The 144,179-nt window shown below is 32.7% G+C and overlaps 9 protein-coding genes and 1 non-coding gene across 13 annotated transcripts; 4 read left to right on the forward strand and 6 right to left on the reverse strand.

The window, feature by feature from the left end:
* Positions 1-3,930: 3,930 nt before the first annotated feature.
* Positions 3,931-15,351, reverse strand: LOC137926738 (neurogenic protein big brain-like). Its single transcript, XM_068770425.1, has 2 exons — positions 15,027-15,351; positions 3,931-4,061 (listed from the first exon to the last, which is right to left on the reverse strand). The coding sequence occupies exons 1-2, from the start codon at positions 15,349-15,351 to the stop codon at positions 3,931-3,933; spliced, it is 456 nt and encodes a 151-aa protein (XP_068626526.1).
* An 8,094-nt stretch (positions 15,352-23,445) lies between these two features.
* On the forward strand, positions 23,446-37,801 carry Cul4 (cullin 4). Its single transcript, XM_068770142.1, has 13 exons — positions 23,446-23,806; positions 23,891-24,033; positions 25,480-25,700; positions 28,231-28,419; positions 28,922-29,068; positions 29,889-30,075; positions 30,707-30,899; positions 31,753-32,054; positions 32,384-32,605; positions 33,498-33,605; positions 34,337-34,507; positions 35,629-35,781; positions 36,617-37,801. Exons 1-13 carry the CDS (start codon positions 23,566-23,568, stop codon positions 36,710-36,712), a joined length of 2,373 nt encoding a protein of 790 aa, XP_068626243.1. The 5' UTR covers positions 23,446-23,565; the 3' UTR covers positions 36,713-37,801.
* Positions 37,802-39,637: 1,836 nt separating this feature from the next.
* On the reverse strand, positions 39,638-48,982 carry LOC137926475 (mitochondrial intermediate peptidase). The gene is made up of 12 exons (XM_068770073.1): positions 48,883-48,982; positions 47,938-48,100; positions 46,913-47,172; positions 46,205-46,456; positions 45,811-45,999; positions 44,787-45,103; positions 43,623-43,786; positions 43,071-43,292; positions 42,532-42,645; positions 41,846-41,971; positions 40,888-41,070; positions 39,638-40,160 (listed from the first exon to the last, which is right to left on the reverse strand). Exons 2-12 carry the CDS (start codon positions 48,082-48,084, stop codon positions 40,038-40,040), a joined length of 2,097 nt encoding a protein of 698 aa, XP_068626174.1. The 5' UTR covers positions 48,085-48,100; positions 48,883-48,982; the 3' UTR covers positions 39,638-40,037.
* Positions 48,983-49,290: 308 nt separating this feature from the next.
* Positions 49,291-69,116, forward strand: HDAC6 (histone deacetylase 6). 2 transcript variants are annotated; one of them, XM_068770071.1, is made up of 19 exons: positions 49,291-49,446; positions 49,514-49,651; positions 50,069-50,158; positions 51,351-51,481; positions 52,029-52,212; positions 53,992-54,194; positions 55,000-55,068; positions 55,286-55,478; positions 56,928-56,987; positions 58,294-58,487; positions 58,912-59,162; positions 60,328-60,409; positions 61,260-61,406; positions 62,383-62,506; positions 63,258-63,485; positions 64,591-64,716; positions 65,184-65,313; positions 66,416-67,227; positions 68,647-69,116. In XM_068770071.1, the coding sequence occupies exons 1-19, from the start codon at positions 49,444-49,446 to the stop codon at positions 68,863-68,865; spliced, it is 3,384 nt and encodes a 1,127-aa protein (XP_068626172.1). In that variant the 5' UTR covers positions 49,291-49,443; the 3' UTR covers positions 68,866-69,116. The 2 variants fall into 2 exon arrangements, with proteins under 2 accessions (XP_068626172.1, XP_068626173.1); XM_068770072.1 differs by lacking the exon at positions 56,928-56,987 and adding an exon at positions 57,022-57,081.
* A 2,065-nt stretch (positions 69,117-71,181) lies between these two features.
* PIG-Z (phosphatidylinositol glycan anchor biosynthesis class Z) lies at positions 71,182-75,436 on the forward strand. Its single transcript, XM_068770570.1, has 3 exons — positions 71,182-71,465; positions 72,183-73,122; positions 74,183-75,436. Exons 1-3 carry the CDS (start codon positions 71,300-71,302, stop codon positions 75,036-75,038), a joined length of 1,962 nt encoding a protein of 653 aa, XP_068626671.1. The 5' UTR covers positions 71,182-71,299; the 3' UTR covers positions 75,039-75,436.
* Positions 75,437-76,719: 1,283 nt separating this feature from the next.
* On the forward strand, positions 76,720-82,404 carry LOC137926916 (methyltransferase-like protein 25B). Of its 2 annotated transcripts, XM_068770654.1 has the most exons (6): positions 76,720-76,872; positions 77,037-77,488; positions 78,370-78,784; positions 79,846-79,955; positions 80,748-80,929; positions 82,271-82,404. In XM_068770654.1, the coding sequence occupies exons 1-6, from the start codon at positions 76,780-76,782 to the stop codon at positions 82,348-82,350; spliced, it is 1,332 nt and encodes a 443-aa protein (XP_068626755.1). In that variant the 5' UTR covers positions 76,720-76,779; the 3' UTR covers positions 82,351-82,404. The 2 variants fall into 2 exon arrangements, with proteins under 2 accessions (XP_068626755.1, XP_068626756.1); XM_068770655.1 differs by lacking the exon at positions 82,271-82,404 and having other exon boundaries at positions 79,846-79,991; positions 80,748-80,825.
* Positions 82,405-85,404: 3,000 nt separating this feature from the next.
* LOC137926635 (peptidyl-alpha-hydroxyglycine alpha-amidating lyase 1-like) lies at positions 85,405-96,429 on the reverse strand. Of its 2 annotated transcripts, none has more exons than XM_068770302.1 (8): positions 96,277-96,429; positions 96,090-96,180; positions 95,432-95,669; positions 92,385-92,513; positions 91,896-92,047; positions 90,068-90,265; positions 87,832-88,092; positions 85,405-86,813 (listed from the first exon to the last, which is right to left on the reverse strand). In XM_068770302.1, exons 1-8 carry the CDS (start codon positions 96,364-96,366, stop codon positions 86,641-86,643), a joined length of 1,332 nt encoding a protein of 443 aa, XP_068626403.1. In that variant the 5' UTR covers positions 96,367-96,429; the 3' UTR covers positions 85,405-86,640. The 2 variants fall into 2 exon arrangements, with proteins under 2 accessions (XP_068626403.1, XP_068626402.1); XM_068770301.1 differs by having other exon boundaries at positions 85,405-86,828.
* A 2,821-nt stretch (positions 96,430-99,250) lies between these two features.
* On the reverse strand, positions 99,251-106,117 carry Zcchc7 (Zinc finger CCHC-type containing 7). The gene is made up of 6 exons (XM_068770356.1): positions 105,944-106,117; positions 104,377-105,868; positions 104,001-104,067; positions 103,095-103,218; positions 101,860-101,997; positions 99,251-101,175 (listed from the first exon to the last, which is right to left on the reverse strand). The coding sequence occupies exons 1-6, from the start codon at positions 105,950-105,952 to the stop codon at positions 99,451-99,453; spliced, it is 3,555 nt and encodes a 1,184-aa protein (XP_068626457.1). The 5' UTR covers positions 105,953-106,117; the 3' UTR covers positions 99,251-99,450.
* Positions 106,118-109,059: 2,942 nt separating this feature from the next.
* Positions 109,060-137,792, reverse strand: LOC137927014 (uncharacterized). Its single transcript, XM_068770781.1, has 6 exons — positions 137,613-137,792; positions 112,298-112,456; positions 111,478-111,687; positions 110,238-110,380; positions 109,581-109,694; positions 109,060-109,501 (listed from the first exon to the last, which is right to left on the reverse strand). The coding sequence occupies exons 2-6, from the start codon at positions 112,448-112,450 to the stop codon at positions 109,444-109,446; spliced, it is 678 nt and encodes a 225-aa protein (XP_068626882.1). The 5' UTR covers positions 112,451-112,456; positions 137,613-137,792; the 3' UTR covers positions 109,060-109,443.
* On the reverse strand, positions 113,780-113,851 carry TRNAE-CUC (transfer RNA glutamic acid (anticodon CUC)). The gene has a single exon. It is a non-coding gene; the product is annotated as a tRNA-Glu (tRNA).
* Positions 137,793-144,179: the final 6,387 nt, after the last annotated feature.

Genomic DNA, 144,179 nt, shown 5'->3' on the forward strand with positions numbered 1-144,179 from the left:
GTATCCCCGAGGTGAAGACGATTGCCTTCCAAGACTTTTTCCGTCTAAATTCAAACAAAAGTAAAGTAATTTGTGTGGTGTACTTTTGTATACAATTTTTATTTCAAGTAAAAAGATAAGATGTTTTATGTAATACTAGTAATGTTTATACATTATTTATAAAAAATATAACTAAAATATAACTGGATGACAAACTATATTAAGATTACAATGATTGGTATAATATGAAAATAAGACGCGCAATAATAAGGATTGTTAGTAATATTCATTCATCTCGACTCAGGCTGCTATACTACTATTTCACTGGGTTGAGAAGCTGCCAAATTTTTAGGTCGCTTTGACCTGGGGACCTGAGACTTAGAAGTCAGAGGTGTTTGTGTCACGTCACTCTAACCACCATAAAATGTAGGATCCGGCCTGGTATTAAGTGTTGATGTCATCGTTAAAACACCCTCGACGTACTTTACTGCAAAAATAACACATTAAAATCTGACATAAAAATATATTTAGTATATAAATGATCTTAAAGTCGATATCAATAAAAACGTACGTTTTTAAATTTAAGAGTTTGGAGTTTCTAAAAAATAGTCGTCTTAGATAATTTTTTAAATGTTTTGTTGGAATAAATTTTTACTGGGAATCAGAACTTAAAAACACAAAATGTTCACAAATAATAAAAGATGCAATATTTTATAATATAGTTGCCACATGCAATATACAGTCGTATAATTGCTTGACCCCCATACATCTCTTTACTCCCGAAGTGATCTATACTTAAAATATGAAATAACTTGAAATCAATGTGTTATCTGGATTTTCAGCATAAAACACGACGCCATCTTGACGCGTAAGATGGCGGGTCTTGCTCGCCCAATAATTTCAATATATACGACGCCTTTGTAATTAATTGTAAATTGTATTAATCGCATGGTACTAATTGAGTTATTGATGTCTATAGCGGTCAAGCCGTATTGTGAATCGATAGCTTAATATAATCGCATGAATAATCGTTATTACGAAATTGGAACACGGAATACGATTGTGGTTACGTCGTTATAGCATATGCGTGAGATATTTTAAACATCACTATATAAATTAATAAAATTTATTATTGTTACATTATTATAATTTGTATAAGGTTTTATTATAACAATAAACCATGTTAACGTTTATTATTTTATTCTGTTACTAAACATTGATTCTCATTTTTTAATTGTAACAAGAGTTTTTGTAGTAAGGATGAATCCTTTTTTAAAACGTTAAATCTTTATCATTTTAGTAGTTAGTTGGCAACACAGTTTCTAGACATTTATACGTAGACTAAACAATAGATAAGGTAGTTCTTTGACATAGCGTATTGTGTTACCATTATAAAGAATTCGACTTTCTCAAAACCATCATCAGTTTAAAATGACTTTAGTTCCAATATAAACTCAGATAAAATCGCTCTAAAGCTCCAACTAAAAAGCACAAAAATCTTTCTTCTTTCTCTTTGAGCACCCCACCTTAATTAAATTTAGTACATTCTTTCGTGTAAAATTTTAATAGTTTTTTTTTAATAACGACGCCTGCCAATCTAGAAATTTGACAATCTTACAAACCATATTTAGATACAAACACTATAATAGTAATTTTTATCTTATTCACGTATTACTATTACTTATGACAAACAATGGCTCTTATTATAAATTCCTTTACAGATATTATTTCAAACTTATTTACATTTTAAATTTGTATTGGAAAGAGTGTTGCCCGATTTGTAATCAGATTTTTACTGTGATACGACCCGGCTTTTACAAGCAGCAAAATTTATATAATGAAAGATGAAATATCTCAGTTTCTAAATTTAATCGTGTTACGTATAATATTCAAAGGGAGGTATGATATTTTAGAATAATAAAAAATAAGAGCCGAGGAAGAAATATTCTTTTGACATTTGTTACATTAAGTATTATCAATTTTTTTTAATAATTTCCTCGCCATACAATAATATTCGATTAAAAATATGTACAAAAATTATTAATAATAAAAAAAAAAATCCAATATTTTACGAGTAATTATTTATAATTTACATTCCATATTCAAATATAATACGGAGCCCGAAAAATAAAAGGGGAAAAATAGCTCAGAATGGCAAAAGCGAAGTATGGCAGGAATTCGTTTTTTAAAATCTTTAACAGACTTCAAGTCAGTAAAAAACGTTATTATCCTGTTCAAGTCGTTTCATTTTCGAGATTGAATATATGGATTATTGTCCATTAGTGTCTAGTATTAGAGGAAGGAATCTGCTATTAACTCAATTTAAATTCCTATTATTCACAGCTATGAATAATTACAAAAAATAGTTTTTGTTCCAAAAATATTTTGTTAAAAAAGGATGCTTAAAATAAATTAATATACAAGGTGATATTGCGATTAAGGAAGCTGTGTTAAAATAGCTTAAAGTTTTATTATGACCTGCAAAATATACGCATAAAGTAGTGTATAAATAAAAGTATTTAAATCATTCGTAAGTTTTTTATGAGTAAACCTGTCATCATGTTGTTTAAATAAGTTACGATCGTCTCCAGACGTCAGAAAAGCATACATACGTTAGACTTGTTTGTATATCAACGAATATACGTATCAATATTTGCTGTCAAAATAGGGATAGGAACCAATCAGTTAGAAGGAATACACGGAAAATTTATTATAACCTCACTTTCGTGCGCTCGCCGTCGGTAAATCGCTTTGTGCGCTTTTATTGCCCATATTTTACGTATAAAAACAGACCGAATTTTTTTGCACACTTCTCTTCAAAACACTATAGAAGCATTTTCAATTTCATATGGTCATTATATATCAATAATATACCTAATAACCCAATATAATGTCACTAAGAAACATTATTCTTTATTTTAAAGTAGAAATCGACGTTTTGGAGATTTATTTAATTTAACGCCTAACCATTCCTACGGTTGTCTAAAGTAATGAAAAGGAATTCAATTAATTCTAGCGTTGTATTTCACCACGACAGTTTCCAATTTGTCCTCAAGGAATTAGCCAAATAATACAATTACAGATAAAAAATGTTCGGAGCCTAATTAAATTTAAGTTGCCAAAGGACTTAATTTCATAGCAAATTATGTACTTTTTTTTCATTTCACGCTACGCTTGCATTGCAGCGAACGTTATACATTTTAAACGTGGAATATTTTTAATGTAATACGCTGAAATATGTGCCGCTTTTTTTTCAATATGGTTTATAGTTATAGCATAGCACTAATAATTTACAACAAAAAAAGCCAAAAAAGTAATTGTGTTTTATGCGAACAGTAGAAGTAGATTTAATAAAACACCAAACATTAAACATTGTAAGTACAGACGAGTTATATCACATCATACGAGATTTTAAATAAACATCCAAGTTACTATTATATTTTGTTTCTTCAACAAACATTTATTTCTACTCGAATGTACAAACCATTCAGGGCATCCATCCAAATATTACGTGTTCAATTTGGTGTAAGTCCGATAAAATAAAATGAAAAGAATCCTGGCAAGGCAACATATACCTGAGAGAGTGTGCGATTAATGGCCATATGGTTCAATGGAGTCGATAAATATTACGTGTGATAGCTTACACAAAAAATATAACATAATTGATTATATTCATTAAATCCTGAAAAAAAAAATCAAATTGGCATAGTCGAAAGCGAAGACTTATAATAAAAAATGTCTTTTTTATTTTAAAATTTATTAATCTATAACCAATTCTTCTCAATACACAAATATTATAACTGTAATGTATAAATAAATATTAAATACATAAATATATATAAAAAATAAAATATTATAGATCAATATACTATATAACTTAACTTAAATACAAAATAATCAAGTGATCGCATAGATAAATTCTGATTCATATAAACATAAATGTAGCTTAGCTTACCCGTAGATAGCGGCTGCGCCAGCAATGCCGCCACCGCATTGTGCGGCGACGTACAGTGCGGCACGCAGCGGCGACACACGCCGTCGTACGCACAGCGCCGCAGAAACAGCAGGATTCACGTGGGCACCTGTTTACAATGACATTAATACTATAAAAATCTTTCACAATATCTAGATAGGTCGTTAGTTTATTACCGACAGGCGCATACTATACTTAGAAAACATAACATAACAATTCATCAACTATATATGAAGAGTTCGAAAGAAATCGAAATTTAAAAAAATGGTGAAAAAAAAATATTCAAAGCAACAACCCATAAAGAGCCCACATGGTGAATTACACTGATAAATTATAAAGATAATTACATTTTATAAGAGTTCATTCCGTATAACTTTAAAATTGAAATCTATGTAATATTTTAAACGCATTGAAATGTTACCATATAGAGGATGATTGAAATTAAAAAAAAAACTTTAAAGGTGTGAATATGCTCATGTTCAGCTCATGTTCTGTCAATCAATGTATAGTACGCCCTAAAAAAATCAATTGTTTTAGAAATAATTACATTAAAGCAGGTAGCCACAGAACGTATTAACAAAATTCGGATTACTACATACTAAAATGATTTCTTGTTAACTATCTGTCCCTGTAGAGTTAATATTGCCAAACATTACAAGCCCGACGCATTTCAATAGAAATATAAACAACATATAACATATTTCAAACTGATAAATTTATACAGGATGATTGGCAATGCTGATCTATACTTTCATCCCTTTAAAGCATGATTGCACAGGCTTATTAAGACTAGGGGCCACTCGGGCATGGTATGAACTGATGGCGGGCCGGCCGCCAGAAGTATAGGTAATTATTTTTTTTTTTGGTTTTATTCTGGAATAGAATTCAATATTTTTGAATGTACGAGAGTATTATCTTTGCTGTCGGCGGGCCACCAGTATTCGACCGGCGGGCTACGCATCCATGCTTTAAAGATTTATTTCACGAGATTATATTAATTTTACATTGTAAGATAAACTGAAGGTTATACATCTAAAATAACATGTTTGACGCCATATTTCTGAAACAAATCTTTAAAAATCACTACGTTACAACGGAATATCATATCAGACGAGTTTTTTCAACAACTTACACTCTTAGTGTTTTTTTAAACATGGACTCTTAAGGGTGACGCGGACAAAACGAGCTCGCGCAGAGAAACACACCATACGAATGTAAGTGTGAATGTATTCAAAGAGGAATGAAGTTATTCACATAACCAGAGCCTTAAAAACATATTTACTTCACATTCGAGGTCGTCGATAGACTGGCTTTCAGAAAAATATTTATCGCACACTATAAATGTAGCCACTGCCTTTGTATAAATTACGTGACAATTATTAACAAAATCAAAAACTATCAACATTCAAGATTCTTCTTTATAGATGTAAGAGCTGTAAAGGTATGAGAGATGTACAACTAGTTTTCTGTCGATTAGAGTATGTCATTATTCAAACATTTGTTTCAGAAATAATAAATAACTAAATGTTACAACTAATTTATTATTATTAAATGTTGTACTGCCAGTTGTTATTGGCCTGTCATAATCCAATAGAAAAAATATATAACATATTTCAGAGTGGTTACTTTATACAGATGATTGGAAATAGATATAAAATCTTTAAAGATTTTAGCTGAAATTCTACAAGCAATCACCATTATTTATACTTTGGTAAAGCCTTGTTTTCACGAAAATTGTATAAATATTTCATAAATACCTGATGTAACCGATATTTACCGTCGGCATAAAGAGAGAGTTGTAGCTTGAACCACTGTTATTATTATATGAAATTATCAGAAACTATGTTTTATTGGTGGAAGATCAATCACTGAATTTATATAAGTGACGTCAGAGTTGCTGACGTCATCGTAAAAAAAAACTACCAAGGCTATTTCTCCGACATAATTCCCCAATTACTTTACAAACCAAACTATTTCTCTCTCTGCTACAACTATGCTATTACAACGTTTTGTAAAGTTGGTACTGTCAAAAAAGTTTATCTGTCATTAGCGTGAATTCTATAATTTATGACAAATTTAGTAGAGACAGGTAATAAATGATGAAAGTATTTTCACAATATACAAATAATACACATGTAATTTTTACAGAATTCACCTTTATTAACTGAGATTCTGCGTATCTACTGCGGATTCGTAAACAAAAGAGGATTCGCAAGATAAATAAAAATTTTTGATCGATTTTATTTTTATCCAAAAAGGTTACTTTTCAAAGAAGTTTTGTTTATATCACAGCAAGAAAAACAAGGCAAGGCGTAAGCCTCCTTCGATAATCACCACGGTGACTGCTCCTACGGTGCCCGCATCCAACAACTTTTCGCGACCCTGACTAAGTCGGGTCCTGCCTACGACGCGACGAGACGACCATTTGTTCAAGGTCAGTCAATGACCTGGGATCTTCTGCGGATCGCCTCATTTCTGAATCGATCTCGCAGGGAAGTTACGAGCATAGCTCTCTATTGCTCTCTGAGTGGTCTTGTACCTTCTTAGGTCTTCTTACGTCTCAAGTCCATAAGTTATCATCGGCAACATATAATGGTACAGAATTAAGTTTTCGCAACACAGAATATGGATCAATTTTTTTTTTAATTCTACCACAATTTCGAATTTAATTTTAGTTAAAATAATCATTAATTGTATTAGGCCAACTAACGAAAATCAAATAAAATAATCTCCAAGTTCAGGAACAAAGATGTAAATTTTCTAATATAATCATCAAATATGTTCCACAGATAATTAAGAAAGTTATAATAATCCGCAGAGACAATAGTTTAAAAAAATGTTTCTGCTTAATCTGTTGGCTGTACTTTGAATTTTTAATCACGTAGCTATACTAGAAGCACTCGGAAAAGAAAGAAATGAACGAAAAAGTGTTAACGCGCCAACGTCGACGTCCCGTGCGAGACATCAGCACGTACAAGTGCTGCGAAATGCGACAATGCGGATTTTCGGACCGAACAACATCCACGATAAATTAAACAAAGTCATAAATTATATAACATAATACAAATTTCAACGTTTTATTTACAAAACGATGTTTTTAAAAGGAGCATATGGGTGAATAATTTTTACGTATTTGACCAACAAAGAAGTTATGCAAAAGATAATAACTGGTCGCGTTGTAAAATTAGGAAATTTAAATTAAATGTAAAAACTTTAAAAGGATATCTAACCAACCTATCAAAAATACACTATCCAAAACTCAATGGTTTTAGAAATAACAATTGACGTAAGTTCCATTTTCATTTCATATTAAAACTAATTATTGTTTCCTATCCACCCTTGCAGAACATATATATCATATTCATAAATGATAAAAAAATGTATACATTAATATATCTTGAAAATTGACGTACTCGTCATTCTTTTTCGAAAAATAAATCAGTCAAGAAAATGATGAAAAACTTTATCGACGCATTAATTTGGTTTGAAATTCAAAGTTGAAGACGTACTGTTGCCATGTACCCCAATGCTCCCGACAGATATGTCATTCGAATTCAAACGTTTGCAACTCTCGGTGCAACACGCTTTCGCAATGACGATCAACAAAAGCACAAGAACGTTGCAAAGTGTGTGCATTCAATTTGGAGAATCCATGCTTCTCACATGGCCAGCTCTACGTGGCCTGTTCACACGTCGGAGAACCTGCTGAATTATTCGTTTGCGCACCAGATGGAAAAACAAGAAATTTTTGAAACGAAACGCTGCAATGTCACATTTTTTTCGAAATGAACAAGATCAAAATCAAAATGACTCAAAATAAAGTTAATATGTCTTTCTTCAATTTTTTCAATTGGTGGCGTAGCAGCACACGTAGTATACAATTAGCTACATATTAAAATTAATTTTTGTTTCCTATCTATACCTGCAGACTTTGAACTGCCAGATTATATCAGGTTGTCCCATTATAATAGAAAAATAAATTAACATTACATATTTCAGGGTGATTGGAAATACAAAGGAGAAAAGCCAAATATGCTATACATTCACCCCTTTAAATCTTTTATACCTATTACCTACTATATAGTAAATAATAAATTATATAAAAATATATATATTATTAACTAACAATATTTAAAAATCTGCTAGAAATTATATTGTAAAGAAAGCACCAAAATAGTAAAAATGGTAAAAGAATTAATTAATTTGTGAAATAAAAATGGGTAATAAATAAAATGGTGCGAAAATGTAATAAATAATAAATTAAATAAAATTGTAAACTAGAACTAGCATGTAGTGGCTGAGGATGGATGTAAGGATAACAGAATGGAAGTGAAAGACTGGGAAAACTGTAGAAAGAATGAAGAAGAAAGAGTGATAATATGAAAGAAGAGAATGAAAATAAATAGAAGTGTGTGAATATATTAATAAAAAATTAAAAGTCCCTGTCCCACACAAGATAGGGAAACGAGAGGTCCCCAATTGTTAAAAAAAAAATTAAAAATCTAAAATTAATATCATATATCTATTTGACGTTCACTCTTAAAATGTTTACGTATTCTGAATCAAGTTGCTTGCGTACGAACTTGATAGTAAAATATTATTACACATTCATTCTATCATTTTTTTATAATCTATATCACAATAATAAAGGCTATAAAACTATTGGTTAATCCTTTCGTAATTATTACATAAATGTTCTGTTGAGACATACGGTCTTAAACGCGCAATAGAGTGGGAGTCTACAGGTATTCGTGTACCAGAATTCTCACGATATTTATCTATTATCATGATCATCATATCAGTCGATAGACGCTCACTGCAAGTCATAGGCTTCCCGAAACATCGCCAAGATGACCGGTCCTGTGCTGCCCGAAACTAACTGGTAAAAAAATATGGTAAATTATCACACAAAACGTGTATTTATCAATGATTGAACTGACCAAGAATACTTTTAACACATGACATTTAAACACTAAGCTACTTTTACTAAAAAACATATAATTATTAAAGTTAAATACAAAACGAGTATTGTTATTAAACCGCGTGTATAAAATTTATACTCGCAACATTAATTTTCAACGTTACAGAGAAATAGTATTTAAAACGGAAACGCAAATTAATTATTTCTTGTCATATTTCATTCGTACATGAAATGTAAAAGTGAATTTTGCATAAACAATAAATTCGTACCATTTCAGTGTTATTTAACCAAAAGGTAATTTGTTATTTGTTTGTTGTGTTTAAAAAACTTTTTAAAATATGTTACTTGGCATAAAAAGGTAACTACTGTCATACATATAATTATAAAAGCATATTTTTTTCTCAATTTTCCCTTCGTACATAGAAAATAAAATCTATTTTTATTACCTAAGAGATATTTTTTCTTTCATAGTGCTGACTTTACACACTTATTACTGTACATTGTACTTATACACTGAACTTGATGATGAAATTTGTATTAAATATAATAAAATTTAGCAAATAAATTATTATTTAAAATGTAACGCATATTAGAAATGTATGTATCTAATTTAAAGTACACATACACTTAGTTTGAAACGGTTGTCAAAAATAAATAAATAAATAAATTGTTAATTGAAGATATAAAAAAATGGTAGCATATAAACACATCTTTACAATTGCTAATGCCTACTGCAATCGAATGCGATTTAAAGAGAGCTATACTTACGCTGTCCTACCACCAATCAAAATATTAATGAAAATGTAACCATTTGTTTTATAATAATTCCTTAAATAAATTATTAATATAGAAAGTGTTTCAAATATTTTAACCGCAGTACCTAGCAGGTGTATTACTCCGCGATCGATATATTCTTAGCGCGTAGGAAGGAGCAACGAGAGAATAGAGGCTTCTAGAGTTCACACAACACTATGATTGTAAAAATAGCATTTAAGTGTAAACATCTTCTTAGAATCAATAGGTTTTCTGCAACCCAGAGTCTGTCATAGTTTTATCTCCTGTCGGTTACGTATAAGACTGTACATTTATATTATTAAAGCTCGCTATTAAAAAAAAACAACATTTCCGTGTGTAATGTTAAAGACTGTGAATAAGATTGTTATTACAATTGTTATTAATTTATTATCTATACAAATAAATAAAATCGTCCGTTTCTAATATTAAAATAACTTCTTTTATTGCATGAATATGAATATACATGCGGTACATATACCAATTTTTTTTTAATCTGTCTGTCTGTTTGTTCTTTCTGGTTAATCTCTGAAATGCATTTTGATAGGAATTATGATGGCAGATAGCTGAAGTAATAAAGAGTAACCTAGCCTACTTTTATTTTAGAAAAATTCTTAAACCAAAAAATATTTAAACTTTGTACTAAATATTTTTTTTGTTAAACAACACCAGGACATAGTCGCGGGCACAGTTAGTTTTAAATATAATACGTATATAAATTGCAAACAATGTAGCCTCCACTTAATTTAAGGCATCGTCGTGATATTTTGATCAGTGTCATTACAGAATAGTTGTGATAACCTGTATTACATTCGCTAAACAAATGAAAATTGCAGAAAATGGAGAACTTCCTCATTGGTCGTAACGAGGTAGAGATGAGCTTACATAAAGATAAAATATTAATTTATACCTACAGTTTATACGGAGCGTAATTCATTTTTGTTTTTATTCCAGTTTTATCATCGCCAGTGAAAGAAATCAACGTGAGAAAATTATTATTATGACGAAAAATCACATAGGTTGCAACCTAACCTCGCCCTCACGAAGGAAACCGCTGATAGAAATAATACAAAACCAATAACCAATTTTATCATACTAGGAAATATAACAGGCATAAAAATTCGTATTAGGCAGAGAGCTCAGCGTCCTTTGTTCACTTCGACCCTCAATACATTACGCAAAAACAGGTAACAGCAAGCTATAATGGCGGCGGATAAGAAACGGCCGGAATAACAAATGTCGTGCAGATGAAATTTTAGTATTCGCCCCGTGGACCGGCGCAACGGAACTCCTAGTTACAAATCAAAAGAGAATTTAAAAACTTCCAAAAGTTTACAAAGGCCAGATTTTCTTGACGTAGCTGAATTTTTCAACAAGGAAAGAGAACGGAACATAAATAATTGATGGACTTTCTGTTTAAAGGCCGTCTCAAAGAAAAGAGAATCAGTTATACACGTTGATTAGTCGTAGGCTTAAAATCTTTAAACGGGTGAATGTAAATTCTATTTGTCAGCAAAAAACTTTATGTCTTTATCGTCAATTTTCAACCACCTGTATAAAGTGATCAATTTGAAATATTACAATAATTAATTTTTCTGGCCAACTTCTGACGGTATAGGTGTAGTCTGCAAGGAAAAATACGGATTTTGAAAACTATTTTTCTTACTATAATATTATCATGTAATTTATTATTTCTGATAACATTGTTTTTGGATAGAACAAAGATTAATTGATAGGTCATACGTTAGTACATTAAAAATGAGCTTAATACACCTTTTATAAGGTTTTAAGGCAAGAAACAATCATATAATCATGTATATTTAAAAAACTAAGAAACCGTGAAAATATTATTAACTTATAAACTGATTTAGATATATATCTTTCGCACTAAAGAAATTAATCAAAAACTCCATCAAAAAATACCACGACCTACTTTCGCAGTACAGATAAAAACTGCATCGACGAATTGAAATCGAAACAATGAATAGAAAAATAAATGAAAAGCAATCTCGAAAGGAATTACAAAAGCTCATTAACGCGGGCATCGATCGAAACTTCAGGCCACATTAGTGCGATCTTTAAATAGGGACGCTCCATGTTCAGCCATTAGTGAAAATTAGGGCGACCGGACGGCTCTGAACTTTTAAAGATTTATAACAAGTCGCGAACATTAACCCAAAGCCCAAATTAGGTCTCGATTGTTGAGTCGAACGCGACGCGGATCTGTATCACGGATATTATGACACAATTTAAAATGTCATTGTTCCCGGCTCAAAATGGCGCCTTCGCAGTTATGATGTGGGGTTAAAGGGTGAAGGGTGCACACGTGCTGTATATCTTATAAATACTCATCCTATTTATATAATTATTAAACTATATTTGAATAAGCTCAAAATATATCTAACTGTGCAAAAAGTATTACATTTTATGTTTTGCGTAAATTGCGCTAACCTATCGCCATAATGATGAACGTTCGTAAATCGAAATATTTGAAAATTAGGGTTTTGTTATAAAATATTTCTTTAATGTATCAATAATGAATGACTTTTTTACAGTGATGGTATAATTAATAAGTTTTATTAAAATAAAACTCATATTTTATCAGCATAACTAAAATTCTAAAATGTACAGATTGCTACAGATGTAATATTACTAACAAATTGCGTACTTTATAATAATCTAATAATTTATATTTTGTAATCTGTAACCAGAACTTGTAAAAAAGATTGTACGCTTTACAATTCTAGAGTAATTTAATACTAAAATAAAAATTAACAAATTTACTAGAATTAAACGATTCATAATTTTAAAATAATGTAGATCCTGATTCAAACGTTGTACACCTTGAATACTAGTCTTTTGAGTTACAATAATATAGAATGAAAAAAAAATCGATACTTTATAATAATCTAATAATTTATATTTTGTAATCTGTAACCAGAACTTGTAAAAAAGATTGTACGCTTTACAATTCTAGAGTAATTTAATACTAAAATAAAAATTAACAAATTTACTAGAATTAAACGATTCATAATTTTAAAATAATGTAGATCCTGATTCAAACGTTGTACACCTTGAATACTAGTCTTTTGAGTTACAATAATATAGAATGAAAAAAAACTCGATACTTTATAATAATCTAATAATTTATATGTTGTAATCTGTAACCAGAGCTTGTAAAAAAGATTGTACGCTTTACAATTCTTGAGTAATTTAATACTAAAATAAAAATTAACAAATTTACTGGAATTAAACGATTCATAATTTTAAAATAATGTAGATCCTGATTGAATCGTAGTACACCTTGAATACTAGTCATTTGAGTTAAAATAATATAGAATGAAAAAAAAAGCGATCTGCTAGTATTAATAAAAAGCGGGCAGTCGGCGCGCCATCGCATGATGTTCCGAGCTTGTTAAAAATCAGATAATTAAAAACATCTGCGTGTTGCGAGTCTGTTCGTAACTCATCCGACTCGACCGCAACCCTTGAGCAACTGGAGCTAAATTACAAATTACAAGGTTATTGCCGCCGATTCAATTTCACTCAATATGATTACATGATCCGTTACAAAACTATATATCTTGCATCAAAATAAAAAAAAAATATTAACGCTTGTATTGCTAATATTACGCAAATATTACTAACGAAAAAAAATATGATTTATAATGTATTAAATCGGAATTTTTGTATAGATATTTTATGATTTTTGATATATGGTGAATGTACAGCGCTTTCAACAGCAAAAATGTCTTATCACTGAAATATGGCCAATCCGGTGAAATTGTAGTACAGATCGATCAAGACTCCCAAAGGAACCATCGAAGTTAGTCTTAAGACACTTTAGGCTAAGCGCCCTCTTCGCCCTGCCACTTGCGAAATTCGCAAATGTCACTTTGTTAATTTTTTTTTTTAAATATTAATATTTTTTGTTGAAATGTGATAGGTAAATAACATCCGGCAGTAACAAATATGTAGGAACAGATAATAAACAATAATTAAGATTAATGTGTAGTAATCCGAATTTAGATGCAAGGCCAAGTTGAAGACATGCTATCTCGTGGACGCATAAGATGCACAAACCTCATCAAAACTGCAACTAATAACTCCATTAATGAATGCTCCTATTTCGTCAAACACCGAGCCGATGCGACGCATAGCGAGAAGGGGGAGAGGCATTGAGGCATGACCACGACAACTCTGACTAGAGTGCACGAATAAAAAGAAGAATCTGAATTTTGAAAACGCTTTTTCTTGCTTTATTATCAATTTGCCATTTATTATTTCTGAAAACATTCTTTTTAGATGGGGTGTAAAATATATAAATTGACAGTAAATGACCGATAAGTTTACTTCTTTAAAACTATTACATTTATCACCAATCTCTCTGTATAATATGTATAATAAAAACAACGATTGAAAAAGAAAGCTAAAGAAAAATTCGAGATGGAATTATTAATACGACAACTGCACGTGGCCGTACGTTAGCTGCCTTCGTTTTTTGTTTTCTTTTTTACGCCGAAGCCGGGGTTGAACGATATCCTCTTCAAGCACACAGCTGCGATATCGTCGCGAATAACGGGTTTACAAATTATATAAAGAACGGGCAAACGTACGTGTAAGTACTTGTATCAGGTTTTTAAACGGATCCTGGTCTTTAAGCAACCATTGGCATTAAAACGTGTATCAGGTTTTTTTTACTTTTTTTTGGTAAACATTTACATGTCATTAATCAGATGCATTCTTAATAATATTACAAGTATATTGTTAAACTTTATTATTTGATTTAGCAACCTATATTTATCAATTGTATTTATAACCATATTTCTTAATAGATGTTGCTCTATACTACCAATTATGATTTATTGATTTCTATACAGGTTGGTTGGTTGTACATGCTTTTCAAGGGTGAATGTTTAGCTTATCGAAATCAATCTTAACAAATCAAAAAAATCTTACTTTATTCGAAAATCAATGGTTTCAAAAATTAATAAATAACGTAACAATAATAGAGTAAAAGAAACAGTTTTAAAAATTTTGATTGCTATGTATTTATATTAATTATTGTTCACTATCTGTCTCCGCAGTACTACTGTCAGAAGTGATTGGCCTGCCGCAATCTTATAGAAAAAATAAATTAATGTCACATTATTTAGAGCGTTCTTTTTTGTAAAAGCTTTGCTAACAAATAATTTACACATCCACCCTTTTGAACCTTTACTTCTTATTTAAATTCTGTATACCTTAAGGTAAAGTATGGCTATTGTAAGAGAATAATTTAACATATATTTATTTTACAAATGTTACAAAAACACCAGCCTCAATGGATATAATCTGCACAAATGAACCTTAATCTCTTACCAGATATATTGGCGAAACACAATGTGATAGTGGCTATGGCACAACCGGAAGCGAGAGCGGTAGCGAGTAGCACAGCTGAAGCGGACGCGCCTACTCCAGCGCCGCCAGCCGCTCCGCACACAATAAACACGTATAGGAAAGATGCCGCACATTCCGCTATCACAGCCTTCCACAAAGACAAAGTCCGCACTTCCAACCTCGCGGGCACTTTACCCGACAGTCCATCCGCATTGGCATCTTTACGCATACACTCTAATTTTTCGAACAATGTTACAATATGCTGTTCTATATTATCGTCCGTTATATTAAATGTTTGTTCACCCATTTTGTAAATTAAATCATGCGCATATTTTTACAATAACCGTTTACCGCTGCAGCGGCTTTTACAGAAATGTTCGAATGACGCGCGAAAACGTATTCCCGCCCACGCAATTCCGCGGCACGTCCCACAGCAAACCGACGCGCGTCGTCAATGAACGGATACTGAATGGGCGAGCGATGCCGGTGCCGAGGGCACATGTGCCCCGACACTTGTTACGCCCCCGCCCCCGGGACCTGCATTCTCAACGAGGGTGAATCAAAATCAAATCATCGCGTGGACGGACACAATAAATGCTACAAGTTCGTTATAGCGTTTATGCTATAGCTTTATGCTGAGATAGCATACCTATAGTATATATGCTATATTGTATGCGATAAAACGGGTAAAGTGAATATATATCCCATTCGCTGTCAATTAATGTATTTTACACTCTATCTAATTTTTTTTTAAAATATCAATTACGTAATAATAACAATGTAAGCCTGTCGCATTTTTATAGAGTATCAAAAACCTATCTTTATACAAGATGATTAAAAACAGGTGTAGAGCTTTTTGCTGACTAATGATTCATACATCCACCCCTTAGAGATTTTACTACCTATTTCCAATTACCCCATGTACAACCTAGTACGTTGATAGTCAATACGGGAAGTACAGTGGTACCTCGACATACGAGTGCCCCAACATACGAGTTTTTCGAGATACGAGCTGACGAGCAAGTGATTTTTTGCTTTGAGTTACGAGCGAAATTCGAGATACGAGTTCGGTTCGGTAGTAACACGCTGTCGCGCCATCACGATCGCGTGCTTCTGCTGTGATAAGTTGTGTAGTTGTGTTATGAAGAATTGGAACCCGGTGTTTCAGTAGAGGAGGAGAATGTATCTCTGGGGAAATCTATGGGTCTAGAGGTGGAAGAGAGAGACGTGAACGAGCTCATCGAGGAGCACACCCAGGAACTGACGACTGAGGAGATACAAGAGTTACAGTCACAGCAGCATACTGAGGTTATGCAAGAAATTGGTTTTGAGGAGTCAGAGGAGGAGGTTATTTCTACAAGTGAGATAAGGGAGATCTTAGGAATGTGGGAGAGAGTTTCACAGTTCGTGGAAAAAAAACACCCAGAAAAATTTGCAACAGGTCGTGCATCTGACCTTTTTAATAACACTTGCCTAACTCATTTCCGGAATATTCTGAGAGGGAGGAAGAAACAAACCTCCTTGGACATGTTTTTTTTCTAAACGGCCTACAGGTGAAAGCGAGAAAAATGTAGCAAAAAAGGCAAAGACCAGTGAGGATATCTAATTTATTTCTTTACATTCTCTTTTTTGTTTTTGTGCAATAAATATTTGATATTTATGAATACGTTTTTATTATTCAAAACCACGTAACAAAAATAACTGGGGTGACATTTTGGAGGTTGGAACGGATTAATGGAAGTTCAATTGTTTTGTATGGGGAAATTTGCTTCGAGATACGAGTAATTCAAGATACGAGCAAGGTTGCGGAACGAATTAAACTCGTATGTCGAGGTACCACTGTAATAGCTGTCAATCGCAGTACCGCGCCTTAGGTAAGCGCGGCGAGGTGGGAATGGAGGAAAAAGAGCAACAGCGCTGCCGTCGCGAGCGTTGACGGCGATTTGACAAAATGGAGCGATCGGTACTAGACACACTAATCAAAAGAAATGAAAAGAATGCAGTGATGAATAATAGTCTTCCCATAACCGAATCCCAATTAATAATAAAGTCACGTGCACAGTGACCAGTTCAATCGAACGCGTTGAATTTAAGAACGATTAACTACATTTTCAAAGCGAACGTACTGTTTTTGAAAGTTTCACCCGCCAAGAGTCAGTTTCCTCCGTATTGATTATGAGTTCTACTGTTCTTAATGAGATTTCACTCGTCTGTCTTGTCTTCAACGTGCAATATTATGGTGCGGTATTTCATGTGCCTCCTTTATTTATGATTATGTTTAAATAAATCTTTAGAACTTACAAGTCAAGTGAAGCTATTTAATAAATTACAATAATCTTTATTTTTATTAATAACAAATATTTGCGAGTCCCTGGCTTTTTGTTTTCACCGTGTAACAGAAACCGGCGCGTTCTCAATTTAAATTTTAATTAAGGTTTAATTTAAAACCGTTAACACTGGTTGGAAATTGACGGGAGCAAATCTTTGTATACTTTTTCTTTATTAGAAGCTAAGAAGCGTAACTTTGTTTTTGTTCATCAATAATTAATTGCTTTTAATTGAAATTTACTTAACAAATTTTAGGAATCGAATCTGTTACTGTAATAAATCTAATGAACTAGAGAGAAGAACAGTTGAGCAGTGGTATACGAGCGGAAGAGGTCTGAGACTTGCGATTGTAGGTCGCGGATTCAATTCTCAGGAGACTATTTTATATAATTTACACGTTGTGCGTTAATTATATAGGATTTGCTCTGCTCACGCAAGTTTCCAGATGATGAGCAGCAACGACCTCTACGTTCAATAATACCACACTGCGGTCGCCAATCCAGCTGCCAAGCGGGACGTTTATGGTTTAGCCCTCAATATATATTGAGGGCTAAACCATAAACGTCCCGTAAACGTATCTTTGGGAGAGGCCTATGCCGTGCAGAGGGCGTCTATAGTCTAAAACGTTATAAAAGAGCTGATAATCACCAACATCATCATTTTATTCATAGGACCTCAATAGATTTTCAGTGTTGGTTAGACACCATGTAGGTCGATATCCCAAGCTGCGCTTACAGGTACCTGGTCAGAACCACGGCCATCTATTCAGCCCGTATTGTAGCCAACACACTGCCACCTCAATTTGCCAGTCCGCTTGGCTATATTGGTTATTTTAGTTCATCTATGGTTGTCCTCATTTCAGATTCCCTTAGAGAAATCCATAAAGAACAAACAATAATGAATTGAAGATTTTTTTTCTAATTCAGACTCCCCTTTGTTAAATTTATTCATTATTTACTGTATCTGTTTATCTATTTTTGAATAAATAATACAAAACATAAAAAAATAAAAATACGTAAAAACTCACAAAGAGTTTGGTTATTTCGTTATATGACTTTCAGTATATCCTAATTCGGAGTGCATTTATTTATATGCTCTATAAAAATGTCTTAACGAATTTAAGTATATACGTATTTATTGAAAACAAAACTTACAATGAATACTTTGAATAATTAATGGTTTTATGAAACATGGACGAACATTATTCTGCGACTCTTTTGGCAATACTCCAAATTTAGTATTTGTAGTATAAAAGGTGAGTTTTGATTATTATATCTGTGTATTATTTGTGTTTTATTTTATACATTAACTGTATGCATAAAAAATTACCCCTGTTTACCTTAGAGATGTCTTAACTTGAAAACTATTATATCATCTATCTTTTTTACAAGTTCCCTAACACTTTGTAAAAAGCCCTTAAATAAAACAAATGAAAAAAAAGTAAACAATTGCGCAGAAATTCAAAACTTTAAAAAATACAATGTCTATTTAATTTTACAGTTCACTATAAACCTTGCGGGTTTGACAGTTCGCAAAAAATAAAGTGATTATTCTTAATTATATTAGCGTAATTTATTTTATTATATTGCCAATAATTTCTGCTGTACAAAGGACAATTAGTATCTGTAATAAGTATCTATAATAATATCTAACTAGAGAAGGTTATTTTTGCAACTGTCAAACATCCTTTGACATGTACCGCTGTCATAGTTAAATTATAAATTTTTACATATTTTAACGAATTAATTAAATATGACATTTATGCTACGAAATGGAAATTTGTATCTATTTGTGTAAAATTAAAATTTCTATGTTATCGAGATGATAGGGCTGTGAAGGCAGTTAACTTAGGCTTTTTTTTTAAATAACTAACCTCTAGGATTCCCTCGGCGAGCATTGGTTCGTGTCGTTATTTATTGCACTAGATTGCGAAGTTACCAAGCTCGTTTCGACGGATGCTCCGTGATATGAATCCGCAAGCAAATTCGAGATGACTTTGAATTCTAGATAACTGTCATTAGAATCTTCAGTATTCCGGTTTGAATGTACCCGGTAGGTTATAAACTTAACTCGATCGGTTGCTATTATTGAATGATCAAGAGAATTTTCACATTTAACATTCCTACCACATTCCTATGCTAGTGCAGGAAAAAATGATAATAATTATGGTTATTTCAGGTACAGAACATCAACGACCGGATGGTAGCGGCTTGCATCCAGCGTCTTTCGACAATGTTAACAAGGTTATATATATAGCCTCGACTCCAGAACCTTAATATCCTGACGCTATGTAGCCCGCTCTCTGTGTCTTTAATATAACAACCCGCTTGGCCATATCTTTGATTTCGTTTATCTATAGATCTCCTCATAGTGGCAGTAATGTTAGTTTATTACAAATACTAGCAACACTTCTATTATTAACAGATATCGTTAGTATGCAGTAGACCGTCCTCACTGGCGACATATACGATTCGAGTTCAGAAGACACCACAATTTTCATTATAGTTTTTTTTTTCAAATTCTGGAATTAAGACATGGTACTTGAAAACAATGTTCAAATTCATCAATTAATAATCAAAAGCATCAATATATCAAAAATATTAATAGTTTTCTTAGTAAGGAATATCAAAAATCAAAGCTTCTAACCTATTAATAAAATAATCGGATTTTTAAAATCTTTTTGCTATAAACCTCGCTGGTGCCTCTTAGTATAGCTAATATATATTACTTTATTACCGGATTGAGTCGTTGTTCCATAACCAACATCTGCTATTTTTACATGCCAACTAATTTTAATTATCAACAAAGTTTCAAAATAAATACAATTTGACTCGATTGGTACAGTAAACAGATAAAAGAAAACATTTTTGACACACAAATGTGGTCCAACATTCTACACTGTCTATCATTTACTCATACGTAACAGAATAATTTGTTGGAATTAATAAATGTATTTTAAAACTGTTAATAAATATCATATTTTGTTGACATTTTAGGAATCACACAAGATTTTTACTCTATTGTAATTTATTTTATTTCATGAATGCGTACATATAAATATAACGGCTGTCAAAAATTTATTATTTTTGCTTTAAAAAATTACAGTAAATTTTTTCCTGAATATCTGATACACTTTTACGCAAACTAGATATTAGTTTCTGTAATATAGTGAATACTGGTGAATCCTAGGCCTTATAAGTTTTTTTTTTATATTAGTTAACAACAACTGTCAATTATTTGTTTGACAATGACGTTTTAGCGAATCGTACATACGTCATTTCGTTATATTTATCATATCCAGCTCGGGTGTGTCGAGCGGCAGCCGTGAATTGTGTGTCGATAGCTTTTTATTTTCTCTTATTTTCCTTCGATATTTATGGTGTTATTTTATATTCTCTTCGATTTAAATTTATAAAAAATCACACATCATATACATACTTCATCAGCGTCCCGGAAACCCTTAAGCCGTAAATATCGCGAGCAAAGCAAATCAATCTACCAGAGTGTGTTACGTATTGGGGTTTAGATGGGAAAACAGGCATCGCAGCCGATGATGTCGGAGTAGCGGTAGATTTCGGTGTCGAGATGACTGAGATCATCGTAGGGGCGGTTCTTGAAAACGTGTAGGCTTTCGATAGGGTCGATCGATACGGTAGCAGTTTTAACACCCATGTCGATCTTGAATGTTTTTTCTGACCGTTCGACTGCCTCGTATAGTGATTTATTAGCGTGCGTACGGCGTCTTACTTTAGGAAAACCGCAGTAGCTGTTGACAGGCCCTTGTGGACGAACGTTTTTAATCTACCATGATGAAGAATAGCTGTCGGTCTTAAATCTCTGATGTGTCCGTGAAGACGGACAACGACTACAGTCAGAAACATTTATTTCTTGTTAGTCCAACGAAGTAGTGCAAATGAGAAAATGTTGGAGCTCTAATTCCGTGGCTTATGCAAAAGCCTGGTCGTCCAGATCGATCTTACCAGCTTCTGCTTCAATTATCACAGACAGCGCTTACGTCGCCACTAGATGTAACGCCGTCGGTCTTTCGATTGCCGGCATAAATCTTTGTTCAATATACACGCTTTAACTATACATATAATACATATTTACATGATGTTCGTCATCATGTCGGGATCACCAATTTAGCGAATCGTAGACGATTTTCGGCTGCTACTCGACAAACACGAGCTGTATATATAAAAGCGAAATCATTTGTAAAATTCGCTAAAAGCTATATAGATATTACATTACACGTGTAGAAAAAATACAGATAATCAATATATAAAGAAGGTAAATTAATAAAGGTTATTTTTTTAAAATTAAATAGATTATTTTAATATTATATTATTTGCACTAAATATGACGATTCATACAGGACTGCAGTAATTCGAATGCGGCTTTTCTGCAGGATCTAAATCCCGCAGTGAACGAGCAACTGCCTAGATTTACAGAGTATAAAATATTATTGCAGTATGTTTACACATCGTATCTTTTAAATCTTATATGAAATTCTCACGACATTATTTAACTAACTTGGGCATATTATATTCTTTAGATTAATTTTGCTAGCATTTTTAATTTTAAACAATTTATAACAACTACTGATTGATTACTACATAGATATTAAGCTTCTTATCATATTTATAGATGACTCGCTATCCTGTTTAAATAATTACAAGGTTTTTTAACTTTTAATTTTAATCTCAGAAAGAAATTTTATTTCTTTTTACATCGATTAATTTATATTATATACGTATAAATTAATAGAGAGTAAATTTTTAAACATAAAGTGAACAATAGTGAATAAGCATATGGCACAATAATACTTCCACGACAACTTTGTTTAATTCAATAAGGTTTATTCCAGTTTCTATCACAAAGAATATTAGCAGATTTATTTAAACAAGGTCAGAAAAAATAGCTGTTGCTTATAAATGAAAAGTATTATTATACCATGTTTTTGATAACATAAATATGGTATGACGATATCTTTCTAATGTTATCCGATGCTCATTATTGCATTTTTAATTACGAAACGCCTAAACTTACAAAATATCCAATAGAGTCTAAGCAATACAACATATTTTAATGCTTACTAGGATTTTTAAATATATCTTCTAGGTTTACAATCACATCTTGAGGTTATCTAATTACTGGGGCTTGTGGAGAAAGATGTCTAGATAGAAACTTTTGGCGCCTTTAACTACTGCCAATATACCATACCTATATGATATTGTGTTCAGATCCGAGAGCACAGCAGCTAAATTTTTGGTCATGGAACTTAAAATCTCATGTCTCAAACTGGTAAGAAATGATGTGATATTGTGCAGGAATTCGTTTAATAATACTTTTTGCTAAGCCACACACCTTAAACGGATATAATCAGTTTGCTTCTAGTGAAACTACTTACCGAAAACTACAATACAAACCTAAAAAGTTTACTAATGTACTTATATTATTGCCAAAGAATATGGTAATATTTATTTCATAGTGAATATAATATTCCAGAACTATGGTATAAACAAATGAAGAGAACAACATACCAACATATACCTAATATTTTAAATCGTTATTTAAAGTCAAGACATTTATTTTGACATTAAATAACGATTAATCAATAACTTTTTTAATTATTAAGTTATTTATTTAATTAAAAAGTCATTGTATTATTTTGCTTCATTATAAGTAGCATCAAAAGATTTTTTAAAAAAAAACAACAAAACTTCAAAAGCTCATTCCAAATAAACGAAAAATTAAAAACCTTAACCAGCATTTTCAACTGAGATCTTCTAAACTTTCTTTAATTTTTGTTAATATTAGTAAAAATTGAGGAACTTTAATGTATTAAGTTTCCTTAACCTACTTTTTTATTATTTATTCCATAAAATATTTTAAAAGAAAAGAAATTTAAGTAGTATTAATAATAAAAATCATATTGTCCACATTATTTAAAAAAATATAACAATGACGCAAAAGACTTGAATCTAAGCCAAAAAAATATTTTCCTTTTTAAGTAATGACAGTTCTTGTATCGTATTCAGCACCCTCTATAACTCTAATAAGTAATCTTATCGTAATGGTGGTGTTCGTAGTGAATATTGACTGACTGCAACTATTTTTATTTGTATTTTATAATTAAATAGTGTAAATCACATTATTTTTGTTTGTGGACGCGTCCATAACATGCTTTCTTATGTCGGGTTTACCTAAGACTCCTGTTCTGGTCGAGGAGGGTGGTAATCAGTGTAGAAAACGTTCTCAAGTCAATAACGAACAATCCAGCAAAAGAGCAAAACTAGACGAAATGAATGTCAACGAGAAGAAATCGAACTTTTCATTGTTAACTTCAAACTCCAATGGCGCAATTAAGATGACGTCGGCTATGAACAAACCGGGAGCAACTACAAAGAAACTGGTTATAAAAAACTTTAAAAGTGTGTTTACGATTCTATCCTATGTGGTCATGGCCTAACCTTAATGACATTCGCATCGGTGTAACTATGTGTTTTGTTTTCTAGGTAAACCAAACCTTCCAGAGAATTATCAGGAGACAACATGGAGCAAACTAAGAGAAGCCGTAATTGCCATCCAAACATCGAAGGCAATTGCTTATTCCCTAGAAGAACTCTATCAAGCAGTAGAAAATATGTGTAGTCATAAGGTTAGTAGAGAAAGTATCAAGTTAGTGCGTGTAACTCATTTCTAAAAAAAAATCTCAGTATTGTTCTCTTTCATTACATATAAACATATTAAAAATGCATTTATTACATTGGTATCATATGTAGACCTTGTATGTCTTGAAAATAATAATTGTCTGTAATGACTTCCAATATTTCTAAAATTTACATAGACTTTTTGTAATGGAGAACACTAAACCAATCACCTTGCAATCTCCATTCAGATGAGTTGATCTTTCATACTTTTTACTTCATAAATGTTAAAAATATTCGATAATATTACAACTAAATCATTGTTAGGCAAGGAAAGCATTGTTTCAGTCCATAGATGTGCACTGCAAAGCATAGGCCTCTCCCAAAATATATCTTTGGGAGGGATATATCATAAATGCCACACTTGTCAGGCAGATCAATCACAGTGTGGTATTATGCTATGCAGAGGATACTGCTACCCATCCTCTGTAAACTTGTTTGTGAGCACTGGCAATCCTATGTAAATTATACACAAAGTTTGAATATATATTAGGCTGTATCCAGGGGATCAAACACATGACCTATGTGTTTGACTTCTCTAATGCTGGGCTATTGCCACTCAAGTAGAACATTGATACTGTAAAATCAGTTTTACAACTTGTATATTTTAGGAATAAAAATCTAAATAATATGTTACATCCATCAATCTACATTGATAATTAAACTAATCTCTCTAATTGGAAAAGGTATCCCTATTATTGGCAAGGTTACAAAACTGATACAGTTTTCTATAGAAAATTTATAACAATAAAGTAATGTAAATGAGTGTTTATTCTGTCTTCAAATAATTAGAATAGATCTATATTTTCCATGACGTACTTTGTGGCTTTAGCATGTTTATAAATTGTTAAAATTATTATGGAAAAATTGTAGGAATGTTTCAATAAAACAAGGCATGTATATAATTACATCTCTTGGCTGATAATATTGTTAATTTTTTATTTTTTCACTAGACAGACAAATATGAAAGGTGTTATGACAATGTTGCATGTATTTCTGTAAACTAATTATCTTTATTAAAAACATTCAAACTATTTAGATAAACTTGGTTGAAATAGGTTGTTGTATATATGTAGTATACTATATTATTTATTTATAGCTTATTCCAGAATTTACATTTTAATTAATATGAATAAATTGATTTAACATTATTTATTCTATCTATAAATACTGTGTTATATCTTTTCTGTTTTTGTTATAAAATCTGTTTGCACTGGACTGCATTTTGCTATGGTGGAATTCATTTAAAGAATATGTATATGAACAAAGTGATATTTGAAAAAAGTTAATATTCTTTTTTGTACAAGACTTAATTTTATAATTATTATGAGCCAGTGTATTTGTAAAGTTTCAAACTTGATTGATGTTAAATTAAAAGGCTGTAATTTTTTTTTCAGATGGCATCACAGTTGTATGTCAATTTAACAAATTTAGTAGAGGCCCATGTGAAGGCCAATATAGAACAGTTCCTGTCAGAAAGTATGGACCGTCAGGTGTTTTTGAAGAGAATGGATGATTGCTGGCGTGCCCATTGCCGTCAGATGATCATGATTCGTAGTATATTTCTATACCTTGACAGAACATATGTGTTACAGAATCCTAGTATTCATTCTATATGGTGAGCTTGAGTTTTATAAATATAGTCTATAAATTAATTTAACTTTAAGATTTATAAAGACTTGCTATGAATGATAATAAATAAATATCATACATTTGTAAAGTAAACAGTTTTAATGACAGCTAAAAGGGTGAGACTTAGTATTTTGTTTATCCTTATAGTTTTGTACTCTTGGAAAAGCAGTCATGGTTATGTGGTGACTTTCTTTTTTGGGGGGCATTAATATCTTTTTGTTACTTTTCAAGCATAAATTTAAGGTTGATTCCGTGGGAGTATTCATCTTATTTTTAATATCATGTAATGCAGCCAAAGTGTTTTAAAAATTGAGAGTGAATTATTGCCCATGTATAGCTTGCGCTCCTGGAGAATGGGCAATAGTACAATGCTGTGTTTAGTCAAAAAAGTCAATAAACAATTATGTTTATGTTCTTTTTTTAAAATCTTGATGACATATAGAGAAAGATAAAAATATTTTGTGTTTAATTAAAATGGTGAACATGATGTTTATATTAGGGGAACTGGGTAAAGTAATGTCACTTTCTTAAGTTAAATTCACAGACTAAATTTTTAACAAGTTTTTATATCTTATCAACAATGTTCACCTTTGTAATCAATAACCTTTTGCCATCTAGTATACAAATATTCAATGCGGGAGAGGTAAAAATCAGTTTTTCTGTAATGTGTCTATAAAATATGTCAATGGAAACGACAGGCAGTGTCATTAAATTGTAAGGAAAATTAGGCATAAGTAAAATAAGGTACTGGGAAGGAATTTTGGAAGGTGACACTATGTTTTGTTTTATTAATATTTTTGGTGTAAGCAAAATTTTTATTTGCCCGTCAACAATTTAATATATACATAAATTATTTTTTGATAAGTTTTTTATTAAATAACATCAGCTTTGATGATTTTTGGATATGACACTTTGATCTAAAATGTATGAACAATATTTGACCTTCAGTCATAGAATTTCATTAGTATTACATTTACATTAATACAGATAATATTTTATTCAATGCTTAAAATATCTCATGTTGAAATTGAATAAATAGAATAATTTTATTTCAAATTCTTTATAGCTCATGAAAATACAGACAACTGTCATAGACTATCCATTGTTGCCATTGAATTTGTTACAGTGAGACAGAATTTTAAATGAGATCATCAAAGCTTTGAGCATTGAAGCCTTTCCTTGGCTGGGCCATTTCAATATTTTTAAATTTATAATTTTACCACATTGTCAAGATACAGATGCCCATGTCCTTTTTGAATATCTTATTGTTTAGGGGCTGCGCAGTCCAAAAGGTTAAAAATGAGCCAGTAAGATAGATCTCCTCTAAGTAAACATGTTGAGGTTGAGGAAAGTCACAGCTTACACACAAGTCAGCTTATGCTTTACAGTGTATCTATTGGCTGACAAATTAATGATGATGAAAAATTAAATACTAACATATTATACAAATGTACATTATTATATATTACCATAACAAAATACTACTTCAGTAATAATATGTAGTAATAAAAATAAAATATCCAAATGTTTGTAATAAAACTGCATTTTACTGTAAAGGATATCACATAGCTGTTATGATTTACTGTTTATATTTCATTTTGCTAATGTTAATTAAGATATTAGTTGGGTGAATTTCGTTAATTCTTTTGTAACCCATTTGAAATATATGGAAATAAAAAAAAAATACCTAAATCACTGATTTTTTAACTGTAAAGTTGTATGGAAGTATAAGAATCATATTTCAGCATAATTAATTAGTAATATTTCAAATATGGGATGCATGTAACTACTTCTAAAATTTCACTCTAGTGAATTTGTAGTTTCCCTCTTTTTCTTTTCTTTGCCTTACAAATAAAATCAGTTACCAACAAATAGAGTAAAAATTGATCAATATTGCAACAAAGTTGCAATATTGATCAATTTTGCCGTTATCAATATCTATGCTTGTATTTATGAATGACTGTTAGAAAGTGTGTTATTACTTAATTTGGTTTAAGTATATTACACTGCTTTAAAGAAGTGAATGTATAGTTCATTTACTGTCAATTAATGCACAGTATGTTCTACCCAATAGTCAATGGTTTCAGAAATAATAAATGACATGATGATAATAAAGTAAGAAAAAGCATATTAGAAAATTAATTGTAGTTTATCAGTCCCTGCAGACTTTGTACTGAAGTTATTCGCTTGTTGCATTCCAATGGATGAAATAAATTAATGAAAAATTTGCCTGAGTGATCATTTTATACAGAGTGTTTGGAGATAGGTGTAAAAGCAGTAAAGCTTTTTGTTTACAAATGATCTATACATATTTTTACATGTTTAACTGATCACTATGTAAATTTTCTCCCACAGTAGTGAACCGGGAAATTGAGAGTATATGTATGCTTATGTTGAAAATGGTTTAACCTGTTTTCATGATATATTCGATTTATTTTATTGTTTTCTTTTATTTATTATATGAATTTCTTCTTTACCTTATTAGTATGGTAATGTAAAATAAATAATTGTTGCAGGGATATGGGCTTAGACTTGTTCCGGCACCACATAGCAATGAACACTCTGGTGCAGACTCGTACCGTGGACGGGTTATTATTGCTGATCGAGCGTGAACGCGGTGGAGACGCCGTCGATATTTCGCTGCTGAAGAGCTTGCTCCGCATGCTGTCGGACTTACAGATATATCAAGATGCGTTTGAGCACAAGTACGATATTCTTCCTCATGCATTATATACTCAATAAGAGATATTAAATACAAGTAGAAAATATTTTGGGCAAATTAATATAGTATATTTTCAACTGTTTTATAAGCAAGCAAAAAGTACAGATGATGATTATTGGGCTTTAACAATTGTAAAAAAATCTAAAGAAGCTTCTACACTTGATGTTTTTTATGTATATATTATTATACAAATGAGTAATATTAGAGTCATAAAGTTTTTTATGCATATCCACTTTCCGAACGCGGGGGTAAGCTAGGCTTTAATTAAAGAATTTTGAATTATTTATTTTTGCCGAATTAACCTGTGCAAAAGTAAGTACACCCTAGTACGCATACTTATCTGTCTATTTTGATGATTTAAGCTTTCTATGATAAGCCAGAGTTCATCTTAAAATTAATATTTTGCATATTCAATTTCAAGGCATTATTACTTTTTAGGGAAACAAATGAAACAGCAAATAAATTATTTCAATTTGTGTTATTAGGTTCTTGCAAGCAACAGAGAGGCTGTACGCTGCAGAGGGGCAGCGGCTGATGCGGGAGCTGTCCGTGGCGCAGTACCTCGCCCACGTCGAGAAGAGACTGCGCGAAGAAAACGAGAGATTGCTACATTATCTTGATCCCTCTACCAAGTGCGTGAATTACTTAACATTACAATTATCCGTCAGCTTCATTCTCATAATTAATTACTTTTTCAAACAATTTTTTTTTAAATTCTTTATCAAGATTTATCTAAGTAGATAGATCTTGAGGATGGTGGTATTGACGGAATATTATTTACTCTTACCTTGTTAGTGTTCCGCCAGTCTGTTTTAATAGTTATAAATAAAAATATATAATTAAACACAAATATGATACTTTTATATACACATGATGATTAGGTACATATGTAAAGCATATTTGTCAGCAAAAGGCTTAAACAGTGTTTCCTAACGGTGACTCACGCCCCACAAGGAGTGTAATTTGGTCTTTAAAGGGATCAATTGGAAAATGGACTCTACACGAGTTTAACCCTTTTGCTTTATTATAAAAAATATTCATACATATGTGTCACAGGAGGGTATAAGCATGGCATAGGAGGGCATGAAAAATAATGGATTAAAAGCCTTTACACTTATTTCCAATGACCCAGTATAAAGTGATCACTGTGAAAAGTGTTACATTAAAGTATTTTTTCTATTGAAATGTGACAAGTCAATAACTTCTTGCTACGGCTGGTCAATATCCAAAGTTTCCAGGAAAAGATAGTAAACAATATTTAATTTTAAAATAATCAGTAATCTGAAATTTTGAAAACACTTTTTGTAACTATATTATCATTACCTTATATATTATTTCTAAAACCATTGATTATTGAATAGGGCGCACCATACATTAATTGACTGCAAATGTAACTATATCTATACTATGTACAATTTCATCATATAAATGAGATATGTGTATATGTTCCAGATGGCAACTTATCCACACGATAGAGCGGCAGCTGCTTAGCGAGCACCTGTCGGGCATACTGACCAAAGGCCTGGAGGCACTGATGGACGGACCCCGGCTTGCCGACCTGACTACTCTATACAACCTCTTCAGCAAAGTCAAAGATGGCCTCAATGAACTGTGTAATCATTTCAATGCTTATATAAAGGTACTTTGAAATTCTTTATTACATATAACTATATATGCTAAACAATCTGTACCTTATTTGGAGTTATATCTCTTTTAAAATATGCAAAATTAATAGCAATAATAGCCTTTATAAAGCCTTTGCGATCGGCAAATTTCTCTGATAAAGATTACTAGGTAGATGGAGCAAATTTAGCTTTTCAGTTATTAATTCCTAATAGATTAAAAAAGTTACATGGATATGAAAAAAAAAAACAGAATATGTTGAAACTGAACTATAGTGTTTAATAGCACTTCTTCATCATCATCTTCACTATTCTCTATGTCACTGTCAATTCTTAGTACATTCTGTGTGTCTTAGGAGGATTTATGTAATTGTCACTTGTCACTTTCACTGTTTATATTTTCATTGTGTACTTCAAATTCTAATCATCACTTCTCTCATTGTTTTCACAATCATTCCTAAAACCTATCCATTTTTGGTAATTACACCATTTACATTAAAAATTAAATTAAATTTTGTCATATATATGCAGTTCTTTTTACCTTTAGAGTAACATGTGTGACATACAAAGTGGTCATATATATGAGTCATGTATAAACGTAATGTATGAACGTAAATGAACAAGAATGAAAATGCTTAATTATTACAGAAAAAAGGTCGCACTATAGTGATAGAGCCGGAACGTGATAAAACAATGGTGGCAGAGTTGCTGGATTTCAAAGAACAGCTGGATCACGTGGTGAGCACATGCTTCCAACGTAATCCCAAGTTCGTGTACTCGATGCGCGAGGCCTTCGAGTACTTCATCAACCAGCGCCAGAATAAACCGGCCGAGCTCATTGGTATGAAGTTTCTGTTTTCTATTTGTATATCAAAGAAGTATATAATCTGTAGGAATATCGCTAATCTCTAGTGCATAGTAATCAGATGTATGCATTGACAAAATATATGTAAACATAGTTATAAATGTTTAATATGTATGTACATATATATACTACTATAATCAAAAAGTAAGGTGAAATTGTTATTTAAAACTCTCGGGCATTTAGAAGACAGGTGATTTTTTTTCTTAAGTGGGTAAGACTGTACTTTGTGCGACTTCTGGTTACTCAGCTAACTCAAATGACCAATTCGGGAACGCCTTTTTGAAACCGTATCAAAGAAGATTTTAAAATCTATAGTGAAAAAGACTTTCGTATGTTTTGAAAAATAGAAAAAGCGTTTTCAAAAGTATGTGTTATCAGACAGGGATTTGAAGTTTAAAATGATATGGAATAATAAGTAAATAACAGACATTTTATAAACAAATTCAACATAGTTTTTGTTCACAGCATTATTTAAACATGTATAGCTAATTTGCTGACAAATGAATTATACATTTAATCAACCTATTCCCAATCACCCTGTATATTATCCTTGTTAAGTTTGTAACGTTGAAGTATCAGCATCTTCTCAGAAAATAATACAGGCAGTTTATAATAGTGTATGTTGAATTGAAACTTGGATCCTTGACTATACAGTTTTCTATGGATAAGCAAATCCGCCCACAAAACATTAAATCACAATCAAAATTTCCTACTATCATTTCTCTTGTATATGATATGTAGTATCGGTAAAGTATATATGTATATATAATATGTGTGTGTAAAGATTTTAATTGTATTTCCTATAACATTGTGTTTGAATTCTCCTCAGCCAAATTTGTCGACTTGAAACTAAGGGCTGGTAACAAGGAAGCAACGGAAGAAGAGTTGGAGAGACTTTTAGATAAAATAATGGTTTTATTCCGCTTCATACATGGTAAAGATGTGTTTGAGGCATTTTACAAAAAAGACTTGGCCAAGAGACTGCTGGTAGGAAAGTCCGCTTCGGTGGACGCCGAGAAGTCCATGCTCAGCAAACTGAAACAGGAGTGCGGAGGTGGATTTACGTGTAAATTGGAGGGGATGTTCAAAGATATGGAACTTTCTAAGGATATAAATATTACTTATAAGCAGGTATGTTCAGAAATTATCTTAATTTTATTCTTGCGTTGTGCAGTTTTTAAAATAACTTGTTTTGATTAGGCTCATCAACAGCAAACCTTAATTAAAAGTTAATTTTTCTATAAAAAACAAGCCTGGTCCACACTGACTGTTATTGGTGTAATTTTATAAAATCCAGTCTTGGTTCTTTTAGCACGACTAAATTAATATTCCAGCCTCGTTTTATGCTTAAATACCTGTATATAGAAAAATAAGAATATATGGGTTGAAATATTAAGACATAAATATACCTCTTTTCTATATGTCGTAAATTTTATTCCATAAAACGTATATGCTTCCAGCACTTGGCCGCAAGTCAGGAGGGCGGCGGGCTGGAGCTGTCGGTGTACATCCTGACGATGGGTTTCTGGCCTACGTACCCGGTAGGCGAGGTGCGATTGCCGGGCGAGCTTACACGCCACCAAGAGCACTTCGCCAAGTTCTACCTGGCCAAACATTCGGGCCGCAAGCTGCAGTGGCAGGCCACCCTCGGACATTGCGTACTTAGGGCTCACTTTGCACAGGTACACGGTATACACTTCTTTCTATCTTTGCAACATGTACCTTTACTTCATTTATTTACTTTTAGTTTTACTATGAGTTATCCAAGTGAACAGATAACTGTGTTATGGTTATGCCTTTGGAATAACAAGGGATTGGCAAGTTGAAGTGGCAGTAGACATACTAAATAGAGCGCAAAACAGATGGTCTTTAGTGTCTGTTTCTCAAAACTATAGATCGGCAAGTGCTTGGGAAGTCCACCTACAAAGTGGACAAACAAACTTGTTAAGGCTGTTGAATGCTGGATGCTGACAGTTTTCAAAGGTATTAGGAATCTATGGGGTTTGGCCTATACCTTCCAGTGACTATGATGACTAAATAACCATTAGAAATGAAAATATGATTTTTTATGGAATACTGAATTGTCAATTCTTTTGATAATGCTATGAATCTTTTTTATATAGGCTTATCATCAAGTACTCTCTGAATGAAAACTTTCAAGGGTATTAAAGCATTTAGTCAGCAGACACACTTTCCTTTATAAGTTTATTTATGTAAAGGTTTTATTGGAAAAAAATAAGAAAATTGCACAAAAATTTCGAAATATACATTTGACAGTTCGTTTTGAACTTCGCCAATTCATTTCACGCGCTGCAAATTTATATTGTCGTTCAACTGCTGCATCGGTCAGTATATATCGATTTATTTATTTCACATTTAATCAATAAACAATGTGATCTGAAATATTCGACATCAAATGCTGATTAAACCTGGGATCAGTTTGAATAAAACTTAATCCTAAAAATAGCATTTTTCTGTCATGGCATTGCTGACATGGGCCTTACCTACAGATGTCAAATAAATCTTGTAATTAGTATTTTCTTTATATTAACATTTCATAACTTACATTTTCAGGGTAACAAAGAATTACAAGTGTCACTATTCCAAGCACTTGTTCTGTTGCTTTTCAACGATGGCGACAATCTTTCTTTTGAAGAAATCAAGGCTGCTACCAACATTGAGGTACTTATTTTATTTATCACAAGAGTTTAATGTCAAAATTATCTTGAGATATCCTCTTGATCCTCTATGAAATCAAATTAAGAATTAGTAGATTCATAAATAAATAAAAGTATCTGATACAGTCCAATAAATGGGCAAGTTGAGTAGAGACCATTGACCCGCAGTTTAGTGTCCGCTCACTATGTGGACAGACAAACTTAAGGCCGTTGGAAGACGCTGGAGGAGAGAGAGAGATGGAGGCATTCTAACCAATTCTATTAGAAAACTATGCGTAAGCCTATATTCAACAGTAGACATTCTACTTTTGAAAATATATAACTATGCAAAATGTTAAAGACAAGTTGAACTGGCAGAACACTATTATGAAGATCCTGAATGAAATCAACGAATCTTGAGGAATTATTTCTAATAAAAGGAATAAGATTTTTAATAAAATTTTGCAAAATATTATTGGACTACCATTAATAAAATACAAGACCAATATTAAAAGTAACTTGATGGTAAAGGTATAATCCTTCGCAATGATATGGCTTGAATATTTTGTTTTCGTTTCATCTGTATCTGAAAGTGTATTTTGTTAAACTTTTTTAAAAGATGTGTTGTTATGGAGTTTCTTCCTACTTTATCTTTACAACTATAAAATCAAAAATACAATTAGTTTTAAAAAAAAAACAGTTTAACAGGTCCAATGTTGAAATTTATGTTTATCTATGTGTGTTTGCGTTTTGCAGGAGGGCGAGCTACGGCGCACGCTGCAGTCGCTGGCGTGCGGAAAGGCGCGCGTGCTAAGCAAGACGCCCCGCGGCCGCGAGGTGCACGACGCGGATCACTTCGCCTTCAACGCGGACTTCACCAACAAGCTGTTCCGCATCAAGATCAACCAGATACAGATGAAGGAGACTGTGAGTACAAATCTCATGTTCATTGAAACGCAAATCCATTTATTTCACTTAACAAAATTAAATTAATTTTTCTAATTAAGAAAAGTGCTCAACCAATCGAAGTTTCAAAGGTTCTCTAGTGGGAAACCTGTGTGCAAAAGTAAAAGTGATTTACTTGTGCCAAAAGTCGTCTTGTCGTGAAGACCATTAACCGATGCTGCCAGTAAGACCAGTCGTCGTGGCGATCTTTGGAGGTCTATGCCTTGCATTGCCTTTATCGGCAAAGAGGATAGTGATGAATTAAGTTACTAACATAATAGTTTTTTTCCTATTACTTTTATTTCCTGTGTTGATAAAGACTAAATCCGTAATTGGTTTTAGAACCTGTAAGCACCACAGAGAACAGAAAATATATTTTTTTTAAAAAGTGTTTTATTCGTAATCTTTGTAAATGTTTATTTTTTTATTATTAGTTTTAAAAATTTCTTATTTTTGAGTTTATGAATGTACTTTTTATTTTCACATAATATATATTTTGGAGTGAATTTTTGTTATGCAAAACAAATTTAGTAATGAAGACAGACATATAATTGTAAGTGTTTTTGGTGGGTATAAATAATTATTTATTGGCGGCAAAGTCTTGTTGTTGCTTGAATATAATAATTTCAAGAAACAATAATTATATGAAAAAAAAAACATTATTAAGATTATTAATAAGACAGTTTATTAAAGAAAAAGTATTTTCTGTTACATGATGTTTTTGCAGGTTCTTAAAGGAACTATTGATTTACTCTTTATCAACATTATGTAAGTTTTTTAATTCATCATCATTATCTCTACTGTTTCGCTATAATAATTATTTTTTAACAATGAAGCGGTTGTGTAGTCACATAGACTTATGTGTCTTTTTTTATATACGCCATATTTATTTAAATTATTCATGAAATTAGTATATTTATTTACTTTTGATGATTTTTTTTACTTCTTGGTAATATTAATTATTGGCTATTTATTTTTAATTCAAGGATTATTGTGAATATTAATTAAGCTCGCAGATTCTTTTGGATCCTGGATTTTGATGAGATTTATTGTTAATTTTACATGTCTCCAGTTGGTACAGTTTATCATGTGAATGCCCACAGAGCGAGGAGCAAAAGGCGACGGAAGAGCGCGTGTTCCAGGACCGGCAGTACCAGATCGACGCGGCCATCGTGCGGGTCATGAAGATGCGCAAGGCGCTCTCTCACAACCTGCTCATCTCCGAGCTCTATAACCAGCTCAAGTTCCCTGTTAAGGTAAACATATTCACAAGCGATATAAGATTTAACAACAGTTTAAATATTATTGATCGTCATTAACAATGTACCATAGTCTGAAAGTCTACGACTAAGATCAAAGCTATAAACTTGATTTCTTATATAAAAAAATCAAGTCCACCTTGACCATTTTTAGGCATACAGTTATTTAAGATTAATTTGATTGGTTACAGAGCGTAGGTAGGCGGAAAAATTTTGTAAATATTAAAGTGTAGTTTCACTTTAGCCATTAACATATCCAAATTTTTATTATTTATTTATATCATCAGCTTTATATCACCTGTAGTGATCACTTGTGAACATCATGAGAAGGCTGAAAGAACAGCACAATTTTATAGTAATACAATGAATAATATAATTTTTTCAACTACAATCACACAGCTTTGAGGGGAATGCATTTATTTTTATATGTACAATATGTATATATATAGTTATCGCCAGCTCTTTAATATGGAAAAATATAAATCTAGAAACTTACTATGAACAAATTAGACTTAGTTTTACAAGTTATCAAGTAAAAATAATTATTTTAATGTCAGAAGAAAGAACCCATAATGCAAATGAACTATTTGCTTTATTTTAGGTATAGTTGGGTACAATTAATTATAATTTAAAAGATATCTATCTTTCCATATCACTTAAAAGTACTTAGAAGCGTAAATATAATTTTGCTTGTTTAGTGCATACATGAGATGACAACTGCTGTCGGCTGGCTGTTATCTCAATCATATATAGGCGAACTCAACCTCAATTTATAAAAATGCAGTCGTTATCATTTTAAAAATTTATTTATTTATATTAATTTTATCCGCAGCCCGCCGACCTCAAGAAGCGCATAGAGTCGCTCATCGACAGAGACTATATGGAGCGCGACAAGGACAACCCGAACCAGTACAACTACGTAGCGTAATACCGGGCCGCTTGCCCGACCACCCGCCACCTCACCCCACTCCGCCGTGCACCACCGCGCCTCGGGCTGTGGCTATAGCGGTCGACCATCACCGGCCTACTCGGTGAGCAACGGGCAAAAATGATCGCCAACAACTCAACTATAGTTCGTTTGCGTTAAGAATTCGGTGAGGCATCATTGTCCGTCGACATACCACTCAAATCTAAAAAAGTCACAAGGCAAGTTTTTTCTATGGATCTAATACTCTATCAGTTTAGTGACTATAAGTGGATGCTTTTTCTGGAGTTCCGGGCCAAAGCCACCCCTGTAGTGTCTCTCCTTTCTCACATACAGCAATGTCTATTCATAAAACTTCAGTTATACCTATGCAGGTGTTTGGCAAAATTTGCTGATAGGGTCAGCGAACTAGTGGAGGTATATTTTGTAATGCAAAGGACGTTTCCAGTGATTAGATTGGTGCAGTACGTGGTTAGACCGGCGGACAGTGATTAACTGCGTTCTTAACGCGAAAGAACTATACAACATGAAACGCCTTTCACCCAATGCGGGTACTTCAATATTGAGTGTAGACGAGTTAGCTATCCCTCCCCTCGGTCCGAGTTTGGGTCTGCTTTATACATAATATAATTAAAAATAAAAAATCTTAATATTAACCACACAATAGAAACTTAACGTGTGATATTAGATAATTGATGATCCACTTTTGAAACAATTACCCCAATTGTATAACCTTGATGGATTTCAGAAATTAAATATTCAATTATATTGTTATTGTTTGATAGTGCAATAAAACTTGTGTGTGTGAGACGTCAAATTTGTTTTTTCTGACCTACATTGGAAATTCGGATGCATATTTACCAAAGTTATATTGCTCAGAAAATATGGAGATGGCTTCAATAAGGCAACAAAAAACTTATTTTTATTGTATACCTACACTAAATCAGATAAATTTTAATGTTTCACTTGTCTATTCCTGGATAATTTCTCTACCAAAGTGCTTTCTATATAAGGAAACGTTTCAACTTATGGTAAATACGCTTTCGACTTCTTCCTTGTTGACAGAGAAACACTTCTTTCATCAGAAATTGATATGTATTGAAATTGACATTTACAATGAACGAAACACAAACTTAAAAATCGAAGATATACCAGAGGAGCTTCTAAAGCAAATATATATATAATAAAATCATTAAAATATCTTCAGTAATTAATGATTTTACTTTAGAAATTCCTCTTGTAATACTATGGTTAATTAGTTAGTTGCAAGATAACATTGTGTTTCATTGAAGGTTTCAAAGTAAAAGAAACTCAATTTTCAGATGTATCATATATATAATAAATCGATGAACAATGATATTGATTATCAATTTTAATTGAAACGCCATGTTTTAAATATAATGCTTTGTATAGCTAAGGTGTTTTCAGTTTCATTTGGGATCACCAATTAAATACTATTTATAATTTTCAAATTTTGTTTTATTTAATAAATCATTGATTGAACCTCTAATTTACAATAACAGATTCAAAATAATACAATGGCAAAACATTACATATAAAAACATTTATCAATATATTTGTACAGTATACAGAGATTGGGTAATCAAACACATATTTTCTTAGTAATTTTCAGTTGCAAGAGGCGGCTTCTTGATCTAGGATTTTGAAAACTATTTATAAACAAACCTACATTTGTTATAAAATGTTGAACACTAGTAATGTTATTTATAAAAGTGCTACTGGAATTATGGGATGAAATACAAGCTGGTATTCCTTATATATAATTTTGTGAAATTTAGTTACTTAGGTTTTATTATTTCAGTCACAGGACGTCCACTGCTAGACATAGGTCTCACCCATGATTTTTATTAGGAAATAGCCTGAATCTAGAGCCTCCTGATGACCTTAACAAGACGGTCTGTCTACTTTAAAATCCCAGCAGCCATATATGTTCTGCATAACATAACTTTCCGCATCAACTTCACCAAGATTTCAGCCATAGAACATCAACTGCTCGACATATGCCTCCCCCAAATTTTCAATAGCATTGGTTTAAGTGGCCTGCTTTCAACTTCTATGAACGATTTTAACAAAGTCATCAACTTTCTAATCCTCAGTCAATACTAAAATTAGGATTAGAATTTACTAACAAAAATGTTTTTTGTAACAAGCCAATACTTATAATTTAGGCAAAATGTACATTGTAATCTCCAATCTATGAAAATAACAAATTAAATTTAAATTAAATCATTATAAAGCACATTTTATAATGATTGTGACTCTGTTTCGGCATCTTGCAGACTTTAATTATGGATACAGGTGGAAAGGATGTTAAAAGGCTAGAGCTCTTCGCTAATCTTATGAAACTATTTATATATATATAAAAATAAATTCTATCATTTCAATATTGCCATGCTATTTCATTAAGATGTTACGGTAATATTACATTAGAAAGTTATATAGATCTTTAACACTGGTTCTAAATAGCTTTCGTCGACGAAGATATTGCCTTAATTGCAATAATTGTTGACTGTGGAGTTCCTGAAATATGTGGGAAGCACAAGATGGGGGTAGCACACGTCTAGTCGTCTGTTCTTAAGTACCTAGTGTCAATATCAAGGATGCCATCAGTATTTTCAGCAGACTCGACCCTGTGCCCGAAAAAAAGTTATATCACAGACACCCATAGACAAATGACTTTTCTGTTGAAACAAAATACTTTCGAATTTAGAAACTTTCTTCATCAAAATGTACAAAATAAATAAACATGAAATTCTGTAAGTATAAATAAAGAAAATTACATTTCTTACTAAAATATTAGTCATTCTTTTCACATACTACACATCTTATACAATATCTTGAAAATATGAAATAAAAATTGTTGGATTAAATTTAAGACATTTTTTACTACCAGAATCAGTTTTCTTTAATATAGATCATCATTTGGGAAACTAACAATTAGGTAATCTTTCCTATATGTATAAATGTTTAATAACTACTTTTATTGACATCCTTGTTACTTTCACACGTCACAGGTGAAAATAGATTTTATTACAATTTTTACCGCGCTCATACCTAATTTAAATAATAAATAAAAAATTGCTAGGGGGTTATAAATTTTAAAATAATTTACGCCTCCTGTTGTAGCTGTTATATCACTAATTACATATATAAAGAAAATTATCATCTTCACTGAGAACATAATATACTATTGCACCTTTCAAACGAATTCTACGGCTCAATATACTCGTCATAGTGTTGCCAACTACAGCAGCTAACGCTTTCATTTCAGGTAATATTAGTTTCATTTTTTATTGCTTAAGCTGTTTCATTTTTCCGATACTCTGAATACTCTGTCTAGATTTTCTTTATGATAGTCGAGCTCCTCGGTCAGGGCCGCGGCGAGCGCGTTCGGGGTGATCTCCATGCCCAGATAGTCGCGCAAGAGCTTCTGAAAGAAAAATATTTAAATTAAAATCATCATTATTTGAGTCGTAGATCGTCGAGTGATACATTTCCTATATTAGTTTTCCAATAACTCGAAAACGCCTCTATCCATCTACACGACCTTAAACAGGACTGTCGGTTTCTACGTTACCATCCTACACTTCGTTTGTCGCATATATACGTTAACAAACAAAACTGGAGGAACATCTTCAGCAGTAAATACAAATATTTTTGTGTATAGTGATGTATGTATATGTATGGATGTACACCCTAAACTATCCTCTCCTTCACGTCTATCATCTCTATCCAAAGGTTGTCTGGTAGAGATTGCCTCGAGTGATAAGGCCACCTTTGGTACCTCTATATGAATCATTGCATTTCTTATCATATTCATATCTATGTATAAAGTATAAATGATGTTTAATGTGTAAAAAGTATAAATCAATAAATAAATATATGAAAAATTTATTGATAAAGAGATAATGCGTAAATTTGTGTAGCATCCCACATTTTTTTCTACTGTTTGGAGCCAACCCGATGCATTTGTAATATCTTCGGGTTCTCTAAAGTACTGAACTGACCATTGAAGGTTTTAGCGGTGAACTGGAAGTATCTTATTTATTTACATGGAAATATAGTTAAACTAAGAACCAATTAGATCTCTAATCTATTTTATATGAAAGAAATTTCCACTTATTCACTGATTGATCATGATATGAAATTAACTTTACCTGCGGAGGTTTGGCGCCTCCGTGGCGAAGCACCCCGTAGCGAAAGTCGTCACCAGCCGCGCGACTGAGGGGCTCCTTTGCAAATCGCCCGCTCCACACGCTCCATGCCACCGCGCGCGATATCAGATACGAATAATACTTCGCCCCATAGCCCACCAGGTGACTGAAGCGGTGCTGCCACGCCTGTGAACAACAACCGGTATTACCAGGCGATAACTCGAGGACTATACTATTTCGTGTCTTATTTTTATAAGTTTTCTAATACTTTATAGGAGGTCTTTCTAAAAAAGCTAATTGTATCAAAATGTTATAAATATTAGAGAGTATAATGACTTCAAACAGCACATTTGACAATTCAACAAAACTTCGCATGGTTGACAGTTCATGTCCTGATTGATAGAGATCATCAATCAGAGCTTACCTATCACGTTAATATGTTAAATAAATTTATTTTTTAGAACATGACAGGACAATTATTTCCGGCAGAACAGAGTTTGTCAAGATCTATTTAAAACTATTTTTATATTTAAAAAAAAGTCTGTGCTTATCCCGCGAAAACTCTACACTAAAACAACCTAAAAGAATTTTTACATGAGCTTATATTTTTCACTCTAATCAGTTCAAAAGGTGTTTTACTTCAGAAACACAGAATATTAATAAGAAAAATATATAATAAAGAATACATAATATTGTATTAAATATACCTTTGAAGTATATAATATATAGTAACAATCTTTTAAACATTCTTATTCAGTATTGACTGATTTTAAAAACAAATCTTTTGATTATACTTTATCTTTTGCCTATTACACATAACTGCTTATTTTGAGCTTCGATAAAAGTATTAAATAAAATAAGTATAATTATAAACCTTTTCATTCATTTGATTCAACTATGACGTTAAAATTTAACGCTAATAAAGAGCGCTAATTAATTGATAAAAATATAAACTGCATACCGTGTTCTCCACATACGGTAAACCATAATACTGCCTCTGAACTTGCTTTAACACTTCGGTTGTAGTACGACCGCCGGCTGCAGCGTCAACCCCATGGTACTTCTGGTCCAATGCAGAGTAAAACACCTAGAAATTAATTAAATTGATAATCTTCATCACAAATTTAAAAGTTTTTCTTTATACATGTATATATAATGTAGGTTAGAGATATTTTTGCATACACAAAATATTTATTTTACTTCAGTTAAAAATTTTAAACTTTTTTCTATTAAGAAAAGGACCAACATTTCGCCACTTCCGCACATGCAGTGATAGTCGTGCAACAAAGTTCACCGCCAGCCCGCTGATAAATGCCCATGCGGCAAACAATGCGAATTACACAAATGCCACCGTTAAATCAGTCAACACGTGTTTCACCCCTCCACGGGGCATCTTCAGGAGTTGTGTTACACCGATTAGAGCCAAACACAGAGTCTATGTTTAAATGTGGCTAGATCTGTCTGTGTTTAAAGGCGGAAGTGGCTAAATATTGGTCCTTTTCTTATTTAGAATGGACTTCCGCAAAATAACGCCTGATTCCATTAAATATTTCTTCTATTACCCCAAGCATGTAGCATTTATATAATATAAAACTTGTACGTGTTACAGCTTACATTAACTTTTTTTAATAATTTTTTTTTATTTACCTGTAATTGCATTTCACTGGCGCCGAACAAGTGTTTAGAAGCGCATAGCCTTTGCAGCATGTCTTCGGGCATAGGTTCTCGAGTTTGAAAGTGTCTCGCAAACCGACGCACCACCTGGAATAAACAAAAACAAAAAATATTTCTTTAAAGATTACCATTTTGTTACATTATTCATCATGTCAGCTACACACACACTGTTACTTCAGACGAACTATTGATCTACGCCTGTGACATTGGTTCTTCTGTGATCTCCTTGTTCTCTCTTTGATCTTGCATAGAATTTTCGAGAAGTCTTCAGGCTGACCTTGATTCAGATCTTATACTTTTTGTATGGAGCACATCTTAGATCCACTGTTTAAGAATCGTTGATGAATCTTAACCACAAACAATACCGGCAGACTGTGTCAAGTCCATGTCATTTGAATGTTTTTAACTGACTCATGCCGCAGATACTAAAGGCATACGAGAGTTCTGTTGTTGTAGAAGCAGTCGTAGGGCTGACTTCTGGACCTTACCACGTCACAATATTAAATAAATACCTGCGGCGAGGAGGCAAAGTGCTCGAGGAGTACACTGGGCAGCTCTGCCAGGTCGGTGGCGCATCGAGTACCCGCTACGTGCTGGTGACGGGCCCGGCCCAACATGGAATGCAGCGCGTGGCCTGCCTCATGGAACAAGTTGTCCACCGCACCAGCAGGTAGCAGCGCCGGCCCCGACCGATGCCCACCACTCAGCGACAGCATTATCACCACGATTGGGTTCTGCAATTCAAATTCATTCATTCGTTGTAAGCCAATAGATTCAGCAAACCAGAAGCCTCCCCCAAGATCAACCCAATAAATAGTTTGTTTTTCAATTTTACCCAATTGTCTTTAAATTTTTTTTTAAATCCTTTACAATTAAACATACATAGAAAATTTTAAAACAGTTAATCAATAATTTAATGGAACATTTTACATTATTTTTTTTTTGTGGTATAATGCATCGCATGATATCTTCTGACAGTACAGTCTGTCGGGACAGTTAGTATGTAATACAATTTATTTCTGTTGCTAAGAAATTTATATTTAAATGTCAAAAAATGAAATAACCTGATAAGTGCCATCAGGCAGTAGTTTGCCGCCTTGGATGGTGAAATGGCAGTCCTGGTGAGGTTTTCCTGGTCGCTCGTACAGATCGCAGTAAATGTGTCCCAGCAGGCCTTCGCTCTCGTGGACTACGGCCAGCTTGTACACGTCCGGCGACCACGACTCCCCTAGAAAAATGAACATCGTGTTTTAATAATTTTGTAACTGTGTTATGTTTGGGGACTCTCCGAGATCGCCGCAAACTTCAAAGGTCTGCTAGAATTACCCAAGGAGTTAGTTTGATTGACCTAAAGCCAACCTTGAAACAAAAATAGCGCTTTTCCTACAGAAACCAGCCCATTGACAAACCAAACCATAGATGGACAAGGGCCTTCCCCTAGATTTCTAATAGGGCCAGTTTCAAGGTGTCTGCATCCTGCTACTTCATGACCTTATGAACCTTGTTTTTCTATCTTGCTATCATATATTGTGCTTGCCTTTTTTGTAGTATCCGCTCCAGAGCCATAAGGTACCAACATCCAAGTGTTTTGCAAGCTATATGGCCTGCATACTACTACTTTTGCCAATCCACTTAGCAGTATTAATTCCATTTATTCATCAACAGATCATTTCATTCCTGATTCGACCTTGTAGAGAATTATCGAGCATAGCTTAGCAAAGAGAGGCTACGCTCTGGTTCTGCGGTTTTGTACATATGCAACATGGAGAAATACAATAAATTAAATACAAAAAATACATAAAGCATTCTATAATAAATTATATGAAATTGTATTCCTTTTTTATTTGGAGTAATAAATATCCCACTACAACTTTATATTGAATAATTTATAGCCATAATGCTGACGGTTATGTTCATTGTTTTAAATAATATATATTTAATGGAATTAGGCGTTACCTTGCGGAAGTCCATCCTAAGTAAGAAAAGGACCAATATTTAGCCACTTCCGCACATGCAGTGGTAATCGTTCAGCAAAGTTCACCGCCCGCCAGCCCGCTAATAAATGCGTATGCGGCTAACAATGCGAATTACACAACTGCCACCATCAAATCACTCAACACGTGTTTACCCCTCCACGGGGCATCTTCAGGAGTTATGTTACATTGATTACTGTTTGGCACTAAACTTACTTAAATAATATATTCGAAAAGTACATATAATTGATTTACCTGGTAACATTTCTTCTGACTTTAATGTGATTCCATAGAGCTCTTGACATAGCATGTTCAAGCCTTCCATGCACCCGCCGAGAGAGAAGTACGGGCTGAAGTCTGAATTGGCTACGTTCAACAGCTGCGTTTTCGCCTTATGCGTGAAGTATGGAGTGTCCCAACACATCAAGGAGTCCTGATAAGGTGTTTCCTTTTTCTTCATCCGCAGCATGGTGTCAAAGTCTATCTTGGCTCTATCGTGAAGGTTATCGGAGAGGATGTCGAGGAATTTGCGTACGTTCGCCGCATTCTCCATTATACTTGCTTTAATTGCCCTGTAAAAATGTCGATTAATAAATGTGATGCAATAATTTTTTTTAATTGGTCAGCTTTGTTAGCTTTACTGGCATATTATTATTATTATTGAATCGGGAAGCCACCAAGCTGAGCTAGACAGACGCCACTGGGCGTTGGGGTGACTTGAACTTCCAAGAGTTGACCTCGCCAGCCTAGGTCCCCATTCAAGTCATGTCACTAAGTAAGATTTGTTATGTAACACAGTATAAAACTTATGGATATTTCGATACAGTTATACTTTTATTTTTTAACATTAACTATATTGAAATAAAACTAAGATTGTGATCAGTATACTATTCATCCATAAAAAAATAAATTAATATTGCGATTGTTATATTTTCATCGATTTTCTCAAATGTTTATAGAACTTGGCCATTTAGCTTGTTTACCTATCAGTTCCAAATTTGAACCTTATTTATATTTAATTAAATATGTTATCCTTTGCAGTATAGTATAAAATACATGTTTCTAATCTAGTATTGATATTAAGCATATATATTCATAAGACTAACAACAGTAGTTTAACTGGAAATGTCAGCATATGGTGCTATATACAGCACTGTAAACACCAAGTATAACTAACCTATGAATTACAGATAGTTAAATTTGGTGCCAGCATTAAATATTTCCGATTCAATGGCCGATTTTAAAATAATAGTGATTCATCTAAAAATAGAGGTTGTACCTGTCAGCGTAACTCTGGAAACCACAAATGGAAGCCAACTCATGTCGAGCGTGCAGCGTGGTGGACAACAGTTGTTCCTGGTGAGAGTCTGGTGCCAAGTAAAGACGGTAGGCGGCCTCCCGGGCAGCTGCCTCCCCGCACTCCGCATACACACCACTCACTATCACGTTGTCTCCTTCTGTACTGAAACTGTTAACGAAGGTTTCGTCATATTCATATTAAGAAGCAGCAAATAATGACTCCCATCTATAGCATTACTAATTCCTATTACACTTTTTATTGCATTGCACTAGTTTTGTTTCTAAGGCATATTTTTTATAGTCTGTACATTTTACCAGTTTAATAAAAAGGAAAAAAATAAAAATTAAAAAAAACAAGCATTAATTTCACTTACAACTGCCTAACGTTTTGCGGTATCGCCGATCGGGGCACTCTCCTCGGCTTCGCTGCTCCAGCCATGAACCGCTGACCAGTTTGGAGGATGAGGTCGTTCAGTGCCACCACTCTTTTCCTGGGCCCATCTTCCAGCTGAATGCCGCTCTGCTCGAAATCAAAGAGGAACAGTTCCGCCAGATGCTGATCGCCAGAGGTTCCCCGCCTCACAGAGTCCCTCAATGCTTCATATAAACCTTTATGCGTGTTTAATCTGTGGTGTTATATAATATAAATAATATGAAAAAGTCTTTATACACTAACAACATTGACATTGATTTCTGATCTGATTGTTAAGTTTTTTGAAGATATAAGCTCCCATAAACCTTGTGGTATTAGATACTTTAATTAGAACATGACTTTATGCATTTTGCAAAACTCAACCAATAAATGAATAATCATACATCCTACAAAGCTTTGCTATGTACAATGTAGAATATGCTGGCATTTTAATCACAAACTTTCCTATGGTATTGAAGACTTGTCATATAAGTCACAACATTTATTACATGTCTCCAGAACTCAAATTTACGTTAGAGATATGTGGAAGTGAGACAATTGAAGAAAAAGAATGTGAACATTCCGACAAAGCCATAATAATCTTGTATGCAATTTAAATAAAAGCCATTCAAATGTTAATTGACAAAAGATTATAATAATTCATGCTTACTTTTCAACAACTCCACTGACACTAATACAGGCATCTTCAGCGGCACTTGCAAAATGTGGCTGTGGGTGAGCTATTCTCACAAACTCTGCCAAATCTGCAACTTTACACAGGGTGTCGGACAGCTCATCAAAGATTTCCACCATGGGTCTCTCAGGTCCTGATGTGGCCTCCTCAATCAATTTATCAGTAGCAGCAATGGCCTGATCTTTAAGGGCATGGAATCCTTCAAAGCTTGTCAGTTCTGGTTTGTTAAAAAGACCCTGAAAGCATACAGACAATAGTCAATGGATACTAATAAAATGTCATGTTTGTGTAATCTTATATGCTAGGAAAAGTATCACAGTGGAATCCGCTTTAATAACTTTGCATAGCGAAGACTCCATCTAGAGAGTAGGCAAGAAAAACATGTAAGCTTTATTGTTACAAGCTGTACTAGGAAGTATTATACCTTGGACCTTATCTTTTTTCCACAAGCAACTTTGAACTAATGTTAAGTGGCATAAATTGCTTTATATATAATGTCACTCTAGGTTCTTTCTATAACATAATGACATATATAATCATAGCATCAGCCCACTATCTGTTAGGTCTACCTTGATTACCGGGGTGCTATCTTATATAACTTACTAAACTAATATACTTAACACACTTGTGTGTACTTTAAATATGTACAATTGCCACCACCCACAAACAGGTTTCAAGAGGATGAGCAGCAGCATCATGTACAAACTATAATACCACACTGACATCACCAACCCTTTTACCAAGCTTGGCAATTGTGGTATACTTGTCCATATATATCTTTGGGGGAGGCCTATATTTTACAGTGGGCATCAATCAGCTGGAAAGAGAAGAGATTTTCATAACATTTAAACCATAAGACATCCATGATGGATATAGGCTCTTCCCAGCGATTTTCAATGAGACCAGTTGGAAGTTATTTTATTAAAATAATAATATTGCTGCTAAATTTGCAATAAAAGCTTTTGAGCAAAATGAGATGACTCATGTATGCTATAACTTACAGTTCTTTCCCTTAATGTGTCAAATATAGGTCTAGAGTTAGGTCGAGTGTTGAAGGCAGTTGCAAGTGGTGACCATGTGCTAACACCTCGAGATACTCGCCTCCGTCGGCCATGCCGTAGCACTGTTAATGGTTTTAAAAGCTTCATTTCCACATATGAAAACCTGAAAAATATAACAATATTAATGATTTAATATACAATTAAATTTAGAACTAATATACAAAGGGATAATTTATTTCTGACAAATGTTTGCATATAGGCCTTCAGCTTCACATCTTTTGAAGAGAAGGTTGAGTGCTCCTTAAATTCCTTTGATAGGATAGACCCTCAGAATTAACAGGACTGGCAATTCAGTTTGTCCAACAATCTCCTAGGTCTCTTGTTAATTTTAGTTGACATTCCATGGAAAACCTAGGTACAAAGACACTCAAGAAAGGACCTATGCTTGGATTATTGCTGAAAATGCTTTATACAATCCAAATCAATAATGCTTGACATGGGTCCTTGTCTTGATTAGTTCTTTTGTCAATAGCAGTTTAGAATTCTATCTGTATGTATGTTTCTAAATATACTTGTATGTACAAGTAAGAGAAATACTCACGACATAATTATATTTCTGTTAATAACATCACAATAACTACAGCTAGTACCTACTTCGACATTGTTGATTCTTAACATATATGGTTATAGAATTAGCAGTTCCTTTCACTTCCTAGTAAATTATAGTACATAAAAAACATACATAATTATCTGTACCAATAATTACTAGTACAAATGATTGATTAAAACTCACGACTTTAATTATGATAACATAAAAATTAGATTTAAATGCTTTCGATATAATAATACGTTTTTATTAGAGGTTACCATCTAAAACAAATAAGTAGTTATCTAAAAATAGCACTAAAACAGGTAAGTTAATTGAAAACAAAAATTATCTCTAACCTGATAAAGGTTACCGTTTGATATTACAAATAATATACAAGACCTTTCACTAACAATAATTTAATAATCTTCAGGAAGGCTGTTAGAATTAACTTGAACTGATCTCTTAGCTGTCATCAAGTACTGTTCCGTACATTTAGATATGTAAATGTTTATGTCATTTAAAATTTCTTTCACCGTCGCTTGTAAATAATTTATTTATATTTTTCTACACTGCATGATTGTTTTGTGCTATTATTTTTTAAAAGCTTTATATTAAATGATTATTATTTAAGCGATCCTTTTACTCATATAAGTATCTGTTAAAATGCTTGACGAACATTACTTTTTACTAAAACAATGAAAAAAAAATGACTAAAAACTGTCATGTAAACACTTGTCAAATTATGTCAAACAAATAAAAGTCACTGTGGACGGAATGAAAATAATGTCAATAATTCAAATGAATATTTGAAATGTATTCAATGAAAATTATAATTGAGTGCCAAAAAACATAAACAGTGTTAAAAATACAGTATACATATACTTTAGGCAAATTAATTTGAAGAAAACTGATTTATAATGGTTAGTTCTTACATTATTGTACAATGTTTTGTTTAAAATTGAAGTAATCATGTTTTTGGTTATATAGTCGTCCCCACCGCCTGTACAACAACAGCGTCGTTCCGCCGGAGACCATAAGAAAAGCACACCACCTTCCACTATAATAACTAGAAACGGAGCACGAAAAGCAAAAATACAAACGCGTGCAATGTCAGCCGGAGCCAAAGTATGCATGATATTTACGTCATTGTTAACACAATAACTACGTTTTTACATAAACTCATTACGTAAACAGTCACAATTTAATTGTACAATAAACTCTTACATTTATTAAATTAATAAACTCCATTTTTATTTCTATAATTTTACCTTAAGCAAATTGTTAAATTATTCAAAAATATATTGTAATATTTTTTAGCGATAGGTATGTAATAATTCGTCGTATGCACCACTTGTTATGTCCATAAACATTTATTGTTCTACTAGTAATACCACTTATTTTACTTTTAACTGTATGGCATGTGTACACAGAATTAGTGTTCTTCACAAACAGTATTTAAAGAGATAGCATACAATGTTATCATTGTTATCATGGATATAGAGATAATAGGTATAATAAAACTTATTTTGGTTTACATTGCAGCCATCAGCTTTAGTTGTCAATGCCAAGCGTAAGGCATTGCAAAAGAAGAAACAAATTGTGGACTCTGTAATTAAAGACCATTACCAGATTGTAAGTGACATTATTTTTTAATAACTATAAATATTTATAATATTGTAAGTACTTCACATTTAAAAGAAAAAAGATTTTTATTGTTGGCTTAGCTAAAAGTTGATACAGGCATTTTATTATTATAGTACCAACAATAGAAACGCTTAATCAGATTGTACTACAACTTGACTCAGTTATTTGTATTTTTGTTTTTGATGGCTGCCTGTTACTACTTGCAACTGTAATAAAAAAATAAAGCTATTAAATAGATAAAAAAGTAGATGAGTGGATACCTTTCTTGCTAATTCATCAAGGTTAAACAATTGGCAACAACACAACACGAAATATTTCTTAATGAAGTACATTTATTGTCACTATTTGTGAAAACCATCTGGATAGATGTAAAGACGAGAGAGATGAGAAGACTGTAAACTATTTGCTATAAATTGTTAAGCAACTTAAACATGTAAATGATCTAACCATGATTCTATTGTCATTGGCACCAACAAATCGAAAAGCCAAACATCTTATTAAAGCTGTAGCCCCTTCTTGGTGACCCTTGCATCCAGTCATTCCATAAATTATCCACCAAAAAGGCTTTCAATATATACTGTGATAAGTCATGACCACTACAGTACACTTAGCTGTATTAGATTATAATTAGGAGCTTGACTACTGCTTGTTTCAACTTGGGGCCTAACTAATATCTCCAGCGACATCAAGAATCTGGAATTTCGGTCAGAAGATCAGTGCAAATGTCACTTGGTTGAGCCAGCTGTAACAAGACAGGTGTGACCACTGCAATGGGATCCAACAAACTAGGTACAGAAGAAATTGTCAGAGATCCTCGTGCTTAGTTGCTATATATCATAGCTGAGACAATTTAAATATAAATTAAAAAATATTTAAGAATGCATATGTACAGCATATGTTAACATAGGTTTCACTATTTTTTTCACTCTAAATATTTAAATGAACCAAAGAGTAACAATTTCTTTGCAGAGATTGCTATAGTATCTCATTACAATACATCTCATTACATTTTTAATTGTATATTCAGATGACACATATACATTCATTGGCATTATCATTATAATATATAACATTATTCTTGCAACACACAAACACTAGAAGGGAGTATCATCAGGAATTGTGAAAACTATGTATAATAATATTGTTTATAATTTCCATTTTTTAAATGTAAATTTGATAGGCTATGGAGTCAAAAATGAAAGTGAAAGGTCAAACTGGCTTTGTGACGGAGCCCCGTATGGTTGAGCATAGATGTCTCTGGGATGACAATTACCCTGAATGTCCAGAAAGGTTGATCAGTGTTCTTGAGAGGTGAGTATAAGAAATTAAAAATATACAAATATATATAAAATGATATATGTAATAAGGAGGACCATCATTATAAAAAGTTTTTTTTTTAAATGTTAATGAAGCATTTTAATTTGATTAATATGTACAACTAAGAAGTTGTTTATCAGTATATGAAATGTTCATAAATATTATAATGTCTAGGTCATTTTATTAGAGGCATGCTGTCGGAGTGTCAAGTAATGAAAGCTTTATTGGTTTATTCTCATTGTTATTTTTACTCATTGAGGAAACTTTAAAAAACAATTATGAGATAATAGGAAACATACACAACAATGGATTTAAGTATGATTTAGATAGTGTGGAAGTACAAATGAATTAAAGACACATAGAAAAATGTTACTTAGCAACCTTTACAATATAGGAAGTTCGCAAATTTTTATTACACATATAAAAATTTTCTGAATTTAAATTTGAAAACCAGAGACATTATTTATCAATTTGTAATTTTCTGACTTTTATATACATATGTGTCTACACTTAAAAAGCTATTTACAATGTCTTATTTCAGATGTAGAGAGTTGAACTTGATTGAGCAATGCAAACAATTTGAGCCACGGGCAGCCATTAAAGAGGAACTTCTAACACTTCATTCACCGTCAGTGTATGAAACACTTGAAAGTACCCACCAGAACCACAACCTGGACTTCCTGGAAGACATCTCATCTAAATATGATGCTATATATATCCATCCGGTAAGTGTTATTAAAAAAATGTAACTTTCTGTCCGTTCTTCATCATTATTTGCATAGGACTCCCTCAAACATTGCTATGATGATTAGTCTTACACTGCTTGCTTTCAGTGACATCCAGCCACCTTGATTATGTCGTCGGTTCATCTTGTGAAGGCTTTATCTACTGTCTCGTGATCGCTACTTTCTGTTAATAATCTTTTATTATTTCTTTAATGCTATCTTTAAAATGTCAGTTATGCATTCATTTTAGGGGAATTCCTCGTATTGTTTTCACCACATTAGATATCAATAAAAAAACTTATCTAATCACTTAGATATGTCAGAATATTTTTAATACAGTCGAATTCTTGAGTGTGACGAAATTATCATAATATTTTTTTCTGTCTTAGATGTTTATGATAAATTCTAACCTATATACTGACTCATAACGATAAGTGAGAAAAGGACCAATATATAACTTAAGTAAGAGGACGGGGAAAGGACCAATATGTAGCTACTTCCGCACATTCGTAGTGGTGCAATAAAGTGCACCGCCCGCCAGCCCGCTGATAAATGCGCATGCGGCAAACAATGCGAATTACACAACACGTGTTTCACCCCTCCACGGGGCATCTTCAGAAGTAATGTTACACCGATTAGTGCCTAACACAGAGTGAAACTGGGCTGGTTGGCGATGCAGTTTTTTGCACGACTACTGCTGCATAGCGGAAGTAGCTATATATTAGTCCCTTTCTTACTTAGGATGGACTTCCGCAAGATAACGCCTGTATCTATTAGATTTTTATGAAATCGTTGAAAGATGCTAAATATCAGTCACTACCATCCACACCAGTCCAGTAATGGACGCCATACGGCAAAAATGATGATCAACTTTATGCACTAGTAAATTAATTACATGAGCGAAGAGTACTAACAGAACATTAACTTGCCCAATAAGCTTCGTAAAATAATGGTGGATTTTTCTCGAATAATTATCATGATGTCCTGTAACCATAGCGTCACACAGTTACAACATGTATTTTGTTTAGTCTTGTTACATTGTTTTTGTTTGTTTTGAACTTCAAAGTGGTCAGACAATGTTATTCAAACATTGAATTGAAAATATCTTTATTCAAGTAGTCTTTGTGTGTAAGTGGTAAGATACCACCGGTTCGGAACACTGATCTGTTGAGAATTGCGAACGGTTGCTCTATTTAAATGAAATTTAACAACTTTTCATATGTACATATCAGTCATGTAAATGAGTCAACAAACCAAGTTAAACACATTTCAATCAATTAAAAACTTGAATTATATAATAAGATTTAATAAAATACATTCATTTTTATATTTAAAACTAAAAAAAGGAAGATACAGTATCCGGCTATAAATATTGCACATCGATCTTTGGAAAGAGACAATCGGCTAATTTCGGCTTCGTAAAGCATTATCTCTCTCCCACACTACCTATGTGACGTTTTGTTAGTAGTGCAACAGCGATAACGCTCTACGAAGGCGAAATTAGCTGATTGTCTCTTTACAAAAGTCGATGTGATATATTTATCGCCGGGTATTTTATAAGATATCTTGTTAATCATTATTATATGTGATATTATACATGCCTGTGAAGTATTTGTTAACTTTTTAATTATGAAGTATTAAGTTAAATTATTTATTAAGTTAATTAGGCAACAGTGCAGCCAAAAGACATATTGAAAGTCTATGGGAGAGGCCTATGTCCAGCTGTATTCTATAATTGAAATGATGATGATGTTATATTTAATATACGAATGTGAACAGAGTACACATGAGCTGGCGCTGATCGCGGCTGGTTCTACCATCGATATGGTGGAGCGGATAGTGGATGGTGTAGTGCAGAATGGAGCGGCCTTCGTGCGCCCGCCCGGACACCACGCCATGAGAGCGGAGCCCTGCGGCTATTGCTTTTACAACAACGTAGCTCTTGCCGCCAAGCACGCCCTGGACAATCGAGGCCTAAGCCGGTTAGTAACATTGAAGGTTAAGGTTCATCAACGGTCATTGACCAGTGTGTGTTGCCAGTAATGATATAGGCTCAAGATCATCATAGGGTGGCTCACATAACTAACTCAATAAAGCCTTAACTAATGAACAACTAACTGGTTAGATTCTCACATTATTATCACCGGTAACCAATTTAGATTTGGCTTAACTAACTTACCTATAGGCACTGGTAATCCAAATAGCAAAACTTTTTATTTTTCAAGTTATTTTTTTAGTGTTTGAATGGTTTATCTGGTACAAATAATAATATACAGTACATGTAATTGCAATTGGCTGCAAAAATCAACAATAACATGATTGATTTAATAATATACTTTTAATTTTAGATTTCACACAAAGAAACGGAAGGCCTTAAGATATCTTGTGGAACTTTATTATATATGTGTACACCCATACCCATGAAGGATTTGTTTACTCTTTGAAGGGATATGTTACAAGTTAATTTTGTTTTTTTTATGTTTATCATGTGTCTGTACGGTACCAGGCTATAAATATTGCACATCAACCTTTGGAAAGAGGCAATTTCGGCTTCGTAGAGCATTATCACTGTCCTACACTACCTATTTGACGTTTTATCATTTAGCCGAAATTAGCCGATAGTCTCTTTCTAAAACTCGATGTGCAATATTTATCGCCGGGTACTGTAACTATTTATAATATAAGATTATTAATTATGGTGAATAAATTAATTGTTAGAATATCAATTTTATTTTAAAACATTATGATTTCAATCAAAAAAGTTTGTATATGTTTGTTTTTTTTTAGAATTTTGATCGTGGATTGGGATGTGCACCACGGTCAGGCAACTCAGCAGATGTTTTACAATGATAATAGGTGAGCATTAGTTGGTTCCTTTTAAACTGAGTCAACTGACTTCTAGCAACGGATTCAGCCTTTCAAATTTATGAGGACTTAATTTTTTCATAATTGCTGAAAAGAAAGAAAGCTCTTCATACAAGTTGCGAGTTGACAATTATATTTAACGAAATTTTATAATAAATTTAATATATAAATAATATAGCAAATAAAACAAATATTAATTCTTCCACAGAGTTGTATACTTTTCTATACATCGATATGAACATGGCGCGTTCTGGCCGAACCTACGACAGTCTGATTACAACTACATCGGTGATGGACAAGGCAAGGGGTACAATTTCAACGTACCCCTCAACAAGACAGGGATGGATGATGCGGATTACCTGGCTATATGGCATCAACTGCTTATGCCCATGGCTTTGGAGGTATATATATTTATTTATACATATAAATATTTATTTATACATTTATTTATACAAAACTACATCAGAGAACCAAAAGCCATTTGTCCACTGTGATCACATCACTGTGAGCCCAGTTTGATAGAAACTACGTTCAAATTGGGCTTCGCTACAATAACATAATTCAACTTTTACCGATGAATAATATGAAAGATTGTAATTACATTGTGTGTTGTCAGATCACAAAGTCAAAAATATTACTTTTTTTTTTCAAATATTTATTGTTTATGTTAAACCAGTTGACCCGAGTGACTTTATCATGTCTTAGCTATGTATAATAATCTGAATTCTTTTTTTATATAAAAAAAGAATTGTAACGGTTTTTATTCAAAAAATTATCAGTTCAAATCAACCAACAATAAAACAGATGACAATTGACCATGTGTAGAACAATGATTTTCAAGATTGATAACAAAAAAATCAATTCATTTTTTTGTATGGTTTATTTCGACATGCCAAATGCAATAAAGAGATTGTAATTTTTTTTCCGCTAGAACCTTCGACAAAATAAAAAAAAATCATTCTCTAGCTATAGCATGTCCAACAATATAAGGATTAGTTTTTATGTACAGGGTGATAGGTATGAAAGCTTTCAAGATCTGAATGTACAGCTCAATCGCTGAAAATTAATGTATGGTACACCCTTTGAGCAGGGTTAGCCCAGTGGTGGAGGTCTGAGGCTTGGTTCGATTCCCGAGATACAATGTTATGTTGCACATGTAGAAGTTTCCAGAGTATGAGCAGCAGAGTCCTCTACGTATCATAATAACATATTGCGATCGCCAACCCGCCTGCCACGTGTGGCGATTATGGTATATTCCCTCATAGATATTTTTGGAGGAGGTCTATGCCTTGCAATGGGCGTGTAAGGGCTGAAACGTCGACAGTTTCTAAAAATCAACTTAACAATTTACTATCGGTCCCTGCAGACTTTGTAGTGTTAGGTGTTATTGGCTTGTCGCATTCCAATAGATTTCGGACTGATCAATTTATTAAATAAAAAAGCTTTTTGCTGACAAATGAGATAAACATTCACCCTGAAGCTTATTCACCTATATCTAATGACCTTGTAATTATATATATATATATATATATGTATATATATATATATATATATATATATATATATATATATATATATATATATAATTATTAATACATGTATATCTATAATAATTATTAATATATGTATATATATACTTTTTTTTAATAAATTTAATAATAAATTTAATAATGTTTTTTTTAATATGCTATTTTTACACGGCAATATATATATACGAATCTCATTCCTTAGAAAAAATTTTAGATATAGTGTAACTGTAATTGGTCCAATGTGGTTAGTTATGATTTCTTTTTTTTTGTGTAAAGCACTATTGTCATCGCTAACGTGATCTGTTTTCCCATAAACGCCAGTACCAACCGGAGCTGATTCTTATATCGGCGGGCTACGACGCTGCCATTGGATGTCCAGAGGTATATAACCTTTATTTATATTTATCTCTTTCAGTACGAACCTCAACTTGTCATTGTCTCAGCTGGTTTTGACTCGGCATTGGGAGATGAAAAGGTAAATGTGTACTTTATACATAGTGATAAGACAAGGCTCATCTAAATGCAAAATGGGGATAGTTATGCTCGGATTTTCACTGCGAGTTTGAATCAGAAATGAGCAGATCCTCTAAAGAACCACGGCCTTCGACGTAGCTCGAAGAATTGCTCGTCTGAAGTGGCAGTGAGGGTTAGGGTCGAAAGGTTCTCGAGTGGAACAACATGCCGGCTTTCGCTGAATATATAATCCCCCCTCCCCCCGACAGCTCTAGGTGGACCAAAGACATTCAACAAGGTCGCAAATAGTCGTTTTTGTATGGCCCCCGCTGTTAGAGGGATCTCGTACGCCCCTATGTAGGGAGGAACAGGGTCTTTTTATTGTATTAAATAATTTCTCACGTTCCTATTTTCATTTTCTTTCTCTGACGTCTATTTTTTCTCACAATATTTTACGTTCTTTCGGGTTACTTGCCTTATACATATCACCTTCTTTACTTCTGTTCCGCTTCTAAAATATTACAGTAGGATACTTATTTATTCAGTACAGTTTTATGAATTGTATTTTTCCTCCCTTTATCTATTTTATTTTTCTATTTACATACATTTTTATTGTTTTCCATTAATTTCTAGCTCTTTAATATAATATTTAACATTCTAAAACATTAGTTTTTACAGTCTTACCCGCGACTCTTTGTAATTAGTTTTTAACTATCGGAGGGAGACTCTTTTTATCGCCCACACAGGAGGAGATATTCCCAGCCTCGATCTTCTTTCCTACTTCCATTTCTAGTTCATTGTCTCGAAAGTACAGGAATGCCGGTGACCAGGCGCAGCTGGTTCTAGGCTATTCCCGGTTCACAGAAGCACGAGGGACTCTCGTTGAGGTTAAACCTGTGAAGGTATTCCAAGAATCCCCCATGCCCCATGAACATCTGAACGAAAACTGTGTCAAACTGTACTTGGCGAAGTACGCGATCGCAGGAAGTCGATGGTTGCGGGCAACGCAAGACCGGTCATGGTGACGGTCATTGGAGGAGGATTATCACTTGCTTTGGGCATCCATCGGCTGATATGATGTTGAATAAGTGAATTTAAATCAATTCAGATCATATGTAGCTAGCATAATTCACAGGTTTAACTATTTTGTTACAAACTTGATAATCGCTTTTTTTTCTTACAATAATTATCCTAAAACGTATTTCTTATTTCATCACTTGTATGATGATTGTAGGGTGAGATGGAAGTGACTCCAGCCTGCTACGGATCTTTGCTACACATGCTGATGAGCGTGTGCCCTTCTGTGTGCGTGGTGCTAGAAGGTGGTTACTGTCTACCCTCGCTGGCCGAGGGCGCAGCTCTAACGCTACGCACGCTACTGGGGCATCCCCCTCCAATACTCCCTACCATTGGGGAACCCAGCGATTCGTAAGTTCAGATTCTTCAATTGTTTTAACATTATAATTAGTAAGTACCGCTTCTCGGAATGTTGATCTGTTGAGAATGTTTCTACTTCGGTACGATCGTCAACTATACTCAACAGCCACAACATATTAATGTTACGCAGGGAAAGCTGGTAATCCACACTGCGATCGCATACATACTTGCATACTTCATATATATATATTACTATAGACCTTTGGCCATACGTAAAAAAATATAACCACCACCTTAGCCTTAGGACGTCTACTGTTGCAATAGGGTGTGTGTACAATTAGTTTAGATAAATTATCTTTCAATGAATATAATAATTCCCTACTATAGCCCCAAGATATTACGATACTTTAGCGCCCTCTAGGGGGCGGTTTCTTCCTTTTTAGGAAAGTATGTTTTAATGTAAACTTCTTTACAGAATACGTGACTCAATACTGAACTGCATCTACGTTCAAAAGCCTTACTGGAGTTGCTTCAACTACCAGCTTATGTACAGCGTAGGTGGCGTACCGAACGTGTGCGATAGAGAGAAACAAAAGCACACAGTATCGCACAAGTGGGAAGGTGACGAAACTAGGCCCGATAAGTTCGCCACCAGAGACTGCTATCCTAAGCAAGATGACGAAACGCGCAGGAAAATTGTGGATAGGTTGAACCATTTGAGACTAGGTAAGTAAAATACAAAACCTAATAAGTATGTACAAAAGATTAATGAATAATGGATACAAAATAAGACTTAGTAAGAGAGGCGATGTATGATAGGTAACAAGGTATGGAAAGGAAGAATGAGAAGGACAACAGAGGAATGAATGAAAGATTGACAGTTGTGAAAAATTTATTGTAAATAATATCTCTGCTTATTAAAGGCAAGGATGAGCGCGTGAGATCTTCACAACTGGGGCCATAAAAAATTATGTACAGGATGATTGGTTACAGGTGTAAATTCTTTAAACGCGTGAATTTATAGCTGATTTTGCTGTCATTTTATTTAAAGTACACCCTAACCAAAAATCAATGGTTTCAGAAATAATAAACGACTTAATAATATATAGTATGAAAGGTCTAATTCATGTTAGTACATATTAAAATTAATAATTGTTTACTATCTGTCCCCGCAAACTTTGTACTGCCAGAAGTCATTGGCCTGTTGCATTCCAATGGATGAAATAAATTAAAATCACGTATTTCATTAAGAACACTTTAAAGATTTTATAATTTATTAAGCTCTTGCAGCGTTGTTAAAAATATGTCAGCGAGCATCACAAACATGATTCGCCATTACTATCCATCAAAAAAAATTGGAAAAACTTCTGATTTTAGACTAAAAATGTATGATAGATCAAAAGCAAAACCAACAACGTTTTCTAATCATCATCGTCATATTAGGCAATGTAAGCCAAGCATAGGCCTCCTTCAAACATCACCACGATCACAACTATGTCGTAGTCGCAAATCGAGAATCTTTTATCCCCAAAGGCAATTGGTAGTACCAGCGTTTTGCCACCCCCACAGTCACTTCAGGCGAGCGATTCTTTGAGCTACTTTGGTGACCTTGGTGATGTGGTCCTAATGAAGGAAAGGAGGTGAGGCGTGGGTGACGATTTGAATGATAAGAAATATAGAGATTGTGAAGGACAGGAGAATATTGTAAATAAGAGATTGTGACGAACGAAAAGAGAGGGTGGCAGGGGGGAACGACAGGTCTCAGGGGCCAAAAATAAATGGGCTAAATTTCGTAACAATATTGACATTAAAATATGAATGAGTGACCGGAATAGACCGCTGAGTGAATTAAAGAACTGATTTTGTTTGAGATTGATAACGCCTTTCGCAGTCACGGAGCTGCCGTCGCCGCAGTACAACGTCTGCTACGTGTACGACGAGGCCATGTTGAAACACAGGAACATATGTGAACCGTAAGTTAGTCAGTGTTAATATTATTGCATCTTTTTTTGGTAGACAATCTAATATATAAAACTCTCGTGTCACGGTGTTCGAACTTGAACTCCTCCAAAACGGCTCGACCGATTTTTACCAAATTTTACATGCGTATTCGGTATGTCTGAGAATCGGCTACTATCTATTTTCCATACCCCTAAGTGATAAATAAGGGTGGTCCACCCCTAAATTTTATTTTTTAGACAATTTTTTTGGTTATTATTTTATTATGATACAGCATAAAAAAATACATACAAACCTAAATTTTAACCCCTCAACGATCAACCCTTATCTTACATTTGTTAATTAAAAACTTTAATTTTTTTTGCAAAACAACGTTTGCGGGATCAGCTAGTACTTTATATATATATACTTCCTTTGAGCACATTAATTATACAAATGTCGAGTATTTTAATCAATAGCATACTTAATACACCAGAGGTTGCCAGACATTTTTTCTTGTAAACAACTTTCAAAATGTAGCCAGTCCCGGTGGACCACTTGCAGCTATATTTCTACCAAAACTCTACAGTCAATGTGAAGATTAGATCTATGCAAAGTTGTGTTAATGAAGAATCAACACGTATTCAATATAGAATAGTTGAGTTTATTCATGTCATAGTTTCAAAATATTATATGCAGTATTATATAAGTATCGAAAGCAGATAATTTTTTCTGGACCCGTTTACAAAATTGTGAATCCCCATTTCTATGTCACGGGAACGTTGACACACGTCGTGGACATCAAGGGGTCTTTCTAAACCACTTTGAAAACTAAGTACTTACACTGTTAGATTTTAATAAGTAATATTTTTCAAATATGCTCAGCGGCCACGTGGAGTGTCCTGGTCGTATAATGCGCATCCACGAACGCCATCGAGACTTCGGTCTGCTGGAACGCGTGCACCACCTTCCTGCTCGCGCTGCCACCGACCAGGATATCCTCGCCGTTCATACTGAAAAGCATCTTAACAGGTATCTAATAGTATACTACATCGCCCAACAGGGATATAGCACCCTTTCATAATTTTGTAAACAAGTGAAAGGGACAGATGGTTGTAGTCTGCACTGGTTCTATGATTTTGATTGCTCCGGCAAAAATTTAGTGACCTTTCATACAAGACGATACAAATTTACTGCATATTACAAGTCATATTGATACTATAGTGAATTGTATAAATCAATATTTTAAAATTATATTCCCTTTATCTTTTGTTGGAGGAACACAAATTTGTTTATACCTTTACCTATTATCTTCAAATTTGAAACAATTATTGTGATCACTTATGTGTTCACATGAGAAAAATGCCAGGTGAAGACGATTTGAAAGAATAATCACATACTTCAACTTAAAATACCCGGTCCTAATTCAATTTTTAGTGATCTTTTTCCTAAATATACTTAATACAATAGTCAGAGAAATTAATTCACAAACACAGCAATAAGACCTAGCAAGTTTTTACGTCCATTGCTAGAAAGCTCTCTTCAGAGCTTAGAGTGGTGTACTAAGTAGAAATAGGTACATTGAGCATTGCTTGTGGCAACATTGTGGTCCTTTTTGGAAGAGGAGGGGAGCCGCTACACTTTCTCGCGGTTTTGTCGCAGAGTGGTGGGTGACATAATCAGACATAACAAATTCCTGTCAGGAAGTGTGGTTAGGTATGGGAGGCGATGCGTAAATGTAATGTGGGTGAATGCTGTATGTTGAATGTATGCTGAATGATAGAAAATATGAAGGATGAAAGAAGGAGCAAAGAGAGAAATTGTAAAAGATGAGAGAGGGAAAATGGAAGTAGGAGGGTGTATATCCCTGCCCCAAAAACAAGATGAGGAATTTTTTTGTTTAAAAAAAAGAAAAACAGGTCTCTTCTACTAGTTATTATAAACTCTTTCTTTGAGATAGTCCAATAAAAAATCAAATCAATAGCGTATTTGATAAAATTGTTTTCAGGCTAAAAGAACTGTCAATCACCAAACTCCGAGACTTGAACAGCCAGAAGGAAGCCTACGACTCCGTGTACTTTCACCCGGAGTCGTTAGAGAGCGCGGCAGTGGCCATGGGTTGTGTTTTGCAGGTGAATTTCTCTTTAAATCTTAAATATATGTTTATGGTTGGGTGATAAACTACCATCTCAATCATATACCAAAAAGATCATCATCGTTTCATCCTACAGACGACTTCTGCAAGGCATAGGCCTCACCCAAATACCGTCACGTCTGGTCTTGGGTCGTCCGCATCTTGTGACTTACGGCTGGTTTAACAATGTCGGCGGTCTTACTAATGGGATTTCTACCCACGCCACATCTACCGACTCAGTGTCGCCACAGAATATTTAGAGGCTTTACAAAAGAGTGTATTGTAATACAATACTCAGTTCAATGTCGTCATCATGCCTACTGGAACTGCCTCCCCCTAATATTGCCACGGTGATCAGACTTGCGCTGACCGCATCCAACGGCTTCCCGAGACCTTTACTTTGCGACTCGAGAACCTTTCGCGATGTACCTCGTTCACGCCCACTTACAAGCAATAATTCATCAAGCTTCGTCATTGACTTTGGTACCGCAATCAAATTTGAACCTTATTTCATTAGGCAGTGGACGCAGTTTTATCTAACCTAGCGGGGTCAGGGGTGTGTGTGGTGCGGCAGCCAGGGCATCACCCTGCCCGCATCCAACGACTTCCCGAGACCTTTACTTTGTCGCCAGTCCACTTAGAACCTTTCGTGGTGTATCTCGTTCACGCCCACTTCAGAAAAGCAATAATTCATCGAGCTTCATCATTGACCTTGGTACCGCAATCAAATTTGAACCTTATTTCATTAGGCAGTGGACGCAGTTTTATCTAACCTAGCGGGTTCTGGGGTGTGTGTGGTGCGGCCGCCAGGGCATCACGCGGACGAAGAGACGCCTAGCGGGTTCTGCCTGTTGAACAACGCAGCGGCGGCTGCCCGGTACGCGGCGCGCGCTCACGGACTGTCGCGCGTGCTGCTCGTCGACTGGGACGTGCATCACGGCAACGGCACGCAGAGGATCACGTACAACGACAATAAGGTAACTCCATCTCTTTAGTTCTCCTCATTTTTAGTCAAATAAGTGAAAATCATCGAAATTATCAGTGATATCATGTCAGAGTTACATAACGTAAGAAAAGGACCAATATTTAGCCACTTTCTTTCTTTTTCTTACTTAGGATGGACTTCCGCGAGGTAACGCCTGATTCCATTAAAAAAAAGAGTTACATAACGCTTTTCAAAAACGATCCAAGAACTTCTTTTTCATCATATACAGGCAGATTAATTATAGGTGTAACTTTAAAGGTAAAATCATTACCCATTTCATCAATTGTATCTACTAAAATATTTTTATTAATTACTAGCTTGTGCCCGCGACTTTTCACATGGTAACGAATAATTTAATCTAATTTTTTTTTCGTTTAAGAATTTCTCTAAAATCAAAGTAGCCTAAGTTACTCCTTATTATATCAGCTACCTGTCATTATGAGTTCTGTCAAAATCAGTCCAGCCATTCAGAGATTAACCGAAATAAACAGACAGACCAAAATATAAATAAATTTATTTTTGGTATATGTACCGTAATGTGATGGGTGGTCAAGCTTCTTCATAGTTCGAGACATTTTTATTTTTCGTAAAAAAATTTTAAAATATTTATTGAAATAATGTGACAAAAGTGCAAAATATATGTAGAAGTTAGATATAATGTCACACATATATGACAGTACGCCTAATAAAAATCAAGATGCGGGTTAGTTAATTATGATCAATGTTTGGATTTCGCTAATTTTATGGTGGAATAATAATTATTATTATACACCATTAATTTATTTCGATTTACCAGGATCTGACATAGGTTATATAAATTTAAAAATTTAAATAATTCGACAATCAATCGGAGCCAAAAAAATTACAAACAGACAGTCCAATTTAATTTATTTGTATAGATAAGCGGTTTCTTTTACACGATTTTAAAGTAGGTTCATGTCTTTAGTTTTGTATTATATGTATAATTGTGTGTGTGTGTGTGTGTGTGTGTTGTTATAGTTTGTAATAAGTCTCAGAGTTAAATTTACTTGTCAGTGGGTTAATTCCTTTTGAAGGAAAGTATGTTGAGACATGAATAAATTCAATCTCTTTTCCAGATATTATACATTTCGGTGCATCGATACGACAACGGGACGTTCTTCCCACAGTCTCGTGATGCCGACTACAACGCCGTAGGGGAAGGCCCTGGAGAAGGATTCAACGTCAACATTCCCTGGAATAAGGTGCTAACCGTGGAATATTATAATATGTATTGATAGAAGACAGAGGTCGGCAACTGTTTAATTAATTTTTTAAGTCACAAAAAAGTTTCTTATATCTATTTATTCATAGTGTTTTTGTGCTATAAGATAATTATGGATCATCTAATTTAAAAAAGAAAACAAAGAAAACATTTACTTACATCTTATACTTCAAAAACAAACAGTAAAGTAAACAAATTCAATATAATTTACGACATATAAAATTCAAACTTAATAAGCAATGTAATTTATGATTTTGAAATGATTTTTTGACATCAAACAATATTTAACATTTTTTTCCCTCTATTTCACATTCAAATACATCAGTATAAATACATACGAAGCACGAATAAATAAACGCGCTTCTACTTCGGACTTCGTGTTGTTATTACTTCAAGACCTTTCGACCCTGGGAAGAATTCCACAATTTAACTTGTCCTTGCTTGCAGCGCGGCATGGGTGACGCGGAGTACATGGCAGCGTTCACACAAGTCGTGCTACCCATCGCTTATGAGTACAACCCGGAGCTGGTCATCGTGTCGGCTGGCTTCGACGCCTGTGTTGGTGACCCATTGGGTGGTAAGTTTACCTCGTTGTCAACTCCTCTGTGGCATATAGTAGATCGCAGTTTCAATCCCCAACAGACAATTTTGTGATTTAGACATAATTATATCTAATATATAAAATTCTCGTGTCACGGTGTTCGAACTTGAACTCCTCTGTAACGGCTTGACTGATTTTTACCAAATTTAATATGCGTATTCAGTACGTCTGAGAATCGGCTACTATCTATTTTCTATACCGCTAAGTGATAAAGGTTGTTCACACTTAAAATTTTTTTTTTATTTTTTTAACGAAATTTTTTGTTTTTATTTTTTTATGATACAGCATACAATGCATAGAATACATACAACCATAAATTTTCACCCCTCTGCGATCAACCCTTATTTTTTATTTGTAAATTAAAATATCAATTTTTTTTTGCAAAACAACGTTTGCGGGATCAGCTAGTATTATGTAATATTAAAACTATGATTGAAAGGAAAAGAAAATCATCACCATCATGTAAACAGATAGATCCCATTGCCACTTTAGACGAACAATCTTTCAAGCTACATCGGTGAATAACATATGACATACATTAATATCTACTGAACCTGCATTGTGCACAACTGCCATTTTGCCACATAGCTTCTCTGTATGAGGTTTTTGTCCTGAACAATTACAGGGTTCATACACTGCACGATAATAAAATTATCGCCTGTCTCATTTATACGTAGTATATTTAACTGCTTTAATAATGAAAGTTAACATTTTTCAGCGCTGGTAACGATACAATAACATTACACACTTAATTTTTAATTTTATAAGTTCTTTAGTTATTCTGAAAATAAATCAATAATAAACTTCTTCTCTGGAACGTGCTCTGATAAATGATGAAGAATAAATTATTAACAATTTAACAGACTATTTATTATATTATTTATAATATTAACATATATACAAACACATGTATGTGTTCTTGTCGTTTGAATATTTATGTCAGATGTATTATTTTGCCTATTTTTTCCCCCTTTTTGATATTGAATTATTTCACCTACCTTTCTTTATTTATCTGAGCTAAATTGTCAAATGCCATCAGAATTAAAATTACTACCTACTTTTTTCTTATGTTCAACAGGTTGCAAAGTGTCACCTGAATGCTACGGAAGGATGACTCAAATGCTGCGAGGATTAGCTGGCGGAAAGATAATTCTTTGTTTAGAAGGCGGTTACAATATAACCAGCATATCCTATGCAATGACCATGTGTACGAAGGCTTTACTTGGGGATCCAATACCGTTCCACTATAACCCGAAACCCGAATACCACTGGTCAGCTGTAGAATCTATTAATAATGTTATTAAAACTCACAAAAAGTACTGGAAGAGCTTGAAATGCCAATTAGCATTACCCGTAGAGAATGTTCTAGAAGCTCCATTGCCATCTAGAGGTTTAACTATGAGTGATATTAACAATAAAATACAAAATACTCCAAAACTGTCAACGCCAGTGTTAATGAATGAGTCATCGAATGACAGTTCAAAATCATTCAATCAACTTCAATCGTCATTAGAAATCGATATGACCAATTTGACCATAGAGAAAAGGAAATGCTCCGATGGTATCCATTGCGGTACAGATGACGAAAACGAAGATGATAATAAACCTATTAGTAAACATTCCTTAAAACCTGAAGACGGTTCTGGAAGTTCACAGGGTGGGGCTGGAGGTACTAGCAAAGAGGCTGACAAACAAACACTAGTTGATTATCTGTCAGCAAACATGCAGGCGCTCGTCGACGGCGAGATGTTTGCCGTTGTTCCGGTTCCTTGGTGCCCGCATCTGGACAGCCTGTTCGCAATTCCGGAGTCGGTGAAATTTGAACAAGGTGTCAAATGCGTGGAATGTGATGAGAAAAATGAAAATTGGGTGTGTCTACATTGTTATATCGTAAGTAAAAACATAAATAACATTATATTTATTAAACACAAACAGCTTTAAATAAGCTGCATTTTTCACTATGTTTAGCCGCAGGAAGCCCACTGCTGCACGTATGCCCTCTATGGTATTATAATGTTGATTTTTTTGCATTTACCCCTGTATAACAGTGCAAATCAACTTAGAGAATGATGACGAGGGTATGAGAGCAGGCATAACAACCTACTCTATCACGACTATTCATTCTACCAAGCGATTTTTACTAAGAGGAAGAAAAATATTGATAAACAAGAAATACATCTAGCATACCCAATTATTTAATTTTACAGTTACTTTTGAAGATGTTCCATATAATTTATAACTAGCTATCCCCTGCCTACTTCACGAACTTAATAAACGTCCATTTAACCCACATTACAAGTGGAATTTCATGACATTCAGACCTTTAATCGGCGGAAGGAATCATTATCATCATCTCAGCCGTATGACGTCCACTGCAGAATACTAGCCTTCCCGGCCACCATAACAAGGTCATCTGTTCATCATGTGACACCGGTTGAAGACGTTCGTCTTCAGTCGGTTCACAACCAGAACTACGGATCTTGAATAAAGATAAAATAATTGAAAAACTCATATTGTAAATAAAGTCCATGATCTCTACAAATTAGGGGTACGAGAGGCCCCCAATAGCGGGGGCCATTAAAAAAAAAGAACTACGGATCCAGTTGTACTACGGGGATCAATAGCCTAATAGATGAGTGGTAGGTACTGGTCAATGGTGTCGAATTCGTAATGGGTATGTGGTTAACTTCAGACGTCGGACATGTTCGTTTTCCTGGTTTGGTGTGTGGCCGAGCGTTAGTCATCGCGCACATGGTGGGTAATCCGCGTGATCACGAGCAACCGTTAGCAGTAGCTTGCACCTTGAATTCTTGCCTGCTTAGCAATACTATATAATACCTATATACTAGATAATACCCACCGCAGCCGGGTGTAATTTTGCTTAGATCCCGTGATAGGTATCAGGTTATGAGTGCGCCAAAAACTGCAGCACCTTATCCGGATAATATGGCATCAAGCTTACCTGGCATACCGAGCTATGATTGAAGCGCTAGTGCGCTTTTGGTGGCATGGAAATAAGTGAGTCTTACAACTTCATCACCTGCTTGGAGACTCAGGTGGTGCGTTCCTGCACGGAAATCTCACTTTAAAGAGTACTGCTGTCAGAGACGTTGAAGGCAAGACCTACCGCAAATAGGTCGGGCCGGTGTACTAGACCCTTTGGTATAACCTAACTTTCGGAAATTTTGGGGACAGTATAATCTACAAATGATTAATATGTTTAAGATTTCCAGAGATATAATGCTAAGTCAGCACATAAGTAGCAAAAACAAATAATTTAATATTCTTTTCCATATATTTAATTTCTAGACTGCTTGTGGTCGGAGCATCAACGGCCATATGCAGGCCCACCATCGCACAACAGAACACCCACTGGTGTTATCTCTACTAGACCTCTCGGTCTGGTGTAACGTATGCGACGCATATGTCGACAACCCGCTATTGTACGATGCGAAGAATAACGCACACAGGTGCAAGTTCGGCGAGGACATGCCCTGGTGCTACAGGACCGACATACACATGGAATAAAGACAATAATAAAAAGTATCAATTTTAAAATTACATTATGTTATGCGAGGAAACTCAAAGGCTAAAACCATCGAAATACTAAGAATAAATGTAACTGAAACATTAATTATATAAACTGCAAATAACACCATTTGCAGACATAAAAAAATGGTAATTTTATTAATAATAATTTAATTTTTACAATTTTATGCCCATAATATACACAGCTATATTAACCTTGTTTATTTATATAAATAAGATATTCTATATAGAAAACGTAACAATAATTAATTTAAATAAAATTAACTGTATTTATTTCTATTTAATTTTATACGTTTCCATATTTGAGGTTTCTCAAAGATTTTTTTTAAATAATGTTTTACCTAATCATTTTAATTGGCCTTGACTAATATATAATATTAGTAGATACGCACATGTAATAAGGTTTTATTTGTAGTATTATATATATGTATATACACATATACATATATTTATCTATTCATTAGGATTACCTTTCTAATTGGAACCTTTGTACAACAAATTTAGTGTATGGTGGTTACATTCTTAATAAATTTGCTGTACAATGTTTAAGGAATTTTATAAATAAATTAAAACTACTGAAAAGGGTCTAATGTAGTATATACAAGATTTCGTAGATTGCATATTCAAATATGTTTACTTAATGTAGATTTGGATAATACTTTTGTATTGAGAAACCCCAAAAATAAATTAAATTATATAGAATTAAATGTTAATTAGATTAGGTTTGTGTGGGCAGGCAAGCACCTTTAAGTTTATTTTTTATTAAAGGGGACATACATTCTCTTTTTGGTTTGTAAACAAATTTTAAATTTCGATAATGAATATAAAAAGCTTTCTATTGTATTCGACAAATTTTTCAAATCTCGTAGATTAGGTAGACGTCTTATTCAATGTCTGATAACTTACACATTAAAAAACTTCGAAAGATATTAAATTTAACGTAAGTACAATTTCAAATTTCGCTGAAGATTTGTCCAAGATATCGTAACAATATTTAGAACATGGACGCCAAAAAAGTTAGATGAATAGAAAGTGTTGCAAAAGAAATTGTCCATACATTAATTATTCAGAAAACATTTTACAGCACCTTAAAAATTCAAACGTTATGCTTTTATTTACCTTTTAAATTCTTACCACTAAATGATTTACATAAATTATTTGCAATAATAACATCTAACACATTTAAGTTTTTTTATTCAACTTTCAAGACAAATGCGAGTTGGTGCCTTAAAAATTTTTGGCCAGTAAGAATTATTTATATAAATTTCATAATTATTTACGACAACGTTGGATAGACTTATATTTGTAATTACTGTATTTGTAATTATTTTAAATTCTGTTGAAAATGTTAAATACGTCCTTTATTGGATTGTCATTAAAAATTAAGTAACAACTACTTTGTTTAATCTATTCAGTTATCATCGAATGTATGTAAGCACATTTATTTCAAATTGTTTTGTGAATGACTCGATCGAATGTCTATACCTGCTTGTGTAAATGGGTGAAATAAGAAACTACCCCTTGTGGTTAACTAGAAACAAAAAAATAGTTAATATTGTTTATTGGTAGATTTATCTATTAGTAACTTATGAAGGATAATAATTCCACTAAAAGTACATTATCAAAATATACATTCGATGATTCTATTTAACATTACTAATCAGTATTAACGGTTTTTTAATGTGGTGTTATTTTATTGCCCAACAAAATTTAGTTATCCTAACTAGTGTCAAATTTGTATTAATAAAAACTACTATGAGTAACATGTTTATTAAATTTAATAGAACAATAATAAATACATATCATACTAATGTTTTAAATTATTTCTCCCTATTATGTACATTTTTGTTTGTAATTTTTAAACTGTTGAGTTTCTGGCCGGCTCTCAACCTTCCGAGCTGATGATAGTTTACTAATACATTAAAATAATCGACGATTCAAGATTTGAAATATTTAACAATTCAATAGCAGTATGAAAAACTTGATAAAGATGAATGAATTTTAATTAATATCTCGCATTTACTTATTAGTCAACAAAAAATGAAGCTCATTAATGATATTGACACTACAGCGATTAATAACTATCGCTAGATAGACATCAATAAAAATGTTTTATTTTTTTACATTATGTATAATGAAATAAAAGAATTGATTTCATCTATTTCTTTTTAATTGTAGCAATCAATAATCGATATAATGTCTCCATCATTAAATATTATGAATTATTTGTTTACGTATGGCTGTGACATTCGACCCTTTCGTTGACATTTCGACGACTGACAGATGGTAGCCAAAATAAATTGCTTGACATATTTTGATATATTCATCAGGGTAAATTATTTTCAATGAAACTTCTATTAACTTTTCACCTTGGGGAATCGTCCAAACACAAGGAAGCGGCGTTGAGATAATAATGTTTTTAAAAACACAAATATTTAAAGCAATTTCATTTAGAAAAAATGTTACGCTGCCACTCTCGTACTGGTTGTTAGTGGTTACTAGATTCGTTTTAACTCTACTACCCCAAGCTGGCTACATACATCCAGATGAATTCTTTCAAAATGTTGAAGTTATAGCTGGTAAGCACCACATATTACCAACTTCCTATCTAAAATTACCATTTTATATGTTATTTATTGCCTCTATACTACTTTGTTCTGTTCGCCGGACGGATTTAATAAAGCGCTCTTTCAACTACTACTTTTGTAAGCAAGTGAAATGGACAAATTGTGGTGGATGTTGATGTCAAATATAAAGAAAAATAAAGATGTGTTCACACATGAGACTTTTCTTTTATAGATTTCGTGTTCTTCGTCATTACAATATGTTATATTACATTACAGCTGAAAAGAAATTAGTGTAGTGTAAACATAAAATATTAATAAAATCAAGAGAACTTGTCTAAACCAAACAATACATGCAAGTAAACATGTATCATTAACAGTATTCAACTCTTATTGAATTTTTTAATTTTCTGGTATTAGCTCTAAAAAATAAAGCATAGTTTGTTATTGATTTAAACTAATTCCTGTTTGTAAATTGTGGAAAAAAGGAAATAATAATAAGATCTTAGTATCTATATATTATCTAATTTTATTTATGTTAATTTTTAGGACTGGTAATCAAATGATTGAAACACAAATTATGAAAAAAAAACATACTTTCAATTAATTGGTCAACTTTTCACTTTGAAATAGAGTACATATTATTAATACAACATCATCTCATGGTCAAGCACAAGCAAAGAATTGTTGATTTGAAACAATTTGTTGATATTTTTATTTTTTTATTTTCAGGTGATATATTCCCAATTGAGGTTGCAAGAACATGGGAGTTCAATCCAAAATTTCCCATAAGGAACATTTTTGTTCCAAAGATTGTATTTGGCCCTCCTCTGCACTTTATTCGTTTATTCAATCCATATACTAAAGCTTACTTAGGTATTGATTTACAGACACCTTATTATTTATTAGTGATACCTAGACTCTTTATCTGCCTTTTGTCTCTTGTTAATGATTATTGTCTATACAGAATATGTGTTCTTTACGGACAAAACTTCAGGAGTAGACTTAAAATATTTGCCAGTTCATATGTGGTGTTTGTATATTGCTGCAGAAGCTTCTCAAACACATTTGAAATGATATTCTTTTCTCTCCTTCTTCTATTAGTTGCTGAATGCATGTGCAAATCTGATAAAGTCATATATCATGATGAATTTCTTACTGAGAAGTATAATCAAGCAGAGACCCCTGTTGAGAAAGTTAAGATTTTTAAACTAAAGTCTCATTTACCAGAACATTCCTTGAATAGGGTATTTGCTCTTGCAACTTTAGTTGTAACTGGTATTTTTAACCGTCCAACATTTGCAGGTTTTGCATTTGTACCAATTTTCTTTTGGCTCCACCGAGGCTTGGGGTCAAAAGTTGTAGGTTTTAAAGATTTTCACTATAGAATCTTCACTTTCATGCTTTGTTGTGTACCTATGACACTTCTTCTCATTTTGATTGATTCTGTTTATTACGGCTATCTAACAAGTGCAGATGTGGAAACTTTGAAACTATCATGGGATAATTGGGTTGTTACTCCGCTAAACTTCTTGCGTTACAACTCAGATCCAAAGAATCTCAAGCAACATGGGATACACCCACGCTGGTTACATTTGATTGTTAATATGCCGCTATTGTTCAATGTGCTGGGAATTATTGCCCTGTTGACACTGTCTAGTAATACATACAGGTAAAGATTTTTTTACATAATATACTTATCACTCTGGAAGAATTTCAATAATTCCCAAGTTCAGTCACTTGCTTAATAAGATACTTATTTCAATTTCTCAACTAAAGTATTTCCCAATTTTTTTTCCTTTGTTAAACTTTCTATGCCTTTTACATTGTTACAAATTCACACCTCCATCCATTGTTAAGAAATTTGGGTTTTTTGGATGGAAAGGCATTGTGTCAATATTATTCTCATTTTAAAAAGTGACAATTAAAATTACATAAATAAAAAAAACATTGCAATATAGCGGGCCCAATCCCAATGTAATTGTTTAAAATTGGAATTATGTTAGTAATTAGTAGACATAAGTTCTGATATATAATTATTTAATTTAATTTTAATATTGACTACAAAGAACTGTTTTAAATTAAAAAAAAGTTCTGTGGCATGTTATAACAATCAAAAAATTGTGTGCCATTCAATTGGGATTAAAAGTATCATCTAATAATTTTAAGTTAGGAGGTCCAACTGACTGACTTATTTTTCATAAAAGGGTGTATAAGATCCGGACATGTTTCTTAACAACAGCATTAAAAAATACATCATTATACTATCTAATATCATCGTATAAGATCAAACTCGAAACAAACTTATGGAGTGGGTCCTTCAAGCGCACACATAAACCTCTATATAATGTGGGAAGCCAGATATCTATGGAAATGTGAACACATGACTGGCTTCTTACCTCTAAGTTTTATTCAAAACATAAGAGGGCATTTCTAATCTACTTTATTGCAATTCAGCCTTTGTTTAGCTATCAAAATAGGAGTGCATTTATGTATTGATTAAAACAAAAAATAATTTTTAATACAATATGTTATTCATCAATGTACATGTGCTGCCATTTATTTTATTATTGTAACTGGCTGGAAACATGTCATTCTTGACTGACTTCACTTTGTACACCAGCCATATCAACAGATTATATTTATTATTACTTGAGTTGAATTCAACAAACTCCTTTTTTGTGCATAAATAATCTAGATTACTAAACTATATCACTTATTATTTATTTCAGATTCATCCGTGGACAATATAGTAAGTTGCCAAGAATACAAAGCATTACAGGCCTCATGCTTTTCTCTCTGATAATTCCTGTTGCGTTACTGTCACTGTTCCCACACCAGGAGGCCCGGTTCATCATTCCTATTCTTATACCTCTAGTCTACCTATATGGTAATCACCTGCATCCAAATGAAGCTGATTCTATATCATCCAGGAAACTTAAAAACACAATGCGGTCTGTATGGTATATATTAAACATAATATTAACTGTATTCTTTGGGTTTGTGCATCAGGCTGGTATCTATCAGTTTACAGATAACTTACATAGGGAAATTAAAAGTTATTATGGAGTCCACACACATGTAATAACCACACACAGCTATAGCATACCAACATACCTGCTAAACTTGGAGAGTACTACAAAAGTATGGAAAGATAAGAAGTCAGGCCGAAGGTATAGATTGGCACCGACAACTTTTCTACATAAATATGGATCGTTGCCTATGGATGAGCTGTTGTATAAAGCAGATGAGATTTTATCCAATGCAGAATTGTTGTTACATAAATATAAAAGACAGTACAGGTTTTATATCGCATCTCCTTGTTCTTTACATCGTGAAATTCTGGATGCATCCAGAAAATACGACTACATTGATGTCGAACAAGAGATTTCATATTACCCTCACTTCTCTACAGAGGCGTTTCCAAAATACCCGAATAATAGAGATCAGTATTGCCTTGAAAATAATTTCCTAAAAACTAATGAATCTCAAGCTGTGAATCTAAGTATATTTCAACGACTCCAGTGCTTCTTAAAGAAGTTTTGTTTCAGAATTTATCGCATAAGGCTTTCAAATTATAGAATATGAATCTCACCTATTTTGATATACTTATGATATTGTTAATCAAATAACCTTCATGACATTACGCGAACATTATACACATTAGGCGCGCTTTACACGCATAATTGTTTTCTTGTGATTTTTAATAATTTTTTTAACATTTTTATACCCTTTAAGGGGTATTTTGTTTTCTAACTGTGGCAACATTACAAATTTAATAACATACATTTGTTTACAAACTATGTTTTAATGAAGTGCCATTGTTAGACCAACGCCTATTGATATTGTAACAATTTTAATGCAAATAATTTGCTAATGGTTATAAATTTAAACTATTTTCAAGAGCCTACTGCTGCTGTATTTGAAGTATTTTTATGTTATAATGCCTCGTAATTTTAAATGCTATAATTTATACCCCATATGTATATCATTTGATACCATGTAATGCAAAATGTAATTATTCACAACCAAACATTTTTATGGATGCGCAATTAAATAATTTTTCCAAGTAACAATTTATATTCGATCTATTTACTTGCACATATGCAGGTATGGTTGTTATCTGACTCTGTTTTCTATTTGCGTCCCGTAATTTTGATTCCTTGTATTTATTCTTATTTGTTTGTGTATCCGATTTTTATACTTTTATTGGTACAGATTAAAAATTGTAATACAATAAATTTAAATGTTAGTAAAATATTTTTTTTGGTTATGATATATGTTAATTAGCTTTAAATTTATAATGCGTTTAAGTGCATTAACGAAGAATCTCTAAACTAGATCTTTGATATATTAGTTGATAAGTATTGAATGGGAAAAAAATCATAATTTGTTTTTTTCCTAGTTTGTGTTGTCATTCCAGTTTATAACAAAATGTAGGCTTAAAAATGTCCACATCCAAAATTGATTATAATTATTGTTATTATTTTTGTTTATATAGTATTGTTTGTTAAAGCCTTTTTAAATAATATTATTTTTTATGTTCACCCCTGCACTATACCTTTAGGTTTTAGTGTATATTTATATTTAGTATAAATCTTTATAATTTAGTTTGCTCAATTAGCTGGGACAAGACATTAATGTATAACATTCACAAAGAAGAATAAAAAGTTTTAGCGTAATTAATTTGTAATTCTTTTCAATACGTTATTCAATAAAGTCATTACATATTCTCATGTATTTAATTTTTACTCAATATTAATACCCTACATTTTTTTGCATATAAATTGACAAGGCGAACTTTTGCTTCTAAATTTTCTAGGTTATCTCATATCTACCATGGCATGCTTGGCCCGTAATGGAAACCACCCAGGCTCATAATTTTTTTTCCAAACGACTTTAGTTACCCCATTGTTACATCATTGGATGGTACATTCAGTGAACCCCTGTCATTCAAAATAAAAATGTATCAATACCTTCATATTACTCCATGCCTTGAATAATAAACTTTTCGATGTCAAGAAAAGACACTTATTAAGGTCTAAAATGTTCTCAAACAAAAATTTTAATAATCATTGCTATAAATCAGATATTATTACTGTTAAGATTACAAGTCTATTATATGCTTATTTTTAAAACCTAGTTTTGACAAACTGAAGACCTTTTGGATGAACAAAAAAATCGATTTTGTTGACACATTTTACAACTATTTTCGACTTTAAGCGGCAATGACAGGACCTCTTGAATGACAGTTATCAATAAATAAATATTGTTATTGTGTTTTACTAATAGGTTAATTCAAATTGATATTTAAAACTAATTAATTAAAATGAAGTCACAAAAAGAAGCAGTCCGTACAAGAATTGCGATGGCTCAAAAAGTAATCACTTTATTTGAATGGCTGTTGGATTTATATGTTTTGGTAAGTATATTTTTAAAAATCCAATATCCAAATTATTGAGAATTCATTTTTAAAGAGTAAAGTTCACAAAATTATTTTTAAAAAACTGTCTACAGCAATTTTCTCTACTTTTAACATTTAGAACGAATTATCATTAAAGTTTTTACATTCGATTGGATTTACAGGACTTTTTCGTTGACAATCAATGGGAAAGACTTCCTCAATCATGGCGCGAAAGCATCGAGACTATGAACCCTGAAGATCTGGGAAACTACTTATCAGGTGCCCCAATAAAACATTTGCTACCATTATCATTTTTAACTCTTATTAAATCTGCACAAGTACTTAGCATCCCTAGGGAAAAATCAAAACATAGTAAATTTAAGAATGAGTCTGAAAACGGTGTTGGAAGTCATCCTAAATTGAAAAACCTGTTCTTAAAGCATGTAAAGTTAAAGAAAAGACATGAAATAAGCTTAATGGCTGATATTGTGAGTAGAACATCAGAAAAGAGTAATTGTGGAACTGTCCTTGATTTTGGTTCTGGTTTGGGGCATTTGGTACGAATGTTGGGGTACAAATATGATTTAATAACAGCTGGCATTGAATGCCAGACCCAGTTAACAGAAGAGGCGAGGTCTGTAATGATTTGATCTTAGAAATTATTTTTGTTACTAAATTTAAATTGCATGAATGTGCATGATGTTGGTTCTTAGCAAGGTTGGTATAGTCCCCAAGCACTTGGCGCTGTAGCTCTTGTTAGGGGCGGCTGGGGCTCTAAGGAAAGTAAATGTATTGAAGCATCAAAATTTTTATGAAAAAATATTTTATTACCCAACTAGGGATACATATTGTTATCATTTCTTTAACTCACCAAGTGGGTGCTTGTGAGCCCATCGCATTGTAGGCAGAGAGGCTGAGTATAGTGCTCGGACCTGACAAACCATGTAGCCAGTACAAAGGTGGTTTCCTAGCAATTTATTAGTGTTCACCTTCACCAAGGCTCTTCTCCCTACTGAACCAAATTTAAAATTATCTTACCAATGTTGGTGTAGAAGCCGGTACTATTTAGTTAATTAGACAAATAGTTATAAGTATTCCTATTTTTTTATCTAATATTGTAATATATCTCCTTCTTTATTTTGTAAAAAATAAAGAAAGATTAAAGATATTTATACATTTAATTAAGCACAAGTATAAACTAGTAAGCATCTATTACCTGGTATGATGATGATGTTAAACTAAACAGTGCTGTGTGCCCATAACCTAGATAACTTATGTATTAAACCTTTGTTTGTAATATAAAATATTATTAAAAATAACAGAAGAAGCAATGAGGTAAGAATTATTCAATTTAATAAACTTTCTCTGCTTATTATTTTCCAGTAAATAAGTCAATAGGCACATACAGAGGAAATGGCAGAACTAAAATGAATTTGTAAATATTTTAATGACAATTATACAACAATGCAAATGATTGTTGGAAAACATTTATTATTAACTTTTTGTTTGTTGCAGGAAATTAGATATGGAATTAGAATACACAGCTAAAAAGCATCTGAGCAAAGAAATTATGTGTCAACTGAAAAGGCCTATGCATTTCAATATGAGATTGACTTCCCATGAACAGTTGCTTCAGCCACCTTTATCCAATTATATAAATGAATACGGGCTCATTGGCCTTCACCCTTGTGGGGATTTGGGGCCATTGTTGCTTAAACATTTCATTCATTGCAATAAAGTCAAGTTTATATGTGTAGTTGGATGTTGTTACATGAAACTGTCATGCAATAGTGACCCTTGTGGGTATCCCATGAGTGAATATCTCAGAAAGTTGGATAGTCAACTGTCTTACGCAAGTAGAGAGATTGCATGTCATGCTATTGAGTTGTACTCGGAAAGATTATTGCAAGGTCAATATGAAGACTTAAAGGTATTGTAGTTTTGAGTATAATAATACTATAGTGTATAATATCCTTTAATTGTTGTACTTCTCAATAATTTTTATAACAAACATTGGTGTCTTTTAAATGTTAGATGGAATCTTTTAATTAAGAAAAAATAAAGTCATCAAGTGATAGAAGGATTTAGAATACAGATTACATAAAATTACTCACTCTTTTATGGGTAACTTTTTAATTATACACAAAATATTCTCACGCCTCTAAATTTCTATGTGGATAGCTAACCTGTTGAAGGTTGTCAGAAGACTGGATGCAGGTCACTTCTAGGTCCTATTGGAAAGTTCTGGGTAGGCCCTACATAGCAATGGGCATTTTACAGCTGAAATGGTGATGAAATTTAAGATGTTTATTGAACAAAAACTCTTAATTAATCCCAAGTGTAATTTGTTTTAAGTAATTATTAAATTTGGGAATGAATTACTTTTATTACTGAATTAATAATATTTGAGAAATTTATAAAAAAAACACTAATGAGTCTACATGCATTGAGAATGTTTGTAGCTATAAAAAAACTGATGAGGTTTTTTCATGACACTCATTTAGAATGTTTGAAGCCATGTGTTTTAAATTATAGTTTTCATTATATTTAAACACTGTTAAATCTTTACAAATAGATAAAATTGGTGTATCAGTGTATAATTTTTAAATAATCGCTTTTACACGGTACATATACCAAAATAACTTTTTTATAATTGTTGTCTGTCTGTCTATTTGTTCCGGCTAATTTTTGAGATGAAACATCCGATTTTGACGGGACTTATACTGGCAGGTAGCTGATGTAATAAGGAGTAACTTAGGTCACTTTTATTTTAGAAAAATACTTAAATTAGTTCCATATTAATTATTACTAAACAATTTTTTTTGAGTAAGGGTTCCCCTAACTGGCCAACTGGCCTTCTTATAAAATCTAACCTGTGTTCATTTTAAGCTAGGCCAATGATAAAGACCCTCATTCTTTTTTTTTTCTATCACCACTAAAGCCTCTATCATTGATTTTGATATGTGAAGAGTTTTGCTGGTTCTATTTCAGGTCCACGCGTACAGAGCGGCTTTGGAGATAATGTTAGTGGAGCATGATCCTGCTCTAAAACATTCTCCGATTAGAAGTATAAAGCATACCAACAACATGACCTTTGATATGTATGTGCAAGTAGCTTCATATTAGCAGAGTTAATAGTATGTTATACATTTGTACCTGTAAATGAATTACATAATTATTTAATACTTACTAAAATAATATTTAAAATAATATGTTTTAACCTAGTATATCCTAAATATTCATGTTTAATAAAAAAAATTATTTCGTGTTTTACTGTGGCTTATTGATTATGGTTTAATAATATATGTGCCTGTAATAACTATTAGAATACCCGGCGATAAATATTGCATATCGAACTTTGGAAAGAGACAATCGGCTAATTTCTACTTCGTAGAGCGTTATCTCTGTCGCACGAAATACAAACAGTCCGGTATCTATAAGGAGCTGTTAAAACAAGTATTTTCATTTTTATTACAATGTCTCATTTTAACAATATGTATAATGTTGTGTATTATGTACAGTTGTAATTTTCCTAAATAAATAAATAAGTAAACATAATGTGAACATGTTTTTTTTATTTTATTATTTATAGAAAAATTGGTGTATTTTATACAAAGAATAAAAATATTTATCAAATGATGCAAATGATACTTGTTTTAACAGCTCCTTATAGATGTCGGACTGTTTGTGTTTTGTGCGATAGAGATAACGCTCTACGAAGCCGAAATTAGCCGATTGTCTCTTTCCAAAGGTCGATGTGCAATATTTATTGCCGGGTACGGCACGAAGCGTTCACGTTTTGATGTTTATTTATCGCTTAACGCGTATTCTGCCCAACTTGCGATGTGCACTAGAGTTATTTTTGTAACATTATCCCAATTTACTTTGAACAGGTACTGTGCTGCTGCGGTAGACCGTCTTGATGTCCACCTGTCAGCAAGTGCAATGGCGAAAGGGCGATCTTTGGTGACGCAGTGGCGCCGTGTCGTACTGCTGTACACTCTACGCCTTGCGCTCGCGCCGCTAGTAGAGACGCTCATACTGCTTGATAGAGTGCTGTTTGTGCTCGAACATGGTATGATAACTTTGCTACTTACTTACCTTAATATGACTGATATTAAATTCAATAAATATCTATATATATGGTGACTAGTTATAGGTGTAAAAGCTTTAGAGTTTCTACTATCTCATTCGCGAAAAAAATATGAATAACTTGATGATAATAAAGTAAGAAATAACGTTTTATAAATGCATATAAGTACATATTAAAATTTATTATTGTTAACAATCTGCCTCGAATAATAATTAAATTAAATAATATTTACACAAGGCGATATGAAAAGAGTTTATACATTTACTCTTTTAAAGTTTCTAGATCTATAACCAATCGGCCAGTATAAATTAATAAGAGATTATTTGTGTGTACATTCTGACTTCTTATAGTTGGAGTAATGGATAAATAAAATATAGTACCAAGGGCTAAATATTGCACTTCGATCTTTGGAAAGAGACAAACGGCTAATTTCGGCTTCGTAGAGCACTATCTCTGTCCCACGCTACCTATGTGACGTTTTGTCAGTAGTTGTATTTCGTGAGACAGAGATAATGCTCTACGAAGTCGAAATTACCCGATTGTCTCTTTCCAAAGTCGATTTGCAATATTTGTCGTCGGGTACTGTACATGATATTTAAAAGCTCCATTTGAAGAGAGAAAAGATAAACCACCACATTTACAGGAACAATTAATAAAATACATTATTTCAATTAGATTTATTAAAAAGAAATATAACATCAAATGATTATATATATTTTTCACAAATAGATTGTATTTACAGATAGCTTTATATAAGAAAACATTGACTCTTTAGTTAAAGCAAACCGACTTAAGTTATAGGAATTTCGCTTAAAATCTAGACTAGACAAGACAATCTTTGGCACTTTGTACAATATGTATAGAACATTTGTAAGGGACATCATTTAAAACAAATAAAAAAATTGAATATTGTATAAATAATAAATTAAAAATATTTTTGTACAAAACCATAGAAGTTATTAAATATACATTGAGAAAATATGCCACCATATTTTAAAATAATTGGTAGATTAGAGATGTCCCATATCGTGAATGTCATTTTAATAATACTACAGATTAAAAATAAAAGCTCAGATTTTTTGGGATGCATTCAAAATTTAAGGTTTTTTTTTTGCTAATTTTTCCTCACTTAGCTGTCATCTATTTTCAGATTTTGTTTATAATTATTTACTATCCTACCCTTATGCTGTTTCGGCTTTAAATGGATAAGTTAAAGTAAAATATATAAAATGTATAAATAAATATATAATATTAATATATAAAATGTATAAATAATATAAATAAATATATATATATATATATATAAAATTTTCATGTTTACAGATCTGTCGTGCGAGATTCGTCCCGTATTCGATCCGCGTATATCACCACGTAATCACGTAATTATAGGTCGAAGAAGTTAATTTCTAACAAAAATTAAATTATACATAATCACAAATTTTAATAAAAATATATGAAAGCCGAAAGCATTTTTATTTGCGATTACCGGAAAAAATTTATAAAAACATCAACACTTTTTTTAATTACACGAAACATTCAAAGTGTAATAACATTACTTAAAAACTAACTTACGCTAAATAATAATTTTTACACAAAACATTTTTTTATTAATACATAAATATTCTAAACTTACACAAAATCTCATTGAAAACAAGTTCTGTAATATTGGGAGAAAGTTTAAATGATAGCCGTTTCTATGGTAAGTAATAATCAGAGTCAAGATATTTAGATACATATAGCAGATCGGTAGTTAGTTTTCATTAAAAAATAATAGGGGCTGCTACAATGATTTCCTTAAAAATAAATTAGACAAAGAACTTTTGGCAGATTCTCTGCCCATTATCATTATCTGTATTAAGTTTTCCGTCTTACTCACACAAGTAGTACACCTTTTATTCACACTAACACACAAACCACAAAACGTCACCGCCACAAATAAATTGGTATAATTTTTTAAATGAAATACTAAAGAACTTATTTGAAAAAACGCTTTCATGAAACAAGAATAAGCTTCAAGTCAAACTTACATTCGAATATCTCATGCAATTTTTTTTCATGAAATGGAAACAAGATTAAAATTGAAACGAACTTTAAATTTATTTTTAAACGAATAAAATTAGTAAAAAACTTAAGGAAAAATTTAAAAAAGGTTTCTTTCATGCTGTGGAATTAATTGCGTGAAAATTAACATAATAGTTTATCAAATCTCAATCTTTGGTAAATTGCCGATATTATATAGCGATGTTAAAGAACTCTTAAGAATATCGATAAATTAACAAAAAAATTCTCACGTCCCCCCTATAAATATAATTTGAATACGTAACAATTTACAATTAAAAAAGCATGCAAGAAACAATTTTCTTGCGTGCTTTTTAAAAAGTAACACACACATGTAAACGCTTCTTTACAACTACCAACACCTAATATCTGTCCATTCGGTTGTCGTTGAAAAAGCGCTATATTATCTGTATAATACAGTATAGAATCTGAAAGTCAAAACTCGCCAATAACAGTTAAAATAAAAATAAATCAAAAATACCATGTTGCAATTTGGTGGTAGGTTCTATTAGGTCAGAATCTTGCCTCCAAGATCTAAAAACATGACCGTGAACCAGTCTGAAGGGCATATATAATAAAAAAATGAAGTGTTGCCTTGAATTTCGTATTTTGAATTCTTTATAGCAACACCACATATATTCATACTGCGTATCATCCGGCACTTTTTGCGCAATTTCTCAGCAAAGATTTGTAATTTACAACACTAGCCCGGCCTATTTTCGACTTTTTATCATTGATCAAATACTTCATGATTTTATGTTTTGACCACTATTAACTTTTAAAACTAAAACTTTGTAATAATTAAATTTTTTTACGTAATTTTCTGGTATTTAGATGAATTTTTCTGCCGTAATAATATTTCTTTTCGTTATTATAACAGATTTTACAATTAGAAAATTCGTATGATGACAAAGTTATTTATACCGATTTTAATTTGTCAATAATATTTTCCAAAAAGAGACCATGTCTGCACCAAGGCCTAGATAATTAAAATTTGGTAGGAATATTCCTTTCGCCGAGTAGAGGTTGGTTAAGAAATGATTTTAAGAAGGATGAGCTTTGAAGTAAAAATTTAGCGAAATTTTTTTTTCTCTTTAAAAATTACTAAGATTGGATTTCAGACCACGGTGGCCGGGGGACAGCTGACGTTGTATTCGGATTGATTCCCTGTCTTTATTAGGTCCATATTTCCGTTACGCCACTATCGTGCAAGTTGGTGGTACATGGGTACGTTCCATGACGGTCATGTGCCATCATGCGGTGGTCGGAGGGAGGGTAGGCAGCATTGGTGCAGGCTCGTCTTCCGAGTCCTCGGAGTGTACGCGTGTGAAGCGCCTTCGTTCCAGCAACCGTCGCAGCTTAAACTCACTTCGTCCATAATCCCAGCGTCGGCGTGCAGCGCACTTGCGTCCTACGATCCACACTCAAATATATTTCATTTTCACTTATATAAAGAACAACATGTATACAAAATGGCCAATATTTACAGTTTGTTCGATTACAAATTCAGAAATTATTTTTAGAGAACATTTTTATTTAAAGTCGACGTCAAATCAAGTTACTTTTAGGGTAAATCGGTAAAACATACAGGTTAGGTAAAATGTACGCTATTATAAATATATTATTAATAAAATTAGTTACATTAATATGACACTACCTTGGGCCACGCAGTTGCATTATAAAGTTATCAATATTAGGGAACTGCTTACAGCAATATTTTGTACATAAAGTGTCTCTAAGTATAGCCTTCAGATTTCAATTGTTAAGTTGTTGACTACATTTCTGAAGAAGTCTTTTTAGCTAAAAATCACTGAATTTTTGACTACTTTCGAATAATTACATTTATATGAAGAGAAATAAAGTGTGAAAGTAGATGAGAAGAGTATCTAAAAGACAATAAATGAAGTCGAAGATAGAACACTAGATTGATTAAGCAAAACAATAGAACAAGGAATACTTGAATCGTTGAAATACGCCTATTAAACCAGAGACATAATGCAGTTTATTTGTAAAAGGAAATTCTTTGTATAATTTTGTTTACTGTTATTAATAAATTTCGAAATTCAAAATTAACAGTATAAGAATGACGCCTCATAAACAAACAGTTCTTGCTTCTTACAACAAAAATTTAAAAATACAAATTAAATTATGCAAACCAATTTGAAAAATTAAATAAATAAATAAATAATTGTTTTTTAATTAACGGCACAGAAAATAGAAATCGTTGATGTAAATATGAATGTGAGTCAGTATAGATTATTTTTAAATTTGGAATTGCATTCAAACAACAAAATAATACTAAGGTGCAATAAAAAAAAAACACAAAATAGCTTCTACTAATATATTTCAGTTGTTAAATTTTTACATGACAATTATAAAATAATATTTATATTCCAGAACATAAATCACAGAGTGCATAAGCGACTACAAATAAATAGTGTAAACAAAAAAAAACACAACTGACGTTTAAAGCTTACAATTAGCATCTGAATACAAATGCATAAAATAAATACGTGCACAACTGTTTCTTAAATATAATTTTCCGTAATTTTACCATTCGATGACATTGTTATAAATATTATACTGATGATACAATAAGCATAAAAAATATTAAAAAAATTTCTATAATAACGATATAAATAAGTGGCAGATCTCCGTGCTAAGCCTTTTGATAGTGCAAGTCATTTTCGAAATTTGAAATTGTTTGCCAGCCGCAATCGAATTCAAAACACGCAAATTAATTTGCTTTTTTCACACAAATCATATTTATTGAAATTATTTAAACAAAAGTACAGAACATGTATACTAAAGTTGGATATAATTGCACACGTATATGACAGCACTCCTTATAATACTTAAAATGCCGGTTAATTTATTATGATCGGGGATTTGATTTCGCTAATTTTATGGCGGGATAATAATAATAATTGTTATTATTATTCACACCAATAATTTGTTTCGATTTCCAAGGAACTGACATAGGTAATCTAAATTTAAATATTTAAATAATTCCACAATCAATCGGAGCCAAAAATAATCGTTCAAAGAGCCACATGTGGCTCGCGACCCGAAGTTTGGCTACTCCTGGTATATAAGAATCATTCAACACTTATTTTTTTTCTTGCTCATATCTTAAAATAGATTAAAATATATTTTAGATCTGTATTTGTGACATTCATTTAGTTATTTTGGACAGATCATTTTTGTTAATCTTATTTTATTAATGTTTAAATGCTCTATTTACAATTTGTATCAAATAATAAATATAACCTATAAAAATACGCATATGGTTATAATTAAATAGTACTTATTATGTTATAGTTAAGTACTTACTGGAATGTTATTTTATAATTAAATATAAACAGTATATTTTTCAAAATCTATTACTTTGAATGTGAACACAAGTAAATAATTTATAAATAGTGTTTTCGAGACGCCATTTTGATTCAACCCAGTCGTCTTTAATGTCGCATTTGACGCATGCAGATTCACATATACTTTATATGTCTCCGATCGTTCTTTATTACATATCTTAACTAGTAACAACTTTATGAGTTGTTTCATGTCTATAGGAAAATCAATTTCTCGTTAAAGCGTGTGGGTGCAAAGGCGTGTGGAAAGCCGTGGAAATGTGTCTACTGCACTAGAGGCTCCGCTTCCACCTCCTTACCGCGGTTCCGGGCCCGTAGAAGAGCGAGGGCGCCAAGCGCAAGTAGGGCTGCGCCCGCAGCCCCCAGCGCTGCGCCCAGAGCCCCCGAAAGAGCGCCCAACCCGCTTGCACCCACCGGAACCCCAGTTCCTGACACCTCTGTCGAGTAGAATCCTTTATCAAGAAATTAACTTGGTTAATACTGTCCGTATATTCTCACAGGATTGTGTCGACCTTGTACCGACAAAAACCCAAAAATTTTGTACCTACAAACATTTATACAACACTACCGCTAAATAAATATCATTATGGTTTACGACCAGGATCGTAATCGTTAAAATATTTATATAATGCAAATAATGATCTTAGTCGAGAAAAAAAATACGTAAGCTTTAAACCAAAATTAAGAGAAAAAAAATTTATATTAGATAAGTCGCAGTTTTGATTTTAACGTATATACATCCGTCACAGTTATAAAAAGTGAACTACTATAATATATATATATAAAAATATATACATACATATGTATATATAAAAGATCTATGAATGACTTCATTTAAATATTTCTACCGTTACGTGTACAGAATTTAAGTATTTTTAACATAAAAAATATGATCGTTTCAAAGTGGGCTGCCATAACACTATTTCAAACTTTTTTTTTTTAAAAGACAATGTTCTACCAACCTGTGTCTGACGCACAAAACTTACTACGTCTTTTTAATTACAAGTTGTATCATAAAATAGACGGTGTCTCTGTATAGATGGACAGAAAAAACTTATTTTACGACATATTTAGATACAATCATATGTATATAAGTTAGTAAACATTTTTCCTCTCTTTCCTTCTAAGTTCCTTATTGTAAATTGTTAATTGCACTGATAGTACTATTTGAAGTATCTCCGGTGCCTATTACACAATTCTTACTATGGGCACGGCCACGTTTTATTTATTTTTATGTATTGTTATACCAATGCAGTCTATATAACGCAAAAAATTATTTGTAACATAATGAAAATAGGCAAACCTAAACAATACCACATAAATAGTAGAAAACCATATTTAACTTTTTTTAAATTAATTGCAGTTTTCTAAATGAGGGTAGATGATATGCCACCTCGTGTATCGTTTGGCAGGATTATTGCGTTTTTTATAAAATGTTTTGGGTTCCTAACTCACCGACGGTTGCTGTGGGCTTGGCTGGTGGTGTACGCTGGGTGTCGTTGGACGGGGTATCGTCGATGAACTTGCAGACGCGGTGAGGATTCAGCTCGGGCACGTACACGCGCTTGCCGTCGGCGGTGACCACCACGTCGTGTGGGTTCGCGAACTTACCCCTCGGTGCGAACGTGCCAACCAGCCTGCCGGAGTCGTAGTCCAGCACGTACCCGCGCACGGGCGCTTCGCCCCCAGGTCCGTTCACAACGTACAAACGACCACCTGACCAGTTGTACAACATACACATTAACATCATCTTTTATCTTTGATCAGAATACGTGCAAATTTAGATTTAGAATCGATTTTTGTATCGAAAAATGAAAGCATGACTGCATATTCTGACTTCTGAATTCTTAATCTTTTATTATTTTCTTACTTTTTAACTTCATTAACATTATAAAAAGGAGTACATATTTTATGCAAAAATCGCTCGAATAATGAAACACTGTGTTCTTAACCCAAAATAATAATAATTCACTGTGTTCTTAACCCAAAGTAATTATGATTCAATGAATTCTTAACCCAAAGTAATAATGATACGAGGGTGAATCAAAAAGTTCTTAGAAGTGCATATATATGAAACCTTTTTGGATCAAGTTCGATATTCAAATTAAAGAGTGTCTATCACACTATATTTATGCAGACTGTCACTTGTTTTTGTCAGTTCGTTCGCATGTAATAAATTTTTTTGTGCAACGAGTTGCTAAAAAGTCAAAATTATGGATAAATATGAGTTACGTGCGGTGAAAAAATATCTCAGTTTGAAAAAAATGTCTACAAAGGAAATTTTTTTGGACATTCAGCAGACATTAGGGGGTGATGCTGTACCCTATTCTACGGTTGTGTACTGGGTGGCTGAATTTAAAAGAGGTAGATCAAGCTGTAAAGATGACCCGCGTTCTGGGCGGCCTTCAACCTCCGTTACAGAAGAAAATGTCAAAAAGGTTGAGAATCTGGTTTTGGAAGACAGAAGAATGACTATAAAACATATAGCTGAGATCCTAAAGATATCTTTTGGTAGCGTTCAATCCATTTTAATTGATTCACTGGGGGGTTCAAAAAAGTGTCTGCAAGATGGGTGCCACGAATGTTAACCGACGAAAACAAAAAGCGACGTTTGGAAATTTCCAAGCGTAATCTCGAAATGTTCCAACGTGATTCGAATAATTTTTGCCGTCGTCTTGTCACCATGGATGAAACGTGGGTCCACCATTTTGATCCTGAAACTAAAAGACAAAGCATGTCTGGAAACGACCATCCTCTCCATCCATTAAGAAATTTCGAGTTGCTCCTACCGCTGGCAAAGTTATGGCCTCTGTGTTCTGGGATAGCGAAGGAATCCTTTTTATTGATTACATGCCAAAAGGCTAGACGATTACTGGACCCTATTATGCAAATTTAATCCCGAAAGTGCGTGAAGCGATTACAGAAAAACGTCGTGGAAAACTGTCGTTGGGCGTGTTGTTCCTTCAAGATAACGCTCCTGCTCATCGATCGGAAGTTGCGCTCAACGCAATCCGCTGTGCTGGCTTCAATCTCCTTGACCACCCACCATATTCTCCGGACTTAGCCCCCAAGTGATTTTCACTTATTTCTAAAATTAAACAGAGGAAATTCGTGGAACAAAAATTTCACGATAATGACGCGGTTATAGCTGCCGTAGAGGACTTTTTCGAGAGTCAAGAAAATAATTTTTTTCACAAGGAATAAGAAAGTTAGAAACGCGTTATTCTAAATGCATTGCATTGGAGGGAGATTATGTAGAAAAATAAAATATTATTATTTAAATCTTTGCATTTTTTAATATTGATTCCAAGAATTTTTTGATTCACCCTCGTACACTGTGTTATTAACCCAAAGTAATTATGATTCAATGACTTCTTAACCCAAAGTTAATATGATACACTGCGTTCTTAACCCAAAGTAATTATGATTCAATGAATTCTTAACCCAAAGTAATAATGATACACTGCGTTCTTAACCCAAAGTAATAATGATTCACTGAGTTCTTAACGCAAAGTAATAATGATTCACTGAGTTCTTAACGCAAAGTAATAATGATTCACTGCGTTCTTAACGCAAAGAAAGTAATAACGATTCATTGCGTTCTTGACGTAAAAAAATAACAATGATTCATTTGTTTATATAAAATAGATAGTAGTAATCCGCATCTCTTTCTAACCTCTACATAACTTACCGTGCGCAGGCGCATAAGCAACACTGAAGAGTCTGCCACCGATGAGCCAACTTGAATATGCGGCTACATAAGAACCGTTATCGGCTCGGAAGCATGCCACACGACCCCGCTCTCTATCCGCCACGCACACCGCACCGCGGTCCTCCGCCAGCGTGAGCGCGTGAGGCACTTTGAACACGTACGGAGACTCGCCATATCCTGTGTAAATACATCCACTTTGAAATAATGAACTGAGCCAAAGAAACGGGAAGATATCAAAAATATCGATCTGTGTACCAGATACCAGATATTCGCATATTAATTGCTAAAAGTCCGGAACTTTGAACATCCGAGCAGCGGTATCTGTATTGGTCGTGCGGAAACCTTTTGTCACACTTGACAGATCTTCAGCTTATCTCGACCGGTACTGCCACCGTCTCATATATATACAACCACGCATCAGAGTCCTCCGATCTTCCTTGTGTATATTGTGAAAAGTGCGTCATGACATATATAGAATTACATAAATAGTCATCTTGCGAAGTTTTATTCTTTATTTTTAACATAACAAAGCCTAACTAAGCCCGGCTGTTGAATTAAATTAGAAATGGTGTATCTTCTGTCCACCCACCTTCCCCCGTAACACTGCGTTTAAAGGGCGCAATTTACTATATTCTATTAGCACTATGACTAAATTTCATGGGATACTAACGCTTTTTATTTGGTACAGAAGGTTTAACTGGTACAAGACTAGACCTGTATGTTTCTAACCTGAGTTAGCCCTTGAACCCATTTTGGTCGCTTTAACAACCTGATATCTCTTTTCTTCCATCGGATAACAAGACATACAGATTTATCCGTACACGGTTTAAAACCACTTCTACCACCACATATAGTGCGAACAGCCAAGGTGTGGAACAATCTACAGACCTAATTTTTTCCACCCAAATATAACTTAGGATTCGTCAATGCTGGAGTGTAAAGGCTTCTTCTAGCATATACCATCGGAGACTTCGTCATCGCTTAACATCAGGCGAGACATAGGTGAAATGCTTCGCTTATAAACGATATCATACAGTTATTCTATAACGGATCCTAAACCTGACTAAAGGATCGACTTTATTATTTTGGTCGGAGATTCTCTTTGATACTCGCAATGCAAGTTACAAAAAGATGCATTAACACATTTACTAAAGTTGAACAATTATATTATTATTGTTTTGCAACGTGTGAACTTACGTTCACAATTTTTACAAATGGCACCAAATGTCACTGGTTTGATATTTATGATGTAGATATATAGGGCATAGCGGCATTTGGAGAAAATAATACACGGTCACATTATGACATTACTTGTGCACCACCTGTTATATATATATATTTATATATATATATATATATATATATATATATATATATATATATATATATATATATATATATATATATATATATATATTGACTTATTTGCTGTGGTATATCATAAATATTCTTAATTTTCAGGCGAACCAAACTTTTAATTTTTACAACATTTACGAGTATTTGTACCATTTTTCATCCCCTTGTTGTAGGTGGATATTGCTGGGTACAAACCGTTATAGAACTGAATTACAGAACCTAGTACAGCTATATCTAATGTTTAAAACTATAACCATCTTAACTATCCTCAGCAATTTTGTTATACATAAATATTGTTTGAGCTCATTTTAAATTATTTATTTCTTTCACTTAATTACATTGTTACAGAATTTTATAAATATAAATAAACTCTATTGCTAATAAGTTTGTGTATATTTATACCATTTTAATGCAACTGCTTCTGTGATTTTGCAAATATAAAAATACTCACGCCTGCCCCATTGCAGTATTCTAGAGCCATCTGGGGCGAATTTGATGATCCTTGTATTACAATAACCATCTGCCACAAAGAATTCCCCACTGGACATCACAGCTACAGCACTTGGCTTACAGAAGTGGGTTTGATCATCACCAGGGATGAACCTATAAATATAATATACTTTGCAATGACAATAATACTAAAATCTTCATAATAACCTTTTCGAGCACTGTTATGTTTTAGTGGATACATGAACAACAAAAAAATTTAAGATATTGAATGAGAATTAAATTTAAAACATTTGCCTAGTCAAAAATTTAACCATTATATAATGTCAAATAAAAATAATAATTTTTTGTTGGTAAAACTGCTAAGTTGTACCTTTCCACAGTACTGAAATTACCAGGCTACCAATAATAACAAATAATAAAAAAATTGTTCATTAATATTCTTACAATTCAAAAAGAAGTTATTTTAAATAAATAGATCACATGCCCTTACTTCTCTCCTAAGACCATGGCTGGTTTGTTCCGCTGGTTTGGAGTGAATTTAAACACCTGATGTAACGCTACATCCGTCAGCCAAACATTACCAACATTGTCCACAGTGATTCCATGTGGAATGTAGAAACTGGGGAAAAGTAACAATAAATGTTTATTAAATAATAATAATTCATAATATGGAGAACAATTTCATATTTGAGTTCTCTAATCTAACTACCATTTTCATATCGTCGATGTTTTATATTGTTAATTATTAATAAATCTGTTCAATCACATGAATTTTGAAAACCATATCTGCTAATTCTAAATGACATCATAAACAAATTGAATCACATATAAATATTCAACACCAAAAAATTTCTGATTTTGTTGTAAGCTCTTTTCTGATCTGGGCTTGTTTGGGAGCTTTAAGTTGAAGGATGGCACTATAGGGAGCTCATTTTATACTAATAAATAAATAAAAATAAGAAACACAAATTAAAATTCAGTCAAAATAAAAACCAAGTAGGTTTTTTTTTACTATGATTGAATAGAAAAGCTAGGTTACATTCTAAGTATGTATACACAAAATAATAAAAGAGAAACATGGCTGTGTAAATTTAATATAAATTAGAGACCAATTTTTAAACTTAAATATTAAAATTTATTTTTCGAATCAAATATAACCAATACAACATTAACTAAAATATGTTGATGTCCTATGTGTGTACATATAACACATATTACCAAATTTTTCAATTTATTTTAAAGATAACTTGGTCATAGTTAGACATTTATAACTATTCAATCTGTAATTACATTGATTAATATATTATTTGTTCTTTCTTCTGTCATACTTTTTATGATGTGTATAAGTGGTTACAACATAGAATCCAAAATGGAAAATAAAGTGAATACATATGTTATCTATCTTAGTAACAAAATATTAACAATGTTTCATTAGAGGGAAACCCCCAGGGGAAGTCCACAAACAATTATGACACATTTAAAATGTGCTACAAGGTCAATATGTATAAACAATTTACATGCACAAATATTGACATAGGCATTCATACTTGTCAACCTTGAAAGTTAATAATATGGTCAGTGAAAAAAGTAAAATATATAATAATAAATATTCAAGCTACTAGCACATACATTATTTATATATAAGAAATAAATATTTAGTAGCAACATAATGCAAACAAGTAAAATTTAATAAAAATTACATATATGTAATATAACATATATAATATTAATAAATAAAATTATTTTTTGTGTACATTTATTAACCCTTAATTAGGCGCATTAAGAAAATCACTCAATTAGGCGCATGGGGTCTTAAATGACCCCAAAAAAACATTGGGAAAGGAGTATCAAAAAGGAATAAAATTTAATGGATTTCTATAGTAATTAATAAAGTTCTTTAATATACTTAACTTTAAGAAACAAATACTTACTATGACATTGAAAATATTAAAAAAAAAACTAAAACAGTAAACCTCTCTTTAAACTAATTTTTTTGGCATAGCCGAGATCAACTTAAGAAATAAAGTTTATTCAGCCTCATCAGCGGAATCGTCTGTTCTGCATCCGACGCAGTAAATGCTTGAGTGTTGCTGACAAATAAATTTACAACACTTGAAACATTTTGTTGGCACTTTTTTGTCGTCCTTTCTAGGACATGATGAACAGCGCCCGCGCTTAGCTGTCGATTGATAAACCGCCTTGTTCACATTATAAACTTCATGGAACCGTTTTTTTGTTGTCGCTGGTACAGCACGTAGTTGTATGCGACGTTTTTGGTGATCTTCCGCAAGTGCCGCAGCTATTTTCTTCAAGAAAATCCGTCTTGAATATGTCAAAGTCTTCTCAATATTCGCTTTGTGTATGACAAATGCCAGATATGTATATACTCCAGGTAAATGTAAAATAATATTTTGTGCTCGGGTCCTCACTGCGTTCGATGGTGGTACTTTACACCATTTCACTTTCGGGCCATTTCTCTGAGTATGTCGAGATAAAAAATAATTATCTTCCGTCTTCCGATGTCTTGGATATGTTCAGACTCCTCAATTTCGCTTTCTGAATTATGAGCACTATCAATGACAGCATCGTTTAAAGTTTCGTCTCCCGAATCCGAACCAGCGACATCTTGCTCTTCATCAAGCACTTCATCCAGCCATTGCAATACTTGTTGGTCGTTAGGCATTTCAATTAAAATCAAAATACACACATACAAAGATAAATAGTAAACAATATACTAATATAAACACAAAAAAACAACAAAAGTAAAAACTTGCCTTCGCCAAAAAATGTAACGTAACTGGGCGCATGGGGTCAGCTCTCTAAAGGACAGCGATGCATGCACATGCGTTAATGTTCTGGATGTGACTAATTTGCGTACCCCGGGGGGATTGAGGAAGCTAGAAAGAGCGTTAGTACGCTCTGAAGACTGTAAGCCATAATTTTTTGAATTTCAAGTGGCCCTGACCCCATGCGCCTAATTAAGGGTTAAACCATACAGAAAACAATCCTACCAATATCAATGGAGGAGATAGACAAGCTTCAGGATCTTAAAAATTAGGTATAGGTATATATTTATACATTTGAGAATGATAATTTAAATATACTTGTTTACACTAATAGAAACAGAAAAGAAAAGGACAATAATTCACATAATATTGATTTAGAACAACAATATTCTTTTCAATATTAATCATTAATAAATCCTGTGACATGTGAGAATGCAGAAATGAAGCTGATCTAAATAAATCTTATTATCTTATGGTTAGATAAAGAATTTTCCATAGCATAATAAAATAACAAAAAAACTATTTTCAGAGTACCCCTTACATGTGTACTTCATTCAATAACACAAACAGATCTGGTTAATAGTCTATTCATACTCCAGGAGTGTTTAAATGCAATAGTGTTTTCTAAGTCAGACATATCTTCTAATGGCTTAATACCCAACAAATACTAAGAAGACAATATAACAGAGAATTAGGAAAGATAAAATTGCACTTTAATAAATAGGAATCAATAATTAAATTTATTACTCACAGATTCTGTCCCCAACTATCAACAAGTTCTCCTGTTTCATTAATCATGAGAATTGTTGGTTCTGGTATGGCTTCATCACCAATAGCTTTGTACACATTTCGGTCATTAAATGTTCCCGCGTCCCATTCATTGGGGCCTCGATGAAACACCAGAAGTAGACCAGAGTTGTCCAAAGCCACTCCAGACACTTGACCCATAGGGATGGATGAGTCTGGCCAATTATCAACCCATTTTGGTTCTAAATTTATAAAAGTTTATTTTAATATTATACTTTAACACATTAATATCCTCTAATATTTAAATGATAGGGTAGATAGATTCTATCTAAAATTTATTAATTTTGGTATAGTATGTATACATATATAAATATTAAAATGAATATTATTGTTGGTAATTTTAATGAAATTAGAGGATTAATATATGTAAATCTAATTTTATCTTAATTTCAAACCGAATTCCAAAATCGGATAAAAGGTTTCTAATAGAAATATCCCTTAGACTTTTTTTCCATAGTATATCTAATTTTAAAGATTCAGAAGACAGTTCTAAGATTACTTTGATTTAATATTAATAAATTAATTATAAGTAGTTTTAGAACTTTTTATAATTACAATTATTTGATTCTTTGCTACTTTCATATATTTGACTATATTCTCACCATGTTCTAATTTTTTTAGTGCCGCGTTTACTTGAGAAAACTTTTGTTGATTTTCTTCGAAAATATGTGCATAGTAACCGTCAACAGGTATCTAAATATACAAAAAATTTTATTATAATTTTAAATAAATTATTGCTTCAATAAAATGTTTACAAAATTTTAGTAATTAAAAAAGTCCCCTTCTCACCCTTAATGCAGAAATCGTGCCTAGTACACACATTAACACAATTGCAATATTAACATCACATAAAACGTTTTTGCTTACAAAAGATTGCATTGTGATTGTACTGTTTATTTATTTTTTTATAACAATTTTTATTTAAATTTTGTGAAGGATTGTTTAACATCAACAAGTAAATGAAATCTTATCAAATTTTATCATGATTGACGTATGATGACGTATGCTTCATAGTGTTGTTCCCGCACCGGTACAAAATTATTTGGTACAGAATATTTTGAATGAACCCTCAAAAGAAAAGTTCATATACAATATAGTTCGCACTTTGTAAAAACACTGTATATATTATTAGTTAAACTAACTTCTTTATTGAAACAATATGGATTTATAGGTGTAAATACTTGTACAAGAGTAGTTGTAAATAGGCAATACGAGGTCAGATTTATCAAAAATTGCTTTTTAAAATTAATTAAACATCATAAAAGACAAACATCAAAACAAGCACGCGTTGAGTGATTTAACCCTTAATTAGGCGCATGGGGTCAGGGCCACTTGAAATTCAAAAAATTATGGCTTACAGTCTTCAGAGCGTACTAACGCTCTTTCTAGCTTCCTCACTCCCCCCGGGGTACGCGAATTAGTCACATCCAGAACATTAACGCATATGCATGCATCGCTGTCCTTTAGAGAGCTGACCCCATGCGCCTAGTTACGTTCCATTTTTTGGCGAAGGTAAGTTTTTACTTTTGTGATTTTTTTTGTTTATATTAGTATATTGTTTACTATTTATCTTTGTATGTGTGTATTTTGATACGGTATGATTTCTTTAGGTATTTTTGAGTTTTTTCTATGCTTTTTCTTTTTTTTGAATTGAAATGCCTAACGACAAACAAGTATTGCAATGGCTGGATGAAGTGCTTGATGAAGAGCAAGATGTTGCTGCTCCGGATTCGCAAGACGAAACTTTAAGCGATGCTGTCATTGATAGTGCTCATAATTCAGAAAGCGAAATTGAGGGGTCTAAACATATCCAAGACATCGGAAGACGGAAGATAATTATTTTTTATCTCGACATACGCAGAGAAATGGCCCGAAAGTGAAATGGTGTAAAGTACCATCATCGAACGCAGTAAGGACCCGAGCACAAAATATTGTTTTACATTTACCTGGAGTATAAACATATCTGGCATTTGTCATACACAAAGCGAATATTGAGAAGACTGACATATTCAAGATGGATTTTCTTGTAGAAAATAGCTGCGGCACTTGTGGAAGATCACCAAAAATGTCGCATACAACTACGTGCTGTACCAGCGACAACAAAAAAACGGCTCCATGAAGTTTATAATGTGAACAAGGCGGTTTATCAATCGACAGCTAAGCGCGGGCGCTGTTCATCATGTCCTAGAAAGGACGACAAAAAAGTGCCAACAAAATGTTTCAAGTGTCGTAAATTTATTTGTCAGCAACACTCAAGGATTTACTGCGTCGGATGCAGAACAGAAGATTCCGCTGAATAAACTTTATTTCTTAAATTGATCTCGGCTATGCCAAAAAAATTAGTTTAAAGAGAGGTTTACTGTTTTAGTTTTTTTTTTTAATATTTTTATTGACATAGTCAGTATTTGTTTCTTAAAGTTAAGTATATTAAAGAACTTTATTAATTACTATAGAAATCCATTAAATTTTATTTCTTTTTGATACTCCTTTCCCAATGTTTTTTTGGGGTCATTTAAGACCCCATGCGCCTAATTGAGTGATTTTCTTAATGCGCCTAATTAAGGGTTAACGGTGGTAGTTGTGTAAGTCGCATTGTTTGCCGCATGCGCATTTATCAGCGGGTTGGCGGACGGTTGCACGACTACCTCTGCATGTGCGGAATTCTTTATTGTCTTTAATTACCTATACTTCTGGCGGCCGGCCCGCCATCAGTTCATGATTTGCCCGAGTAGCCCCCAATCTGAATAAGTTTGTGCAACCACGGTTTAGACCAGTTATTCCCAAAGTGGTTTATATCGACCCCTAGGGTTCTATGACAACCTGCAAGGGATCTACGTCAGCGAAAAAAATTTGGGGGTCCATGAAATGAAAATGGGGGTCCACGGTAGTGGATCTCAACACATACACTGTTAGTACCTATTTACTTACATCATACTATCTTATAATATCAAAACATTTACATTATTTATAAAAGTACCTATGAAGTAAAATATTTATTGTGTAAGTTGTAGGATGTTGGTATTCGCTTTGTGGTCGCAATACACTTTGAACTTGTAAAAACCTGAAAGTCGCAGTCTCAGAGCTTCGCTACCTTGCACTGACTTGTTCAATTCGTCACTCTATAAATACGAATGTGGGACAAACACGTTTATTCGTTTCCTGAATTATTTTTGATTTTTTTTTATTGAATTTAATTTAAATTCAATTAATAAATGTATAAATTAATATGTCTTTTAACTTTTTAACACTAAACTTCACTACAGTTAGACATTTACAGGTAATCAATATCAGGTAAGTAGGGGGTATACCCAACACGGAAAAACACGGCAAAGTGTCTACGAGACAAAAAAGTTTGGGGAACTCTGGTTTAAACGAACCTTAAGGTATTAAAATAGTAACTTACCATCAACAAAAGTACCTAATCCTTGTTTTAAAACAATAATATATCAAAATATGTGTCGAAGTTATAGCTGCAGAGATGTAATTGACAACATTCGGTATAGCATTTTATTACATCACAATGATGTAATAAAATGCTGTACCGAAAGTTAATTGACTATCCGTTAGCGTCGCTGCGCCGAAAGCCAAAATTGATTATCTATATCAGTAATTGCGCGGACATATATAAATAATGTTGCATGTATAAAACTTTAGATGAAATGCTTTTTTGTAATTTGTTCACTGACTTGTTTCATTTACCATTTAACAGCAGTAGTAACTTAAGATGTAATAAGTATTAGTATAAAATAAAAATGCCGTAATGTATGCTTTACACTAAGTTTTTATTTCACATGCACAATAAATGTGCCATTACACCTGACCGGAAAAGTGACATTACATAAATAAACCCATTTAGTAATGGGATCACACATTGCCCTTACTAATCCAGTATACGGCGAATTATCCTTAGCACTACCGGGTCAACGTTCCACTACGTTCGACATGAGTGCAATAAAGTCGCAGTTAGACATTAGTCAAGAACAATTGCGCTTGCTCTTGTGTAACTTTCATCCTTTTCCTCATTTTCTTTAAGGATTTAGACGACAAATTGACGTTTTGTCCTAACGACGATATATGCGAGTTGAGTTGATTAACCAACCTAAACTTAGTTTTGTTAAGATTTTTGTCATGTGGCTTGGTGCGCATAAGTCGTCTGTGGTAAAAAACTAATTTATTCATTGTCTGCTCTACCAGAGGTTTCCTCGCGTTTGTATTTTTACCGCCAACTTTTATACCTCCAAACTCTTCCAGTTCTTTTTTTTTTCTTTGCGAATTTTTCGCAAATTTTTTTTTTGCATTAGCTACTGGACTGTGCATTGGAGATTTATCATTCTTTTTCTTCTTAAACAATACTGGCTTTGGTTTGGAAGTGTAATATTTGCTTAGCAATTCTTGATAATCCTCTCTAGGTAATGCTGTAAATATACAATGGTAATGTTCACCAATTTCACGTCGCATTTGAGGCGGTATGTATTTTTGTCTGTAATTAGTTAATTTTTCTTGTAATGCATATAACTCATTTAAATGCTTGGATCCATTGGCAAGACCAGCTTGTCCAACAAGAACCATGTTTAGTTTCCTCAACATCCCCTTGATATTATCTCGATTGTTCGACAATTGCTTTGGACTGATTTCTTTTTGTTTAAGAAGTTGTTGATGATGGTTTTGTAAATATGTTAGCTCTTTATAAATATCTTTTGGATCACCTAAATCTTCTTTTAAAGATTCTAGCGCTCTGTTAATCTTTCTTAAAAGATTGTATCTGTTACGTGGTATGTTATTGGATGAATCAGCTTCAACTTTTTCTGTTTCATTCTGTTCTAAATCTTTGCTGGGCTGAACATTATCACTATTTTCTTGACTTTTAATCCATTTTCTCAATTCAGCGTGAAAAGACTCTTGGTCACCAACTTTACCTAATATATTTAAAAATAAATTGAAATCTGTGTTCTGTATAGTGACATTATTTTTTAGAGTTAATTCCTTTAATAATTCTTCTCCATCTTTCGTTTTGAGTTTTTCACTAATATCATTAGTAAAGTAAATTCTTGCTGATGTTACAACATCACTTGTATCCGAGACTTCATTGTCTTGAATAATTTGCCCCTTTTTATCATGGTTAGTAGATGATAATGGAATGAAATCTGGAGCCTTCTCGGTAACACCATTGGTTGTTTTGGGCGATTCTGTATCATCGATTATCGTTTTACTAGTCTCTTTCGCTTTATTCGCGTCTTCAGATTGATTTTTACATTGCGGTGTTTTCCTACCGGAAACATTATTCGGACTTTTCGTATTTTGACGCATGTCCAACTCATCAGAATTCGAAATGTTTCTCTTTTTGTTGGCGTGACCTTCGTGGCATACTGGCGAATTGGACTGGCGTTTATTCCTTTCGTTTCTATTAGGTAGTGTTGCAGATGATATAGTTTCATCTTGTGTATTGGTGCGTGCAGGGTTTCGGTTTCTTTGAGAGTTAGCATTCTCAGATGAACTGCTGTTTTCATTTGTAGTAACGTAAAAGGGATTGTATATAGAAACATACGGAGAGTTGATGGGGAGACCCGAAAAAGGTAGCGACACACGGCAAGTGTGAATAAGATGCCCTCGTCGGGCACAACCGCTGCAAAACATTTGACAGTATTTTTTTGTCTGGCGATTCTCTTCTAATGGTGTATTACAGGTGATCTGAAAAATAAATAAGGCAAATTAGGAGTTTTCATTGAAACATTATTGTATCTACTGAAAGTTTTATAGCACCTTGCTATGTTGAAAGAAAGTTTGAAAAGTAAATTGGTTTTTAGTTCTTTTTTGTTTTTAATGAACAATCAGGATTCCAACATACTAACACATCTAACACATACTTGACTGAATATATTTCGGTCACACAGTTTTTTCCACCATGACAATTTGATCAACATGTGTCATAAATTGTCAACCACAGTATTGATTTAATTATTAGCAACTATTCAACTTAATAAATTATCTCCACCAAAAAAATCTTGTTAAATAAGTGTCATAAATGTGAACTGTTTCTAATATATTTTTTTGGTGATATTTTCAATAGTTGGCTCTTGTTATAGATGATAAATTGTTTTAAATAAATAATCAAATAGTTTAATAATTCAAAACCATTTCTTGTCATAAACAGCTTGCTTTATGCAACCAATCCTTAATTAAATATGTATTTTCTCTGAGACAATTCTTGTTTTCAAAAAAATAATGATTTTAGTCTTTAGTGCTTATTAATCACTTTGCCTTAAAAAGGGATTTGAATTTCACCAGTCTTGTGGTGGACTGAACCTGAAGCTTTACTACCATTTTTGGTATTTTTTTTAAACTAAATTAAAAATAATTTCCAAATTCCACTACCGTGTTGTGATATCGACGCCACACATCCGGACAATGACTCGAGGGATGGCCAATTTGACCACATTCGGCGCATCTTATGTTGTTCCAATTGGAGCAATTTCGACACATTGTAGTATACATGTGATTCGGAGAACCACACTGAAACAGAAAAAAAATTTTTTCTACATATAGGTTTTTTTTATTATCTTCAAGCAACTATTGCCGTCTAGACACTACACTCCTTACTGCTTAATCCTGTCACAAATATAATTAACTCTCAATGCTATCATCCATTTAATTCAAATATTGGTAAACTTCATAATTTTTTTAATTGTTAGTAAGCTATATATTCTAAATCTCGCTTTTACAAGCCTTATGATTCCATCTCATTTATTGTGCCTTCTTGGGTAAAACACGTTAACCTGTTCACTCATCTCTTCAATGTACTAAAATTTTTTTCCAATGGAGACACAACATAGACATCTTTCAGTATAGGTTAAAAAAACAATAATGACTATTCTCTGCAGACTATTAAATAATACCTTATACAAAATATAGTAAAATTATTCATTTTTAAAATTTCATTTAAATAAAAAAATGTATGTTTGTTGATTATTTTTTTACAAGTATTTAACAGGAGTTTCTGGATGCAGCGCAAGATTGGTCATTGTGATGATCTTTAGAGAAAGCATATGCACCAGAGATGTTAAACGCTGCAGGTCTTCAATATACAAGGTGGTAAGATTGTCTTCTTAAAACTGACAGCGGGACACCATTCAAGAAGAGTAGAAAGAGACTGGTATCAGTGGAAGAAATTAGATGAGGCCTATGCTAAGGCATATTGTAACTTAAACATTTAAACTAATGGATGGCAACTGTAATTCTCTAAATTCAGAATAGACAGGTTTTATTATTACTATGCCTTGCAGTGGGTGTCTATCAGCTTAAATGATGATGATATGTTTAACAGATATTATTGTTTGTTATTTACACATAGAGTGTCTAACGCACTCTTGTAAGAATGCAACTTCCAGCCCCGGAAATTAAATTAATATTGTTTCTGTTTAGTTTGTATCATAGGCTTTTGAATGGTTGTGTAATGTATACTATACTGTGTATGTTTCTTATTATTATTGTAAAATCGTAACAACTTGGAAGCAGTGCTTATAAAATGAAAATCTACAAAAATAACTAAAAGCTCTCATTGCTTATAATATTTATTTCATTGAAATTGTTATGTTAAAATGTATACTTACATTAACGCAAATTTTTCTCGGGCATCGAGGTTCATAGTGGCCTGTTAGCCCACACATATAACATACAGGAGGTTTCACTCTACATGTATCATCTCGATGGCCTGGTCGATTGCAGTAGTTACACCTGAAAAAAATTTAAAATATATGATTAATAATTTTCCATTACTTCATTAACTTAGCTACTTTTTGTTTCTTTTGATGGAATGATAAAGGATAGATTAGAGCTGGCAGAGCGCTGAATGTGTCCAGCCCTAACCTGTATTTTTGCATCTAAACTCGAGGATTTCTGCAAGACCTATGACTAGGTCTGTTACATAGATTTTTTTATTATACATATCTTTTGAAACCAAATTGGATTTATTTTATAAACTATTAGTTTTTTCTACCATTAGTTAAACCACCAAGCATGACATGATACCTTATGTGCAATTTAGTAACATGTAAGCTTATAAAAAAATTATAATGGGGGTACTCCTTAACTAGAAATTTAACAATATATAAAGACAAAACACACAGTAATAATTGATAAAGCAGTATTGTTTGCTTGCAGAAATGGATACTATGACACTATTTATTATCATTATCATATCAGCGGGTAGATAAGATTCAAGAAAGGCCCCTTCCGAATATCATTTTGATATTCAGTCTCAAACTGCCCGCATCCAGCTACCACCTGTGACCACAACTATGTCCATAGTCCACCTAATGAAGGACCAACTGACAATGCGTCTACAAGCTATTTTATTATTTTTATCACTGCTTATTAAATGCCAAACAATTCATAGAAATAACAATGTACTTGACACTCTTTGAGTAAGAAACATGTTTTAAATGTGAATAAAAAAATCTCTAAAACTGAGATTAAACAATTTTCAGTCTTTATCGTAAATATATTATGAAACTTACGTTGGTTTTCTTCTGGACAACCCTGGCATACGATCTTTAGGATCAATTACCCATAAACTTTTGTCACCTGAAACAAAATTAATTTGCGATACAATTACAAAATTTTTTTTTGAATAATATGAGTAAAGTTTGCTTTTATTTAATTACAAATAAATATAAAATTCTGAATAACATTTTTCTTTAGTTTTGGTATGGCATTATGTAGTAAAAGCATGCATTTTTGCAATTTGAATTAATTTCAAACAATTGAAATTAACATATAGTTACTAGATAAGTATGAATGTGCTACAGTAATAATTTTAATTTTTTGAAATTCTTTTTGGAGTGTGCATAACCCATTAGAAAAATGGGAATAAAGCTTACTTATAATACTCACGTGACATATTCTTCTGTATTTCACGGTGGTTGAAGTTCTCTCCGCCCCAACTCTCATTATAAAATTTCTCCATTTCAGCGCGAAGAGTTGATAGAGAGTATCTTCTTTTTTTACACACCTTTTCTTTACCTTTAAGATTGTCAAAATCAAGATCTTCGTATAATATGGCTGGTACATTTGTGGAGCCAAACTTTGTTGCATCAGCTTGGACGTTATCACTGTCTCCTATTACCTCTGGTTCCCGGAAACCAGTTACATTAGCCATAATAATGTTTTCGTCAATTATGGTATTAGTAAAGGATGTCTCCGTTAAATCTACTGTTAGAAAACTATTGTCATTTGTGGAACTATCTTCAGTAGCTTTAGGTGCCTGTTTATGATTGTCAATTGGTTCCAAACAAATGCTACTATCAGATGTAGTACAAACATCTGGCTCGGTACCCATTTCATTAATTTTTGAGGGACTTGTCTTTTCTGATTGATTGGAGTCAGACTCGTAAACGTCTGCACTTGGAAAGCTTCTGTCTGTAACGGAATATGATCTGTGAGTTTTGTCAGCATCATTCATAGACAAATTACTGTCTGAGTCATAGACATCCGCACTTGGAATACTTTTCTCTGACACTGAATAGTTTTTAGTCTTTTGCCGTTTCTTTCTTGCTTTACTCTTGGGTGTTGCAAAGTATTCACCATCTTTGGCAGTGGGTGTAGCAGTTACTGGCGTATTTGTTATAGGTGTTGATGTTACTGCTTCTTTGTTTTTCTTTTTTTTCTTCTTTTTGGGCGGTGTACTTTGGTCTATAATGTCAGAGCCATGAAGGCTAAAATCAAAGCATTGATTGTTTGGACGTTTAGATGATATATTGAGAGCTATGCAGTCACCTCGGATGAACTCATCAGAAACTGATGAGACGATAGACGGAACAGGACTTGCTGACACTTCCCTTTCACCCCTTTTTGATGGTGCCCTATTTTCCAATACAACTATGTTAGTTGTTTTACTTTTGGAATCAGTAATTTGGGACACCTCAGAGACTTCTTCGTCATCTGAACTCTCTATTGTTATGGTTGGTTTAGGTGGTAATTTAACCTCAATGACTTCATCTTCATCACTTGATTCCAGTTCCACAATATTGCATGGTGTCTCGTTTTCTACTATCTCTATGCTTTTCTTTACGAACTGCGGTACGGGAGATTGGAATATTGACAAATCGGCAGATAAAGTAGGCGACGGTGCCTTCTTTACTTCTTTTACTTTAGATTCCTCTATAGCTTGAGGTTTGCTTGTGTGCAGATCGGATTCTTTCATGGGATTAATCTTTTGTACAACATGGTCTGCACTCGTATGCCAGTAACGGCGTATGGGTTTTTGAGGCGGTTTGGTCACGATGTGCTCAACATCTTTAGGATTGGTGGATACATTCGTTTGCGTTTCGTCCGCATAGTAACGTCTAGAATAGAACCGTTCCTCTTGCTCATTTTCATTAAGATCCTGAAAGTGAAAACGATTGCAAAATCATCACGCATTGTTGTGTCACAACATAAATATGATAACCTCAGAACTTACCTCCTCCATATTTCTGCGGTGAATTTAGACAAAACAAAATACCACACGAAATTAACATAATCGAAAATTATTTGGGAATAATTATAAAATTGCTGAAAGCATTGTTAATAACTAAAATAGGATTTGTATTTATTATGGACACGTCTGACACTCCATAGCGAGTCTAAGAACTAAAAAAAAAATAAAGCCACAGATAGCGCAGACATTACACGAATGGACAGATTATTAACAGTTCACAGATTGTAGAGACGTCCAACATAAAAATAGTAATTATTTGTATTAATTATTTATTCACTATTTTTACACATTCTGTAATGGCTGGCTTAATGCCGTATAGGCATTCTCTACTGGTCTACCTAAATTATGTATTTAAGAATTTACATTTTTTGGTTTCATCACTTTTCTAATATAGTTTAAACTTTAAGTGTATATTTCTGATACTTACTTATTTCTATCGATACCTTTTTATTTTGTTTGGTATACGTTAAGGTAAACCAAGTTGCAATTTTTTTGTCGATCTTTTGGTGAAAGAGAATTATATGAGAATTTCACATGTCTCACTAAAATTTTGTTACAATAGCATACATAAATACTGTTGTATAGTCCATTTAAGAGCGTTTCGTATTGAAGACTATGGCCACAGTACTATATTAAAAATAATTCTTTTGCGTCCGAATATATATTCAAACAAAGGTTTGAAGTTGAACGCCGCCTATAATGCTGCCGTCATATTGGCATTTAAACTAATTTTGAGAAGCAAATACGTGCACGGGTGAAAGTTTCCATTCACCGCTTAAACTCATATACTGTATTAATAAAATTATCCAAAACTTGGAATAAGAAAAAATTAACGAAAAGTCCATGTTAAAAATATCTTCTTAAAGCAGTATAAAACTTTTGACATAATGAGCGCAAAAGTCAAAATATGTGCTAAGTATATATTGCGTCTGTCCATGGGCATGAGTAAGAAAAGTTTACGGACCGTTCCGTTCCCTGAACTTAATTACTATGATGCTGTAAAAATCCTGCGAACTAACATTGAAAACATATTCACAAACAATAGATAGATTGAGCTCAAATTATCGAACACCTTTGGCGGATGCGTAGCGTAAACAAAAAAAAAACTAACAAACTTTTGTAAATTATAGTGAAAAAAACTTATGAATAATTTTAGTAAACAAATTTAATTAAAAGCATAATTGTGATAAAGACAATTTACAGCAGCGTTGCTATAGGTAAAAAATAATTTGGGCTATTTACTTGTGACTCTGTCGTCTGTACACTAGACGATTATTCTTTTTTCGCTTAAACAATATTATCGATCCAATCAAGCTGCTTAGCAATTAGGCGATAACATATGTTTCATTATTTATTTATTTTTGCAAAAAAAGTAGTCATTGCTCATATATTATGACTTTAGATTGGTTTCAGGAATTTCTTTCTTTTTATTTTATGCTAAAGAATTTAGAAAACTTTAGCATAAAATAAATAATTAAACATCATTATTTGGATATGCACTTAGTCTGGCCATAAACCCTGTTATTATTAAAAAATATAGGTATTACTTTTGAATTTGTAATCTGTCAATGGAAATTTTGTATGATTTTTCATTGTTTTCCTATTTTTACGGCAACATACTGTAAAATGTTTTTTGATAACAAAATAAGTTGGGGTGGTAAAAAAATCGAATAGCTGTGATTGCATTACATAAGATAGTTTTGGTACCAAATACAATTTTTAAAATCATCTATACTATTGATAACTATAATGAAACCTCCTTCGTTTGTAACGGAAAAAGATCTGGTCCATTACGTAGTGTTTGTACGAAAAAGCGATCAAAACAGTAATATTTTGTTTCGAGAAATGAAGATACCATCCAGAACAAAGTCCGCTATTTAAAAAGATAACTTAGGACTTGCAGCATATAAGAGACGCACCTTTCATTTCTTAACTGATAATTTATAAAGGAATAGGGTGGTAAAATCAAAACAACTACTTAAGCCGTACGCAAAGTGAGGTCACCGAAAACTTTACAATTGAGAAATATTTGAACATAATCACCATATTTATGTTATGTTAATAGGTCTAAAGAAGTTTCTCAACTAGTCAACAGAGTACAACGTGGCATTACTACACATCAGTGATGGTTTGGTGGAGTATTAGCTATGAAGGGATGGCAGCCATATTTTAGTTAAAAAGGCATCAAAACAATGCCGTAAATGTATAAGATACCCTTCTTTAGAAGGTAGTTAAGCCCCTTACCAATGGCCCTTTCAGCAAGACTCGGTGCCGGGTCATAGATCTGAATCCACCTCGTCTTGGTTAGAAACGAACGTTCCGGACTCCATTAGAGCTGAAAACTACTAGTCCTGATCTTAATCCATTGGTTTATAATTTAAGCACCCTGTTAGAGCGTAAGGCTTGATCTAAAAGCCATAATATTTTGAAGTCCTTCAAAAAATCCATACAATTGGCTGTGAAGACATTTCCAACAGAAAGAGTTAGTGCTGCTATTTATAACTGGTCTTAACGTTTAAAGGACTGTATTACATCCAATGGAGACCACCTCGAACAAGCTTTATATATTTTTTTACAACTTTGTATTAATTTATTACATTAACACACTGTAATAGTAATAAATGTTATGTACAATAAAAATGTTTTTCTTTGTAAAGATATTTATGTATATATATAAGACTAAGCGTATATCAATTCACATTGTGTAAATATATACTTTTTTATAGAAAAATAATTCAATGAGGTATTTTTATATCTCATTACTTCGTAATAAAATCACACAATATCAATGAAATCAGGTATTTTTTGCTGGAAGTCTACTTTTTCGGTATCAAACATTATTCTTTTTCCGAATGGTGAATTAATATTCATTTTTTTAATTTTTCATTTCATATTAATTTTTGGTATTAAATCCTAAAGATATAAAATTAAATAATTAAAATCTGGAGCATTATGATTTAAAACAAACTTTATGACTTAAAAACAACATATATTCCGCAAGTTTTCAAGTCATACAGATTAAAAATAAAAATGACATTGTAGTAAAATTAATTTATTTAGAATACTTTGACATTAATAGAAAAATTACATATTGGCTTACTTATATTATCTATACAAGTATAATAATAAGTTATTATTGGATCGAAATATATCACATTTACAATACTTTTCCTTATTTATTAATTAGTTTTTATCAGGTATTTACGCCATTTTCTTTTTCGAGACATGCTAGTTTCTGAAAGTTCATAAATTTTTGTACTCTGTCCTCGACTCCTGTCACTGTGTTTTTAAGTAAATAATCGAAATAAATTATTTTATTTATGTTTAAAAACATATCTACTGAAAGCAAGTTAAATTATAAATTTTTAACCCATGAAAAATTACATTAATTTTCTTTAATATTAATGATAACTTTCTCTTATTATCTTCCATTGAATCTGCGTGCCGCCACAAAAAGCAAGGCTTTTGTCTTTAAAATAATTTTATGTAACGATCTTCAGCCATCTCCCAAGAGTTTCGCTCATCTTTTGTGCTGCGTACCTAAAAGAATATTAAATATTTCATGAGTAAAATAGTTTCTTTTTTTTTTTGGCTATCAGAAGTTTGGAATATGTTCAACCTGAGAGAGAAAGCTGTAACTCGATGTTCGCTAGGCAAGAGCTCGGCAAGTAATTTCTCTGCTACTGACTCGTAATCTTCACTTCTATCTATCCATATGGGCTGACAGCGGCGACTGAATGATAAGTTTTATTATTTTGCGATATACTACACTAACTGTAAAGTTCGCTTCACACTCCACAGATGTATATAACTGCCATCTTTTGTTTAAATATTTATACAGTGTGAAGCGAGCGAGCTGTATATCTTATGTTTATTAATAATTATATTCAATATAATTAAAATAACGTTCAATTGATTTCAAACTAATTAATGAAATATTACGTTCATTTGTAATGATGATTTGAAGGCTTTGAAAATTAAAATGATTACTGGATTTATTGTTTAATACTATAACTTGTCTAAATTTATTAAATGATTATTGAATATTTAAAAAATGTCACATTTCAAGTCATTAAAGTAAGGTTAGGAAAATATTAATGATTTGTTTTATTAAAGATCCTCCATTTTGAAGTTTAAGGTTAAGCCAAATCGCAGTTTTAGTAAAATATGACTAAGTAAACTTAAAAACATTTTAAAAGGTAATTAACGATTTATATTTTTTAATCATGATTAAATATTAATAAAATATTATTAAAAAGTTTTTATTGTATTAAACCTTCTTGCAATATGATGTAAGCTTGCACTGATCACGGCGTCGTAGGCGTTGGCCGCTCCGTTGAAAGAGCCCTTTATAGCGCCTGAGCAAGTCCACGCAACGTATCCCCCGATGCTCACGAGAGGGGATAGGCTTTCTAATAACTGCACATTTTATAACAGGAATTAAAATTTAAATCAATTTACATTGGTACATTGTTTTCAATCATTTTGAGTAAGCATCCTTTTTACTAGTCGAATTCTGGCGACCAGACAAAAAGTGATTTAAAATAATCTCATATTTATATTTATACCCTGCAACCACGAGAGTATTAAAAGTACATACAAAGATAGTTTAAAATGTTTTGTATTACTGGATATAGCAAAAGCAGAGTTCCATTCTCAGGATCTTTTGCACAAAGTTATGCTAAGGTCCATGGAGTGGAACGTCTGTCTAAGTAACATAGGTTTGTCTTCCTAATTCCATAAAATAAATAATGTAAAATCCCGCGGAAAGGCTTCTGCCTTAGAAAGTCACCTGCTGGAGAAAGGTCTGCTCCGTAGATATTTGTTCTTTTTATGGCCCCCGTTTTTGGGGACTTTGTTTGCTTAAATAATTTTTCCATTTTATTTTCTCCTTTCACATTTCTTAAGCTCTTTTATTATTCTTCTCTTTCATCACAATATCTTTCATTCTTTACATTCTTAATATTCCTTCCAAACATCGCCTTTCATCCCTCATCTGGGAATGATCCCAAGGTATCAAAGTTTATTTATTATTTACACTAGTTATAGCGTATATCTGTACAGATATGTACATATATATACTCTTTGTTATAGTTTGAACCCATAGACGCCCTTTGCAAGACATAGGGCTGCCACGAAGATTTTTTTGGGGAGATATGTTTCATAATCGCTACGCTTAGCTATCAGGTTGTCAATTGCAGTTTGGTATTGAGGTTTGTAGAAGACTCTGCTGCTCAACCTCTATAAACTTGTTTGTGAGCATAGGAAAGTCTATATAATTAAAAAACAAAGTGTGCCTGGAATCGAAAATGTGACCTGCGATCACAAATGTCAGTCCTCTATCGCTGAACTACCACTACTTAATCTCGTTTTGGTGTAACATTATAATAATAATATATAAATAATATTGTTGCATATATATTGTATACATATCGGATAGCTAGAACTAGAAACTTAGAAAATATCTCTCGATTTCTTTTCATCACATAATTGACATAATATATTTATAGTAATACCTTTATGTTATTATAAATATCCTCAGTGACAATTTGCGATAGTGCATCCAAGCCATTTTGTTTTATATCTGCTCCGACTACCACAAGTGCGTCTATTTTGTCAGATTCCGTTTCGCTTATCGCTCCGCTTGTCACAGTGCTCACGTTACAACCGCTCGCTATAAGTCGCCTAGTTAACTCTCTCCCCAAGTCGTTTCTGGTATTTGTAACCTGAAAGAAGAGCTGTATCTTTATTTGTTATTTATTATAAAGATTAGTTTACACGTATACAATTCTATAACATTAGAAGACGAGATACATTATTGAAATAAGGAACCTTTATATCTAACATATATACTTACACTTACATATACAAAATACACTTACAAAACAATCGTACTCTTTAGTGAACTATATGCACTTTATTCAAAATTTAGTCACAAATTGTGAACTCTAATCATTGCTAATAATTCCTTCCAGTTATAAAGGTTTTAACGGTGATAGTGATATGAGTGGTAGAATACGATCAAGTTATGGTTCGGCATATAACCTTTAATAAGGTTTTAGGCTAAGTTACTTTGGCGCCCTGCTCGCTCGAACCAAAGGAATCTCCAAATGCCACTTGGGCAGTAGTGTAAGCTATGTTAAAAAAAATAATAAAAATATAATTAACATACATATATCGATTGGTAGTCTAAGGAGGAGGTCTATGTTTAGCAGTAGAAATATAAAAACAACGATTGTTTACTATATATGTGGTGTTATTAAATTGTCAGATTTTTTGTTTTTTATGATTGTTTTACACTATTCCTTACATATTTTGGCGGGCAAAATAACTTACCAGAACATTTTTTACAGTCCGTCGTTTTTCGGACACCTTCGATCTAGCAGTGTATGCTAGAAGTACAGAAGTTGCCAGTAACAATGAGCCACCCTCCAGTGTTGCCAACAGTCGCCAAGCAAGCGCAGCTCCGCCTTCTGCAGCCTCAGTCATCACCGTCTGAAAAAAGATATTGATTGCATTTATAAACGAAATTTTAGCATTATATACGTATACAGGTTGATTTTTATTTGTGTAAAAACTTTAAAAGGGTGAATGTATATATAATTTTTAAGTTTTAATACTTTAAATCATTCACACCTATTTCCGATCACTTTTTGAAAATTAATCGCTCAAGAAATATGTAACATTATTTTTTTTAAGAGTGCGACTGGCCACTAATTTCTGGCGGTAGAGTCTCTAGAGAGAAATAGTAAATAATATTTGATTTTAATATTCAGTGTTGAAAATAATTAAAATATTATACTTTTTCTTGCAATATTATTTTTTTCTGAAACCAACTTTTGGATAAGATGTATTATACATTAATTGGCAGCAAATGAGCTATATATTCACTCATTGAAAGCTTTTATATTTATAACCAATCTGTAGTACCCGACGATAAACATTGCACATCGACCTTTGGGAAGAGACAATCGGCTAATTTCGGCTTCGTAGAGCACTATCTCTGTCTATGGGTTGAAACGACGAAAATGTATTACGTAATTAAAAACGTTTATAATTATTATTTTAAACAAATAAATCAATGAAATAGTCGGTAGGCTACATAATTCGGCTACATGACTCTTGATTTTCAAGTATCGTTAAAAAAGGTGTTGCTTGAATAGCAAAAGCAATATTTTGAAGGATATGAATATGTTATATATTGCATTTATATTTGTCAATATATTCGTTGTACTATGGTTGCCATGTTAATGTGATTTATGTTGGTAATACTTGCGAAAATGGTCAAAACTCATCTATCATTGTGTTACGAAATAGTGTTACAAACTGGAGAAACATTATTGACTGTAACAATAAATAAAATCGTAAGTAGGGCGTAATATTGAAACAAAAAGAAGAGAAATAAAAATATGTGAAATTTTCTTATTCAAGTCATAGTCGTATTATGCCTTTTCTTGTGATATTTTAAAAGTATTTTTGGTTAAAAATCATGTTGTCTTTATGGTTGTACTTGTTCATTGCGTGGATTAATGTGGCAGATAAAAACATGGCAGTTACGTGGTAGCGGTCAAGTTGCATTCGCATGTTATGATGATTGTGGAATTTTTTTTAGTAAAATTTACAAAATAAATTCAGATACAAACTTTGACAAATGTACTAATTTTTTCTAAAAAAATTATGAGGTAATTTTAAAAATCGAATATTGTTATTGGATGTAAATGAGATTGATGAATTACTTGTATCGAATTATATGCACTATTTTTATATAAACACATGAATTTATAAATTAAAATAAATTCATTAGAATGTAAAAAAGTTTTCCGATACCGGGAATCGAACCCGAGCCTCCTGGGTGAGAGCCAGGTATCCTAGCCACTAGACCATATCGGATATATCTATTGAAACAAAATACGCTTAATGGTTATTAAAATAAATCGTTTTATCTTTTACATTATATAGTTTATAATAATAACTTCTGTACATGACAAGAAGGCTGCATTAAAGATCCAATTTGTTCAAAACTGGAATCCAATTGAGTTTTTATGTAATAATATGATGTGATTAGGTCCGAACCACGATACCACCCTAAATGAAGACTGGAACAATTTGCTTAGCATAATGCAAGATAAATTTTCCAAAAAGGTCAATCCAATTCCCATCATAATCCTCAATAGTGAAGGATACTACGCAAGGAGGGATAGAGAAATTTTGCGATTTAAAAAAACTATAAAATCAGTAGGAATCTAATTGCACCCTGATCTGAGAAGAACCCACCACAAACACTTAATTTTTTGCAATCAATTTCGCCAATGTTCTTAACACTTTAGTTAGACTATTTTATTTATAGCTCTACCATTTACAGAATCCAAAACGCATATTAAAAATAAATTGACGGAAAAAGCTTATTATAAAATGAACGAATATTTAAACGTTAAGAATCTTTGGCAGTGATGTCGCCTTATTTTGATTTTATTTAGGCAATATCTAGTATGATAAAGTGTACATGTATAAATTTATATTAAAGTTTATTAAAGGATGTGTTGTTGTGGAGTTACATCCTGCTTCTTCTTCACAACTATGACGCCTTGCGAAGCAGAGTTGAAAATAAAATAGATTAAAAATAAATAAATAACGAGCTGTCAATCAATAAGAGATCAAAGTTAATAAATTAAAAAAATTTTATCTTTTATATAATGTATGTATGTATCGATATAATTTGTAGTTTTAAATACGTATAAGATTGTAATGTAAAATCTTATATTTACATATCTTGTTTTATTGTGTTTCTAGTTTTTTATTATATTCAACTCAGATAAAATGGTATTGCGATAAAGAATAGATAACGAATTTTTTATTTATACATTCATATTGAATTTTGTGTGTTCGGTCAGAAAAGTCTAAGGTGAAGTTCGTCAACATAATTTACAAGTCATTGAAATTATTTTTCTGTATGAATACATCTTAATAGAAGTGTGCAATAAATTTCAATGTTATCCTAAATTATGTTTAGTTGGTTATTAAGAATTTGTGAATATACAGAAACAATATATGTATAAATGCACTGTACACTGTGTTGGGCACTACTCGGTGTAACATAACTCCTGAACATGCCCCGTGGAGGGGTGAAACACGTGTTGAGTGGTTTGGCGGTAGCAGTTGTGTGATTCGCATTGTTTGCTGCATATGCATTTATCAGCGGGCTGGCCGGCGGTGCACTTTGTTGCACGACTACTACTGCATGTGCGGAAGGGGCTAAATATTGGTCCTTTTCTTACTTAATATATATATAAATGTAATTTAGGTATATCAGACAATAAATGTAAATTGCGATTATGTTACATAATCATCATTTCACGTCGACGACCGTAGTCCACAGCTGGATGTAGGCCTCTCCCACACATTTCTAAAAGAACCAGCTGGAAGCTGCCATCGTCCATCGACTTTCGACGCCATTAACAGGGTCGTCTTTCCACTTAGCGGTTTAACTTCCTACACTGCGTCCGTCATTCCGCAGTCATAACTTTAGAACTTAAAGCCCCCGTGACCGTCAATCTTGCGTGACCTGCAAACTACAACTCGCAAATCCGCTAAGCTAAATCGGTTTCTTTCGTTCGTACTTCTTGGGGCCAAAGTTAACTACATTAGATTACCATGCTTATATAAACCATGTAAAATAGGTTTTTCGTGTTTTAAATCTGTTACAAGAAAGCTCTGGTCCATTAACGTATTGCCACAGGTAAAATAGGTAGAACAAGACTACGAGTTCCCAAAGGATTGGCTTTAGTAAACGCTGGACTTTTCACGGAGACGGCAGTGAGTTCAAAGGCAAACAAGGGGCATAGTGAAAAGTTTAATTACGTAAAAAAATACTTTATCTTATTTTAAAAAACAGACAACGTAATAAAACAGTAACCTTTATATAAATATTAATTAGTATTAAATATTTTGTCAAAGACAAGTGTTTTGGGAAACTCAGAAACATCTTAACGTCTAAAATACCGTAATGTCTGAAGACGAAGGTCTTTGGCCAGGCGATCGGTTACGGTGGGCCTTATAAGAAGGCTCAAGGTAACCCAGAGAGAGATGGAGAGATATTTATTCAGACTTTCAGTACGAGATTGAATCAGTAATGAGGAGATTTGTAGAAAGAAAAAAGCACACCGATGTAGGTCGAAGCATTGATCATCTGAAGTGTTGGTGGGCGTGGCACATGGTTGGCACCAATGGCCATTAGGTCGGAAAAGTTCTCGAAAAGGCCCCGTACTAGGTGGACCGGAGACTTTGTTATCCTCTTATCTGTCCAGTACCGGCTAGCAGATAAGGTAAACAATCCGCGTCTGTCGACTACCGAGAGGCGGAATAATTGTGAGATCTCACATACAGCCCAGCTCACTGTCTATACCAGTGTTTCCCAAAGTTGGGCCCACGACCCACCTGAGAACAATTTGATTGTAAAGGGCAGTAATTCGAAAATGGACTCGTTAGGTGTTTAACCCTTTTGCTTTAATATAAAGTTATGTATGTTACACAGGTGGGTCGTAAGAATTTTAGAAAGACTAAGTTTGGGCATGGCATAAAAAAGGTTGGGAATCACTGGCCTATACGTTTCAAATGCGTGTATATACCACAGGCGCTTCGTTGGCGGAAATTAGGCGCGAAATCAACGCGCCAAAATTATTCCGGTTTGTTTACACTATACGGTAGCTGGTACGATAGATAAAAGGTTAAGGTTAAGGTCGCGGAAAATAGCTGGATGAAGGCAGTGCAAGATCGATGGTGGATGAGGAAGGCCTATGCCTTGCAGTGGACGTCGGCTGAAGAAGAATGTTGAATTTTTTTAAGTCGTTTTTTTAATTATTTTTTAAGTCGGTAATCCATAGAAGGTTGAGAACCAACGAATAAGACTAGTTTGACCTCTCGTTTTGCAAAGGTAGATTTTAATTGAGAATAATTAATAAAAAAAAACACTTTCCGCTTTAGGTAATCGAAACCGAGCCTACTAGGTGAGAGCCAGGTATTCTAGACACTATATCATATCGGACACAACTAATTGTTTTAATGCTTATCCTTTATTATAATATTTTATTACTTAATGTCATTACATGAGTATTACCATTAAAAATTGTTCGAAATTCAAAACTATTTAACAACAATGAGATTGTCTCTGAAATCGATTTTAAGGCATAATTAGTGCGTCATTATGCGATGATGTAACCTTGTTGAATTTCCGGTAACTAATGCCGACTGGGAAGGTAACGCTCTTAATGGCCTATTATTATTAAAAAAACCACGCTAAGATCGAGTTCTTAAAATAAGAATTTGGTTTAATATTACGAGGACGTGAATAGTGACGCTTTGTCTTACTTTATTATCATTACGTTATTTATTATTTCTGAGACCATAGATTTTTGAATAGCGGGTACAATATATTAATTGAGCAAATGCAATATTAACTCCTTTGAAGCATTTATGCCTAAAACCAGTGGCGTACCTAGAACTTTTGCCGCCCGGGGCGATCTCCAGTTTGCCGCCCTTTCTATTATATGTCAATCAAATAGTGGTTTTAGATTTAAAAAAATATTGATATATCACTTCAAAGTAATCATACAAACTTTTCAAAAGAAATGACATTTATAAACTGACATCAAAAAATTTTAGTTAGGAAAAATTGCCGAACAAAGTCGTAAAGATCCTTTTACGAATTCAACGAATTTTAATTGATACAATAAAATAAAATTATTATCTTGTTCTTGAATTAGAATCCAAAATTTACACTAAAATGCATTTATATACACCGAGGATTAATATTCAAAATTATAAAGTTAATCATAATTTATATAAATCAAATATTAAACTTATAATAATTATTTATTATTCAAGAAAGAAAATAAATTTGAAATGAAAAATTTGCTTTTTACAACTATAAGTAAATTTAAAAAATGCCGCCCCAAGGTAAGTGCCGCCCGGTGCGGACCGCACCCACCGCCCCCGCCCCTAGGTACGCCACTGCCTAAAACCAATCATCCTAATTAATATATATAGGATTAAAATGGAAGGAGCGTTTGAAATATCGATTTATGAAAAAATACTGCCATTAAGAATTTATTACTGAGATTATTTGTAGTGTAAACATTGATAAGTAATTTAGCAAAAAGACTATATGTTCTTACATGTATTATAATTTTTTTTAAGTTGACATATTTATATTATTATAAATTATTATATAAAGTAATCATTGGTTGTAAATTTAATGTACGTCATTGGATTATTTAAATTTATAAACAATGATCGTAATGTTTCGTACAGTATTCCTCGTGCAGTATTCCCTTAGAAAATAGCGAGATTCATGCAATTTGAAAATAGAACTCCGGGAACTAGAAAGTTACTAAGATGACAGTTGACAGATGACAGCTGACAGCTTTTGTTGGTATAGGTTATATATAGTTTAGCTTGAAATGCGGTAAGAAAGGTCTACCAAGGGTATTAATGCACTTGTTTTGGCTTTTAAGCCAAAAAATGGCGGCTTCTATAGGTTTTTTAAATCAAACAATAGCGTTTAAAAATTATTTTCTGATTTAATAATAATAATAAAAAAAAAACAAATTAAAGACGTATTATGATTTCAAGATTCATATAACATGAATTTTTTATATATTAATTTGTTTATTTATAATTGCTTTTTAATAAATACTGTGTATTTATACTTTTGTTTTTCCATAAATATTCTCATTCCTAATTCGATTATAATTCGATTCACGAACATGGCCTTCATCGTATTCGCAGTTTTAAGTGTTAAAACTTTAACGTCACTAAATTTAAGTTATTCAAAATAACGATATCAGGCAAAAAAGTTAGAATTGATATTAGCGGAAATGTAACTTAAGTTGTAACATTTCCGCATAAGGACAAAAAACACACGTAATACAACTTCTATTCAATTGTTATAAGGCATTTACGCCATTCGTTTCTATTGTATGCACGCCATATTGTAGTCGATAGCAATTATTATTATCTCGAAGGTCTTTGCTTGTAATGGATAAGAAAAATGATTCCTTGAATTGTTTTCTCTTGATGAAATTAGCTGGGAAACAAATACGTTTGATTTACAAAAAATGCAGCAAGGCGCATTAGATCGAGTCACTGGTTGTCTATATTTCCCGTGGCTTACGACTAAAGTTTTAAAAGTCCATTACATGGTTCCAGGAGGATAAGGTCAATTGTCACACATCTGACAGTATGGAGGTTGTACGAGATGTGTTCCCAAGAAATGTCTAAACGAAAAAGCGTGACATTGAGTGGCCTCAAAATTTATCACCCTGGTGTTTATTTTTTTTCTTTGTGGCACCTGTTCGGGGACATCTTATGATACCCTTCAATGTGTATGCAGAGACATTATTAAAATGATTTTTTACATTCTTTTTTGTTATTTCCTTTTTAGTCTTTCTTAAGATCTTTCATTCATTCCTCTGTTGTCCTTCTCATTCCTCTACCATTCCTTTCCGTACCTTGTTACTTTTCATACATTGTCTCTCTTTTTTCGCCTTTCCTCCAGAATACTACCTAGTAATTTTTCAATTTTTATCAGTCTTTTTTCTTGGTGACATTTCAAGAACATTGTCATCTGCAATTCATAGAAAACTCTTTCAGATTATATACAGACGGCTCGAATAGCGACTTGTAAGTATATATGCGTCAAAGTGCAACATGTATTTTTAAATTATTTTAAAAAGTGATCATTATTATTATGGCCCAAATACAAATATACATCATAACAATAGTAAAAGTATAAAATGCCACAGATTACAAATAAAGTATTTATGATTATGATTAAATTAAACTTTTAGTGGGTAGAATATGAAGTGAATTGCGTCATCAGTTATTTACGTATAATTTGCAAAAGTCAAAGTTAGACTCGAAAATTAATTTTTACAGCAATTTTGATGCTCTTTTCGTCATTGTTTTTGCTCTTTATACTAAAAACCAGTTTTATGCAAATCTATTCGAAATTCGTGAATAGTTATAAAAACGAGTCTTTCGGACGCATTTGCTTCATCTGTTATTTTAAGCACTTGTTTCTTATTTACTACGTTCTATTAAGTAATATTATTACAATATTTTCTTTAGCGAAACCGCTATAAAAATAACACGGCACGCTAGAAGTTTCGTGGTGACCGCTTACATACAGTCGATATTGCAGTCCGTTGTTTAGGACAAGTAAAAAAAAAGCTTATCATTCCTATTAAATCTTGTTTGTTGTGGGTTATAAATGTTGAAACGTTGCATCATTTTAAACTACATTTAAGACACGTACGTCCGTGAGGCGATTTTCCTTTTTTTTCTTTAATGTCATACGCGACATAACTCATAACATAATTTCGTAAACATTTTATTTTTCAAATGTAAACGTGAACTACGAAAGAAATATAAACAAAAAGTAAAATGTTTTTTATCATTTCGTTAGTAAATAATTTTTAATTTTTCAAAAGAAAGTTCATATTGCTGCCATGACAATAAGCATAGATCTTTACTTCGCAGTTTACCTAAAGACCGTTGTGCCAATTTAAAATTTAATTGATACGTTAATTAAGTTTCAGAATGTCGGTTGGAAATTTGAAAAAAAATCTTAACACAGGTAATTTACAATTATTTTAAAAATTTAAAATTAATTTACTATTACAGAAAAAATTTAAAAAAGAACTGTGTTGGTGCGAAATATGCGAAATACACTACATCTAACAAAGACTTTATCTGTTGTCTTAACACCGAATACAGGAAAAAAAGTTATGGCAATATTGACATATTTTAAATATAGAATTGGTATCCGCTTTCAATATTTGTTGATTTTAAAATGGTTCTTTTTACAAAAGTACTTTTAGTCAGTTTGTGTATTTGTTGGACACTATCAGTGGACATCTTCATATTTATTTGTAACTGAAGGCAGCTATTTTCTTCAGTTGCATTTAGAGCTTCATTGAGTTTGATATAAAAGAATAATAACTTTGAACATATTAACCTAATCGTCTTGACTAGTGCTCGTCTGCCTGGAAATTCCTTGGCTCCGGATGTTACATAGATATTTCACCAGAATGATACACTACCGAACCCTTACATAGCCTTGTTGTATTTTATTCGTCTGATATAGCAATATCCATCTGCAATATTAGCAGAAGTATTGTATTTGCGTTAAAGTCAGAGAGGGAGAAATTTATCTATTTTTATTTATCATAAGACTATCTATTCAGGTGTATTTTACAAGCAAATCGTAGTTTGACATCCTCGATACATACAATCAACAAACTATGTTCAATTTTCCAAATATAACAGACACAATGTGACATTCATGTGCGGACCGATGATATTGCTGTCAATTATTTATGATGAATTGACGATATTCCTATGATTTATAAGTTGGTGCATCTATAGAGAACATTATGAAAAGTATACTTTGAACACATGTTGACATGTACATGAATACGGAATTACAGCTGTTCAAAAAAAATGCTGTCTCGAGTTATTAAGACCTGTCAAGAGAGAAAGTAATCTAATTTTTGTATAGCTTCTACCAGCGTATACGTACGATAATTTATAATTAGGTTATGCAGGGAGAGGAGTCTGGTGGTAGAAAGTAAACACAAATGCATAGCACGAAGACTTTCATAATACTGCCATGTTGATCTCCAGCTTCAAACACATGATGAACCACGCACCCGTATGGTTAGTCCACAGCTATACTTGTTATGGCATTTATTTAAAAATTATTATTGATTATATTTGAAAGGATATACTTCAAAAAGGCTTATCCACGATATGACTATGACCACGTATTGCCAGTACCAAAATTCATAACAAACGATTTATAAAAGCTTCAATATAAATAACGAAAATTTATGTTCGCTTTTTAATATATTCTTAAATTCCTATTACTCCTAATCCAAAAATAACACATTTCATTCTATTTACGTTAATTGACATTGAAAGCTGGCAAAGTTTATTATTGTAAATTCTTTATACATATTTCTCACAGCAATGAGAATAAAGAATTGTCATTCTTTTTTTTAATTTATAGCTGAAAACAATAAAAAAGTTACGTCGTAATTTTTTATCATTAGGTGCATTAAAACGTTTAAGATACATTGTATAACAATAGGAACTAATTATTGTCACAGTTGAACTTTGTCTATATTCGTAACCTATGATATATGCATAAATTGTAATTGCAATCTTTTAATATACCAATCTCTGGTGATCACAAGCCAATAGACGTGGTGAGGTTAGGCCCCCCTATTAGATGAACCGATGACAAAGACAAGGACGCAGATAAACCAATCTTCCTATGAAAGTACATCGAAATTTTTAAACAAGTAAGTAAAACAAATATTAGAATTACATATATCAAACAATATAAATAATACTGTGAAGACTGTTTTCATGTTATTTTTTTATATAATCTGTCACAATTTATTACATATAATTTTCGATTTATTTAATCTATGGTGTTCAAGAATATTAAAATTACAGTAGTTTGCTAATTTTATGGATGGCTTAGCTTCACTAACGCTGGGCATTTAAATAAATTCAAATAATTTATTAGTGACCCTGTGATATACACATTATTATTAACATACAGAAATTGCAAAACCTGTGACTTATTTTATCAATAAAAGTGCATCTATAATATATATATTTATATATATATATGTGTGTGTGTGTGTGTGTGTGTGTGTGTTTGCATGTGTATGTATGTATATATAGTATAATCATCATATCAGCCGTAGCCATAGCCGTACGTCTACTGCCGAACATAGGCTTTACCTTTAGATTTCTAATAAAACCATTTGAAATTGACTTGCATCCAGCCAGTGTTACCTATCCACCTTGTGGGATAATAAGGAGTACATTTATAAATTAAAACCTTTTCGGATATAGATACGCTAGGATAAATTATATACTTTAGTATATAGTATCATTTGCAGGATTCATTTTAGAGAATGCACTGCGGGCTTTCACGACTTTATCCTACCATCCCCGTTTCTCTATAATACAAGTAGGAATTCAGCCTTATGCTGTAGAGTTTCCTTGGAGGCGTATCAAGCGTTTCGACTTCATGCTTCTGATCAGCACAGTCCTATAGAACGATCTTACCGCTTCCATATTCCCAAGGAATATAACCCAGGTCTTTTCAGGGTCAGAGTAAATAGGTTCTTAATGAGTCTTCACCACAAAATTGCTTACCATCAGGCGAGTTCGTGGTCAAATACGGACAAGAATGCGTAAAAAAAGTTGTTATATTACTTAATTATACTAGATATGTAACCATAGACAACTACCAAAAACTTATTTGTGTTTAACATCATATGACGTATTTTATAGACGAACTAAAACTCTTTTATATAAACAAAAAAATTAAGTTAGTTTATGATCATTTTTTATCGTGCGTTTGCGTAAATTTTACAACATACTCAGTAACTCATTGCGTGTTCAATGAAATACAATAATATAAGGGTTAATAAGTAATATTACAATCGCTAAACCACTACGGGGCCACTGTGGCGTAACTAAATAAATGGCACATTCTGTTAATGTAGGAAGTGAATAGTTTCCCGATCGTACTGGTTAATACTGGTTTAGAAAGTGTACAAGATCTGTAACGTGATTACTTATTCATTTACGCTTTTTTTTAACTAGAAAGTATTAATTAATCACTTGCGATAGCAGAATGCTAAAAGCACTTAACCTAATATGACTACCGATCTCGACTTGTTTATTATTTTAGTTGTAGCACGTATTGTTAAAACTTACTATTCCTATGTGTTTATTAATAATTAGATAAAAGATATTGTTTATGTTGTGTATTATATATTTAGTATTGATAATGCCGCATCTAGGCCTTTTATATGGACATTCAAACATGTTATTGAAATAAGATACGGTAGCAACCTCCTTGAAGAAAATATAAACCTCTTCTATATAGTGTCATTTAAATATTTACGATAAAAATTTAAGAAAAGAATATTTTGAATTCAGAATGATGTGGGCTATAACAGCTAGAAGAACATCTTGAACTAGTTTTATTAAAAACATCGCTACATAAAGTAATATGTATTGTATTACGACATACACACACTTGACCACTGGTTATTTCTGTACTACTCTAGATTCCGAATTTCTAGAATGATGACTAGAATTTATAATATAATAATAATATAGCGGATTATTGGTCAAATAAAAAGCGGTAATAACTTCTAATGGCTGAAAAGATATATGACGGCGACCACGGGGTCGGAGCTACGTATGCTGGTCCCATAAGGTTAGAACAGTGCTTGATACTAGAGTAACCTGAGTAATACACGTCACAGCTACAAACTTTCAAAAAAGGATTGCGATCTTAGTAGTGAAAAATACGGCACAAGGCGGAGTATATTTTCCACCAAACCATCTGATTTACCCTTGACTGTTAAGATCATAATAAGGATACTAATACGATATATCAAACCTATAGGTTGCAATTACATGTAATAATATGTTGCTAAAACATACATGTAGAGCGTGAATAGATCAAATCGTCATTTCAAGTCTTTGTAATAACAGTAAATGAGAGTCATTATGTAAAATGATACGATATAAATACAGGTGTAATTGCTAAAGAACAATGCCAGTGTTTCCTCAATCCTTGAAGAAGACGAACTGCTTTATGCATTAAATTTTTTATAAAATATTTACTTTTTTTTAATTTAAAAGCTCAGACAGAATTTTATCAAACCATTAATTTTAAACATGAAATGCGAGTCGTCCGTACATTAATAAGAATCTTTGACATATATATATATAGTTTCCAGACAATTATAACTTAGGAGTCTTTAAGACAAGAATGGGTTTCTTCTAGGCAAGCATGTACGTCCAGCATAGCATCGTAAACCTTGTCATCGCTTCATTTCAGGCGAAATAGGTTAAAAGTTACGCCTATAAAGGATAAAAAAAACTAAACCATTACATACCATAATACCAAACAATAACCATCAAATTACTATTTGCTATATCTTTGCTTTTTTGCAGTTGATGAATATTTTTTCATTATATTCATAATTTCAGCCGTAAGATGTAAACTGTTGGACACTGGCCTTTTAGTTTTACAATAGGGCTGGTTGATCACAGTCTGCATCCATGGCCCTCCGATGACCTTAATCAAGATCTCCCATCCACTTTTTGGAGGACGTCATACGTTGCACCAGATTCAGAACCATAAGATTTCGGCGACCAACTGTTCTGCACATTATATGACCCGCTCACTACTATTTCAACTTGCTAATTCGCTGGAATATATCGATTGTTTTCGTTCGTCTTTGATTCCCTTCATTCTTGATATCGTGCAGAAATCTTGAGCATTACGCTCAGTTACTTTATAAAGCATCTATCTAAGTTACTTAAGCACTAGACGGCGAAGCAATTTGTTAAAACAAATGAGGTTCGCGCTGAGTTTTTTAAAGGAGTTATTGAGCCTAGTTGTTGCAAAGGTCTAAGCTAGGCGCCATAAGCACTCTGCAACTTAAAATCAGGTGGATTATTACCTAAGGATGTATTTGTTCTTTCTTTAAGTCGTAGGTCATAGAGAACATATTTGTTTCTTCTTAGCGTGGAAGCTGACCGTGGTAGCGTATATTTACAATTATACACATAACTATTTACAATTTATGACCCGAACGCAATGACAGCGACCACGTTACTGATGGCGCCCGAATTCAAATCTGCGTTCGAATTTAAATTCGAACGCGCGTTAATAATTTGATTCAAAAGTTTAGTTTATGGCTGTAGTGGCCAGCAATACGGAGCGCAAACGCTATATCTGCTATATTATATCAATTTAATTTAACAAGTATGTTAATAAAAATTATTCATAAAAAAGTAAAAGTGCATAAAGTTTCTGGTCAATATTTTAATCAATAATTTATATGTCGTACGTTATCTATGTGGGTGTGTATCTAAAATATTTTTAAGCTGTAGTTTATTAGCGAGGTTTGCAGTCCGTGTCACAAGGACTGGCAGGTCACAGGTAATCCTTGGTCCAAATTGCTTGATCTGACGGGTTTCTGTACAACTTGTATATACTACTATCGACTTTAATGGAAGTACTTCCGAACCGCTTTTTCACTACGTTTACTACGGCAGGCGTGCCATGAATCGTTTCCACACTGCTGACATATAACTATGTTCTCAATAATCTTTCTAAAACAATTGTAAAATATATGTAGATCCAAAAAATAAGAAATTGTTCTTTTACACAGGGTAACTGGTTATAGATTTAAAAGATTTAAAAGGGTGAATGTATAACTGATTTGTCAGCAAAAAGCTTAAAAGCGTTTAAATCTATTTTGAATCAACCTGTATATTGATCACTGTAAAAAAAGTTACATTAATTTTTTACAAGGAAATAATAAATAAAACATTTCTTTCATAGACAGAGTAAATTAACACATTTCTGTCAAATATTTGACACAAAAAGACACATTATTCCTTTATCATAATCTCAACCACAATACATCCACAGCTGGACATAGGTCTCCCCCAGAATTCTAAGCCGCTTCGGCTTGCATCCAACGTCTTCTGATGACTTTAACAAGGTCTCCTGTAGGTGGACGTTGTATGCTGCTCATACTGGTCTGTGGTTTATGTCATGTTTTGCGTGCTCTGTGGTTTGCCCACTGCCATTTCGCTACGCTATGTCGGTTATTTTCGTTCGTCTACAAATCTCTTTATTCCTGCTTCGATCAAAATCCTTTAAAGAATTGTTATAATAACGATTTTTAAAACTACCATAAATTTAAATCTTGTTTGCGCTTAAATAAAGATTTTTTTAAAAAAAACAGAGTACATGTAACGGAAAGAGTGATTAGTGACAAATGAATAATATATATAAATATATTCAAGTAGATTTACTAGAAATCCACTTAAGTGATAAAAGGTAGATGTTTTGGTAAAAAAAAATATAAACTACTTTCTATTTGAAAGTAAAGAAAGCGTTAATATTTCAAACTCTAATCAAACTGTTACACTTTAACTTTGCGGTCCTTGGTTGTGGATTTTGTTTGTATTTAAGAATTAAAAATCACATCTTACGTGATTTGAAAGTGGAGTGTGTTTTTTGGAAACCATTGTACATATTTCTTACTTCTTCGACGAGGAAAGGTTATTATTGATATACAGGATGATTCGTTATAAGTGTAAATGTTTTATAATTATAAAAGTTCGTTTGGTGCCAAATAATTAATTATGGTACCTTAGCCTTAGCCAAAACTCAATGGTTACAAAAATGAAAGAATAAACTTTTTCATATTTACGGAATATTACATATTAAAATAATTACCGTTTACTTTGCAGATTTCGTACTATTAGAAATTATGTTCTATCGCGTTCTAATATAAGAAGTAAATTGATGTAATATCTTTCAATAATCACTTTATACAGGATGACTAACAACAGTTGTAAAAGCCTTAAGCTTTTTGATGACAAATGCATAACCAATCATCCTGTGTAAAATTAGTAAAGAATTTTTAAGGTTGTCGGAAATCTTTGGATGCAAGTCGCTTTCAACTGATGTTATTGATTACTTATGGGTGAATCGTTTGTCCACCGTAAAGGTCCTAGGGACGAAATGATGATGATAATAATGATTACTATGTTGATGATAATGAATCTATGTAATATAACAATTACAACGGTCTCTATTACAAGATGTTATTTAGATGTATTCAGTATTTACAGCTGTCGCAAAAACATTACGTAAATATTACTGTGATCTAGTTTGAATATGAAACTATATCTATGTATGTATATCGAGATTCGTTTCGAAAATAAAACAAAGTAAGAGATAGAATGACGTACCGTTGCATTACAAGGTTACTTTTTATTGATAGCTAGTTTTAATGCAATTTACAGTTTCCTCGAATAGGAATTGTCGAAGCGCTAAAGGTGCTTTAGGGGTAGGATCCATACAAATAATATTAGCTGATGGATGCCCACTGTAAGAAGTAGACCTCCCCCAAAAATCGTCTCGATGACTGGTCTTCCTCCGCCCGTACCCAGCGACTTCCAGTGGCTTATCTCCGTCGCGTCTACAGACACGTGTTTGCCACATGACAATTACAAAATATTCACATTCCTAACCTTTAATTTTTTACAACAGCGTTGTATACTCGTCTTCAGTATAGCAGGCTCCGGTTTCACAAAATCATTTCCATATAAGTATTAGGCTAAAAGCATGAACATTATTCGAAACCATGACTGAGGGCGCTCAACCTAAATCACGATTTGCAGGATAACGTGATTATATTTGTTTAGTACAAAGCTATAAGCGACATTACATTGTTACGTTTCGATTCACTAATTATTTATTGAAATAAATAGTAATTTATTACAAGCTGTATTAAGTGATTTAATTTAAACTACTAAAGAGGGATTTTTACACACACACACACACGCACATATATATCTAACATATAAAATTCTCGTGTCACGGTGTTCGAACTTGAACTCCTCTGAAACGGCTTGACCGATTTTTACCAAATTTTATATGCGTATTTAGTAGGTCTGAGAATCGGCTACTATCTATTTTTCATACCCCTAAGTGATAAGGGTTGTTCACCCTTAAAATTTTTTTTAATTTTTTTGACGAAATTTTTTGTTTTTATTTTTTTATGATACAACATACAAAAATACATACAACCCTAATTTTTACCCCTCTACGATCAACCTTTATTTTTAAATTGAAAATTAAAAATATTTTTTTTGCAAAACAACGTTTGCGGGATCAGCTAGTATATATATAAATATATATATATATATATATATATATATATATATATATATATATATATATATATATATATATATATATGCCCACTGCAAGTCATGGGACTCCCAAAGATAGCCACGATGACAGGCCGTGCGTTGCCCGCATACAACGGCTTCCCGCGACTTTAATATGTCGTTTGTCCACGTAGTGGGGGGCCTGCCCACGGTTTTACCGGGTCGTGGTCGCCTCTTGAAAACTTTTCGTCCCCAATGGTCGATGTAAATATACAATAGGTATATTAAATATAATACAATGACACGGAATTACGTCTGCGTAAATCTAGAATTGCGACGCAGTTACGCTCACCTTCGTAGTTTAATGGCGACTATATAGACTCCTTAATATAAAAACGATTAATAAAGTAAAATTGTTAAAGAACTAAATCGAAAAAATAAAAGTAGCAGTGTATTTGTGTCACATTAACCAATTACTTTTATAAATTGTTTAGCATCTTAAAAGTTTAGACAGCTATTTATTATTATACTATGTTTACGAGTAACGGAATATAGTTTAAGATTCTAACTGTTCGAATAACACTATCATGGTGTAGTCTTCCATTTCTTTATTCAATTGGGCTAACTTATCTTATCTTTATTTTCGTTGTTATTTTTTAGCAGTACTGATTTACCTCAAAACACTTGGATTAATTTGAGACTAATTTAATTTCAATTAATGCAAAAGGCCTTTGTTTAAATTATTGTGTAAGTGAGATAAAATAAAATTCCTAATCTTGCATGCGTTTTGGACAGCCCTGAAATAGAATGTCCGCTGTACTTGAGTTGTACTGGCTATTTCCGGACGAATGTAGACCTGTTTGGGCGCCTTCCTATTTAGAAAAAACCTTGAAGTGTCGAACGAACTGAGTGAGATAATGTTCAGTTTTGAGTTCGTAAATGTCTTTACAATAATCGTTCGCTAAAATTCAATAATGGAACTTAATAAAATGAAATTCAAATATAAAAGGTAATTATATTCCAGTGTTTATTATTTTAAGTAACAAAGACATAGAATAGTAATTTCACCGTGAACTCAACTCTAAAAGCCTTCGGGCTAACAACACGTACTTCAACAGAAAGTAAGTAAGAAATAGTAATGAATTTATTTTTAAGTAATAATGAAAATTGTGATTTACGAATAATTACAAAGTTCAAATCCTTCTTACATGTAACATCCTTACACTTAAAAACCTTGAATATATTATTTAGCACATATATTTAAAGATATCGACTTAGAAACAGTAAGTATATTATATATATATTATACAGAAATTAATTAAAAAAATCACGGAACTGTTTTAATATTTTTCTTCGTTATTTATTTCAAACAGGCATTAGTTTTGTATAATATAGTACAATGCAGTAATCTACTGATGGTCGTTGGAGCCGTAAGGATTTCGAGTGGCGATTATGAGCGGGTAGACGAGGCGTGGGCAGGCAGCCCACTACGTGGACAAATGACATATTAATGTCCCAGAAAGTCGCTGGTTGCGGTTACGACAAGACCTTTCATCGTGGAGATCTTTGAGAGAGGCCTATACTTTTGACATCTATTGGATAATTTACTGAAGATGAACATAGCATATGTTTTTCTATTGTACACATTCACAGCGATCGCTATAATTATTTTAACATAATAAAAACATTGATAAATGTGGTAAAAATGTAAATAATCAAAAAAGACACTAACAATCTATTTTCAATTAAAAATTAAAATTTTATACCTTCATTACAACGATATTACGACTAAAATTATCCGAAATTGTCCTAAATCACGAATGTTTCGAAATTTAAAAAAAGATTATGAATGCAATGTCCGTTCTTTATTTAAAATAGTGGATATATTTCATTGATGTTCGAATGTTAATTTAGATGTTTTAAATGTTTATTTATGATTTTTTCTTCTGTATTTAATTATAAAAATTGTACGTAATATTATCTGTATATACAATATTTATCGTCTTGGCTCTTGGTAATAACTCGGAAAACTGCAAGCTGCAAGTCTTCCCTATATAATTAAATATTATGATATACGAAATATCATCACAAAACTAGTAAATAGTCTGATAAAGTCATTCTTTCAATACGGTGATAATCCTTAAGTTATGACCAAATAATAGCAATTAAACGAACCGTGGTTCAGCTCAGATTGCTCAGTGATTTTATACGGAGGTCATCTCTCGTCCTGTCACTTTTGTACTATCATGCAAAGCAACGCAGACGACGAGAAAGGAGAAAGGGATGTATCGGCTAATTCGTCACGCTCTTTTCTTTCACGTTCCCCACAACACCTCTCTTTCCTAAGGCGCGGTACAGCAATTTCGATAGAACTATAAGAGCTTGGCAGTTTAGTAATCTCTTGATATAAAAAATGTTTAGACTGGAACTAAGGCTGAGTTACAGAAAACCGGTTTTAGCGAATATATGACATAATAATAGGCAAATAATATTTGTCGTTAACCATAAATGTCACATAAAATAATAGTAATAAAATCAGTATTAATGCTTTATACTAATTTTGCATTGATGTAATAAAAAAAATCCAATTTGATAATAGTTAATTCTAAATATAGCAACACGTTTAGGATTACCCAACTTAAATAAAAAAAGCATACATCATAACATAAAATCTTGCCTTTTAATTGTAATGTTTTTATCGTTTTAAACACAGGTAACTTTTTGTTTAAGTTTTCCTTGTTTGTTGTTATATAAAAAGTTAATTAGTGTCAAAGATGTATTTTAATATTATGTATATATACATATATATTTACATATTTTTATTAGGAAGCTGAGAACGCTTATAATCGACATTTCAATTGATAGTCGACTGCAAGTCATAGACCACCAAGTCATCAAGATGACCGGGTCTGCACTGCCCGAATCCAATGACCTCTCGCGATCTCAATATACTGTCCGTCCATCTAGTGGACAGCTTACCCGCGCCGCGTCTACCGGCTAATGGTCGCCAAATTATTCTCCAACGATTCCACTAGAGATTTGCCCCGCCCGCTGCCAATTCATACGCTAATATTTTTGTAGAATTGTATTCATTTTAATTAAGTAAGAAAAGGACAAATATTTAGCCACTTCCGCACATGCAGTGGTAGTCGTGCAACAAAGTGCACCGCCCACCAGTCCGCTGATAAATGCGTATGCGGCAAACAATGCGAATCACACAACCGCCACCGCCAAATTACTCAACACGTGTTTCATCCCTCCACGGGGCATCTTAAGGAGTTATATTACACCGATTAGACAGAATCTCTTTGTTTGGCACTTTGCTGCACGACTACCACTGCATGTGCGGAAGTGGCTAAATATTTGTCCTTTTCTTACTTAGGATGGACTTCCGCAAGGTAACGCCTGATTCCATTAAATATCATTTTATTACACTTTTTAAATTAACTTCTTATGTTAATTAACATCTTTTTAAAGTATATATTAAAAATATAATAATCATAAACCACGTAAACCTTTTTTTTCTTAACCATCATTAAGTAATAAAAGCATTGCGTGTCTTTCAAACCGTCGGTCATCATTTTGAATAGCAGCTTTTTTTTCTCTCTTTTATTGTCTGTTAATGATGACTAACTTGGAAAAAACTCATCCTGGGTCATGACATCATCAAGTTTTGTAAATTGTTCAATGACTTCTGATCGTTATGTTCGCAATCAACAGAAAATGATGCTGCAAAACACATATCCCTGAGTGACGAGAAACGTGTTTAGTTTTTAACTTTTGATCGAACTGAAGTTAAGAACGAAAGAAACAGGAATAGCCCAACGGATTAACAAGTTAAAATGGCAGCATTCTATCTAGCGCTGAACAGTTGGCTGCGGGGGTCTTAATTTTTTGGAGTGGACAGAGGACTTTGCTAATATCGTCGAAAGACGCTGATGCAAGCCTACCGATCCTATATGAAATATCTAAGAGAGGAGTAAGTTTGGACATAGGTCTACTAGTGGTCGTCTTACGATTGAAATAATTAAAGGTAACTGAAGTACAAAAAAGTCCTTAAAAAGTTATGAATTTTTTAATAATTTTATTACGTAAAGTACTGCAACTGTCAGTAGTGTAATAAAGGCAACGCTTGTCTGTCACGCATTGTACACACGAGACATCTATCCGAGTATAATGAATTCAAACAATGGACGTCTCAAAAAATTAAATCGTTATTACACTATATGTAGTTCTTTAAATAGTCACTGGCACAAAAAAATATAATTTAAAAATAAATTCGAAATTTGCATCTTTGCATGCATTCGATTTTTAAATACTTTTTGTTAATGTTAAGGCGATTTAAATAGATTATTTTGTCAATTGTTTACGATGTAGTGAACTTCAGATTAGACGTTAATCCTTTGGACTACAAAATATGGGGGACTAAAATCTGCGCTAGACCTTATTAAAGTCAAGAATCTAATTAGTCTGAAGTCATCTAAAGCAGAAAAAAGAAATTTATAAATTATAAATAAGTCTGCCTCTATTATGATAAAATTTTGACTAAAATTATTCTTTGGTTGATACCGATGGTTGTAAAAAAGAAACCATTGAACAAACCTTGACTTTTAGTTTTACAAAAAATTTCACTTTGAAGACAGGCACTGTTTAATGTATATATAACACCCGAAACAGTTAACATTCAATTTGTAATCTTAATGTAACAAAAATTCTATTGAAAACTAATTTGAATAATGCAGAATAGAATTCGTAGATAAATTATTTATTTTATTTATTTTTATTAAATCAATGACTTTTGAAAACTAGACGTCTGTCAGAGCAAATATTATACAAAATATACTTATCAAGGTTGAAGACCTGTGTAACTTGGTCGCCAAACCTCGATCATTCTAGAAGCGTTACTGAAGGTTCTTTTATCATTTCTCCCAGCGCTAACACTTTCCGAATTGGTAGGTTGTGATGTTACCCAGGAAATAGCATTCGATCAAGTCGAGGTTTAGTCCGCCCTTAACTCGAAATGCTTATCGGGTATTGAGAGCGCTAGCCGTGGACCTTCAAGCCTTCGTAATCCTTGGATAGAGCCTCCACCTAAGTGATCTACACAGCTTTAAGCTCAAGGAGGACCCCCGTGCTTCTGTGAACCGGGCGTGGACCAGACCGTGATCCACCTTGTGGCCCGGTGTCCCGCATTCGGAAGACTCCGGCACGGCTTCGAGTGCCGGTCTGGCGTTGAAATCAGGGAGGAGACAATAGCCTCCCTGATAGGCGGAGATGACAAACAGGCATTTATATCCCTTTGTAAAGAGATCGCCAAAAGGGCGATAGAAAGAAATAAAGCAAACAGAGTATAAAAAGATAAAAAGATTAAAAATGTAAATAGAAACAAAACTGTGATAGAAAATAATTACAGAATAAGCAACAATGTAAAATAAAAATAAAAATCAAAAAATGTAAAAAGAAAAAGGGAAGAATGATAGACGAACAGAGCAAAAGGGTAAGAAAGTAGAAATGTAGCATGAAAGATAGAATAGAAAACGGACTGAAAGAGAATGTGAAGAATGAAAGAAAAGAGAGGAAATAAAGGATAATGTGAAAAAATTAAATGCTGATAAAGTCCCTATCCCACCACAAATAGGGGTACGAGAGGCCCCCAATAGCGGGGGTCATAAAAAAAAACCTAAGTGATCTAAGAGCTTTACAGCCTCCTAATCTGGTGAAAGCGTAGTCTGTAACTTCGCTACCTTAACAGATACTTTTTGGTTAACCGTTCTCTGTGCCCAGTAACCTATCCCCTTAAATTCGCGAAATCTGTAAATCCCACTTGGGCAGTAACGTAAGTCAGGTTAAAACAAGCTTAAAACTGTACTTAACATGAATTAATCTAATATTTTTAAACATAATCAAATTTTTTGTCAAAAAAAATGTTATCTATGATTCGTTTCTATTGTTTTCTTATATCATGAATGTATTGCTTATACTAAATGATGGGTTAAAAGTGTAAAATATGTAAAAGAGGTGAATAAATAGATTATTTTTTGGCTATTAATGCATGGTGCATCCTAGACAAAAATCTATGGTTTCAGAAATAACTTATACTAGATAATGGGTTAAAAGTGTAAAATTTGTAAAAGAGGTGACTATGTATGTAATTTCTGGCTATTAATGCATGGTGCATCCTAGCCAAAAATCTATAGTTTCAGAAATAATAAGTAGCGTAATGATAATATTATAAACAAAAAGTTTCCCAAATTATGAATATTGCCTATTAAAATTAGTTATTGTTCACTATCTATCCCTGCATAATTTTAACTGCTAGGTGTTATTGACAAGTCGCAATCCAATGTTAAAAAAATAATCAATGTGACATATTTTAAAGTGATCGTTTTATATATGGTTTTTGCTGACCAAAAAGCCATAGATTTGATTCTTTAAATCTTTTACAACTATAACCGTTTTTAAATAGAGTGAAAATAAACAAAGAGAAATTAAAAGTTGTGTGTATCACTGTTTGTCAACAATTTTAACTTGCATTTCCATGAAGACACTAAGTCCGTCACGCGTGCTGCGTGCGATACGCTATTTGGATACAACTATGTGGTAATGCTGTGATATCTGTATTTTAGATAATATTTATTACTTGATCAAAACCTAGATCACAACAGACGATAATGGTACATCACAAGCTGTACCCGTGAATTTTACAACATACATATATAGAAATTATTAATATTATTTTTATATCGGTTTATGAATCGGTCTTCATTTGCAAGTATAATTTGAAATGGTTGTATTACAATTAAAACACGTGAAGTATTATTTTAAAAGAAAGTCGAAAAGCCTTTACGAGAGTACATTAAACACTTTATTCTGTCATAAATTGTGATTATTTATTAAAAAAAAAAACAGAACATGTTTGCGTTCGATTATTTTTTAATAAAAATTGTACATTTTTTATATGTAAATAATTACTTATTTTATATAAGATCGGGGAAGAACTCTTTTTGCAGATAGTATGTAGTTGTAATAAAAACTCTTTAGATATACTATTTATAACTGGCTGGCTATAATTACATTAAAAAATTCAGTTCAAAATGTTGTTCAGAGCTATTTTACGTTTGTTTATCTTTCTGTCAAAATGAGTGAATCTAATGAATATGTTAGATGCATTTTAAAATTTTATTTCAAAAATGGAGAAAATACTACGCAAGACGTCGAAAGAATTTTTTGTGGTTTATACAGTTTACTATCAAATAGTTCATTCATTTATTAAATGATATTACTTTATGTATTTTATTTTAAACCGTTCCTTTTAATAAGGTTAAGCAAGCCGTTAACATTCGGCCATATAAAATAAAAAAAACAGTCTTATTTACTGAAAATTAGCGCTGTAGAGTAAGTAAAGCTGTACTTCAATATATAGAGTATATAAGATATAATTGTCGGTACTCTTATAAAAGATTGTTATTAATTTTAGATTAAGCCAACATTACAAACTTTTTCAGAATCATCAAAATGTGTCATGTAAAAAAACATCTTTGCTATGTCCGCCATGATTTGCAATTTTTTGTTTGCATCGATGAATAAAGATATACTGCATGCCTGTTACTATTTAAAGCCTTATCAACCGCCAATCATGCTAGATAGAAGAGTTGCTGGAATTTCTTCTGCAAATTCTTCTATAAGGGCTAGAGTGGTAGTAATGTTAGTCAAGTAGCCGACTAAGTCGTGGTTTGCTCCTGCGGCGCCATGGAGTCGAAATGACGAACCAGTACTTAGTGTCAACGCAAGCAGAGGTTCTCTCAAAGGGGCCTTTGCATCGAGTCTTTACATGGAAAGTCCGCCTAAGCGATATTAGAGCTTTGAGACTACCCTTTTCGGTGAAACTGTAGTACGTAGCAGCACGAGCTGAAGCTATGTGAAGAGTCCTCGTGCTTCGCTACCTTCTAAGAGGTTTTAGGTAAATCACCCTTTTGTGCCCTACTGCTTCTAATCCACGGAATCTGCAAATGCCTTTAGGGCAGCAGTGTAAGCCAGGTAAAAAAATTGGGGCTTCCCTTGGACGTCCTTCAAAGCTTTTAATCGGGGTGTCCATGAAAAGAAAGCCCTGGGACGCAAGAGCCTTTGTTGGGGATCTCTGAATGGGCTTTCAGTTGAAATGTCATAATACGATTATGCTGAGATGATATTGCGCAGAATATTAAATTTATTATAAAACTACGCGTCACAGCACAATTATGGCCAAGATTTATCATCAGCTGAACGACTTTAACGACTTCTCTTTTTAAATAAAAACAAAATACAATTATGTCTAAAAATTGCTTCCTTTGCCTGACGATTTGTAATATGTAAAAATCTTACAATAAGAACGAACTAAATTGCAACTGAGAAAAATCTTGTATAATTCCTAGAAAATGGTGAACCTTACATGCACTGGTAACAGTTTAATCACCTAATGCATAATTTATTGATATATTTTTGCTATAACTAAATGAAATGTTGTTATTCAAAGCATTTTTTTTTAATTTCGGCAAAATGACAACGTAAAATGTCACTACACTTTATTTACATCGTAAAAGAAAATGTTAAAGATAATCTTTCAAAACCAAAAATTACAAATTTCTTATTAAGAATTTATATAACAATTATAATGTATATTAAATCTCTAAAAAACGATCTTCTAGGCCGCGTTATTTATTAATATGTTCATAAAAAATAAACCGTTGACAATTTATATGTTAAACAGCTAAAAATGAACGTAAAATGAAAATTAAAGTTATTAGAAAATGTTAAACATAAAGTAAAAAATATGTTTATAAACATAAAAAAATACTGGGTAAAACTAGCTTACCTGTGTTCTATTTAACTCCAAATAATATAACAGAAAGTTTTAAAAACTAACTAAAATTATTTGTACAATTTTACTGTAGATAGTCATTTTAACTCTTTTTATTTACAGATAAATATTAAGAATTAATCACAAGTCACGACGCAACAGAAAATGGCGCAGATATTTAAATTTCGAACACAGCGGTTAGTGCGGTGAGCAGCGCGACCGGAGTACGAATGCTAGGTTAGGTTAGTTTCATTGTCGCGTAAAATGGTTGCGTAAATGGAAAAAAAAATAAAACAAACGATAGCCTTGATTTCCTTCCAAATAAGAACTAGCTGACGCTATGATTATTTTAGATTTTATGATAACATATTTCTAATAACTTTTATATAATACCGTTCGTAATTTCATTGTCAAATCCGCTTTTAGTTTACAGCTTTCTATCAAATTATCTTCGTAATCAATGTTGTTTATAAATTTCCTTACATATTTTAGTATTCTCGTTTAGTCAAAATTCTATTTTCAAAAATTATCGTTAATTTATTAAACATAATTTAACAAAAAATATTGTATATCTTAATTAAATTTATAAAGTTCCATTTATTAAATATAACGAATTATTTCATTAAAACAAACTAATATATTTATGATTATATACATATATTACATATATGATATATTCATGATTATATACATGACTTTTCCGTTACAACATTTTTTGGGAATATTTTTTTATATTCTTTTTTTTCTGACACATCAACCATTTTTTATAGTCTACCATTTTAAATATTTACGTCTACACCGGTTTGATCATATTTTGTTTATAATAACTTTTAAATATAATTTAAAATACATTGAATTTATTGCCTTTGTAGCAATGTGGCTCTCTAAGTCATCATTTCAACAGATGAAGCCCACAGCAAAATATATGTCTCTCCCAATGATCGCCACGAAGATCGGTCTTGCGTTGCCCCGACTTCCCGCGACTTAACTATGTTCTTTAATTATTAAAATAAATTACAAATATTCTAGAATATTCTAATAACTTCCACAATATATGTAAGTATTAAATTGGGTGACTATATATCTCATTTGTCAGCAAAAAGCTTAAATTTTGACGATCGCTGAGAAAAAAAGGCATATAACTTCTGGCAGTATAGTCTGCAAAAATATATATTAAACAATAATTAATATTAATGTGAAGTCATAAGAACTTTATAAACTATTTTTCTTACTTATATTATTACGTTATTTATTATTGACCATTTTTATTTTTGGATAGGGTGTATCATAAATTAGTTGACAGCAAATGAACTGTACATTCACCCTTAAAAAGATTTTACACCTAATCATTCTGTATATTTCTAAGTTCGTACTTTCTTACTGCCTTGTAACTGTTTATCACCAATAAAGTAAATAAATAAATATGAAACTCGGATTACGAACATTTTACGGGTATTAATAGTAATTAGTAATAATATCTCCAATTGGAGATCAAAATAATATTTTAAAATTCGGATTTCAAAGAAGTTCAGCCCTAAAGTGGTATTAGCAGTAATACCAGTTATATTATTTTATTTTATTTTTTCTGGTCAAATACAATACATCACTATTGATCGCAGTTTACGTTTCGCTGCTCTAACTATTACAGACGTTATAATAAATAGTTAAATTAATGTCAGACGTTGCAATTGCAGGAATTACTGTTAAGGTGTTTTACGTAATGTCACTCGTCTAGTTTGTTATGAGACCGGGTTGATTTCACCTGTTCAAAAAGCCGTGACGTTATGCAGGAAATTATATCGATTAGTAAAGAGGTTTCACCGGTTTTTTTATATAGAACGTGACAAGATAAACAAACCGTTTATAAGACAGGCAAGGAGGTTTGTTATATAATTTAATGCAAAATATGCCCGTTGCATTGAAACATGAGAAGGTATATATGTATTAATATAAAAATTATTTTATCACTTAACCCGACTCTTATATTGCAGCACAGTCTGAAATTATACTTATTAAATACGGGATCGAGAATATGTAAAATATGATAAAAATGTGTATACTCATTACCGTCTCATCACAAATCGATGTTTTTTGTAATAGTTTATCAAATTTTAAACACCCCTTTTTAAAATAGTATGCGGACATAAACGTACCAGAGAATATTATGTAAATGTATTCCTTGATTTTGTTTTGATTTTTGCCAAAAGGTTTTATATAATTGTTATTAAATTTACTGATTATGATTTTTTCGTGACGATGACTTTAGATACTCTGATGTGTATACAAAATAATTTTTATATGGTATTTTATATGCTAACTTTTGTTGCGCCATAATTTAGGGAGAACTTAAAAATTAAAAAAATAAATAAATAAACAGTGCCGTCAAACACAGCAGCTAGATTTGCCGCTAAATTTATTTAATATATTTCCCTTCGTTTTTAACTACAAAAACGGATTCCAATATGATTTTTTGTAGACATTAGAACTGCCTCAAGTTCAAAAAGTAATCTATCTCATCACCTTTATTCATGATTTACCATTACATCTCAAAAATCCTTTATTAAAAACACAGGGTATATAAGATATATTTTTTAGGAAAATTAGGTGAGGTTGGAAAAGCCGAGGAAAAAGGAGCATGTGCGCCGCCGCCGCAAGTGTTGAAGGACTAATGGAACGGAGCGGACGATAACCCCCCCCACGTATCGCAGCATGCTTACCTAAGGCACGGTACAGCGGTTTCGGTAGCTGTAGTAATGGTAGCACGACAACAGCAACGAGTTAAAATTCGGCCTTCATGGACAAATTAAATATTAAACGCGTATAAGTGACATCGGATGCTGAAGTTCCGTCTTACCACATGTACCATCAGTCTAACGAACTCGTTTGTTTCCTTATAATGTATGTAACGGTCTGAGTCACGGTTCATATGGACGCTCTCTGTTATAAAAAATGGGCGACCTTCGCTTTGCGTCCTCAAATTCTCTGAACTTGTAAATGCTATTAACGTATACAGTTTTTTTTTTATTTTACTGTAACATTCTTTTATATATGGCCTCCGCTTTTGAGGGCCTTTCGTTCCCCTGTCTTATAAAGCAACCATTTTTTCATTTGGTATTTATTAATATTCTCTCTTCACTTCTTTAACAATTTCTTCCATTCTGTTCTCTATTTATTACACACATTTAGTATAGTTTTTATTTATTACACACATCACCTCTCTTTCTTCGTCACAACATTTAGTTTTAAAATGTTAGTTTTTTTTTTTATTTTACATTGTGTTCTTATCTCTGTTTATGTTAACTTTTTCGCTTACATTTACTTTAATTTTATGATTTCTTTTACTTTAATTAGTTTGAAAAAAAAATTAACAATGTTAGTCGGAATGTTTTGTCTTCTATTAGGGAGGAGATGGTATATCCTAACATATTTCTAGTAGTAGACCAGTAGTAGACGCTGCATGGGTAGCCTTCCACCAGGTGAACCGATGTCACGGGAAGTCGGTGGATATGGGCACCACAAGACCGGTTATGTTGGCGTCAATTGGTTGAAGGTGGTGATGAACATACTGCTGATTTACAAAGGTATTCGGTATAGTTACGACAACTATGTTTTAACGAGTTCAATAATTTAGTCAGGTTTTAGTATTATAGTGAACACGCTATCATAGACTTCAGGGGCTCGAATAATGCACAATTCGTCCGACTTACCACATCGTTGCGGTTACGTACGGTTGAACGAACCGACGGAAACTTATGTACTAATTGTGGGGCATTTTCAAAGCAATATAAACACCTTGTAGCTGTTTTTAATTATAATATAATACACGCCGACTAAATAGGTATCTTACAAACGTAATTATACGGATTTTATTACATAACAATCGTAAATAAAAAAGTGTTACATTTCAAAGATATATTTGCAATTAAACATACATATATATAATTTACACAGATTTATCACAACACTGTTTAGTACATCCTATATTTACTCCTATATACTCTCCTATGTTGACTTATAATAAATATATAAGATGCATATATATATATATATGCATGTAAATATATATATGTATATATATATATTTGCATCTTGGCTCTGAAATAGCTCTTTTGAATTGTTAAAATAATAACGGTTATAAAAAAGAATTATTTTTTTTATTATTTTTTATATTCATAAACTTGTTTGGTCTTTATAAAATAGAGATTTATTATAAGTCAACAGAGTAAATATAAGATGTACTAGACAGTATTGTGATAAATCTGTGTTAATTTAAGTCCGGAAAAAAGAAGACATTTTTAAAGACATCGGAAAAGTTCGCAACGACAGAAAAAAAAACCAAAAAATCACATCAGACATTTAACTAAAAATGTACAGATTAGTTTACGTTTGTTTTTTTTTTTATAATCATTAACACTTAATGAATGCAACATATATAAACTATTATTTATGAAATTTCACCACAGTTTTGTTCGAGTGCCTGGCAATCTGGCGGCCATATATCTACCGCCATAATGGTAATTTTGTGTGTTACGTTAAAGATATTTAACATGTTTATTTATTTGTTTGTTTTATTTGCAATGTGATGATTACTAAATATCTAAATGGTTAGATACAAAAAAAGTTATTATTTGTTAGCATTTTAATGACTTATATGTAATACTTTTACATGGTTCATTTATCTATGTATATGTAAGAGATTTCTATGATATCTCAGAAACTATAAGACTTAGAAACTTACCAAAAAAATATCTTACGCTGAGTATAGATTTTTTTTTTCAATTAAATGGTATTGCGCTCATTTTGCGTCGGGGTTAGCCTTATTCAAGTCACTGCAACTCCTCGGGAAATCCCAGCAAACCCTCGAGGTTGTCGGCGAACACGGGAAGGCACGTTAGTAATCTGAGACGGGTGCTTCCTCAAAAAAGACCATGACCATTTGAAATCCCTGCTACCAGAGTCAGTTGTGGTCATGACAGCCGGAGCAAAATATTGGAGGGCCGGGAGCTAATGGTATTCGATTCCTCTATCGCTTGCCGGCACTCCTGATGGCTTATCCATTGCTCACTGGGTTGATTCCTAGTACGCACCGGTACGAGAGATCTGGTCTTACCGATAGGTAGTGGAATGAGAGGCTTCAGGCCGTAAACGACCATGCTGGAGCCTCTATTCGTCAGTTCATTTGCAGCATCAATACCTTTGGAGCGGATATGATTTTTAATCCACAGTAGTGTTGTTTTTTAGGCTCCCCTTTTTGAGGACCTCTGGTTCACCCCCATCATGATAGGAACAGGGTCTGTATGTTTAATTACTTTTTTTCACTTTATAATTTTTATTTCTGTACTATTGTTTTAATCTTCTCGAGATCTCTTATTCATTCTTCTTATACCCTTCACATAATCTCTCATTCTTCCCCCCGCTTCCCAAACATCACAGGCGGTGAGCTTATTTCAGTCTTATTGCTTTATTTATTTATTATTATAATATTACATAAGTAAGAAAAGGACCAATATTTAGCCACTTCTGCACATGCAGTCGTAGTCGTGCAATAAAATGCACCGCCCGCCAGCGCGCTGATAAATGCGCATGCGGCAAACAATGCGAATTACAGAGGACTCTGTGTTTGGCACTAATCGGTGTAACATAACTCCTGAAGATGCCCCGTGGTGGAACGAAACACGTGTTGAGTGATTTAGCGGTGGTAGTTGTGTAATTCGAATTGTTTGGCATTTCTGACACTCTTATATTAACCCAAGAGTTGTGCACTGTGAACCGTGTGACCAAGGGCTAGTAACATCGCCTTTAAGAACAAATTTTATGATGAGGTCATTAAGTTTGCAAGGCGAGCGGGGGATAGCTACTTATATATAATCAACCATTACGACATATAAATTACATTCAAATAATTATGTACCATTTGAATGTTAAATGTGCCGTTCTTTTTTCAAAAGTGATTAGTGAATTAAAGTTTTTTATTATTCAGTACTTATAATTACAGGAATCATGTTGAAACATAAATAGAACTATCTGATATTTCGCCTATTGAAATATATGTATAATTTTCAATCAATTTAATCTTACATACCTACATCTTACGTAATATTAATTTAAACGATTTTTTGAACTGTACACATTTTCCTTTACTTATTTTTGTATTCACTTGAAATTGTCTGTGATTTTTGTTATATTTAACTAACAGGAAAAATAACGGCTGTTTTATAGAAACAATTAAGTAAACATATAATCTATCTCATTTATTATAGAATATTAAGTTAAATATATGTATTAACATTATATTAACATCCTCACACTAGTCACAATATATTTACGACAACCTAATATATGTACATAAAAATCCTAGTAAATTTAAAAAACAGTGATGTAAAGAAATAAAAATAAATTAAACTGTAACCGCTATTAAAAATGTAAATTTATTTCTTTGTAAATTCAATAAATTTATCAAGTACAGGCTCTGCCAAATGTCATATTACTCTATTTAGTATAGTATGTTCGTGATAAATATGTTTGAAAATGAATTGTTCTAATTTTAAGGATAAAAAAAAAAACAAATTATTAACCTCACTG

This window comes from Battus philenor, unplaced genomic scaffold (genome assembly GCF_028537555.1).
Source record: "Battus philenor isolate CCGP_79_NKW_IND1 unplaced genomic scaffold, ilBatPhil1.0.hap1 SCAF_3, whole genome shotgun sequence".
NCBI lineage: Eukaryota > Metazoa > Arthropoda > Insecta > Lepidoptera > Papilionidae > Battus > Battus philenor.

What these genes read in the sequence shown, in the direction of transcription:
- LOC137926738 (XM_068770425.1), bottom strand. Translation starts at nt 15,351, where the DNA reads ATGGGTGAACAAACATTTAATATAACGGACGATAATATAGAACAGCAT. An exon ending in GTGTTTCGCCAATATATCTG is followed by an intron (nt 4,062 to 15,026) that starts GTAAGAGATTAA and finishes CATTGTAAACAG; the next exon opens with GTGCCCACGTGAATCCTGCT.
- Cul4 (XM_068770142.1), top strand. Translation starts at nt 23,566, where the DNA reads ATGTCGGGTTTACCTAAGACTCCTGTTCTGGTCGAGGAGGGTGGTAAT. An exon ending in GGTTATAAAAAACTTTAAAA is followed by an intron (nt 23,807 to 23,890) that starts GTGTGTTTACGA and finishes TTTGTTTTCTAG; the next exon opens with GTAAACCAAACCTTCCAGAG. An exon ending in AGCTCAAGTTCCCTGTTAAG is followed by an intron (nt 35,782 to 36,616) that starts GTAAACATATTC and finishes TTTTATCCGCAG; the next exon opens with CCCGCCGACCTCAAGAAGCG.
- LOC137926475 (XM_068770073.1), bottom strand. Translation starts at nt 48,084, where the DNA reads ATGAAGCTTTTAAAACCATTAACAGTGCTACGGCATGGCCGACGGAGG. An exon ending in TACCGTATGTGGAGAACACG is followed by an intron (nt 41,071 to 41,845) that starts GTATGCAGTTTA and finishes TGTTGTTCACAG; the next exon opens with GCGTGGCAGCACCGCTTCAG. An exon ending in GAGGCGCCAAACCTCCGCAG is followed by an intron (nt 40,161 to 40,887) that starts GTAAAGTTAATT and finishes TTTTTCTTTCAG; the next exon opens with AAGCTCTTGCGCGACTATCT.
- HDAC6 (XM_068770071.1), top strand. An exon ending in CAATGTCAGCCGGAGCCAAA is followed by an intron (nt 49,652 to 50,068) that starts GTATGCATGATA and finishes TTTACATTGCAG; the next exon opens with CCATCAGCTTTAGTTGTCAA. An exon ending in ATGTTTTACAATGATAATAG is followed by an intron (nt 55,069 to 55,285) that starts GTGAGCATTAGT and finishes ATTCTTCCACAG; the next exon opens with AGTTGTATACTTTTCTATAC.
- PIG-Z (XM_068770570.1), top strand. Translation starts at nt 71,300, where the DNA reads ATGTTTTTAAAAACACAAATATTTAAAGCAATTTCATTTAGAAAAAAT. An exon ending in AAATGTTGAAGTTATAGCTG is followed by an intron (nt 71,466 to 72,182) that starts GTAAGCACCACA and finishes TTTTATTTTCAG; the next exon opens with GTGATATATTCCCAATTGAG. An exon ending in CTGTCTAGTAATACATACAG is followed by an intron (nt 73,123 to 74,182) that starts GTAAAGATTTTT and finishes TATTTATTTCAG; the next exon opens with ATTCATCCGTGGACAATATA.
- LOC137926916 (XM_068770654.1), top strand. Translation starts at nt 76,780, where the DNA reads ATGAAGTCACAAAAAGAAGCAGTCCGTACAAGAATTGCGATGGCTCAA. An exon ending in TGTTGGATTTATATGTTTTG is followed by an intron (nt 76,873 to 77,036) that starts GTAAGTATATTT and finishes TTGGATTTACAG; the next exon opens with GACTTTTTCGTTGACAATCA. An exon ending in AACAACATGACCTTTGATAT is followed by an intron (nt 79,956 to 80,747) that starts GTATGTGCAAGT and finishes TACTTTGAACAG; the next exon opens with GTACTGTGCTGCTGCGGTAG.
- LOC137926635 (XM_068770301.1), bottom strand. Translation starts at nt 96,366, where the DNA reads ATGCAATCTTTTGTAAGCAAAAACGTTTTATGTGATGTTAATATTGCA. An exon ending in GCACGATTTCTGCATTAAGG is followed by an intron (nt 96,181 to 96,276) that starts GTGAGAAGGGGA and finishes TTGTATATTTAG; the next exon opens with ATACCTGTTGACGGTTACTA. An exon ending in GATAGTTGGGGACAGAATCT is followed by an intron (nt 92,514 to 95,431) that starts GTGAGTAATAAA and finishes ACTTTTCCCCAG; the next exon opens with TTTCTACATTCCACATGGAA.
- Zcchc7 (XM_068770356.1), bottom strand. An exon ending in AATACAGAAGAATATGTCAC is followed by an intron (nt 104,068 to 104,376) that starts GTGAGTATTATA and finishes ATTTTGTTTCAG; the next exon opens with GTGACAAAAGTTTATGGGTA. An exon ending in CGAGAAAAATTTGCGTTAAT is followed by an intron (nt 101,998 to 103,094) that starts GTAAGTATACAT and finishes TTTCTGTTTCAG; the next exon opens with TGTGGTTCTCCGAATCACAT.
- LOC137927014 (XM_068770781.1), bottom strand. Translation starts at nt 112,450, where the DNA reads ATGACTGAGGCTGCAGAAGGCGGAGCTGCGCTTGCTTGGCGACTGTTG. An exon ending in TTACATCATATTGCAAGAAG is followed by an intron (nt 109,695 to 110,237) that starts GTTTAATACAAT and finishes CTTATCATTCAG; the next exon opens with TCGCCGCTGTCAGCCCATAT. An exon ending in GTTACAGCTTTCTCTCTCAG is followed by an intron (nt 109,502 to 109,580) that starts GTTGAACATATT and finishes ATATTCTTTTAG; the next exon opens with GTACGCAGCACAAAAGATGA.